A 144,179-nucleotide genomic window follows, 5' to 3' on the forward strand; every position below is an offset into this window, starting at 1 on the left:
ACAATGAAAGAGAAGGGAAGAGATTGATTTTTTTTGGTGCTTAAATAGAGGTTGGATACTCATCTGTAAGAGGATAGTGTAGCAATAATTTCTCACTGGGCAGTAATTGGAACAAATGATCTCCATGATCCCTTCCAAATCTTACATGTTATAATTCTGTTATTTATTTTTATCCCACCTTTATTATTTTTCATAAATACTAGACTCCTTTCTCCTCCCATCTACTTCACAACAGCCCTGTGAGGTAGGTTGGGCTGAGAGAGAGTAACTGGCCAGGGTCACCCAGGTGGCTTTCATAGGTAAAGGGGAACTCACCGTCTCCTGCTTTCTAGTCTTGTTGCCTTAATCACTGGACCAAACTGGCTCTCATTGAGAGGCTTGAGAAAAATAACCCAGAATAGGTGAACACATTTCATTCCCTTAAGCTTAACTATAACTCGGTTGCTTCAGATTTTGTGTGCATGGGAGGACTTTCCCACTGATATTAGCAAGATTCACTGGACAGTATGATGGGTGGCGTATATTAAATAAACCCACTGGAGCCTTTCTCTTGAACTGAAGACATTTCCCATCAAGTAACTGCTACTTTTGGCTATCACATATTTCTGTTAGAAAAACAATACAGCAGAGCACTTGGGACAGATATTATACAGCATTAAGTTACTGCTGTTGATTTTAGTTATATTTTTAGAACGACAACAAACGAGAGAGGCTGGCCCTCAATGCAGCGGTAACAAGCTCCAATGTATTCCTTTTAGCGGGACACAAATACCCCAAGCAGAATACCCTGAGTTGTTTAGGGCTGGGGAGCTGCGTGTGTGTGTGTGTGTGTGTGTGTGTGTGTGTGTGTGTGTGTGTAGTGTATACACACATATCAACTGCACTAATATATCAAGAAGGCAGAAGCAGATATAAAGCAGTGTTTCCCTACCTTAGGAACTTGAAGATGCGTGGACTTCAACTCCCAGAATTCCCCAGCCAGCATAGCTGGCTGGGGAATTCTGGGAGTTGAAGTCCACGCATCTTCAAGTTCCTAAGGTTGGGAAACGCTGATATAAAGCATAAATTGGGTAGGGGCGGGAAGCAAAGGACGTGGCAAGAGAAATAGCACCGCAGGGCTGTCTAAACGAGGGCAGGAATCGCCGGCCTTCAAGCGACAGCGCGGCTCCAGAGCAGGACGCCCCGCTTCCTGGGAGTCCGTGGTCCCCGGGAGGTTCAGGCGCGCCTTTCTTTCGGAGGAAACACGCCCGAGCCAGTCGGTCCAAAGCGGCGCAAAAGCCCGCAAGCCGGACCGGAAAGCTCTTCCGCCAGGACTGTGTGTCCGCTCGGGGTTTGCTACGCAGGGGCCTCCTTCTCCCAGGGAGCTTAGCGCGGCTCGGAATGGCGGCTCCCAGCAGCCGCTCTCCGCACATGGGTTTTTGCCTCGCGTAGGGAAAAGCAGGCGCTTTCTCTCCTCCCCCGCCCCACCCAGCGGCCCTTTTTCCCTTTCCAGGCGTCGAATACGAGAACATGCGGGCGCTGGAGCGGGTGTTACTGAGGGGCTTCCCCAGCGCGGCGGAATCCCCGCGGTGGAAACAGAGCGAGGCGGCTTCGGCGGCAGGTAAGCCAGGTCGGGCGCCTTCCTTGCTGCTCGCGCTGCCTTGCTTGCTTACCGCGCTGGCTCTCGGCAGCTTCCCTGGATTTGGGAAGAAGGTAGGGCGGGCCTTTCTTCTTCCCATTCCTCCTCAAACCCCCCCCTCCCTTCCTTTTCCTCTTTCCCTAATAATACCTCTTTGGGTTTCGATGCAGCGGGCAGAGAAAACGCGCCTGCCGAGGAAAGACGTTTCTGTGGTTTCTTAGAAGTCAGCTAATCCCTCGGGAAAACTAATCCCCCTGAAAGTTGGGAAGGTTTACAGAGGTAGAGCGGGGATGGGGATAGGTGCCGGGCAGGTAAGGGTCTGGTTTGGCGACTCTAGCTATGGTAGACAGGCACTCTGCTCATTTCACAGCGTGATGTTTTCTTTCCAAGTATATACTAGAGGCCATTCCATTGCAGCATATGTTGGAAAGATACATATAAAGAAAAATAGATATGTATACTATTCCAGTACATACTGGAGGCTATTCCATTCCAGTATATGTTGGCACGTCCCATATATATATATGTATGTATGTGTGTGTGTGTATGTGTGTGTGTGTGTGTGTGTGTATATTATATATATATGTGTGTGTGTGTGTGTGTGTGTATGTGTCTGTGTATATATGATGATGATGACAGATGGGATTCCGTCGAAACGTTGCTCCTACACCTTTAGTTCTACGCGGGGGAAAAACCCGAATGACCAAAGATCCATATATATATATATATATATATATAAAAGAGAGAAAGAACCCGTGGCTCAGGAAGTTAAAACACTGCCTGATATATAATCAGCCCAGGTTCGAATCTCAGATAAAGGGTATGACTAACTGATGAGAACATAAAGAGTTCGAAATGATCATCTTAGCCTCCCAAATTCTTTATTAGCAATTTGAATAATTTGCATATATATATATATATATATATATATATATATACACACACACACACACACACACACACACATACATACACACACAAACACACACCACACACACACACACACACACACACACACACACACATATATATAGACAGACACACAACACATACTGGAGGCTATTCCATTCCAATAAATATTAAATATTATTATATATTAAAGAAAAATAGAAATATATTCTATTCCAGTATACAGTGGAGGCTGTTCCATCCAAGGCCAAGCCGATCAGGGTGGGTACCACTTTCTCTTTTCCCTTCCTCCTCCCATAAAGAAGACAATTCATCTGCCAAAGCCTCAGTGACTAATATAATTGTCATGTTGAGGTTTCTAAACCCAGAGAACAACGCCCTCCTTTTTTTTGCTGCACTTATTAAGTACATAATAATGCCTTTTGACTTTGTATTTAACATTTCTCTTCCTCTTACTGATTCTGTGATATCAATCCAAACTTTCTTCTTGATTCTTCTTGAGTGAGACAAGTGTATTCATTTCAGTTCTAATAGATCATAAACTCTCTTCGGCTGGACACCATATACTGATGGGATTGGAGTTGTCATATTAGGTAAAGGTTCCCCCACACATGCATGCTAGTCGTTTCCAACTCTAGGGGCCAGTGCTCATCTCCGTTTCAAAGCTGAAGAGCCAGTGCTTGTCCGAGGACGTCTCTGTGGTCATGTGGCTGGCATGACTAGACGCCAAAGGCGCACGGAACGTTGTTACCTTCCCACCGTAGTGGTCCCTATTTTTCTACTTGCATTTTTACGTGCTTTCGAACTGCTAGGTTGGCAGAAGCTGGGACGAGTAACAGGCGCTCACTCTGTTACACGACACTCAGGATTCAACCCGCCAAACTGCCGACCTTCTGATCGACAAGCTCAGCGTCCTAACCCACTGAGCCACCGTGTCCCTTGTTGTCATATTTAGGGTGGCCAATTTACAGTACCCTTTACTTCTGCACCAACTCTGAAGACAATAATTGGATCCCAGGGTGCATTTCTAATGTATTTTTGCTTTTATGGTGTAAACTTTCTCATCTATACTTTTTCCAGAGCTCTAGTATTGGCAGACCTATATTATTATTGTGTTTGATTATATGATTATTGCTTATATTGAAGATTTTCCTCTCTACTTTATAGGGGGCGGGGCCCCCCTGAAATAATGCAACTTGGAAAAAAACATTAATTGCAAAAATATTTAAGAACAAATGAGATGGTGTAAGATTCATTAGACTCCTTGATATTTATGGATGCTCTTGTTTATCAACTACTTCCTTTTTGGTTTAGTACTTATTCAGTAAATATGGGATAAAATTTAAATATGACTAGTTTTATAATAGAGTTGATAAGAATGGACATTTTTGAGAACTGTATATAATTCTTTTTCCTGTTGGGAAATGTCCAAATCTCAAATAACCATGTAAAATACAGGACACATATAAGTCACTCACTCTAATTACTTTAATTTTTAGAAAGTGGATCATTATTGCAGTTGTTGTTGGAAGGGAACTACGAGTCCATCTTTCTAAGTAAAGCAATCCAGAATGTTTTCACCGTATCTTCAGGAAAAGGGAACACCATCGAAAGCTACTTGGAAAAGCAAATACAAGCTTACCTGGATGGTTCTTCAGCAGACATTGATTCCATTGAAAGGTAAATAGTTGTGGAAAGAGAATAATACTTTGCTTGCATCTGAACCACAACACATCCCCCCAATGCCCAATTTCAAATGATCTCACAAACTATTCACTGTGTGTTTATGGAGGTTCTCAATCATCCAGTCATGGTTGTCCCAAAAGTGCTTTTCCAAAAAGCAACTGGACTGTCTTGGTTTTTTTTCTTCTTCAGAACTGAAGAAGCTTCTTGGATGAGAAGCGAAACATTTTCAAGGTAAAAAACAAAGTCCAGTTTCCTTTTAGAAAAGCACCTATGGGACATTCAGAATGTGTATTATAAGTATTGTGTTCAATGTTGTTTTTTATTGGTTTCAGCTATAATGTGGGAATAGCTTATTCCATCCCTGTTGTTACTATAGTGATGAAAAATATAATATGCCAAGGAGTTAGCTTCATGGGATGAATTAGGACATGCACTTTTAAGATTTGCCATAACAGAAAATTGTGTTTGCTTTATCTGCTCACAGTAGGCTTCCTATCTTGCTTTTTCCTTTGTTCTTCCATTTACTATCCTGAGTTTCAGGAAAATTTTTGAAAAGAGATATACTACTCCATGTTCATATCTTCACATTTGACTGGAAACTGCTCGCAAACTTCCGTAATGTGGGGTTTCTGAGTTTTGTGCCTTTTCAGTTACTATATCCATTTCTTGGTATTTGCCCAGACTGTAGTACATGTAATTAAAATACCATTGAATAAACAAACATTCCTTGTTTATACTTCTTAATATTGTGTGTTCAGTTTTTGGTTTGGGCTTGATAGTTCACCTGTAACATTACTGAAATAAATGAAGATGCATTTCCCTTTAGCTTCATTCTGCTGTTTTTCAGTTAGCCATTCTTGTACATTCAAGCCTCTGTTCTCGCCAAAACAAAAATTCTCCTCAAAGATAGATGTTTTGCCTGGGTTCATACATGACATCAAGACATAATTTGTTTAATCATGGTTTATTAAATGTCTCATAATACGTTTCACAGTAAGTCAAAACTAAGTGTGATATGAATTTAGCTTGTCAAATTAGTATTTGGTGGTTTAATGATTTGAATGAATTGTAGTAATTATAGTCACTTGAGATATTAATCTTATGTCTGAAAGTACCCTTAAGGGAGATTTAGATATGAGGTGTGTTGTCTTCACACATTTTTAAGGGTTCCTTTTATGCCTTACCTAGTGGCATAATATTTTAATTTAATTCACCATTCTGATTTAGTAGTTCTTGGTGGAGTACCACAAAGAAAGGCATATGAAAATATTGCCAATTCTGAAATTCTAAATTTAATTTATCATTTTTCATTTCATAATAGACTATAGTCTAATGAGATACATGCACAGAGTTAGGATTGCTCTAAAATTCCAAATGTAATAAATATTGTGGCAGTGCAATGATTCCAAACTTATTGACACGTCTAACCCCACCTTCCAGCTTAACCTCCTCTTCTTCTTCATTAATTAGTGAAAGACAGACTTCAATTTCCTTGATATAGCCAAAATAATTGTTGGCTTTTCTAGTACTTCTGAAATTTTAGGAAATTGAATTCTTTGTAATTAATAAACTGTATCCATGGAGACATGAATGGAGGCCAGAAGAGATGTCTCCTCAAGCCATTCTCAGCAATCAGGACACTTAAAATGAAACCATGTTAAAGAGGAACATTGACGTTGCTTATTGTAAGATGGCTGGGAAAGACACAAATGAAGATCACATGACCCATTGACACTGCAACCTTCATAAATACATGCCAGTTGCTAAGCACCCAAATATCGATCATGTGATTATAGGATGTTGTAACAGCTATAAATGCAAGTACCAGTCGTAAGTCACTTTTTCAGTGCCATTGTAACTTCAAATGGTCGCTAAATGCTGGTGATGACCTATAAAGCCCTAAATTAGTGCAGGTTCGCATCCCACCAGGCTCAAGGTTGACTCAGCCTTCCATCCTTCCGAGGTGGGTAAAATGAGGACCCAGATTGTTGGGGGCAATAAGCTGACTTTGTAATAATGCCGCTTGGGGTGTGTGTGAAAGCCCTAACAAGCAGGCATATACATAGAATGAAAGCTACTGCTAAGCTTGTAAGCCGCCCTGAGTCTTCGGAGAAGGGCGGGATATAAATGTAATAAAAATAAAATAAAATAAATAAATAAATAAATAAATAAATAAATAAATAAATAAATAATAAATAATAAAATAAATGGCTTGGGTCCGGGATATTTGAGGGAACACCTGCTGCCAGCATCAAGTTCCCTTCGTCCAACGCGCTCGCACAGGGAGGGTCTTCTCAGGGTGCCACCGGTAAAAGATTGCCGGCGGATAACACCCAGGGAGAGGGCCTTCTCTGTGGGTGCGCCTGCCCTCTGGAACCAGCTGCCCGTGGAGCTCAGGACTGCCCCTGACCTGCGTTCATTCCGCCGGGACCTGAAGACTTTGCTCTTTGAGCTCTCTGGCCCAGGCTGACAATTTTAACTGGGGTTCTATTTTCAGGGATACTTTAATCTTTTTAATTGTCTTTTAACTTTTATATTTTGTATTGGTATGATTTTAAAATGCCCTGTAAACCGCCCTGAGTCCTTCAGGAAAGGGCGGTATATAAATCTAATAAAATAAATAAATGAATGGCTGTAAATTGAGGACTACCTGTATTAACTCAGATAGACTTTCTGCTCCTAGTCATTCACCATTTTTTTGGTCAACATCTTCTAAAATGTTCTATGTAAGCTAGAGGTTGGTTATTAAAGAATGATAGATTCCTGTTCTGTATTCATTTATATATAAACACAACATTTTTATGTGTATTGCAGACAAAGTGTGGTGTTCCTCCTTGCTGTAGGGAGCTTACAGCTGTTTGCACAAAGCAACTGGACTGGACCTCCTACTGACTTAGAACCTCAGGATTTTCTTCCACCTGAAATATTGCAACAATATAATGAGGTACTTTTCCCCACCTTCAATCGTTGGGCGACTGAAAAATATTCCTTTTAGTACTAGAGAAATGGCAAATCTGAAATCAGCTGTCACAGTATGAAACTTGTGAACCCTTTCTGTTATTCTGAAAGACTTTTCCATTAATAATATAATATAATATAATATAATAATAATATATTATATTATATTATATAATATATAATATATAATACAATATAATACAATATAATACAATATAATACAATATAATACAATATAATATAATATAATATAATATAATATAATATAATATAATATAATATAATATAATAAATATAATATATATAATTAATATAATTAGTATAATATAGGTATTCTACAGCTAATGTTATATATACCTTTCTCATTTCAGATTTTAAACATATATATGTTGCTAAAAAAGGAAAAATGTCATAAACATAAATTGTAATTGTACACTGTATAGATTGAACTTTGGTCTTTACAGTACATTCCCCTATGGTTATATTTGAAGGTTTACTTTGTTAAACAACATCACAATTCATTTATTATAATTCCTATGTGCACTATTAATTGTTAGTGGTATGTAGGACAGTCTTCTCGTTTGTATTGGTTGACCAGGTAATTTGGATTGGATCCAGTGATGTTCTGCTGGTGGGACAGGGGCTTCTTCTGGATGAATTCTCTGGTTCTACCGGTACTTAGCTTTGAATTGTTTCAGAATATGTAGTCGAAGGTTTAGTCTTTTTTTAGCTGAACAATCCTTCATTATTACAATTTGTTTCTTGCTCTTAATTAAAGCTATGCCTGTATGTTACCCCACCACCCAAAATTTAAATTAGGTGAACAGTCGTTGCTGGTGAATTGGATTCTCCTTCTCCTCCTCTGTCCTGGGAGGAGCAGAGGAGATTGTTGTTGTGCAAGGGGAAGTTAAGTGACTTTGGATATAGCCAGAGTTAGGTTACTCAGAGTAGGCTGTGCAAAGCATTTGCAGGGATGCTTTACAAAGTGTCCATTTTCAATGCATTTTAACAATCCTCTCTGGAAAGTGTGGCCCAGCTGTTTTGAGGTCTCTCCCAGGTTGTTTCTTTAATCCTGTTCAAACATAGGCTATTTTGGTGAAAGTATTGTTATTTATCATGTATGTACATGTGCAGACTCTAATAAAGACTGTGAAGCAGCCGTGCTAAGCCCTTCAGAGAACGTGGCTCCCCTCCTATTTGAGCCTTTCCCCCAGTACCAGAGTGGCAGAGATGGCAATAAAACTGCAACCTTGAGACAGGTGTGGGAGGAGACACATCCTTTGCACTCCTACAGCCACTAGCCAACTGAATACAGCAGCAAAACAAATAAAGATGTTTTTCCTTCAGAAGGAGTGGTTGGTCCAAAAGACAGTGTCGTGGTTCCAATAGATGAGACCAAACAAATCAGAACTCTGAGACTGGCTTTCTGACAGAAGGCTCAATCCCCGCCCCCCACAATTCAACCGGTAGAAATGACCTTGGTTCCCACAGGACAGAGAATTGTTTAGACCAGCAGAAAACCTCCACTTCCCCCTCCCATTCTTGTGGCAACCTAGAATGAGCAAGATGGCTTCAGCCAGGTTCATTGTAGAGTTGCCAGAAAAGGAAAAGGAAGTGCAGAGGCCCAGTAAGACAAAAGCACAAAATAAAAAAAGGGGGCAAGAGGTCTACATGATGGCCATTAACAGAAAAAGAAGAAATCTCAGAGGGGACTTAAGACAGAACAAGGTCAAGAAAGAAACGTTGGTGCATACTAGTAATAGCATGGAGCACAGTATATAGGCCATTGTAATACAATAATAGTAATTGAATAGTAATAATATAGAATATAGCAATTGTCATAATAATAGTAATCATAATAATGTACTAATATGAAGCACTCACATATCACTGGTGAGTTGCAGACAGATGCTGCATCTGTGCTCCCACCTGTTCCAAAGGATCTCTTTGAAACTGAATTCAGTGCACTACATGGAGTCCTCAACATGCTGGGTCACTTAATAACTGTTCAAAGTTATGATAGTCACCCCCAAAAGCGATTTACAAGCCATTTTTGAAGTTATGACAGCCGCACGTACCTCCCCCCCACAGTAGCATGATTGCATTTTGGGTGCTTGACAACTGGATCCCCTTTATGGATGTTTGCAGTGTCTTGTGGTCACATGACTGCGATTTGCATTCTGTTTTGCTGATTTCCAGTGCTTGCTTCTGATTTCTGGCAAACAATGCCCATTGGGAAAAATTAACACCAGCAACAAAAAATGTAAATATATATATATATATATATATATGGTTGTGTGATGCCATGACTTACAACTATAATTTCAGTTTCAATTGCCATCCTAAGTTGAAGGCTGTACACACAGCCACTAAACTATGGTGTGTCTTCTAAAATAATGAGAAGCTGCCTAATATGACTTTCTTTCTTTTTTTTCCCGTTTCCAGACCAGTGCATTGTCAACTTCTATCTTAGGGATGCTGGTTCTAGATGGTGAATCAATATACAGCTTGGCCACCCACCCTATCTTGTTGATGCTGGCTAGGGTCATCCTTGTGAATTCCAGAAATAAGCTAGAAGCTATTCAGGTAAAGAAAAACAAGATTGGATAATTGTTCTTCTTTCCAGATGAGGAACCATTAAATGGTGAGGGAATAGCCATGTTTTTCAGGATACGCTTCTTTGAGAAGACATTTTATTCTCTCGCAGTCATAGGAAGCTAAGTCAAGTGCATAAACGCCAAATAATGTTTTAAATATTTGAAGGGCCTTTGAATTTGGTTAATCCATTTGCCTTTCCAGCTCACTTTATCATCTCTCAGATTCCTGGTGATCCCCTTGTGACCTTTTCTGAGTTTTCCCTAGGCTGTGACTAAACTTGGCATTTTCAGACAAAAAAAGCAAATGCTCTGCCCCTGAGTTGTGCGTCATTATTCATTGACTGGATTTATATTTCACCTTTTTTTTCAGGAATTGCTCAAGGGAGTTAATGTAAAAATAAAAAGATACAAATTAAAACAAAAGGTAACGGCAATTCAAATGGCAAATACTAAAAAAAAAAACCATATTCAATGTATATTACAGGTGCCATGATCTTTTTTCAGATCTTATTGTTAACCACTGTTTGACTGCATGAATTAAAACCAAATAGAAACAAGTGGCTCTGATGTTTGAAAATGCATATTTTTTCTCACTTTTAGACATTGCCCTGGTGGACACTACGATGTATTAATCTCCACCAGCAGCTTCTAGAAGAAAAGTCACCTGAACTCTTTGCTGTTGCCCAGGCCTGTATACAACAAGGTATAATTCACATTGGCATTAAAATCTATTAGTGGAGATTCATTCTTAGTTTATAGGGATCAAATTGCTACCCCGAAGGCTATTACCTTATTTTTTAGGATTGTCTTTAATCTGAGAGAATCCTAGGAGCGAATGATTTTCAATGCATTTTGTGTCTGACTTAGAAAATCCGTATTCAGAGGGTCATCTTGTTTAAAATCATGGTCCCTGGCTGTTCTGAGAAGTGGATGAGACTAATGAACTGTAATCAGTTCTGTCCATGGATTGTGTAGCATATCATCTGAACTAGGGACTTTGGCTCCTTCCAGTTAGAGTAAGCTGAAGAAAATCATCATAATGCTTTCCTAAATGTCATAGTGAAACAGTGGAAAGTCAAGTAGCCCTCCAGATGTTGTGGAACTTACCATGTTAATATTGAGAGATGTTGGTGAGTCAGCAATATTAGGAGGATTTCTTTACATTCCTGATCAGAAGCTTTAAAGGACTATTGATTATGTTTGTGGAAGTTTGCCTTTTGATATTGTTTCTTGGGGGATGTATTTTTAGTATGAATGGTGAGGGAATCTTTTTTTCTTCGTTCTGTTTTTATGGGGAGAAAGTAGCTATACATTTGCAGGGGTTTTTTTGTGAGGTGTGTGTGATGCTGTGTGTGTGTGAGAGAGAGGGTGTGTATGTGATTGTGTGTAAGAAGCCATGGTGGCCAGTGGTTAGAATGCAATATAGGTAGCCCTTGACTTATGACCACACCTGAGCCCAAAATGTCTGTTGCTAAATGAAACATTTGTTATGTGAGTTTTGCCCCATTTAACTTACCTTTCTTGCCACAGTTGTTAAGTGAATCATCGTAGTTATTAATTAGTGATCTGGTTGTTAAGTGACTCTGGCTTCCCCATTGACCATGCTTGTCGATAAGGTTACAAAAGGGGATCACGTGACCCCAGGACACAGCAGTTGTCATAAATATGAGTCAGTTGCCAAGCATCTAAATTTTGATCATGTGATCACAGGGATGCTGCAATGATTGTAAGTGTAAAACGGTCATAAGTCCTTTTTTTAGTGCAGTTGTAACATCGAATGGTCACTAAGCGAACTATTGTAAATCCTTGACCTTATAATAGCTTATAGAGCTTACAAGCTTACAGAATTAGCAGGTTAACTCTGCCCACTGCCAGGAGTTCAATCCTGACAGGCTCAAGGTTAACTCAGCCTTTCATCCTTCCAAGGCTCGTAAAACGAGGACCCAGATTGTGGGAGGCAATATGCTGACTCTGTAAACCACTTAGAGAGGGCTGTAAAGCACTCTGAAGCGGTATATAAGTCTAGGTGCTATTGCTATTGTCTTTGTGTCATTATTGACTCCTGGCAATTGCCTAGATTGGTTCCTGCAGTTTCCTTGACGATGCTTTTTGGAAGTGGTTTGACATCACCACCTTCTCAGGGCTGAGAGACAGGCACTAGTCCAGCTGTGTTTCTGCTTAAGGTGGGAATAAAATCCTTATCCCCCAGTTTCTAGCTTGATGCCTTAACCACTGCCCCACACTGGCTCTCAGGTTTTTGTAGTGTGTGTCTATTTCATAATTTTATTTTTTTTAACTTGGTAGCATTGATAAGATTTTTGTCAAGAGTAGCTCAGAGCAGTATTTGTGCAGAAAGATCTTTGGTGCAACATGCTTTGTCTCTGTGATGTTGACTTTATGTCTCTTTCTCAGCAACATCACTTCCCAATTTATGGAATTAAAAATGGTTGTGCTGTGTGGGGCTAAATGTGCAATTTCATAGTTGTAAACCTAATTCTCAGCATTTCCTTAAGGATGAAAAGTTTGGTGGGGGAGAAAAGCAAGAGAACCCATATTGATTTTCAGCAGTCTTATTTTTAGCTGTATTTTCTTTGCTGTTCTGACTTGGGAAGAACATCCAGACTAAACCAGAAATAAGCCAGAGATCTGCCCCTGGACATAAAAGCATGTTTAAAACAAATTCAGATTTATAAACTCAAGTGCAAAAGAAAAAAATATTAAAGGTATGTTTTGAGGTTCAACTAATCTTAGCCTGTTAAACTGATGAAATCCTGTGTAAACCAGGTCTGTTCTGTATCAAATAAGCAATATAGTAAGGCTGTGCAGTGCTCCAGTTTCAAAGGGGAAAAACAGATTTAGAGTATGTATGTGTGCAAATATTGCATCTCCTCAAATAAATGGCTTCTCCACCGTGATCTCATAGGAAGATACAAGTCCATTAAGGAATGGCTGGCAGGTGCAACAAGCAAGTTTATGTGCACTCTGAATCTTTGAAATTGGATCCCTGAATAATTATCCGCTACATTTCCTTAGGCTTAAAAATGCTGTCAGATCTCCTATTACTCTCTTACAGTGGCTGAGAAGAAAATAGTAACATAGCAAAAGTGATCCCATTTTGATTTATCCCAACTCAGTAAAGACTAGCATATATAACAGAATGTTCAAGATTGGATTTTGGTAATTCTTAAACAATTGATATAAAAGACTCTTTGTGGCCTTATTATATGGGTGGAAAATATATTCCCATGTTCTGCTTGTACAATGATAAACTTTAGAAATTGACCTTCTTAAAAAAAACAAGATGCTGCAACTTGAGATAATGTACCGTTTACTGGTTTATTTTTCTTCTTACAAAATAACATTAATCTTGATTTAAAATAAGATGTAGTAATGCTGACTAATGCTTCTATGAATTATGAAATAAGGCAAATTAGGTTTGCAAGACAATACATTACACTTTAGACCAAGATTTCTCATATTTAAAAGCATATGATATCATACCATATTAGATTTGTCAGTATACTAAGCATCTTTTTATAGAAAGGACATCATTGCACTATTACTAATATCTTGCGACTTTCATTTTAAAAACATGAAACAATGCTTGTTTCTTAAATAAGAGAATATTTAATAGACCTGTCATTCAGTTCTTGAGTCTAGAACTGTAATTCTTTCATACGTTTTATACATAAACATCCAGTTTTTGTTCTCTCTCTCAGAAAAATCCCTTCTCATCCCAAGCGTAGTATGGGTCTTCCTCAATCTCAGGTGCTGGACTAGAGGCCTGGGAGTTTGAGGTTCTGTGCAGTATCTTAACTATCCCTAGGACTGTACTCTTCTGGATAGAAACCTCTGATGTTGTTCCTGGGATCTGCTGGAGCCACTCCCCCAGCTTAGGAGTCACTGCCCTGAGTGTTCCTGTCACCATTGGGACAACTCTGGCTTTTAACAGAATAACAGAAGTGAAAGGGATCTTGGAGGTCTTCTAGTCCAACCCTCTGCTGAAGCAGGAAACCCTATATCATTTCAGGCAAATGGTTGTCCAATCTCTTCTTAAAAACCTCCAGTGTTGCAGTACCCTCAACTTTGGTGCTTTTCATTCACAGAAAAGTAACTGTCAGAGCTGCACAAACTTACTTCCCACATCCAACTCATCTTTGTGCGCCATCTTGGTGATTTCCGAATGCTCCGGATTTCATCCAGTAACAGTGGCTTTGATACTCACCAGATCCTTTCTGCTCTCTTTCCAGCTTGTGTACAGTCTTTGGGTGTTGGGCTTGGAGTGGAAACCTCTGTTCATTGTGAGGAGCTTCACATTGGAAGTCTCCATGCCCTTCTTTGCCCAGCTTACTATATCAGCACGATAGCTGATGACTTGCAGGACAAACATGTTGATGGTGTGGATCTTGTTTTTCACACTGAGCTGGTTCTTTAGGACCTTCTTATCCTTGATGGTACTTGAATGTTGCTATCTTCCTTACCTTCTCATTGTGGTTCCCATCTGACTCTGAAATAACAAAGTACTTGTAGCTGGCCTGTATGTCTGCTATGTGGCCTGCTGATAATTCCATTCCATCAATCATAACTATCTTCCTGTCTTTACTATTATCTGGCCACACCTCTCTGAATGACGTCCCAGTGTCCTCACTATAAATCTGTGTCAGGGGTATCCCCAAGTTGATGTTGCATTCTCTCTTAGCATACAGCTTGATGTTATCCATGTAGAGGAGATGACTGATGGTAGTTCCACACTTGAACTGGTATCTGTATCTAGTCTTTGTGACTATCTGGCTGAGGGGTTTCAAGACTATGCAGAACAGTAAGAGGAATAGTGCATTGCCTTGATAAATGCCACATTTGATGGCCACTTGATGTGAGCTGTCTTGAGTTGACTTCCGGTGTTATTTTCCACAGTCCCATTGAGTTCTTAAGGAAGATCCTTAGTATCCTCTTGACACTATATAGCGCCAGGCATTCACAGATCCATGTGTGTGTCATTGAGTCAAAGGCTTTTCCTGTAGTCAATCCAGGCTGTTTTCAAATTGATCTCTAGACCTTGAGTCTTGGGTGACTACTCTGTCTCTGAGCAACTGATGTTTTGAGCCTCCGGTGTTGTTCCCAGTGCCATTCTGAGCTGTGCTCATGTACTGGTCCATATGGTCCTGTGGCTTGGTTATGTTGCCTGATAGGACTTTCCATGTTGTGGGGAAGCCAGTTATCAGCCGGTAGCTGACAGAACTATTCCATTGTGGTGGTCTTTCATGATCAGCACTGTCCTTCCTTGTGTTAGTCTATCTGGGTGGGAGCTTGCTACTAGTAGTTGGTTCATCTGTGCTAGACATTAATGCACTGCTGTTAGTTTCTTTAACTAGTAGATGTGGATCATGTTCAGCCTAGGTGCTGCCCAGTTTTCATGTTCTTGATCTGCTGATGGATGTCTACTACTGTAATTGTGGGTGGTTCTTGATCTGGGAGATTGCTGTGATCTGCTTCCAAGTCCTGCAGCCACTTTGCACTTGTGTTATGTGTCTTCTCTTTCTCCCATATGTTCTTCCAGTACTGTTAAGTTTCTGCTGTTGGTGATTTTGCTTTCATTGTGTTGTTGTATTGTAGTTGGGAATGCATCTTGGATGGTTCTTTGGAGAACAGGGTATTTGTCTTATTGGCCTCTGCTTTTCTAGTGTATCTCCTTAGTTTGGTAACCAGTGCCATGAGTCTTTGTTTAGTACAGTATCTGAGTTGCTTTAATTTTAGCTTTTAATCTCATTTTCTGGGGAAGTTATGTCTTGTTGTTCTTGATCATATAGCCAAGCATCTCCAGGATTACAGCAGCTGTAGCATATACCAGTTCATTGGTTTGAGTTACAGTGGGGCTCTGTTGGCATCTCCTAGCTTACTGTCTGATGGTACTTCTCCCCTGAGTCTTGAGGGTTGGCTGTAGCTAATTTGTCCAGGAACTTATACCTCAAAAGGCAGCTGTGTTTTGTAATGAAGGGGGAGGCAGTGGTGTTGGCTGCACAACATGTGGCTGCACATGTGATTGTTTTTCCAAGTCATCTTGAGTCCAGTATGTAATGTATAGTTGGTCTGTCTCAACTTGTGAGAGTAGCTTCCTCTGCACTATTTTGACGCATTGGTAAACTAGCTGTTTCTCCATGAATGTGTTTGCAGGTCTTCCATCCTTCTATAGTTCCCTCATATGTTTCATATATCGCCTCTCGCATTTGGTTTACTGTTATGGTAGCGTGCTATCAATTCCAGGGTCTCTTTTCTAGTCCATGTATGGTTTGTTTCAGTAGCCCACTTATTGTCAGATTGTCCTATTTTCCAAATGTCTGATGCAGACCTTGTTAATCTGCATGATTCTGATATTTGAAGTAGGCAGGCGAGGTGTTAGGGGTCCTTAGTAAGGTAGGTACCACCCAGGATTTGAACCTCAGTATCCTGCATCAAAGACTGGTGCTCTAACCACTAACCACTACGCTATCCAGCTGTTCTGTATGTATGAGTGTGTGTGTGTGTGTGTGTGTGTGTGTGTGTGTATACATACCCATCCATCTCCTCTTTAGATTTGAAAACAGATACAAAACCACATGTTTTCTATTCTCTTGAGTACAATAAGATTTTTTTACTCTTTATCTTATCTGTGTCCTTGGCCAAATGCTTGTGAACATTTTTTAAACCCTTTAAAAATAATTTGGTTTCCTTCAAGCAAAACAGGTTATTTGGAGATGAATATATATGCCTGTAGTTTATCAGCTTTTTAAAATTGGTCTAAAAATAAGCCTTTTTTCATCTTCTTAGATGAAATTTACGTTGTGTTTAATTCTTAAGACCTATTTTTTTTTAAAAAATACTGCTTCTGGTACAAAGGATTGCATGGGGGTTTGAAGAAAAAACTATGCAGGAAAATAATGCCTTTTTTCAAGATTGTCTTTTTTTTTTTTGGCCAATAGAGCAATGAGGTTCTCAGTGATTGACATTGGAAGTATTGTTGAACGGATTCTCTTTTTGTCTCCCTTCAGTTTTTCTCCTTTCCATTTCTCCTTTGCTTATGCTTATATTTTACCACCGATATATTGGTCTCTTCTATACTCAGAATTGTTTCCTAGATTAATATTTGCTCTGAGGTTAATGGTATTTGTCATTTTATGAAGATCAACGGCCAAGCATCTTAGTCTTTGGTTTTGGTCTCAACTAATAAGGGTCTCCGTCTCTCAGAGAAAACGAAAAGAGCTGTGTTGCCCTTAAGCAAAAATCTGTATTGTATATTGGAAGGAGACAGATGGAAATATGGCTAAGAGTTAAATCATGTACTCAAATATTTAAAGTACACAGTAAAATGGAATCTGGATTTGAATAAGATGGTATTCGACTTTAGCAGGTCCTAAGGTGGTATCAGACTTCGTAGTCTCACAAATGCTGACCATCAACAGTTAAAATAAAGTGTGTGTGTGGGGGGGGGGCTCTTGCTATTTACGTATCATTTTTCACAAGAGGTTTGGAAGTTGCCAAACTGGGAAATTTGTATTTAAAACTTGGTGTATAAAAATGCAGATCAAGCAGGTCCACTTTCAATTTAAACTTAAGTTTATTTGCCTAGGGAGTAGTGAATCTGGTGTGTATTTTTCTGCTTTTTATTATGTTTTCTTCACATTCTGTTTCTTAATCTTTCTTTCCCTTTTTTACAGTTTTTGAAATTGAGACTTTGTTCAACGACGATGAATGTTGGCATCTTGCTGTTCAATTTCATCTAGAATGTGCTTACACATTTTTGAATTATTACGAGTATAAAAAAGCCAAAGAACATTTCCTTGCAGCTAAAGACATAACTAAGTTACAGATTGAGTTGACAGGTATGTTCTTTTCCAAGTTCTTGAATATTAATCTTTAACCCTAAGTGTGTCTGCATCACTTGACAGTTTAAAAAAGAAAGAAAATGGCAAAACGTGAAGAGGGCAACAGTCTCTATAATACTTTTAATGTGCCTCTCAGAAATTCTCTTCATTAAAATTCTAGATTAGTTTCAGAAGTTTACTAAAATTGTAGTAATATTTTGAAAATCTGTGGAAGGCTGAGGGCTTTTGTACATGCAGTGGGATTTTCTCTTGCTGTCTTCCCCCGTGTGCTCTCTCAAATTTGTCTTGGAAACACTTTGGAGTAAATTTTGTGGCAATGTGAGTTCTGTAACAGGAAATGGATTTTCTCCATCCCTCCTTTAAATTTGTTCAATTTCCATCTATCCTTCGCCAAAAGATGGAACAATACACCAATAAAACAGCAATAAAATGCAAATAATATAAAACCAAAATAGGCACAAGCATTGCAAAAATTAATTTTAAAAAATATAACAGCAAATTTGCATGCAGTTTCTTGGCTCATGATCTAATTTAAATGTGTTTAAATGTTGAGGGGAAGGCTGTTAAAAGAGAGCTAGCTGACCTCTTGACAAGGAAAGTCTTCCCTTGAATTTCTGCTGAATGTATCTCAGATGTTTGCAGAACCTCAAAGCTGAATAGATTCACTTAAGAGAAACTGAATAGAATCTTATTCAGGAAAAGTAAGTGTTTTTAGATCTATGTACCTCCTGTTTAATCATCTTGTATAATAGAATGGAAGGCAGAGAAATAAGAAAATCCACCTTACATTTATAAGAAGCTTCTGCTGAATCCAGGCTCTTTCGTTAATGGAAGGGAACTATCCAGCCCTTTGTTTGGAATGTAACAAACATAATGTCATGTATGGTGCTGCGACTTCGAAGTTGCAGATTTTCTATTTTTTCCCCACTCTCTTTGCTTGAACCCAGTATCTATTATGAAAATTCCAGCACTATAATAAAACAAAAAACATACACCTATATGCAGAGTCTGTTCTTACTTGGTATTTTTTCCAAAAATTAATGACTTTAATGAAGTCCCCATAACCCAGTTTATGTCATTTATCTTCACTGACAGGCAGGACAGATATCCTGCCATAATATAATTCTGCCCTTCTGTGTCACACCTAAGTTGCTACACATGATGCTGACAATATTGGCATGTTGTCGTGTTGAGAGTTTTGAAAAGTGTGGATACATAATTGTGTGCATTTGCATTTGGCCATTGACAGCCATTGTGCACTTTATGGCTGCCTGATACAGAAGGAAAACAGTATTAAGGATAATAGCCAAAGAGTTTCTTTTGCAAGAAGCTCAAAAAAATGTGCACATTTCTCTAAAAGTACGGTCCACAGGGAAGAAAAGATAGGCGAATGGGAAGGATTAGCATGCACAAGAGAAACTATGACAACAAATTACCAGTACATCTCACTAGCCAGAAGATAGGGTTGGAAGGCTGGAGGTGTAAATTAAGTCTCAGGGGAGCAAATGTTTCCCCTTTATCTCTGCAAGTTCTGAGACTTGAATCCTTATTTGAGGAGCTCTCAGTAGAATCCAATCTATAGCAGAAGTTATAGAAGAAGTGTTATTGGTTCCAGTTTGTACCTGATCTGCCTCCTGCATTGCATACTGCCTGTCCTACCAAGCATTCTTGGCAGGGTTATTCTTGTGTTGTCAATTGACCTTAATTTGGGAGAGGATAGAGGACTCATGGTTTATGACTCCAACTAAATGAATTCCATTCTCTCCTAACAGAATTCTATTTTAAAGCTATCTGGAAGAAGAATAGCTTTAGGTGTGCAGAAATAAACATGTTCTAGTAGATCACAATGTATTAATATAGAGCCCAGGCCACAGGAAGTAATTGTCCCATTGTACTTTGTCTTGTTGAAGGCCCATTTGGAATAGTCCAGTTCTGGATACCACAATCTAAAAAGAATATGGATAAACTGGAATACATTCAAAGGAGGATTATTAACTTGGTGAGGGGGCTGAAAACAGTGTCTGGTGAAAAACAAAGAAGATGGGTGTGCTTAGCTTGCAGAAGAGAAGATTAAGAGGAGATGTGAGACAGTAGTTTTGAGATATTGAAAGAATTCTCATGTAGTGGAGGAGCTGAACTTGTTCTTTGCCACAGCCAGAATTAAAGGGCTAAAGCTGGATGGATTTAGGTTGGATATAGTGGAAGAAGTTGCCTTATGATTACTTTTTGTCTGTTTCCTGGCCACACGTAATCCTTTCATGGAATCAGGACATCTATAATCTGGACATCTATGCTTTTCCACTTTCAGTTCCAAAAAGAGCATCACTATATATATTCAAAGACTATTTACTGAAATCTGTTGAGTTAGAAATCTGTCTACTAACAGGACACCTGAAATCTTCAACAGATACCCAAAGGCACAGCAAATATCCAAGGATAGTGCACCATTGGGTATCTCCATTAACAGGCATGTTCCCCTTTACTGGAGGTCTTTAAAGAGAGGTAAAAAGTTATATATTTGAAATGCTTTAGCTGATTTTGCACTAGGAAATTGGACTTGATCTCTGAGGTCCCTTCCAGTTCAAGATTCTGTGAAAATAGTTTTTTTACCCAGTCACTACCAGCAAAATAGTAAAACTGGTTTAGCAATATGCCTGGAATTCTCAAACTTACCTAGACATGTAGAGTGGTCCTTATTTTCTGGCACCTTATCTAACTTACCTTGATTATGAAATTACATCTGGAGGCATTTTGAGATGTGATTGGCTCCAGTATATGAGAGCTAATGTATTATAGAAATAAGTAGTTTTTAATGTAACACATCTGTAGATGATCACATGAAATCTATCTTCTTTTGTTTGTAGTAGGAAAAGCAGATAATTTGCATAGACACCACTCTTGCATTGCCTTTATTATGGTTATTTCTGATAGCCCCATGAAATATTTCATGATTTTCTTCTTCCAGTATACTGGTGATTTGTTGATATTTTAAAAAGCTTATTTGCTGAGCCTAAAGCTAGATAAGATAGATGTGCCTTTATTCCCAGTAGTGTTTCCCATGTGTTTAAACTTTAAAATTGAATCATATGTCATGGATGTTGATATCTGTGGAACAATCGCAATAGTTGGATTTTAAGATATAATGATTTAGGTCAGGCATGTCAAACTCGCGATGTCTCGGAACTTTTTCCCATTGCCGAAAATGGGATGGGCACGGTTTCTCTGTGACGCTCCGGCCCACGGGCCGGCAGTTTGACACCCCTGATTTAGGTAGTATTGGAATGCGTTTGATCTTTAGATACTCATTAATAAATAGAATTAGTGCTCTGTTTTAATCTGTAGGCATATTTGGAATGTTGAGAATTTACTGTGAGTATTCTCACAAAATAGCTGCAAGAGGATAGAGAGAAAACATCTATTTAGTGGCATAGGAATAGTCTCCTATTATACTCACCATAATCAGTCATTCCCCCCCCCCCCCCAAGAATGCTTATAGAGGCCACTTGGAAGTTCAGAGGTATTGTTGGAACTGAGAATAATTCTGGACACTGGCATATTGATTTGCAGCAGGACAGTTCTTAACATGCACACTCTCAAATATTTTAGAGGTTGGAAGGCATGTAAATTCTACCTGTAAATGGAGATACCCAATGACACAGTATCCTTGGATATTTGTTGTGCCTTTGGGTACCTGCTGAAGATTTCAGGTGACTTGCTAGTAGAAACTCAACACATTTCAGTAAATAGTTTTTGAATGTATATAGTGATGCTCTTTTTTGGAACTGAAAGTGGAAAAGCATAGATGTCCAGATTATAGATGTCCTAATTCCATGAAAGGATTACTTGTGGTCAGGAAACAGAGAAAAAGTAATCATTCCAAAGTTATAGTCCACACCAGTCAGGGTTCCAAAGAGTGAAGGTCAGGGTCTAAGAACTGAAGAATAAATCTGTCACATTCAAGTGCAAAGTAACTAATCACACAGGCTTGCAATCAGAAGATGTTACTGCCAGAAATGAGCTAGAAGGGAAGTATATTATGCTTGAGTATATTTATTTTATTTTATTTTATTTTATTTATTAAATTTTTATACCGCCCTTCTCCCGAAGGACTCAGGGCGGTGTGCAGGGCAATAAATATTGAAATATAAATACAAAAGTTAAAAAAGATTAAATAATTATGCCCAATATAATACAACAATTAAAACTATGTTAAAATCAAATCCAAACCCCAAACCCATCAGACCAGGCCGGATTGTTCAAATAGATAGGTTTTTAGATCACATTGGAAGGAGCGAAGGTCGGGGGCCATCCGGAGCTCAACTGGCAAGCGGTTCCATAGGTCTGGCGCGCCCACAGAGAACGCCCTCCCCCTGGGGGCCACCAATCGACATTCTCTGATCGGAGGCACCCTGAGGAGGCCCACTCTGTGGGAGCGCACTGGACTGTTATGTCTCCCTTCTTGATGGTGCGTAGCTAACTACGTGCCCACTTACAGCCATTCTTTCCTAATGGGCACTTTTGCAATTTTATTGTATGTAATGTTTGTGTGACAATGGTGTATAAAGAATAGCAATACCACTTAGACATATATACTGCTTCATGGTGCTTTACAGACCTCTCTTAAGTGGTTTACAGAGTCATCCAGTTACCTCCAACAGTCTAGAGTCCTCATTTTACCAGCTTCAGAAGGATGGAAGACTGAGTCAACTTTGAACTGGTCAGGATTGAACTCCTGGCAATGGGCAGTGTCAGCCTGCAATACTGCATTCCAACCACTGCGTCACCAGGGCTCCTCAAACAGTAGAGAGAAACAGCAGGGAGGAATATAGTAAAAAAACAAAAGGAAGAAAGGATAATCCAGAGAATAACCCCATGGTCTTAATTTAAGTGAAGTGTGTGAACTTGTCATTTTTACTTAAACAGAAACAGAGTTAATTGCTTGTAAATGGTAGAAATATCATTTAAGGATGTGACATGGCAATTACCTTGTAGTCATATATTGTGCAAAATAAATAGAACTGATTTTCATGCCTTTTAGAATATACTTACTCTAGTCTTACCCTCCAAAATTAGCATTAATTAGTCTCTTCAGTTAAAGAAGCATCAAGTAGGAAAAAAAACATTGACACATCAAGACAACAGATATTGAGCATTAAGACTACGTACCCAAAAATATTTTGAAGAAGTTCATTGGACCTTGCATGACCATAGCACCTTTCTCCTGCTCATTAAAGAAACATCCTTTTTTCCTAGACTTCTGTGCCAGCACGAAAAAGTTGCAGCTGCTTTGAATGTTGCATTATGAGCCAACTACATAAAAAAATGGAAGTCTGAAAAATGTGGGCTGCTTCATTCAACAGAAACGAGATGGTGTGGTCAGGCGAGGTCCAAATTACTCCTTCCAAATCATTTGTATATAGGAGCAGAAACCTGTTTTGTTAATATCACACTTTGAATCCTGGGGCATAAAACACTCAGACATTAACCTTCTTAACCACAGCAAATATTTAATTTGGATTGAGGCAGTTTATTCAGGAATCCATTTTTCTGCTGGGCTTATTATTTCTATTTTCATGGTATCTTTTTTATCAGAACTGGAGCTTCTCTGGCACAAAAAGCTACATACAGCTTTTTTTGAGCACAAAGCTCCCTATCTTCTGAAAGTGCCTCATTATTGATTTGGCTCTTTATTCTATGACAATGAATAAAACTAATGATATATTAACTGAATTTTTTTTCTGTCTCTCTCTCTCTGTGCACATGCCATTCTTTTACTGATTAGCAGGCTCTAAGAGCCAGTGTTTTGTCTAGCTAGATGATATGCAGGCTTCCTTTTATCTTTTCCTATGATTTGTTGGATTAAACATTTTGTAATACATTACATGTGGCTGAATGTGAGCAGCTGATCTCTATACATGCACTTCAACCATATTTTATCCATCTATTCATTATTAATGTTCTAATCCTACCATTTCTCAATGAGTTTAAGATAGTACATAGGAGTAAGGTCTCTCAATTTTATCATCACAACAACCCTGCGAGGTAGGATCAAATAAGAGGCAGAGCCTCGAATGTCACACAGGGAGTTTTGTGGCCAAATGGAAATTGGAACCTAGGATTTCCCATCTCAGTATGATATCTGAACTACTTAGACCACAATGGTTATCATGCCATATTAGAGTTTATTTAGTGAACTTAATGTACATCTAAAAAATGGTCCAGCTTTCCATATATACGTTCCTTCTTTAATTAACAGCTTTAAACTGAAACCCAAAGAAAGATATTTGTCTTGAACAAGTTACAAGGGGAATTCAACTTAATATGATGTCATCACCTATGAATATTGTGCTAAAAAAGTAAGTCTTAGAAATTATGTAACTTAATTTGAGGAGCATGTGACACCATCTGTACTTTAAATTATTTAGAGTGTTGATTTTCGATGACAATTTATGCATAACTTCTTGGTGGTGTTATAAAATGAATTACATTTTAAAATTGCAGACAGTGGGAAGTTAAGCTTCATTTGTGAAGATCTCACTCTCCTACACCAACTGTGTTTTAAAAAACAGCCCTTAGTATTTTACTGTTCTACAAGATTTCAAACATTTTCCTTGAAGTTGGCCAACTGGTATTTCGAGTCAGCGTGGGATAAAATGTGACATTATATAAATGCTCTGTAGTTTTTCTAACATTTGATATAATACAATGGGGATTTCTTCCCAATATACTTAAGGGAAAGGATGTTTTGCAGAACTGCAGCAGGGAGAGAAAAGTGTTAACACTTCTCTTTTGATGTAATCTTTATAATTATCATGGCTGAGATGGATTTCTGGAAATAATAAAGGCTTGAAATGATTTGGCTCTAAAACTAGAGTTGGTGAGTCTCCAGTCAATGATTTTAAAGGCAAATATCTGTTCCTTGAACAGTAACTTTTGTCTTTAGCCTCTGAGACACATAGATTCATTTTTTAACTTCCTGTTTTTTTTCTTCTTCACCTTCTTTTCTTCTTGCTTTCTAAACTACCATTATTTTCTTTGATTTCAGAACCAAGAATGTAGATAGTGTGGAATAGTTTAACATTTTCATATTCTATTCTGCTTGGAATCACTCATATTCAATCTTAATATGGACTGCTTTGATTATGGTTATTCAAATAAACTATGATTAGACAAGCTTTGGCTTACTGCAATTGGTAAACCCAGCGTATAAGGGCTATTGTGCTGAAGCACATTGTAGCTCCAACTGTGGAATCTCAAATTTATGTTTTAAGCTAGAATGCATTATGGATTATCCATATGGTTGGAATATACCATATCAAAAATTAAATAGAATTGTACTTTAAATCTGGATCAAAGATCCATACTTTTTATTCAAAATAATAGAAAATGGAAATATTAATTGTGGTGGTGGTATCCCAATTAAGTAAGTTAAATGGGATATGTCATTATTAGATTTAGCTGTAGCATAGCGGTTAAATTACTTGACAGAGAATGTGTATTGTATTCAACCAGCAACCAGACTAAAAGAAAACAAAAGTCCTACAATTTAGTTCTGTTTGGGTTTTAAACAAGCTTTGTTAGTGTAAATATTTTAAAAGTTTGCTTTAAATCTGTACTTAAAATAACTCAAATGGAAGCAGTAATATTTACAGTTTAAGGGTTTTGTGGTGCTATAATTAGCTCCATGATTTATTCTTTATTATGGAATTTAATTTTGGCAGAATTATTATTTCTATAATATTATTTTTTATGCTTTGCTCCCCACTAAGCAATTTTTTCTTTCCCTATTTGAAGTTGAATTGCCAAACTTGGTGTTCTTTCCAGTTGCTATCAGTATTTTGGGGAACTCTGGCTGGGACCAAGATATAATCTGTTGCTGTTATTTGTAAGTTCCCAAGACCGAGCATGCTAAAATAGCTTCATTGCTGACCATTCTCGGAAGAATCCTAGCAGCTAAATGTGCAAAGAGGTCTGAAATTTAGCTCATCAGGATCTGAAAGCGAACATGTTCAGCTTTTTATCCCTATTTCAGCCTGAGCAAATTGCTTCACAGCTTTTTGATTTGAATGAATTAAATAAATCTTGCAAACAACAGCAGCATTTATACAAAAGTCAGTCCATTTTATCTCACATTTTGCCTTTTTTGTTTTTTTTAATTTTGATCCCTGGCAATCTTAAACCAATTAGACCTATATTTTTGTGGTTGTTTTTTTTTTAAAAAAAACAAAGACTTTAAGTTAATCACTAATTTTCAGATCAGTTTGAGAATTGGAACTGGAAGAGGAAAGGAAGATAATACTGCAGCTATCTGAGAAACATAACATGATAAAACCAATACCATACTTTTACTAAATCTGCTTTAAGCCACGAAAATGTAGTAGCAATCACAATCCTGAACAGACAATCTGGGGTCAAAAGATGGTCAACTGGGCACCACAAAAGCAGCTATAGGGTGTTCTCCCAGCAAAAAGATGCCATACTGGTACTAACCTGCTTACTCCTGGCATGCTATACCTGTGGACACAAAGCAGGGGGAGACTGACTGCCAAGATGCTTCTCTGTGCATAATAGACTCCTGTGGAAGGAAGCAATGGGTTGTCCAATCCAATGGAGTTTTTTTACTGGGCCACGTTGCCGTAACTGCCTGCAATTCAAGCTTATCAAATATTTTTTTATCTTTAAAGGCTAATAAATTGAAGCACTGTATAGGAATACAATTTTTTATTAATTTTCAGACTGAGTTCAGTAGATAATTGAAAACTAAAGTACATTTTTTTCTGATGAATTGTTACCATTGCGTGGGGAAATGTGACTGAAAAATTAATACAACAGCAACAGTGTTTTGCCACTGCTTCCTTCCTAGACTGAGAGAGAGTAACTGGCCCAAGGCTCAGTTGGCTTTGTATCTAAGGAGAGACTAGAATTCACAAGTCACCTGGTTTCTAGCCTGGTATCTTAACCACTGCAACAAACTGACTTTCATAATTATTGAAACCTGGTTCCATTTATACTAGTTACAGTATATTAACAAAGTGTTTCCTAAGAATTACCTTCATCTTTACAGATGCATTAAAAAAATCCTCCCTTTTTACGACCCTGTACTATTAAGTACAGTTTAAAATTTCTATACCTCTGTAACATTTGTATTTATATATGGATATACATATACATAAGGGATGCAGTGGCTTAGTGGGTTAGGACGCTGAGCTTGTTAATCAGAAAATCGGCAGTTTGGCAGGTTGAATCCCGAGTGCCGCGTAGCAGAGTGAGCGCCTGTTACTCGTCCCAGCTTCTGCCAACCAAGCAGTTCAAAAGCACATAAAAATGCAAGTAGAAAAATAGGGACCACTACGGTGGGAAGGTAAAAGCATTCCGTGCGCCTTTGACGTCTAGTCATGCCAGCCACGTGACCACGGAGATGTCCTCAGACAAGCGCTGGCTCTTCGGCTTTGAAACGGAGATGAGCACCGACCCCTAGAGTTGGAAACGACTAGCACGCATATGCGGGGAAACCTTTACCTTTATACATATACATACACACCTCCATTAATACTGTGCATTTCTTCTTAAAAACATAAAAAATTGTATATGCCTTTAATCTTCAATTATTTTACTTAACCATACTGGTTAAATCATGAAATACAGAGCACATATACTTTATAATATACTTTATACCAGATTTTATGATTTATTATATCATCATCATCAACATCACATATCCTGGAACTCAAAATTGTTTTAAATTATTTTCAGCCCAATTATTACCTTGCAAAGTAAATTTCTGGCAGCAGTTAAAGTTTCCCAAAATTAAGACATGCATTATTGTCTTTAAGAAGTTGGAAACAAAGTTATTTGATCACAAGCCTTCAGAGAATACCAATATCATTTTGCGTGCATAAAAGGCCTATCTCAAATTCATATATTCTGTACTCGTGATGAATTTCTGTTTTGTTCTAATGTTTTTTTTGCAGGTGCTCTGGGAAAAAGAACAAGATTTCAGGAAAAATATGTAGCCCAACTGATACTAGCTGTTCAGAGGAAAGATAACATCCTCCTTCCTTACCGAGAACTTAGTCCAGCGCCTACTTCACTGGAAGATTTAACTAAGGTATAGAAATGAAACAAATATACTATCTTTTGGAAGGCTCTGCCTTCGTGTGGGTTGTCATTTGTTTTGTGCGTAGATATCACCTTCAAGTACAGTTTTGTTTTCCCCATCCTTTAATTAACTACTATTTGTAAGCTGCCCTGAGTCTTCGGAGAAGGGCGGGATATAAATGGAATTAAAATAAAATAAAAAATAAATAAAAATAATTGCCTATGAGATTAAGTCTGTTCTGCACATGGAAATAAGTATGAATTTGTTTGCATCTGTTTCTTTGCCCCCTCACCTTCTACTGTAAGTGACTTACATTTCATTAAAATGGACAGTTAAATCAACAATAATATACATGTATCAGGCACCTTAAACCAACCTCCATTCAAATAGGACCCCAGTCAAGATTTCCTTTCAATACAGATTTCAGCTTCAGAAGAACTGTATTCATCAAGGCCACAAGTGGAAATTAAAATCCTAAGTTCCTATCCCCTGCTGAATTTCCAATAATTAATGTACACACAGTTGCTATATATTGAAAGGAGAGAAGGATATATATTACAAAGAAAAAAATGTAGTAAAGGGCCTTCCAATAAAGTTTATTTGTGGCAATAGGATCTTTCTTAAGAGAAACTCTTCATACGTTTTCAAGAAAACTTAGGATTTCTGAATTATAGTTTGAAGACCACTAACTGGAGTATATTTCCAAACCATTCTGTTTCTTCAAGGAACTTTTTATTCTTCAGCCACAGCCCTGGAGTTCTGTCAGCATTCCTAGTTCTTGCTTAAATCATCTTCAACACAGTTGCTCTTGTGCTAGCCAAGAGAATCCTTCTCTATAGCTTAGTCAAGAGGAGAATTTATGTTCTTGGCAAAGCTAAAATCAAATGCTGCTGTTCAAGATATTTTTTATGTTATTACTGCAACTTCCAAACAGATGAACAACTTTAGATGTAATTTATCACTTGTGAATTTTCCCCCACAGAATTATGCTTTAGATGATGACACCGTACTAAATGAAATAAAGTTTGAAGAATCTCATCAGAACCAGATGCCTGACCTCTGTGCAGAAGAACTTGCTGTAATCCTTGGAATTTGGTAAGAGGATAAACTTGGTTCCATCATTGTAAGAGCCTTGGTGGAGCAGTGGGCTAATGCCTCCTTAAGTAACACCAGCTGCCTGCAATTAGTGCAGGTTCGCATCCCACCAGGCTCAAGGTTGACTCAGCCTTCCATCCTTCCGAGGTAGGTAAAATGAGGACCCAGATTGTTGGGGGCAATTAAGCTGACTTTGTAATAATGCCGCTTGGGGTGTGTGTGAAAGCCCTAATAAGCAGGCATATACATAGAATGAAGGCTACTGCTAAGCTTGTAAGCCACCCTGAGTCTTCGGAGAAGGGCGGGATATAAATGGAATTAAAATAAAAATAAATAAATTGTCAGTGCCCAGTTATAGCAAAAAAGCAAAGATAGGCTGGTTTTAAGAAAAGGCTAAAACACACATCAAAGTTATACCTCTACTGACCAAGCACAGATAGTGTATTAGCTTTTGAATTATCTAAAACCTCTTAAATTATATGTGATACAAATAATATAAAAATGTTGGGTACGTCCACGTATGTGGTTTAAAGGAAGAAGATGATGATGAAGCCATCAGATGTGGGAGGAACTGAAAACATTAACTTATGTTAGATGCTGCTCTGAATCCAGAATGACTGGAACAAGGAATAATGACCTATTTTTGAAGAGACAAATAGGAGGTTCAGCTCTTTAACAATCATGTGTAGAAGATGATATTTTGAGAGTTGGCACATATTTTATCGATGTAGTCTTGTGCACAAGTTACTGTGGTAAGAGCAATGGAACCTAGGTTCAAGGCTACCTTCTCTATGGATGTTTTACTGCATGACCTTTGTGTTTGATATGGGGAAAATGGGAGTGCTGTCTATACTACCTTGAGTTTCTGTAGGAAAGGCAAGATAGCAGGAACAAAACTAAACAAGTAAATTAGTTTTGGTAGCTTTGTTATAGCCTCTAGTTTGAGTCTCTAGTTAACCATCTGTAAGGATTGCAAGTTTAGTACTAGCACTCACGCACACACAAACACACAGACATGTTCTTTCCCCAATACTTAGCTGAATAGAGCTGAATGTTTGGAATTTCAGAAAGCTACATGAATAAAAATGTGTTCTTTTTTTTAACAGTATAGACTTTCAGAAAAACAATCCTGTCCATAAACTCACAGAAGAGGAGCTACTTGCTTTTACATCAGTAAGCAACTGAACAATTTTTTTTCTTTTAAAAATGTTTTCATGTGTTTATTGAATGGATCACATGTTGACTTGCCTGCTGTTTCTCAGAGAAAGAGCTTTTATGTACATGGGGAATATTATATGGAAAGAAGCAAAGACCTACCTAATCCCTGGTTGAATAATGAAAATAGAAAGCATTTTTACTTTATTGACTATGATACCATAATTGTATGATTTTGGTAATTGTCATCTCATACAATTGTTTTGAATAAATTACTGTAGTTCAGCTCTTGAATCCCTTCTGGCTAAGAGTACAGATTATGATAAACCATAGACATTGATTAACAACTGCTGAATTAAAACTAATCTGGTTAATAAAATATGGTCCATGCCTTCACAAAGTGTTTCTTAGGATCATTTTGAAAAGCTTCCAAACCCATTTTATAAGTGATGCAAGGCAGTTGTTGATGGTACAAATTTTATGGCTAGTTTCATTTGTTTTGGATTTCCCAGAAAATAATAAAATATTCATAGAATGTAAGTATATATTAATATGTGTAATATGTTAGAATACATTACAGATAGTCCTTAACTTGCAACAATAATTGAGCCTGCAATTAAGTATTGTGGTCATTAAATGGGTTTTACAACTTTTTTGTGATAGTTAAGCAAATGCAGCAGTCGTTAAGTGAAAACAGTAGTTGTTAAGCGAACATGGTGATCGTTAAGTGAATCTGTTTTATTCATTGGATGATTTTTGCTGGCAACCAGGTCTACTGGAATCTAGCAAAAAAATGTCAAAAATCATAGTTATGCAACCGCAGGATGTTGCAAATGGCTGTAAAGGTGAGCTGGTTGCTAAGCACCCAAAATGTGATTTCATGACGGGGTGTTTGCAGCCATCGGATCTTTGAAATTGGATCTTAAGCTCCTTTTGAGGGATCCATTGTAACTGAACGGCCTCTAAGTGACCAGACTTAAATTGAGGACTATCCTTATTTTCAGAAATTTTCAAGCTAAAAAATGTTTATTTTCATGATTAAAATCTAGAAATAAGTAAAGTAGGCTTCCCTGGCTACATTCTTTTCGGAAAGTGGAGATTGAAGTCTGGGGATAATGGGGAGCAGGAGACTGGGGAAGATGGATTTAATTTTTCTGAAGAATTCCTGAGTTAAATTTCTCTTTGTCTGAATTTCTATCTACTCTCTTAGTACCCTTTTGTTACTCCAGCATGTGTAGGTAGGCTGTTTGTAAAATAGATAAAGAAAATATCAAGAGCATCAAAGGTGATTAGGGGACTGGAGGCTAGAACATATAACGAACGGTTACTGGAATTGGGTATGTGTAGTTTAATGAAGAGAAGGACAAGGGGGGACATGACAGCAGTGTTCCAATATCTCAGGGGCTGCCACAAAGAAGACGGAGTCAAGCTATTTTCCAAAGCAACTGAAGGCAGGACAAAAAAGCAATGGATGGAAACTGATCAAAGAGAGAAGCAACCTAGAATTAAGGAGAAATTTCCTGACAGTTAGAACAATTAATGAGTGGAACAACCTGTCCCCAGAACACATGAATCCCTTCTTCCCAGATATACTACTCCTTATTATACTAAGAAGGCCTAATTAAGAATCTGGATTTATGGAGACTTGGTTGAATTTTGTACTTCAAGTCTTTTAACGTCTAGGACTGCCATTGGGACATTCAGCAGGGAAGAACTGTAACCACTGCATTTAGTGGCTGAAGGGCAGCTTTGAACGATGTTCTACCTCTTGTTTTTGATTTTCTTGAAGCCATTTATGATTTTTGTTGGGGCAAATAGACTGTAAAGTAAGCAAGTGGAAGAGTTTAGTCTGCCATCTGGTGGCTGATTCTTAAAAAAAAAGCACTGTACAGTAGTGTCACTTGAACTGCTTCATTTCCAAAGTTTAAGTATTGCTAAGAATGGACCATAATATTCATTGATAGGTTTAATGCTGAATATTTATGATTTGAATGTGTTTTATGATAAAAATTAGTGGAAATGTTTTTAAAGTGTCATACCTTTGGGTAAATTTTCTAAGTCTTAACGCAATTCTAAACATTTGTCTCAGCCGCAAAAGCAGAGTTAAACTTTCAAGCCCTGAGGTAACTTTTTGTGAAGAGCTTCTTCAACATTTGTCAGTCATATTTGCTTGGTTTACATAAAAAACTAAATATGGAAGGAGTATTGGTCAATGAAGTTAATGTCATGTTTGACCTCCTCTCCTCTATCAACATGTATGTGTATGTGTGAGCAGGCATCTTCTCAGCCTACATGTGGATTCTTAAATCTGCAGGCTGGTTAGATGGTTGTCATACATTCATCAGATATCTGCTTAAATATAGCTATTCTCAAGAAAGGAGACCTTTCCAAGTACGTTGAAGTAATCTTAGCATTGGCATTTTAGGTCAGAGTCCTAATAATCATCTTTCACCTCAGAAATTCCTGATCAAGGAGACCAGTGCTTTTTTTGGGGCCCACTGCATTTTAAAAAATGCATTTGTGTGAATGGGTTGAATGCCTTCATTTGAAAACAGGGTGTTAGGTATTTAAATGGTATTATGTATTCTGGATTCTTGTTTAAAAAACTTGTTATCATATGTGGTGTCTCCATAGTTGTTCTTGGTGACAAAGCAATCAAAACCCTCAGCAGAACTATAGCATTCTTAAAAAATAAATTAATCAATTTCTGTTAAAAAAATTTATGTGCCCTTAATATCGACCATTTGTTCAGTGACTGTTCTAAGCACTGAAAAAGGAGACTTATGACTGGCCCTCAAATGTTTGGCTGTCACAACACTCTTACGCAATTTGGGCGCTTGGCAACAGGCTCACGCTTATGTTGGTTGCAGTGTCCCATAGTCATATGACTTTTGCAACTTTCCCTACCAGCTTCACACAAGTAAAGTCAATAGGGAAGCCAGCAGGGAAGGTTGCAAGTCATTACATCCTTGCCTGGTACCAGCCACCTCTGTTTGCACTCATGCATTGTGGCTTAGGGACGCGGTGGCTCAGTGGGTTAGGACGCTGAGCTTGTCGATCAGATGGTCGGCAGTTTGGCGGGTCAAATCCCGAGTGCCGCATAGCAGAGTGAGCGCCTGTTACTCGTCCCAGCTTCTGCCAACCTAGCAGTTTGAAAGCATGTAAAAATGCAAGTAGAAAAATAGGGACCACTACGGTGGGAAGGTAACAGCGCTCCGTGCGCCTTTGGCGTCTAGTCATGCCGGCCACATGTCTCGTCCTCGGACAAGCGCTGGCTCTTCGGCTTTGAAACGGAGATGGCTTACCTGCCTGCCTACTGGCCTGCTTCCAAAGCATCTGGAACTCGTTTAACAACCCAGAAACTTGCTCAGTAACAGTCATGTGTCATCACACTTTACAATCACATTGCTTAGTGATGAAAATTCCACTCCCTATTACTGTCATTAACTGAGGACTGCCTATATACCCATTTCTTGCTTCAGTTGTACACAGATAGTCTCAATTAATACTAAAAATTCTCAATGGAGACTTTCTGGAATTACGTTCATGTTCAAGAGTAATCTTTCCCAAGCTCTGCATTACAGATATTTTGGATTATAGCTCCAGAGGTACAGCGCCTACCTGACTCAGATTTTCTGAAAGATGCTAAGTACAAATTCTTGAACTCTGTACAGGGTTCTTACTTTGGCCACAGTTATATAAGGCACATTAAAGGACAGCTTTAACAGATGGACTTTTGACAAGACTCACCATCATAGCTGCTTTTACAGTTGCCCTGCACTTCAAAAATAGCTTGCTTTGGGAACCTCTGAGCTAATAAAGGAGTTAGCTGAAAGTGGCTATAAGTGAAAATGCAGTTGTCAAGTTTAATTAATAATTAATATTAGACTTTACTGCAATTTGTAAAGCATGATTAGACTATGGAGAAGGGGATGGGAGTTGCTCTTTTGGATAAATTCTCTTTTTCAAATTACAAGTTGCAAATATTTGCTCCTCAGATATTTTCAACTTACAGAAGAAGCATGTAATCATCCTAGACTGAAATACTTTTTCTGTTCATCTTTTGCTGCTTGCCTCCATTTGTTTGGAGGAAAGTAAGAAAACATTACAAAAGGGGAAAAACAGGATTAATTCGATCGAGGAAATGGCATACTGTCAAAAGCCTGGTTTGAAGGTGGACCAGATGGCAACGCATGCTCTGCATTCCGCTCTTGTTTATCCTTATTTCTTATAAGTCCTCAGAGCACCTTGACGTAAAGAAAGGAGAAAGTTCATTTCATCCTTTTTCTCACCTCTGCACCTCATCTGATCTAACACATCTCATAATTTCCCCCATGGCTCTGGCTTTGAAGCTTGAATTATTTATTATAGGCAAGATAGAAGGAAAATGGTTTAGGGTTGATTCCAAAGAAGCATGAAGAAATTAGTTTTTAGTGCTGTTGTGAAAGAGTTTGCATAAGCATTTTATTTACCCTGACATAATTATATTGCCTAACTAGAAGCATCTAGGTGAGTTGGCTTGATTTTGAAAAATCAAACTTTAAAAAAAGTCAAACTTTGTTATTCCTTAAATGGGAGATGATTAGGAAGTACCAGATCTGTAGACTAGTAAGACAGTCACTAAAAAAAAGATGACAACAATCATTTTTGTATTTTTGCAGAGAAAATTATATGTCCATGAATTAAGCTCGATTAAGAGGAGAAATTAATGCTATTTAAAACAGAAAAATCTGTGGAAGTTCTTTTGCGATAAAATTCAGATGTGACTTATTTAATTCTTCTAGGTCAGCAAGATAAACTATATATTATTATAATATTTCTTTGTGTAGTTTACAATCATAGTCAAGATATCCTGAGTTAAAAGTTATTCAGAAAATATAACAATCTATTCCCTGCAGAGTTGATATAATATGGATTGTTTAATATAAAGTGTTCTACTATAGTATATAAATGTTATTAAATTAAATTAAATTAAAATAGTAAATTTTATGAAGGAGGGAGATGGCAAACCTTGTCTGTCATCTTTGCATTATGTTTGTTTATGCTTTATTTCCTTCATCGTTTTTATATTTTGTTCCATATGCTGTGCCAGTAAAAAAAATGGTGGTTTTATACTCTACAAACTTTAGCAGTAGAACATTTTGGTATGTGAAATAAGAGCTCCTCAGATGAAACTCTTTTTTCCCCCCCATCTCAGTGCTATTTTTTCTGGCAGCCTTGTTAACAACTGGGTGGTGAGTGCCCAAAGAGATTGTCTCAATTGCTTGTCTTTGGCCAGCTGTATTTTCTGTGAGTCATTTGATCACGAGGACTAAGTTTTTTATGGCACAAAAGCAGGATTACAACAGATTGATGTTTGATCTGGCATATGATTTTAGAATACTGAAACAGTTTGTTGTATAACACGTCTCTTTTTCAATTTTTTATCTTAGTTTACCTAACCTGCTGTGAAACTATAAGCTTATATGTCCTGTCTTGAAAATTGACATCTCACTGGGATATGTGAGACTGAATCACATATTTATTATTTTACCAATTTATCATTGGTGGTCTATCATCCATCAAATAGTCATTTATTTCAATCATTGAGCAAAATATACATAAAGTTCATCTAGGGGATATATTTCTTCATACTGAGATCTTTTTTAAACTGACAAATGAATATGATGATGGGTCCACAACGTATCAATTCATCTTCTTAACTTTGTCTTTAATTCCATTACTCGTATTATTACTGTGCATCACTGAAACAAGGAATATTTTGCTAGAGCTACTGTGTGAAGTAGCAGATTTGTGTATTGTACTTCAGTGAGTGGGCAATAACTGCTTTCAACATGGGGAATAATTAGTGCAAAGTTAAAATTAAGGACTTTATCATACAGGTAAGCAAACGAAGGAAGAAAAAGGTTGTTAGCTTGAATTTCCATTACAGCACACATTTCTAATCCTTCTAATACTAGAGACAGAAAATGCCAAATGTGGGGGAAACAGGATATGCTAGGTAAGGAATTGATTATGGGTGGTCAAATCAGTGTTGAGCGTTAGTGATAGAAGCTGTGAAAATGAAAAGATAAAACTTAACTTTATATCAGGAAATCTCAGTTGGTTATGGATAGTTTGTAAAATACCATAGACACAGGCATTTCTAGCTTCACACTTTGGAAAAAAGAAAAAGAAAAGACTTAAACCTCTTGAGATTGGTGTTGGAAGAAACAATGTCTGAATAATATCTCCATTTGAATTTAATAGATTTTTGTGTATTTAATAGATTTTTAGTATTTATATGTTGTCACCAAGAAAAATTACATGGATTTAACCATGGATTCATCAGAAGCGGTACTTCAGTTAAAGGGGAACTTCACAGTAAAAAAATAAAAATAAAATTAGTATGTTGTAAATCATAGTTGCAGTTACCTGGACATTAAGAATGCCTCTAAAGTTATTCTTACAAAATAGATTTCATTTGTAAGGCTACTAACCTGTCCAGAAGTTAAATAAGGCTTAATTAAGTTAGGCAAAATAGAAACTAGTATCTGAAGAGTCTAGCAGCAAACATCTCACCAGGTTGCCTTCTGATAAATAGGTATTTGGTGAATGGCCTCATCCAGCATAGCCATTGTGGGTTGGTGCCCATAATGTGTTGTCAGAAAAGTACAGCTAGGAAGGCCTAACGTGCCTTTGTTATTCCCATGATCTCCCTCTAGTTCTGTTCCTTGGTCTCACAATTTCCTTCAGTACTACTTCCAGCTTATCTCAAATATGTCTCCCACCCTTTTAAATAAACTGACACTCTCCCCTATTAAAAAACCCCATAGATTCCTATCACTCAAGTCCCCTTTCGATGAGACAAGGGGATAAAATTTTGATAAATAATTAAGCTTGTAAGACGCCCTGAGTCTTCGGAGAAGGGCGGGATATAAATGGAATTAAAAAAAAATAAAAAAAAATGCAAGGAGGAGATATGGCTTGCACTAAAAGTTTACAAGTAGAGGTTTAACGTGAAATATGGCTGATTTCCTTGGAATGCATATGTGTGTAGATTTTTCCAGTTGGCTGTCTGCAAGATACACAATGAGAACCTTCTGTCTATATTTCAGAAAACACCACTTAATTTTAATAGGTTTAATATGATACCATTTTCTTTCTAAATGCATAGCTTCATTATTTTATCAGTAAATTCATGAAACAACAAATCTTACATTAGTACTTGAATGGCATTCTATCAGATATTGTTGCTGTGCTGCCAGCTATTATCTGAAATTCCCTGAACACTGACACTGAGAAGTTAAGCCCTTTTCATAATATTCCAAATTCCTGATTTATGGATGTTGAGATGAGGCATTCAGAAATACATTCTCATGTACTATTATGTGGTATGGAAGCTTATATACGTGCCTGGTTTTAGGACCTAGTTCAAGCTAAATACCTAATTGAGTATAAGGACAGTGTTTGAACCAAACAGAATTGAAACAGTTTTCAACACCACACAGAATAAATAATATGTTTGTAATAAGGTACGTGTGAGCAGCATGACTCTCTTCCAGTTGAAGTAAAAAGGGAAGTCCTGTTTTATATTTAATTCATGACTAAAAACCATTTTTAAGGCAATATAGTAAAGTTGGCTCTTTTTTATGTAAAAAAGGCTAACTGCATATCCCTTTTGATTAAGTAAATATTTGATTAAGTAGATAAGTATTGAAATCTGTTCAAATATGTCCATTCTTAGTAGTCTAGTTTTTGTACTAATTAGCTGAGAAATAAAAATAAAAAAATACCTGCAGTGGCTCTTTAGCTTCTGTCAGTGCCCATAATTTGGGTTTGGATCTGGCTGCCTAGGAAGGATTTTAGAAGTCCTTGAAAGAAAACATCCTAAGGATTATTCAAATAAGCAATGATTATTTTAAAGATTGTCACGAGTTAATAGTAATAAAGTTTCTGAGCTTGACTTCTGCTGAGTTCATGGCCACATCCATTGAGTTTTCTTGACAGTAGTACAGAAGTATTTGTCATTCCCTTCTCCCTCCTTGTTTTACATAGTGAACCAAATAATGACTCTGTACTATCTGTACATAAGAACAAAGGCATCTATCTGCTTATGAACTAGGAATAATCCAGCATCATTTTGAAAAGTTCTGTATTGGAGTGGGATATTAGATCCATGTGGAAGATCCGCACACGTAGGCAGTGAATTATAATGAAAAATACTTGGCTGCCATAAATTTAAGATGTATATAGGTTAAACCCATCATGGCTTACCCATATGCATTTAAATGTGGTAGCAAAAGAAAGCCATCTCAGAAAGCTTGGGTTTATTTGTTTTAAAAGCAGAAAACCCACAGAAACAAATCAGTATTTACATTTTGATTTTTACCACCCACTGGAGCACAAAATGGGAGTGATCAGAACCCTCCACCACTGGGCTGAAGGTTTGCCTACCAGCAAAGAGCAGAAATAAAAAGAACTAAAACACATCAAGGAAGCTCTCAGAACCTGTGGCTATCCCAACTGGGCCTTTATCAAATCCAGAAAAAGATCCAACAGGAGCTCCTCCATAGACAAAGAAGAGAACAACAAGCAAAGCAACGTTCTCATTCCATACATTGCAGGAATATCTGAAAAGCTCAGGAGGATTTTCAACCTACACAAAGTACATGCACAGATTAAACCCAAGAGCAATGTGATATATGCAGTGAGAATGTGCAGACCTGAACATTGGGGAAACAAAACAACCACTTCACAAATGCATGGCACAACATAGGAGAACAAATCCATCAAAACAAAATTCAGCAGTCATCTGCATCTGAAAGACAAAGGTCATTCTTTTGAAGATAGCAAAGTTCACATTCTGGGCAGAGAGGACCACTGGTTTGAAAGAGGGGTCAAAGAGATCCTCTATGTTAAAATTGAACAATCCTCTCTCAACAAAAGGGGAGGGATAAGACACCATCTGTCTCCTGTTTATAACACAATTCTTTCAGCAGTCCCAAGAAGGTTCCACACCCATTTGCATTTTGATTCAGGTGACCGTGAGGGTGTAGATAAACCCCCCTCAATGACCCACAGAGCTAACTTGAGAGTCTAACAACCGACCTTCAGAATAGTAACGACCAGAAGACTCCAAAGAAAATAAATCCTTCCATATTCCACCATTCAGTCAGAACTGAAGAGGCTTCTTGGATGAGAAGCAAAATGTTTTCAAAGAAAAAAACCAAGAAAGTCCAGTCATCTTTGAAACAAACTGACATTTGGCACATTTGTGATGATTAAAAGCAGAAGCAAAACAAATCAGGTTTGGATCTCCTCTGTGACTGCAAATATGTAGGTACTAACTGGTCAGAAGGGAAATTTTACTTAATTCTAATCATTTGTCATTCTTCTGTATGGGTTCAATCAAGGCTTTTTTCCCCCCAAGGATCCACATTTTTAAAAAATCTGTACACAAGTATGGTCAATTAATTATTTAACTACACATAGAACAACAACGATTTTGCTTCCTGAACACTTTGTGGTGTATCTTACGGATTTTAGACTGCATGAAAATAGCCTGTAATTTACCATTTTACCACATACCATTTTATAGAAATCTTCTGTTTTTATACAATGGCAATGTAGGGGGTACCCATAGGCTATGCTGCACATATGAAAGAAACATACAAAAATATAGAATTGTTGTTGAAGCACATCCTGTACAACTGGAATATCTGCAGAGATCCAAAAGTAGTGACTCGAAAAATGAAAAATACTTGACCCTGTGAAATCAGATCCTCCAAGCCTGCAAGCTACCCTCAGCTCCTTCTACCACTCTACCATCTAACAAGCTACAGTCCTTTCTTACAGATTATGGTTCTACTCAATGGTACATTCCTCTGAGCTGGAGTCTTTTTCATCAAATTCGGGGTGGTGGTGGTTGCGTGGATGGAAAAATACCTTGAGATTCTCACGCTTGCAGAGACCCTGAATCTTGTTTCTGGACAGAGTGGAGAGCAGATTTCTTAATTATGTAACACGCAATGGATACTGGAGTGTCCCCACAAGGCAACATGTCTCGCACAGGAACAATAGTTTTCACAAAATGTGCCATTTTACTCAGCAGATCCCTCCCCTACACATCCTCAGCTTGTTCATTATTTCTAAAGACAGTTGCAGAATGCTTAGAAATTAATCAGATATACTGAGCCCTAAATTATTCACTTCTTCATCTTCACACTGGAGGGAGTAGCAGGCAGGGAGAGGATGACCATGTAGGGTAGGAAAGCTGCAGGTCACTGGGAAATTGAGTGGGATCACTATCAGATCTGCATATTTGTGAAATGTGGCATGCTCAAAACATCAGGTCAAAACCCACAGATACGTGGAGCTGAATATTGTGAATAATGAGTTCAAGTCTATATTTATCAACCATAGATTCAGGAAACCTGTGTGTCTACGCCTTTTTCATTTGGATAAGTTTACAAATGGAACTCTTTATTGAAAAAAATTGCCTTAAAAAGCAAATAGGTTGTTAATCTGAAAATACTAGAAATACGTATTTTCTATCTACGTAGATGCAGATATTTTTAAAAAGTTCCTCTTGAACATTTTTTTTTTTTTGCAGTCCTGGAATAGCAAGGCCCTTTAGTCTAATCCAGCGAGGCAATTCTTATGATTTATTTTTAATGATGTAATGTTAGCAGTCTGGCACAGTGGCTATAAGATTAGATAAAGCAAAATCTGGAACAGCACTGTTTCTAATTAAACTGTCCCTTTGTGCAGATTAGGCTGGAGACTTAGCTTGTGTTTGCTTTTTAGCATTGGACAAGCCAGTTGTAGCAAATTGCATGCAGCTCCTGCTGTATAAAAAAGCTGTTTCAATAGTGCAGGAGCATGGCTTTAGAGGCAGAAATAGCAGCGTAGTCTGATTGAATATTAACAGCATTTATCTTGGGGGGAAAATAAGATTGAAGAATGCCCTTTTTCTTTAGCACTGATATCATTGAGACTGGCTCTACTACACCACAAAAATCTGAAAAGAGCTGCTCTAATTTATAATCCTTTGCAGGAAAAATGATAAAATTGTATCTGTAATATTTTCTAAACATGGACCTTAGGCCACTGTCTTGTTTGATTAATTTAGTTAAATTGTGTCAATCTCATAGAAGTCAGAACTAGGGCTAATTACATATTTTCTCCATGGTTCTATCATTATTTCTATTAACTATCTGAATGGAACCAATAAAGGAGAATATTTGTAGCTCAGGGTTGATATGAGGGGACTTTGGTCCTCTCTGAGCTTGGTTGTTTTCTTGCAGACACTTCATTACTCAAACTAGGTAACATCATCAGTGCTGAATGGAGCTCAAATTCTCACTTGATTTCATCTTTTAAAATGTCCAAATTTCTTATTACATTAAATTATATCTGTTAATAATACAAAAGCCCAACTTATAGTATTTAATATTTGTTCCCTTCTACTTTATTTCCATATTTATTTTTATTTATTTTATTTAATTTGTGTACCGCCCTTCTCCCGAAGGATATGTATCATGAAATAGTATATTGCTATGTATTCACAAATTAGCTCTGAAGATGTAAATCTTTAACCAATGGCAATTGCTGTGTTCATTTCTGAGGAATGTATAACATCTATAATAGTTAGTGGAAATACCAAATTTCCATATTCTTCGAATAGAATAGAGCTGGAAGTGACCATGGAGGTCTTCTAGTCCAGCCCCCTGATCAAGCAGGAGAACCTACTGCCATTTCAGACAAGTGACTGTCTAGTCTCTTCTTAATATATATTTCCAAAGCTCTTACCATGTGAGTTGTTCGGTAATGTAAATTAATTTTTTTAAAAATAATTTACTCTAACCTAAAGATATTTAAAATAATAGAAGAACTGTATGTATGTTTTCAGTATTTATATACTATCCAATAATAAATGTTCCTTAAATAATTTAGAAGCATAATAACTTGCTCAAGACAAAAGAAAAAGTCTGGGGAAATAGGAAATATCCTGGGAATCCAGAGAGGCTAATGGAGAGCTCTCTTATTTGTTTTGTCTTTTGATCAGTTAATGTTTAGTGACTGCTCATAGCAACTATGGCTACCATTTTGTGAATGAAACCAAAACCTGCTCTCAGAATTACAGTTACATTTCCTGCTTTAGTCTGCAAAGTGTTTAACTATTTATTTAGTTGAAGAACTACTGGAAGACTAAAAGTTGAAAGAAAGTCATACAGCCATGATAGTATGCTATAATGGTGTAACTTCAGTTGAATCCCTGGATCGAGATTGACCACTAGAGAGCAGTAGGCAGCAACAAACAACCAGCCATTGATACATAGATTGTTGAGAGCATTCTATGGTCCAGCACACAATCCTTTCTGTTTACAGAGAGAAAGAGAGAGAAAGAAGCAGAACATTTATGACATACAGAAGATGGTCTATTTTAAAAAGTCTTATTTTTCTTAAAAAAGATGCTTAATTCCAAATAAAAGAAAAGTTATTAAAGTTGGATTAAAGATGCATCCATTAAGTCTAGATTCCAAAATCAGTACTTGCATCACAGTATAGATACCTATTTCCTCAATTCCAGATCACCATTGTTGTGATAAAGCTGGGAAGCCTTGATCTACATTGAATCTGGCAGTGGCAGGGAACTTGAACATCCCAGAACGCCCTCTGGGATCCTACAAGATTTAAGATACAGAATATCTTAAATATTCCTAGTTTTAACAATCGTTTGGGGAAAAGAACAATCTGGAGCATGTAGGATTAGCTTCTTTGTGACTGATGTTTTTGGCCAGTATATTGTTCCTCAGTACAGATGCATGTAAAGATAAATAGGATTAGTTTTCCAGATGAAATAATTCATAATAATCCTCTCTTATTCATTAACAGAGGCCTCTGCCTCTACTTGATATGTTAACGGCTGTCATCCTGCTGTCTAGATTAATACTTCTCTGCCTCTTTCAAAGTCTATTAAAAGATAATTAGAAGACCTAAACCAGTCTAGATTCATAATCATATATTTTCCCTTTTTAAAAAAGTTGAAAAGTTTGAAATAATTTTTCAAGATTTTCCTGTTCCATCTATCAGAATCCTAGGTATGGCAATCAAATAGTGTGCACATTATCCTCCAGATTTACTCTGACCATAAAACTAGCACAATAAGACTTGCACAAATTATGTGAAAGGATGCAGTCTGTGGCTATTGTTGATTGCTATGATGTTTTAAATATTAGATGAAGCATATAATATAACAATATGGGACGCGGTGGCTCAGTGGGTTAGGACGCTGAACTTGTCGATCGGAAGGTCGGCAGTTTGGCGGGTCGAATCCCGAGTGCCGCGTAGCAGAGTGAGCGCCTGTTACTCGTCCCAGCTTCTGCCCACCTAGCAGTTCGAAAGCACGTAAAAATGCAAGTAGAAAAATAGGGACCACTCCGGTGGGAAGGTAACAGCGTTCCGTGCGCCTTTGGCGTCTAGTCATGCCGGCCACATGACCACGGAGACGTCCTCGGACAAGCGCTGGCTCTTCGGCTATGAAACGGAGATGAGCACCGGCCCCTAGAGTCGGAAACGACTAGCACGCATGTGTGGGGGAACCTTTACCTTTACCTTTATAATATAACAATTCAATGAATGCAATAAATATTGGGTAGACGTTTATTTCAAATTTTTACAATATAATAGATCTCTGTGTGATACAGCAGCTATCATAGTTCTGGGTCAGTAAAAACACCAAACCATCTATCTTCAGACAGATTTTAGAGTCATATTTCATGGGAGTGTTAAAGTGCTTTTGAGAAAATCGCTAGAATGTCAGAAAGTATGAACAAAATGTCTCTTGTGCATTGTGGCTTTTCTTGCCTTTTCTATTTGGATCTTTATATCAAGACTTTGCTGCCATGTAAAAAGAAGTTCACCAAAAATTTTGAGGTTGAGAGAATTGAACCTTACTGGAACAGAAATGCCTTCCCATTTCTGTAGAGTCCTGGTGGGTCCAAACCAGTGTAATTCTGAAACATTATTTTGAACATTTGGTTTGCTGCTTTTTTGTCAATAATACATGGAACCCAGTGCTCTAATTTTTCTTTTAGTAATTTAAATAGGAAAAAAATGGGTAAAAATTGGTGACACTTTTGGCATCGCAGACAATTCATCCTCATCTTTCTCATACATATGGATGGTTGTAATGTTGCTGTAAACTGAATTGATAGCATTGATAATAGGTCTTTCAACTCTAACTATTTATTGAAAATAATTATAGTTTACAGTAGGAATAAGCGCACAGAGCATTATGCCGTAACATATTTTCTTTTTAAAAAATGAATAAAAGAATACTTATTCTTTCCTTTTTCTCAGTATCTGCTCTCACAACCAAAGTTCTGGGCAATCCAAACTTCTGCTCTTCTTCTACGGACAAAACTTGAAAAAGGAAGTATTCGTCGAATGGAACGGGCAATGAAGCAGACTCAGGTAACATTTTCCTTGGTTTCTCTTCTTCTCCAAACTGTTAACCTTAGCACCCAAAGTTTATTCAGATTCATCATCAACTTTGTCAATCAGCAGTAATGGAGGTTTCAGTTCAATATAGTTGTACGGCATCAAATTGGTGAGCACAGTTTTGCTGATTCTCTGACTTGGGGTAGGAAACAAAGGTTCTGATCAGAACAACTCATTTTTTGAACCCACTTCAGAAGTGAGGCTACTTCTGAAGTAGCTGAGGCCCTGATCTGCAGAGGAAGTGGGACACCCCCCCAAAAAAAATCATACTGTAGTGAATATTGCAAAGTATAAGAGTAGAAATGAACAAGGTTTGGATCCCCACTGATGTGTTTGTTTCCAGTGTTGCAACGAAGTAAAATTAACCACTGAGAAATCCTTCATTGACAAATACCTGAGCCACCATCTGATTCCTGTTGTTGAATGAAAAACTCTTAATGAGTAATTTTGAGGGGGTGCCAGTAGTTTAACATTTGCAACTAGCCAATTTTTTTTTAATCAACCACAGCTGGCTCTTTCTTGTGGCTTCTTCAAAGGAGAAATGATGTTGTGGTTAAACTGACTTATGTCATAATTTATCTTCAATGTATCGTTTAAATGAGTCATTTGAAATGTGTATTTAACTGAAGATAGCATTTGTATTTAGACTGGAATAAAAAAAAATCCTGGCTAAAGATACTCTGTTGCTTTAGCTGTTCTCCATAGGACTTGGTTTCTAGACTTCTCACCATCTTGGTAGCTTCTTCGTTCCAGTTAAACCAGACTGTGGTGTCCAGAACTGGACACAGTATTCCAAGTAGGGCTTGACTAAGGCAGAGAGTGTGAGATAATTATTCCCTGTGAACCCTCAGCTTTTGTTCATACATCCCAAAATAGCATTTGTCGTTTTAGTAGCTGCATCACAAGGTTGTCTCATGTTCACTTTGCAATGTACTGGAACGATGTTTCTCACATTGATAACTTTAGGATGTGTGGACTTCAACTCCAAGAAACCTAAGTTGTCAAGGTTGAGAAATACCATACTCAAATACCCAAATCCTCTTCACCTATATTAATGCAATCCCTATCCCACCAAACTCTAACTCTCTAAATCTCTCCACTCTCTTGATTCTCTGTTTGTCTCCTGTATTTTGAGTTCCCGTATTTGGCTCTATTTTGGACTTTTAACACCACCTCCCTATTTTGGCCCTGGTTGAGTAAAGTTTTATTGTCATTTTTTCCTACAACAATCTGAAACTGACTATCTTCTCTATTCTATGGGCTCGTAATCAGCCCTCTGTGGGCCTTTTTGTCTTTTGCTTGTCAGAGCTGATCCAAGACTTCATAGTCAGTGTAATCTTCATAATTTTTTTTTGTTTCTATTTCATCTGGTTCCCAACCTTGGCTGATTTTTGACCATGGATTTTATTTGCCTCTTTTAGTTGCTCTATTTTTGTGAACTGGCTGTCATTTTTCCCTGTATTGCTTTGGCCATCTTACACTTTGCATTAATTCACCCACTAACATGATTGTCCATAAAACTATGCTATAATTACCATATGTTGTCATCATACCAGTTTCTCCCTTCTTCTTTAATATGGATATACATCTTAATTACCAATTGTGCTTTATATGATAGCTTCCCTAAAGGTGTAAAGATTTAGCATATAGTAGGACAGTAAGAATCAGGAAGAGAGCTGTTTTTTACGTAATAAACTTGGAAGCTGTTTCTACTAGAGAAGTAAGTCCCTATGAAATATTACTTTTCATAGTTTGAATACGTACTTTATTTTAAGTAGTTTTCCTTATTTTTTCTATTTTATCCACTTCATGTTAGCCAATAATTAAATCATATCCTTTAACAAAATAGCATTGTGTTCTTGTATTCTCTTTATTATCATGTTCTCGTTTTGTTTCAGCGGTGGAGAGGCAGATAATGCCAATATTTTGCTCTCCAGGAAATTTTTGAAAGCACAATTTTGTCTTTTTCTTGACAGTCTTGATTAGAAGACCTCTGGGGTTAACAACTTAGGCTAAATGATTCCTTCAGACATTAGGAATCTGTTGCTTTTAAAATGTAAACAGTGTTGACATCAGCAGACACATACCAAATAAAGTATCATATGCAGCTTATTCTGTGATTAATACTGAGGAACATAGGATTTCTTGAACTGGAAAGTTAATCAACGTTCTCTTTGCTCCTTCAAGATTGTCCATAAAAGTCTTGATAACTTTCTAGCCATGACTAATGTGATTATGGTTTTTCACTTTTCTATGCAGTTTAATTCCATTCATATGCTTTAAGTAGGGCTTTTTCATCCTGTGCACTTGGCAAAGAATTCCAATATAATTTTATTTCCACTACTATAGTATCTTTAAACAAGGCATGCTTCTTAATCACATGGTTGACTTCTAAGAGACCCCCTGTGCCTGAACCTTTAATATGTCCTAGGCCATGTTAAGAGAACATGGAAGGAAGAAGCTAAAGCTGATTGCAGTTTTTATATAGCTTTTACTAGGAGAATCAGTTAAAGAAATAGGAAGGAAAGATCATTTCTGAATATGGTTTTCAATAACAAGTCTAGTAAAGTTTTCAAAACCACAGCTAGAGTTGGGACTAGGAAGGCAATATTCCCTTAAGCCAGGGGTGTCAAACTGCCAGCCCACGGGCTGGATGCGTCATGGCAAAACTGTGCCCACCCCATTGCCGGCAATGGAAAAAAAGTAACGATACATCGCGACACATCACGTGACATTGCAAGTTTGACACCCCTGCCTTAAGCCCTACAAAATTCTGAATTTTTGGAGCCTCTCCACGCAGTACAGATGTTTAATGATCAGAGGTTAAATTTATTGTAATTTTGCTCAGAATAGAATTGATTCATTTTATTATAGGCATTAAAAAAATTGTGTATCTTCTTCCATGCCCTTTAAGCATATAATTGAAGGACTTCAATCGCAGTCAATCGTTCCGGCATGTTTTTCCCCCCCACACTATTTAATATTCTGTATTGCTAATCTGTACCCTAGGTAGTATCTGCATTTCATTCAAATTAGAGATCTTTACATGATGTGGGATATGAAGCTCCATTTTCCAAGCACACATTCAGCCATCCTTTGAATTCATTGGGATTTGTTAGGAACTTGCAGTCTAGCCATCTGCAAGGTAGTGTTATTGTCAGATTGCTAATATTGGTGCTAAGGTGGTTGTTCCCAGACATCCTTGGCAAAAACGTCATCTGTATTTGCAGAAACCAATCTGGCCCGTTACAATTACATACATCAGACTGGCTTTTAATCTGTTTTTGCTTACATGTATTGTAATTTATTATTTTGGGTAAAGTAGAATATAGTTGACCCTTTTGGAAAAACAGTTTGTTTTTTGTAATAGCTCCTCTTCTGCTGCAGAGTTCATTTCAGAAAGCTGTTTCTAGTTATCAGGAACAAACTTTTATAGGAGGAGCTGAATAATTAAGCTGTCTGAATCCAAGGAGATTTATTGAGTGCTTAAATTTTGGGGCAATTATCAGACTGGCTGCCAAGTAAGAGAGCTGGTAATTGGATATACCATGGTAATGACAGCTTCTTGCTTTACAACCTAAAAGCAAAATTGTCTCCTTTAATTTATATGTGTCTTTGCATAATAGTTGCACATGAAGGGAAACTTAGGGAGTGAGCAATCATCAAGCTTGGGCAAAAGACAGATTTCAGGTTTGTTTAATTTCATATAGTAACATGTTGAAATATATACCAAGAGCCTTGGTGGAGCAGTGGGCTAATGCCTCCTGAAGTAACACCAGCTGCCTGCAATCAGTGCAGGTTCGCATCCCACCAGGCTCAAGGTTGACTCAGCCTTCCATCCTTCCGAGGTAGGTAAAATGAGGACCCAGATTGTTGGGGGCAATTAAGCTGACTTTGTAATAATGCCGCTTGGGGTGTGTGTGAAAGCCCTAATAAGCAGGCATATACATAGAATGAAGGCTACTGCTAAGCTTGTAAGCCGCCCTGAGTCTTCGGAGAAGGGCGGGATATAAATGGAATTAAATAAATAAATAAATAAATATATGGAAGAAGAATGCCCCCAAAGCAGGACCAGAACATCGTAAGTGAATTACTGTGAGAGGTAGTTCTCACAAGATTGTGTAGTACACAATCTGAAGTACACAATGTAGAGCATTATCTTACTAGCATAAGAGATAAGTGTGATATTTATTTATTTATTTATTTATTTATTTATTTATTTATTTATTTATTTATTTAATTAAATTTTTATACCGCCCTTCTCCCGAAGGACTCAGGGCGGTGAACAGGGCATATCTTAAAACTACAAAAGTACAAAGTACAAAACTACAAAAGTAAATTTGATACTTTGGGCATTCTTTTGTACTGCTTATTTTTGCCATTGGAATAGCAATTGACTTTTTCCAATCCTTTGACTAATTCTGTATGTTTACAGCTGCTTATACGCTGCATGTATTATTGTAATTGTATCATTTAGTAAGTGTTAAAAAGTTCTGTTGGCATTTCATCAATTCCGGCATCTTCATTTTTAGCAATATAGGGGCTATTTAACTTTAATTCCCAAAATATCTGGTATAGTTGTTTGATCAAAACCTTTATAAGTATCATCAATTTGGAGACAATTTCTCTATGGTTTTTGCAAATACTTGGATTACCCCTCTTTATATCTTTCTCCAGTTAATCTTGGCCTTTTTTATCTTTTAGTTTTACCCACATTTGCCCAAAAACATGCAGCATTTAGATGAGCAAAATATCCTCTGTTTCAATGCCCAAGTTGGGGAACATTGTTTAAAATTAGGGAACTTAAGAGAGTGTTAGGTTCTCAAATACTAGCATTCTATGAGGCAAGAGGATCATTTAAATTTAAATTGTTATCAGGTTTCCTTGAGATTTAACAGTTAAAAACCTTCTAAATGATACATTTAAATGATCCTCTTGCTAACTAATTTTCAACAGTGTTCCCCAACCAATTTTATTATAGATCAAACATCTAAAACTGTTTCTGCCTGTTTTTCTTTAGCTTTCCCTCAAACAGGCATAGACCATTGCCTTAGGGCTTAAGCAGAGTCAGAAAACTGACCAATCTTATTCAGTTTTGTATATAGACGTTGACTGCAGCTTTCCCTACTTTCAAGTGGGATGTGAGGCAGACTGAACCTGAAATGTTTTGTATGCAAGTACATGTTCTGCCACTAAGGATCCCCAGGAAAATCTTTCAGAGGATTTTCAAATAAGAAAAGGAACTTTTTTGCGGGGAAGAGTCTTCAATTGATAAAACTTTGAGTGTAATCCAAGATGTGTATATAAGGGGCACTAATTTGTCATATCCATGTGGAATTCTAAAGTACTTCAGTGTAATTTCCTCTGATGCTAGGTTTATTAATTCTGTTTTCTATTCAATGTCCACTAGATTTGTTGGACTACAATTCCCATAACTTTCAGCAAATGCATCTGGGAGTTTCAGGTTGTGCATGGCTGTAATAGTTGATAAAGTACACACTGAAACAGAGGAATTATTTTCAGATGATAAACTTAAGATAAGAAATGCTTTCATTAAAACAATTTGTCAGATGGTCTTACATACTGCTCTTCAGCAGCAATGAACACTAATATCCTTAGGATAAAAGACAGCATGTTAATATGCATCACTATTATTTATTAGTTGATTGATTTATATATAAGGTAAAGGTAAAGGTTCCCCCACACATGCGTGCTAGTCGTTTCCAACTCTAGGGGCCGGTGCTCATCTCCGTTTCAAAGCCGAAGAGCCAGCGCTTGTCCGAGGACGACTCCGTGGTCATGTGGCCGGCATGACTAGACGCCAAAGGCGCACAGAGCGCTGTTACCTTCCCACCGTAGTGGTCCCTGTTTTTCTACTTGCCTTTTTACGTGCTTTCGAACTGCTAGGTTGGCAGAAGCTGGGACAAGTAACAGGCGCTCACTCTGCTACGTGGCACTCGGGATTTGACCCGCCAAACTGCCGACCTTCTGATCGACAAGCTCAGCGTCCTAACCCACTGAGCCACCGCGTCCCTTCGATTTATATATATTAACTATAAATTATGATATATACTTTCTAGACTAGACTTCCATCCCCTGGAAGATGCCTTCAATAAATGTTTCCATCATCCTAAAGTGGGGCATTAGGAATTACAGTTGAATATATCAAGAAAGGATATGGAGATGAGTAACATTGGCTTACAAATAAAGTGAAATATGAAAATTAAATTAGAAGGACATAGAGATAGCTAATGTCTTTTCAGAAGACATTATCATGGCTCCGTAGCTACTTAGTGTTTCCCATGCTGCCTACATTGAGTAGACATTGAAATCCAAAAATCTGAGGGATACAAGAAGCCTGCCATTAGGGAATTAAATTAAAATTAAATACATTTAATTTTCATTTATAAAAAATGAACCCTTCTGAATAGAATTTTATTCAGTGACTGATACCTTTAAATATCAAATCAAATCTTTATTTTGATCAAACACCAGCATAAGGAGGGTGGGATACAGTCAACTAAAAAGCATAAAAAATACATCAGAGTTAAAACAATAACTATAAAAAGCTAAAAGATATTAAACAGAAGTATTTATAAAAAACAAAGTCTAAAAGGAGGGTAGGAGCATTAGGTGTAGGGCAGGCATGTCAAACTTGTGATGTTGCGTGAAGTATCAAGACTTTTTTCCCATTGCCAGCAATGGGGTGGGCGTGGTTTTGGCATGACGCATGCAGCCTGTGGGCCGGCAGTTTGACATGCCTGGTGTAGGGGAATCTTCCTGCATGGCCTTCAACGACAGCTGAGGGGAGGGTATAACATTGTTCCAAAGTACAGGCATGTGGTTAAGAACTTCTACCTTCAAGAACAAAATTTGACCATGATGGTGATAAAACGGACTGTTACAGAGTCTCCACTTTCTCTCATCTTCTGTTTTAGTACAGAAAAAAGATACAGGTAGTCCTCAACTTATGACCACAAACTGAGCCCAACATTTCTGTTGCTAAGCAAGACAGTTGTTAAGTGATTTTTTGACCCATTTTACAACCCTTCTTGCCATAGTTGTTAAGTGAATCGCTGCAGTTGTTAAGTTAGTAGCACAGCTGTTGAGTGATTCTGGCTTCCCCATTGACTTTGCTTGTCAGAAGGTCGTAGACCCTGGAACATTGCAATATGAGTCCGTTCCCAATTTTGATCACCTGACCATAGGGATGTGTGCTGAAATGGTCATAAGTGTATCTTTGAATAGTCATTATATGAACTATTGCAAGTCAAGGACTTCCCGTACATCTGCTGCCTAGCTCTCTATGTCTATGAAGTGGTCTGTTATTTCATAGGCTTTTTTTTTAGATTTTGACATTTACAGTGGCATCTTATACATCATATTTAATTGTTTTATTTTATTTATCAGATTTTTATCCCATCTTTATTATTTGTAAATAACTCAAGGCAGCAAACATGCACAAAACTTCTTCCTTTTCCTCTTGTCCTCTTTTCCTCCACAACAACTCTGTGAGGTGGGTTGGATTGAGAGAGATAGTGACTGGTCCAGAGCCATTCATCTGGCTTACATGCCTAAGGTAGGTCTAGAACTCACAATCTCCTGGTTTCTAGGCCAGCACCTTAACCCCTACACCAAACCAGCTCTCCAGTTTGTACTTATATTTATTGCTCTTATAGTGGTTTGGAAACACTGTTTGATGTATTTAGGCTTTCTATGTAAGTAGCATTAAGCAGATAATGCTATTTTGTTCGGTTTGCTGTGTTAGGCAGATCCTATTAAAATCTTATATTGCATTACATATTTAAATATTTTGGATTTTCAGGCACTTGCAGACCAATTTGAAGAGAAAACAACATCAGTTTGTGAACGTATGAAGATATTTTACAGTTGCCAGGTTCCTCCACACTGGGCCATTCAGGTATAAAATAGCTGATTTGTAGATATCATTTTCATGAAGCATGAAAGATGCTGAAATAGGAAAATTTATCCTGTTGTATTTTGATACAAAATACTATAGCAGATCTATTTACCTGGCTTATTATATAAAAATAGTAGACTTTTGTAGTAATATAGTGCATTCCAGCTGGCAGTGTTTTTAAACTGTGCATTAACAACATTACCAAATGTCACCACACCAAATATAATTGTAATTGGTCAAAATCTTGGTCAGTTGTCAAGAGATTGGCCAAGAGAGTTCCTTGAAATTTGGCCTTAATTTTTCCAACACATTTGTCTGTCTTTGACGCAGAAGAAACCGTTTTTGCATTCTTTTTGCTTTAAAATCCTTCAGAAATCTTTCCAGTTCACAAAGCCCAGTGTGGTTTTCACTTTGATTTTTTTTCCCTTCAAGCCAAACCAATTTTGTGGGCCCTATTGGTGATTTATTATTGACAATGGTTGAAGTGCTGTCATAGGTAGCAGAGCCCTTGCATATATTTCACTCATATTTACCCTTGAAAACTGTTACATATAAATCATAGATATGATTTGCTGCTGTGGAGGACCATGTCTTCTCATGCTGACCTTCATTAGCAGGCTCTTCTCTGTCCCTTTTTGTAGCCTCCCAGAAGACCAAGGGGAAAAAAAACCAGGAAAGGACCAGCAAAAATCTTGTCAGCAGCATCCATTAGGACTTCTGGCTGCGATCCATTTATCTTACTCATCTTGGTGTTTCTTTTGTCTCCAGAAATCCTGTCTTGTCAGTTTGCCTGTTTCTTACTTGTCAGCCTATAGTTTTTCTTTGATCTTAGGTAAATCCTAGATCAACTATATTGTTTCTAGTTGTCATTCATGTACTAAAAGAGCAGCTGGAAATAATTGAAGTAAAAATGGTCAGCTTGCTAGATGCTGTTTTTTAATTTATATTGTTTCTTCTTCATTTAGAATCTCTGTTTGTCTGCAAGTCTTTTACCCTGATGGATGAAGCTAAAAGCTTTGGAGACTGTTTAGAGAATTATTCAGTCACAATTCACTTCTTTAGTTCTCTAAATCTCTACCCCACCCTCAAAAGAGCACAAAATTGTTCATGACTCAGCCTGCTTTAGAATTTAGTCCTGGATGCGCAGCTCAGAGCTAGCAAGTTCCTCAGACAGTTGGAAATCTTGCAGTCTGGCAATAGAGGCTAGAATATATTGTTAGCTCTAAATAAATTACAATTAGAGTTGTCAGTTATTTTTGGGGTGTTTACCTTGAATGTGGCCCCCTTCTATTTGGAAGACAATTAATTTGATGTTGTTTTATATGCCTGGATAAAATGTTAGTTTCTTCTCAAACTTTTAATACATCTAAAAAATCTCTCAGCTATGTCCAGTTGAGTTATCTATTTTTGGTAGTGGGTTTCTTCCCTACTGTTTCCAGAACAGATTTTATGTCTGTGTGTCTGTGTGTGAATGTGCTTACACACACACAGACACACACACAGACACAGACACACACACACACACACACACACACACACAAACACACACACAAACAGAGTGTATGTTGGGGCAGCGATGAAGGTTTCAATGAAGTCATAGCAGATGGCAGCTCCTAATCAAATTTGGCTGATTTAAAAAAAAAAGCTAATCACACTTGAATCTGGGTAATATCTCAATGAGAGATTGAGATGAAACTTCTAAGCTTAAAGCTAGGTTGGGAAGTTGAAAAAACATCCTACAAGAAGAGTGTTCAATCACTGCTGCACTATTTCCAAACAACAATATCCTTTTAGTCCCCAATTGAGGGAAGGGGCTAGCCAAGCAGGGGCATGTCAGGTTAAATTTTATACCCTGTACTGTATAAAGTCCCCAAAAGGTCACCAAAAAGAAGAAATGCCCATTTTAAAACTGAAGTATTTATTGAGCAAGTAAAATTAAACAATTTAATTTCATTGTATGCAGTCATCTCCCAGGAGAAAAAGTGAGAAGAAGAGAGATTAAAGGTGTTTGTGTGTAATCAAGATAATCTGAGGAGAGAGAGAGAGAGAGAGAGAGAGAGAGAGAGAGAGAGAGAGAGAGAGAGAGAAAAGAAGAAGAAGAAGAAGAAGAAGAAGAAGAAGAAGAAGAAGAAGAAGAAGAAGAAGAAGAAGAAGAGGAAGAAGAAGAAGAAGAAGAGGAAGAAGAAGAAGAAGAAGAAGAAGAAGAAGAAGAAGAAGAAGAAGAAGAAGAAGAAGAAGAAGAAGAAGAAGAAGAAGAAGAAGAAGAAGACATTGCAGGATGATGTAGGAAAAAGACAGAAAAATGAACTATTACTAATTTTATGGGTTCAGCATTTTTGTTGAAGAATTTCAATTCCAGCTGGCCTAGCAGTTTCAAAGTTGTTTGCTTTCCAGGTATTTATTCTAAAAAATTGAGAAGCTAAACATTCATTGAAGACATTGAAAACACCAAAAAATATTCATTCTTTATTATTTTATTACCTATTGCCCAACATTGTTTCAAATGTTGTTTAACTACACATCAGAATTTGTAATTTCTTTGAGTATAACATGCAGATGTCATAAAAAGTAGTTCTAATTTTTTCTCATTAAATAATGTAGCCCCAATAGTTGCACAGACTATGAATGCTGAGGCAAATATGCTAATTTGAATCATGCTAATTTGCATTTTCTAATTCAGAAGTTTCCAGATTTCTGGAAAGATTCCATATTTCATTTTTGTGTTCTGTTTGTCAGTTTTTTTGGAGGGAAAAAAGACAAAGTCTTAAGAATAAATAAACCTTAGCGGTGCAAGGGCAGGCTCAGAAAGTGGAATCAAAGCCCCATAGAGAGAGTTGTAAGAGGGAAAAGAAAGATATGGATTCTGGAAGAAAGGGATCTTTATAGGCCAATGTGAATGTGCAATTTTTTGTTCTGTACTGGTCAATGGAGGACAGTTCTCATTTGGCTACTGAATAACCCATAGTTCAACAAAAGACAGGTAATGTCAAATACTTTGAAGAGGTAGGTCTTGAAATTTCAGGTTTCTCATGACCACTGAATCAGTAATGTAATGAGATTACGGTACATGATGAAAGTTGATTACATTGGAATGGAAAGATTTGGCATTTAAAAAGCATTTAAGACTCTGGGGAGATTCTTAAGATGCTTCAGTACTAATCTGTTTCAAATAACTAGAGGTTGCTGTGGGAAAACTTGGCAACAGTTTTCCCACAGCGATGAACTCAAGTGTACAGTATACAGCAGCTAGATCAATTTCAGCTATATTCGGTTGTGGGTTGAGGTTTCCAAGTCTGTCAGGCTTTGGAATAGCACTGAAGCTCTAGCATGCACATAGTTATATTTGTGAAATTTGTGTCTTGCAGCATTTTGCCCAGAATGTGTGACTGACTATAGGAAGCTGATGTCATTTTATTTATTTGTTAAAATTTATTCGCTGCCTATCTCACTGTGGGGCTACTATAGGGGGCTTGCAACAATAAAAAGGGAGACACGAAAAGAGTGTAAACGAAACAGAAGTAAAATAATACAGCAATAAAATAAACAATGAAAAAGAAAACAAGAATACATCAATATGTTAAGAAAAAAATGGAAGGATGGAAAGCAGAGAGCAAGGAGGAAAGTGGAGTCTGCCATCAATCCAGTAGCCATCTTCAGCATGGAATTCCCCTATTGGGTCCTCATTTGAGTGACATTGCTGAGAGGTGGGCTTATCAGGAAAGCTCATATGGTAGATATTTTTCATTCTCATCATGCCTCAATACTGTCTTGTTTTCCAGCAATCAGCAGTTGGATAAATCAGCCTTCTCTAAATATATTGGGTCCATCAGCTCGGTATATCTGAAGGATATCTGTTAGGAGAAGACAGATATAAATCTTTATTAGTTATTATGTTATTAGTTATTATTTAAGAGCATATTTTGTAATTGTTAAAACAAAGTGCATCATGAGCCCATGTCCTACCAGCTCTTTTGCTTTAATTTCCCTGTCTGTTAATCAGATTTCCTTTGCTTTTAAAAGTCTGGATATTGAAATGGAGTAACTACTATGTAAACTTGGAATTAATTCCCTCTAATGTGTTATCCAGGATTTCATTTCAATTGTTTCATTAACTGATAGATGGTTTACTTACATGAATTGGCCAGACTTTCTTCCCTCTGTCCGCAGTTAGCCTTTCTAATTGCCTCTGAGTAAAGGATTGTATCACGGAATGTCAGTATGACCCAGACTTTAGACAGATAAAGTCAATGTTGGCCAGCATCAATGGGACTTATTGTTGGTTATTTGTGTGCATATCCTGGTTTCTTCTTTCTGTTCCAGTATCTGGAAATGGAGAGAGAGCCATTACTTCCATGTATAGGGTAATTCTGAGTGACTAAAGTTGTAAAATCCATAGCCAATCTCTACTAATTTTAATTTTGAGAAACTACAAGTGCAAAATTAATAGACTTTTCTAGATTTCCAAGAAAGGAAAGAAAGAAAGAAAACTTTCCATACCTTTGAGAACTGTCTTGAGCATTTCAAGTTATTTTATAATCTAAATTCATGTAAGGACTGCTAAATGTTGTTCTAAAGAAAAATGCATAACTTGAATTTTTCAATATTCCACTTTGAAGCGTCAACTTGCAAGCTTACTCTTTGACCTTGGATGTACCACTTCAGCTCTGGAGCTCTTCAAAAAGCTTGAAATGTGGGAAGATGCTGTTATCTGTTATGAAAGAGCAGGCCAGCACGGAAAGGTAGAGTACTTCCATTCTTGATTGCTGTTTTCATGTTTTTAACATGCTATATCTTTTGTACATATATGGCTTTCTTCCCATCAACATCTACCACTTCAAAACTTATCTAAAATTGCATATGTTACTTGCACTAAAAACAAAGCAGTAGCATTAAAGACAAAAAAGATGATCCAAGAAAATGAAGGGAGTGGGGGGGGGAGAGAGAAATGAGGATAGGCATTTTTAAATTACATCTCTTGATTTTGAGGGAACCAAAACTGAATGTAGCTACATGTTTACATTAGTCTTCAAGGAAAAAAAGTGCAATTAACTTGGTGATAAGTAGGATTCCATGGCATGAAACATTCTTGAGAAAATGGGCAGAAATTGGGTGGGAGTTCCTAAAAAAGGAGACACTAAAAGCAAAGGGAGGCTGGGAGCAAATGAAGCTAATGAGACTTCATAAAAAAACACAGAAAACAAGGGAGGCTTGACAATCAGAAAGGATGTATATAGGCTATGAAAAAGGAGCGAGGTTGTCAAGGAAAATTGTGGAAAAGCTAGATTTGTAGATCAGTATTAGAAATTTGCTCAGAAATGCTAAGGACAAAACTGCTTTCTTCAAATATATTTAAATATAAGAAAAAGAAGCAAAAGAAATAATACCTCCTTAATGAACATTTGAAAATGGCAATAAATTCCAAAGAAAAAGTAGGAGCGTTCAAATTTTTGCTGTTTTTAAAAGGGATACGATCAAACTAATTTAAGAGCAAGTTGGAGAAGCAGGATCCTAATGTCAGCTTGATGGAAACATAGTCTCCAGGAAGGAGAGTTTGCCTCCTAGCTTACTCAAGAAACTTACTAATGCTTTCACCAAGCTTCTTACTCACTAGCTTTGAAAAATCTTAGATAATGAGGTACCAGATGGCTAGAGAAGGAATAATGTTTCTCCTCCCTTATGGGAGAGAAAAGAGGAGGATCTGGGAAGCTTCAGTCCAGGGCTGAGCAAAGTATTTAAAAAGGGAACTCCACAATTAAAGCCAGCATGAGCAAAGCACTTCTTTACAGAGCATTAAAGGCACTATGTTGTTTGGGAGGCCAACATGGTGCCTTTGAAGGCTGTGCCTTTGTGTGTATGTGCATCTGCTTCATTTCTCTCATGGGCCCCATGAAATATTCTTTTCTGCATTGGTCAGCCTCCACCTCAAAATACTGTGTAAAGTTCTGAACACCAGTCTTTAAAAAAATAATAATCAGATGGATACAAAAAAGATAACATAGAGAATCAGGACATCGGAAACTAAGTTTTAAAAGACAATTTGGGAGAATTGAGAAAAGACACCTGAGGGGATAATATTATAGCCCATTTCAAGTTTTGGGGTAGGGCAGGGAGTCCCACAGAATAAAGGCAAGGCCTGTCCTCTGTAGTTCCAGAACACAGAACAGAAAATAGGTCATGGGAAAATAGGTTCTGGGTGAATGGCAGGAATAGCTTTCTAACGCAGAAGCAGTGCGAGGGAGGTAACTGATTCCTCTTTGTTCAGAAGTAGGGAGAGCTGTCTCTCAGGGTTGCTTTAAATCAAAATGTAGCATTGAGCAAAGGGCAGATCATTTAATTGGCCCCATCCAGTTCTGTGATTCTCTGGGTCAAGGCAAAGAAATGGAGAATTAAGGGCGAAGGGAGAGCTACATGAATATTCTGATACAATTCCCCAAATAATTTGATGGATTGTTTGGGGCGGGGGTGGGGGGAGAAATCATTTCCAGATTGGTTTGCAGGTGTCATCTTGCTATTTTTTCTCTGATATTTCCCTGGTTTTCCACTTAATTTTGTACTTTTATCCTAGTTATCTTTTGTAATCAGTGTTCCCTTAGTAATCTGTCTATTTTGATAGGATATCATGTGTTAGATCAGGGGTAGGCAACCTCAGCTCTTTTATGACTCATGGACTTCAACTCCCAGAATTCCTGAGTCAGCATAGCTGACTCAAGAATTCTGGGAATTGAAGTCCATAAGTCATAAAAGAGCCGAGGTTCCCGACCCTTGTGGTAGACCTATATCCAGAATTAGATGATTAAACGCATCATAATTCTAGGCTCTTGATAATTTCAATTTCTCACCAACATTGATTACTGCCTTTGTCAAGATATGTGAAGCAGATGGGCATTGATATTAATCCATAATAACTTCAGGCATGCTATATTTTTAAAACTGCTTAGAGAGTTAATATTTTAACAAAATATTTTTATTGCACAGCTCTAAACCTCGTAGGTTTTTTAAACAAGATCTCAGCAAGAATTAGAAGCTCAAGATATATATTTGCAGTATTTCCAAGTTTCCTATAGAAAGGAACAGTGCAATAAAAAAGGCAATCTGGATATGAAAAATGCTCCAGTCCAATTGCTCCCAATGGGCTGCTAATTCAAATTCCATTTCTAAATATTGCTAGGATTGGAAGGCGTACCAAAGAACCATTAGTGCTCCATGTTATCCCTGGTATTTGGTCAGACCATGCTGTGGCTGCCACAGTAATCTCAAAACCAGTTCCAAATGTTTAGTGTGGGCTGCCAGCCCACAGCCCAGACACTTTCTCCAGCATCTTTTACCAACCTTCTAGATGTTACACTGTGCTGGGTGAGAAATTAACAAATATTTAGTATGTTACATCCTGACTGTTGCAGACCAACAAAACAAGAAACCCAAATTCTGTGATTTTTAAAACATTACAGAAAAATACATCCCAGCCCAGCCCAGCCCAACAATCCCCAAATGCAGGAACTGTAGACAGTTTGGAAACCAGACAGGATGTTATAGGCACCCATCCAATGTCATCTATATCCACATAATTTGCTTTCCAAGCAGCTAGGTATGTGGAGCAACAAAGTATGTATTTTCGTATTTCAGACATCGGGTCATTCTTGTTGGGTTTAAGAACATACTTATTGACAGCTGCATAAGTCTGCCTAATATACTGTAGCCATTATTTGCAACTCCTAAGTATGGTAATTACAAACTAAAGAATTCATGTCAAGGCAAAATTATGGTGTTCTTCCATCAAAAAGTTTGTGACAGGGTTAAAATGCCAACCTGAGAGTCCTGTCAACCTGAAGGCCATGTATTTCGTATTTGTTAGGAATTGATTTTATTTGGATAAATTCAATACCGTTATGTACTGCTTAGAAATAGAAATGGCTGAAATAGAGGCCGGGAGGCAGTGGCAGTTGGATGAAACTATTGATGGGCCCACGATTCTATAGCCCTGTGTCCTGTCCCCCTCATACAAACACACACACACACACACACACACACACACACACCACAAGGGTTTGAAGACTTTATTGAGGCTCCACCAGTCCAGGTAGTATACCCCAGGATTCACCCCACGCAGGAACCAGTGCATAAACCAATGAGTCCAATTCTCAAGTCTGAGAACACAGAGCAAATCCTTAAAGTCACCCACCAGGTTCAGAGTCTCAAGCCAAGTCCACGGTCTGAACACAAATCACGGAACCAAAGTCCAAGTTCAAAGTTCAAGAAGCCAAGTCCAAAGTCCAGTCATAGGGGCAAGGCTTAATCCCAAAGGCAAGAGGCATGACAGCAAATCAGACGCATGGGAAGAAATGGATGAATTGTTTCCAGCATCGCTTTGCTGCACATGTTGGGCTAAATAGCCACCAGCCAGTGCAGCTCATTAGGAGGAACAAGGCTGCCTCTTCGTGCATAGCCTCACTGACCTCCATTGCACCTCTTTCCTCTCAGACCTGGGATCAGGTGGAAGAGGCAGTTCCTTCTCATCCTTGCTGACTGGTGCACCGAGCCCCTTCTCTGTTCTCTGCTTCTGGCTGGTCTTCCAAGCCTCCTGGCTGTAGCCCTGTCTTTATCAGCCAGGCACTTGTCTGATCATTCCTCCAGCCTCTCTTGAGTTTCCTGGCCTTTCCTCCTCCTCTTGCCCAACTGCACCTGATTCAGAGTCCCCCGCATTTTCCAGATGCTCCTTGGTGTCCTATTCCCAAGTTCCTAAAGCCAGCTCTTCCTCCTTGTCCAGGCCGGCTTCTGGAGCATCCATTACACCCCAGCCCTGGCACTTCCCGGACAAGAACTGCTATGCAGGGTATCCAAAAGGCATAGATAAAGTGAGACAGATGTTGCACAGCATTCCATTCATAAAAGCTGCTGGGCTGGGTGGAATGACTACGGCTTTCAGGGCTGGCTGTAGTTTTTCTGCAACTCACATGTGACCTGCGCCTCCTCCACACCCAGGGTCACCCCTGTTAGAATATGTTGTTGGAAAAATGGTTTGTTTAACAGAGTATTATTAATACACAGTGGAAGTTGTACTGGGACTTTTAGGCAAACAGTAATGCACTAACACGAGTTTTATAACTTATTTTTACTCAGACAACAAAAAGAAACACAGTAAGAAATAGTCCAAGTATCAATCCAGTATCATGCACATAAAAGTCAGTCCATAAAAACATAGTATCAAAATACAAAAGCTGCTTACCAATATCAAAAACAATATACACTGTAGCAAGCAGTTGATTCTTGAGAGAATAAATATCAAGTTAGCAAACAAGAGAACAAGAGGTATCCAAACACTAACATCAAACACATATACAAGAGCAACTACGTGTAACATCTAACTCTCTTTTATGTGGAATAATTACAGCCACACCCTTAGGCCGTTTAACTCCTTAAAGGTGCTTTTACTCCATTATATAATATTGTCACCCAAATCAAGTTTAATCTCTAACAACCCCCACACTGCTTATTCTGGATTCCCTCTGCTTAAAGACCCACAGTTCTTGGTTAACAATAGCTGGGAGTGCTGGGATTATGGTCACTAAGCAATGTAGTCACATCTTGCTCTACAATGGAATTTCTGGTCCCAATTGTGATAATACCTGTATTTGATAGAACAGCATTTTAGAAATGAAAACTTTCTGTTTTAATTTCATCTTTTAGGATTAGAGCTTTAAGGTCATTTTTTATTTTTTTTATTTAAAAAAACTGGATAGTTTCTATCATTCTTTGAAGAAAAATACAATTTTTCACATTTTTTCACTAATCAGAAAATAAAAAAGACCAATTGTTTTTTGAGTTTTACAGTTTTAAAGTATGCACTAAACTGCTATAAATGATAATCCTGAGTTCTGTTAATTGAGTTCTCAATTCCAGTGTTTGGTTGAACTATTTAGGTGATCAGAATGTTATAAAAAGAACTACAATGCCGGCTGGCGACCCCCAGGGGGAGAGCCTTTTCTGTGGGCGCACCGACCCTCTGGAACGAACTGCCCCCGGAGCTGCGGATGGCCCCTGACCTTCGGTCCTTCCGCCATGACCTAAAGACCTGGTTATTCCAACAAGCGGGCCTGGACTGATTATGGTTTTTAAATTTGGTTTTTTATTGGTTTAAATTGTTCTTATTTCTTATATTGTTTAATCTTCTTTTAATTTTTGTATTTATATCTTTTAACTTTTTATTGTTGTGAGCCGCCCTGTGTACTCAGGGAGAAGGGCGGCATATAAATTTAATAAACCTTAAACCTTACATCTTTGTCATTTAAACCTAAATATTCCGAGAGTGTTTCAATCAACACCATCTTAAATTATGATAGTATTCTCAAGAAAAAAATAATAATGGCATACTGCTAAGCAGTTGTTAAATTCGTTTAAGTATTCCCACAACAGTTATTTATCAGTTGGTTGGCTTGATTTATGTTCTGTCACAGTCAAAAAGACCACAGCAGTTGACGTACACCAATAAGAATAGAATAAATCGTTCATGGTAAAAGAATGCACAAAGTAGCACAAAAGCAACATAATAATCAGTCATTCTAACGATGTCAATCCCTTCCCCCAAAGTCACTGAAGCAAGTCTGTTTTTACTAGGTTGCAAACTGAATTTCTGAATTTCTAGGGAGGCTGTTCCAAAGTATAGGTGTATCCATATGTGCCTACAAGCTCCTTAGCCTACGGAAGTGTGTGAGGGGGGAGTGGGGTATCCTAAGTAGGTTCCCAAGTATGGACAAATCAGAACTTGTGGGATGGGGGGAGAAGTTGTTCCAAGCAAGTATTCTAGTGCCTGGAAACCTGCACTTCAAATATTAAATAACAACAACAATAATAATAATAAAGTTGGAAGGGAACTTGGAGGTCATCTAGTCCAACCCCCTGTTCAGGCAGGAAACCCTATACCATTTCAGACCAATGGCTGTCCAGTGTCTTCTTAAAAACTTCCAGTGTTGGAGCATTCACCACTTCTGGAGGCAGGATGTTCCACTGGTTCATTGTTTTAACTTTCAGGAAGTTTCTCCTTAGTTCTAGGTTGCTTCTCTCCTTGACTAGTTTCCATCCATTGCTTCTTGTCCTGCTTTCAGGTGCTTTGGAGAATAGCTTGACTCCCTCTTCTTTGTGGCAGCCCCTGAGATATTGGAAGGCTGCTATGATGTCCCCCCTTGTCCTTCTCTTCATTAAACTAAACATACCCAATTCCAGCATCCGGTCCTTATATGTTTTAGCCTCCAGACCTCAAATCATCTTTGTTGCTCTTCTCTGTACTCTTTCCAGAGTCTCAACATCTTTTTTAGATCGTGGTGACCAAAAGTGGGTGCAGTATTCCAAGTGTGGCCTTACCAAGGCATTGTAAAGTGCTACTAATACTTCACGTGATCTTGATTCTATCCCTCTGTTAATGCAGCCTAGCACTGTGTTGGCTTTTTTGGCAGCTGCAGCACATTGCTGGCTCATATATTTATTTATTTATTTATTTATTTATTTATTTATTTATTTTTATAAACCGCCCTTCTCCCGAGGGACTGCAAGAGTGTGTCTCTCTGTGTGTGTTTGTGTGTGATTACATACCTTCTGATAATTGTACTGCTACAGTCAAAGTTCCTAAATGTTTTCAAAGGCAGTCCCATGTAGAATACATTATACTAGCCCAGGTGAATGGTCGTAAGGGTGTGAATTACCGATGCAAGGTTCTAATGGTTTTAGGTGGTCACACCTTCTTGATGTTATGTTACAAGCAGCATTGACCTGTCCATCAGGGAAGAGAGGAGAGTGGCAAACTGAGGGAGATGAGTGAGAAGCTGGTGAATCGGTGACATCCAAATTTAAATGTATATAGGAATGATTGTATTTTCCCAAATGCTTAGTTATCTTTTTTATATCACTGAATAAGTCGAGCTAGGCAAGGTTTTGAACCCCTTGAGAATGTGTTCCTGTATATTACAACACAGAACAAATATGTTACCAAAGAATGATTATTTTCCCTTGTCAAATAATCTTGCAAGTTTCCTCTTCTTTTTGGTTGGGCTCACTCTGGCTTTCGTCACCTTTTACTTGGCGATGCCAGGACAGAGGATGACATTTTCTAAATCCATGTTGGCTGTACCACTGAGCGACGTCCTATTTTCTTTCCTTTGGAATTGGTAATGAATTCATTGCCACTTTATTCCAGGTCAGCTTAGAAAATGTAGTTTTGTGCATCTGAACATAAAACGTTATTACTGTGTTGGGTGGCTCTTTGAAAATAAAGGTAAAAAGGTAAAAGTTTCCCCGCACATGCATGCTAGTCGTTTCCGACTCTAGGGGCCGGTGCTCATCTCTGTTTCAAAGCGAAAGAGCCAGCGCTGGTCCGAGGACGTCTCCGTGGTCATGTGGCCGGCATGACTAGACGCCAAAGGCGCACGGAACGCTGTTACCTTCCCACCGTAGTGGTCCCTATTTTTCTACTTGCATTTTTACGTGCTTTAGAACTGCTAGGTTGGCAGAAGCTGGGACGAGTAACAGGCGCTCACTCTGTTACGCGGCACTCGGGATTTGACCCGCCAAACTGCCGACCTTCTGATCGACAAGCTCAGCGTCCTAACCCACTGAGCCACCGTGTCCCTTCTTTGAAAATACACTGACCTAAATTTGAAAGTGTTTTGCAAAGATGGGGTAAAGAAGCAGCTCCCAGTGCACTTTTTACCTCTGAAATGTTTATTTACAGTGCAGACCATGGCTCTGAAGCAGAAGAGAAAACAAGAAAAGAAAGATTTGCCTAGCTTTTTAAATTCCTCACAATATTAGCATGCTGGGCTTTTCCTTCCTTCCTTTCTTTCTTTCTTTCTTTCTTTCTTTCTTTCTTTCTTTCTTTCTTTCTTTCTTTCTTTCTTTCTTTCTTCCTTCCTTCCTTCCTTCCTTCCTTCCTTCCTTCCTTCCTTCCTTCCCCCTTTCTTTCTTTCTTTCTTTCTTTCTTTCTTTCTTTCTTTCTTTCTTTCTTTCTTTCTTTCTTTCTTTCTTTCTTTCTTTCTTTCTTTCTTTCTTTCTTTCTCTTCCTGACAAGTAAGTCTGGTGCAGATTGTCCAGTTTTCATCGTTAATAATCCTTTTTGTAAGCTTTGCTTCCCATTGTCTGCTTGTTTTTTCTTCCATAGTTGTCATAGTTGCAAAATGTATTTTAGGGCCAGCACATTTTTGAAACTTATCTTATTAAGGGACAGTATAACTAAGATAGAGTATAACAGTTACAGATACTATTGTGAATTCAAAGCTGATATGAAATACTGTTGATACCTGCTAAAGGAGAGGAAGTCCTGTATCCGAAGAATGCTGCCCCAATTCCTCCTAGTAAGACTCTTGTAAGTCATTTGTAGCTTCAATTCACTGCTTGGTTGGACTTTCAGTAGTGACTAGAGAGGGGAATGATTACTAAATAGTGTCAGCAACCTTAAATGGATGCTAGGAAGGGGAAGATAAGCACTATCTGTCTGCAACAAGTTCTGCCATTTCCAACCTAAGACCTTGCAGAGAATTGAAACAAATTACATTTGTAGCTAACAGAATGCTAGCAGTGCCTGGATTCTAGTTTCCTCCTTCCATTTCTTCTTCCATTCTCTGTTTTCTTTTTTTCCCCATAGGCAGAAGAAATTTTAAGACAGGAGCTAGAGAAGAAAGAGACAGTAGGACTATACTGCTTGCTTGGAGATGTTCTTAAAGACCACTCATATTACGACAAAGCTTGGGAACTGTCCAATCACCGCAGTGCCAGGGCTCAGCGCTCAAAGGGCCTCCTTTACCTTCGCAACCGGAATTTCAGAGAATGCATAGAGTGCTTTGAGAATTCTGTAAAGATTAACCCAATGCAGGTAAGCAACTTCAGCTCCTTAAAACAATTTGTACTGTAACTTGGTTTTGTAAATATTCTGCCTAATAAGTGAAGCTCCATAACACAGAATTTCTTTGGTTCATGGAGTTCAGGTGTCAGACGATTTGTAAAGAAAAAAGCGTAAATGCCAGGATCATCATCCCTTTCCAGTAGATAACATCCTCAAAAGTTTGAAAAATTAAATTTTGATGCTGTTCCTTCAGTTCTGAACTCAAAGCATTCAGTTCAAAGTTAGCCGTTCTCTTGCGCTATAGTAGCTGAATATTATGTTCTCAGCCTTTATTTCCTCAGTGTTCCCTGGGGAACCATTTAGGAAACGTCATACCTTTTTCTCCGTACCTTCTTGATGGTGAGAGACAGTTATACCTTGACAGCATTTTAAGATTGAAAATACAGAAAAGTATGTTGAGAATACAGATGTTCTGAGCAGGGGAGGCAAGGAATGTTGCGGGTCCCATCCCTTAAGAAGATTCACTGTGGTGGCTCCCTCCCTCTGGAACATCATCCCTCCAGAAATTAGACTGGCCCCCACTTTGACACTCTTTTGGTGGCTCAGTGGGTTAGGACGCTGAGCTTGTTGATCAGAAGGTCGGCAGTTTGGCGGGTTGAATCCCGAGTACCGCATAACAGAGTGAGCGCCTGTTACTCGTCCCAGCTTCTGCCAACCTAGCAGTTCGAAAGAACGTAAAAATGCAAGTAGAAAAATAGGGACCACTCCGGTGGGAAGGTAACAGCATTCTGGGTGCCTTTGGCGTCTAGTCATGCCAGCCACATGACCATGGAGAAGTCCTCGGACAAGTGCTGGCTCTTCGGCTTTGAAACGGATATGAGCACCAGCCCCTAGAGTTGGAAACGACTAGCAAGGGAAACTTTACCTTTTACCTTGAAGACGTGGTTCTGCGAGCAGGCCTGGGGAACCCAGAGCGGGATGGAGCCCATTAAATAGCTGGTATGAGTGTGTGTTGTCACTGGTGGGGACTTGGTATTTTATTATTGTTATTATTTTATTATTTTTATTTCTTTTATATTGTGTTTTTATTTCCTGTAAGCCTCCTTGAGTCACTGTGAGCCAGTAGGTGGCAATAAAATTTTCCAAACAAACAAAGAGACAGACGGACAAATAAATACCGTTAATGGCATCTTCTTAAATAGCCCCACAATCTGAAATGCAGGAACAGGTGTTTTGGGAGAAAGCCTTGATTAATGGTCCTATCTTTATGAGGATCTTAGTATTAAGCCAATTTTTTCACAAACTCATTAAGATGCTTGCTTTGGGAAGAGAATTTTATTGGAAATAACATCTCATGCTGGCTATTGAGATTCAGGGAAACAGCTTGCTATCAGAACCCTTTCTCTAAAAGTTATGATTATGAAAGGCCTCTGGTTTTTCACAGCTCTGAGTGATTTACCAGATCCCATTCCATAATTGCCTCCGGAAGTCATGGCTTCTCTCACACTGATATTCTTCTGCAATTTTCTCTCTGTTGGCCCTCTTTAAGGCCTCCTTCTGAAATGTACAAAGATAACTTAAATACATTTCCTGCAGTTCTGTGGCATATTCTTTTTATCATTGGAAAAAGCCCATATTTCTATAAAACTACTTCTGCCTCTTCTAAAAAGGTGGAAGTGCAAAAAAGAAAAGAAAAGCATTGTCCTTTAATCTGGATTCTATTTCCAAATGAAACAGCCTGAGAAAAGTCAGTTGTCTGTTTCATAATTAAGGTGATGGATGCTGATGGATGCTGAGATCAGTTTCATGAGTAAAAAAATGGTATAAATTTTCAAGGAGCTAGAAATACTTCAAGTCCTATATTGTAGAATGGGTGAAACCTACAGACATTACTATACAGTTGCAAGAAAAAGTATGTGAACCCTTTGGGATTACGTGGAGTTTTGCATGAATTGGCCATAAAATGCACTCTAAACGTCATGTAAGTCACAATAATAGAAAAAAACAGTCTCCTTAAAATAATACTACACAAACATTAGCTGTTGTTATGTTTTAATTGAACATAAGATGGGAACATTCACAGTGCAGGGTGGAAAAAGTATGTGAACCTTTGGACTTAATAACTGGTTGACCCTCCTTTGGCAGCAATAACCTCAACCAAACATTTCCTGTAGTCGCAGATCATACCTGCACAACGATCTGGAGTAATTTTGGACCACTCCTCTTCACAAAACTGCTTCAGTGTAGCAATATTCTTGGGATGTCTGGTGTGAATCGCTCTCTTAAGGTCATGCCACAGCATTTCAATCGGGTTGAGGTCAGGACTCTGACTGGGCCACTCCAGAAGGCGTATTCTGTTCTGTTGAAGCCATTGTTTTGTTGAATTACTTGTATGCTTTGGGTCATTGTCCTGTTGCATCACCCATCCTCTGCGGAGCTTCAGTTGGCAGACAGATGGTCGTACGTTTTCCTGCAAAATGTCCTGATAAACTCTGGAATTCATTTTCCCATCAATGACAACAATCCGTGCAGGCCCTGAGGCAGCAAAGCAGCCCCAAACCATGATGCTCCCTCTGCCGTGTTTTACAGTGGGGATGAGGTTTTGATGTTGGTGTGCTGTGCCTTTTTTTCTCCACACATAGTGTTGTGTGTTTTTCCCAAACAACTCAATTTTGGTTTCATCTGTCCACAGTATATTTTGCCAGTAGTGCTGTGGAACATCCAGGTGCTCTTTTGCAAACTTCAAATGTGCTGCAATATTTTTTTTGGACAGCAATGGCTTCCTCCATGGTGTCCTCCCATGTACTCCATTCTTGTTTAATGTTTTCCTTATTGTAGATGTGTCAACAAAAATGTTAGCATGTGCCAGAGATTTCTGTAGGTCTTTAGCTGGCACTCTAGCATTCTTCTTTACCTCATTAAGCATTATGCGCTGTGCTCTTGCAGTCATTTTTACAGGATGACCACGCCTAGGGAGAGTAGCAACAGTGCTAAACTTTCTCCATTTGTAGACAGTCTGTCTTACCGTGGACACATGAACATCACAGCTTTTGGAGATACTTTTGTAACCCTTTCCAGCTTCATGCAAGTCAACAATTCTTGATCGTAGGTCTTCTGAGAGCTCTTTTCTGCAAGGCATGGTTCACATCAGACAGTGCTTCTTGAGACCAGTAAACCCAAAACAGGTGTGTGTTTTTAAAGGGCAGGACGGCTGTCAGCAACACATCCAATATCATCACACACTGATTGGAGTAAAGGTTGGCTCACTCCTGGCTCCAATTAGCTCTTGGAGAAGTCATTAGGCTAGGGGTTCATACTTTTTCCACCCTGCACTGAATGTTTCCATCTTATGTTCAATTAAAACATGACAACAGCTAATGTTTGTGTAGTATTATTTTAAGCAGACTGTGTTTTTCTATTGTTGTGACTTACATGACGTTTAGAGTGCATTTTATGGCTAATTCATGCAAAACTCCATGTAATCCCAAAGGGTTCACATACTTTTTCTTGCAACTGTATTACAGTTTACACCAGTCCTACCTGGCATGGCTAATAATCTGGGATGATGAACTCCATGTACGACCTAATCTTTTAGAAAGAACAGTTAGGTGGTTCTATGGAGTGATTAAATCATCACTGATACCTGTATAATTTTGTACATCTCAAGAAATTTATTTTCAAATTCACATTACTTTCTTCAAAGGTAAGGCACAGAACATAGGGCATCAGTCCAATTCCATGTAAAAATCACCAAGAATTACTTTAGGATTTCAGTGTTTAATTTCTTGATGTGAAGAGATGCCGTAACCTAGCTTTACAAATGTGGTCATTATAAGAAGCAATGACTTAAGAAGCTAACATAGCCAGTAGGAAGATGAAAAGAAGGATGGAGAGGGAACAGGCTAACACACACTTGTTCCATGGCTTAGATGTTAAGATTTATTGCAGAGAGTAGACTGGAAATTTCTGGTTTATTTCTGTATGGTTTCCAATAGATAGTAAAGAGTCTTTTTAAAAAATCTAAACAGCTTCACAATAATAACAAGATAACATCACTTTGTTCTAAATTAAATTGCTGAAGAAAAATATAATGCTTTTGCTAAAAGTGTTAGTGCCATTGAAGTTCTGGTTTTCCAGAGAAAACTTCTGGAACCACAGCACTTTTAATTTTAAATGCATGTTTTTGCATTTGACTCTAGAATCATGTAGATGTTCTAGAAAAAGAATAAAGTGGATCCAACTATCCTGAAATCTGCCTTTTCCTGATTATTAGACCCCATTTGTTATATCTGAATCAGGCCACTCTGCACACAAAAGGCTTTTCATTATGTAACCTGAGATTGAATATTTATGTAATGTTCCCTTCTGGGGAACCCAGGTCTGCATCTCAAAATTTATGCTTCGAATAGAGGGTTGTGGGTTTTTTTTTTTTTTGTCTAAAGGGGAAATCCATATTAAGTGGATTTCTCAAGGAATGAGGAAGTGCAGGGGGTGTCTTTTTATTGGACCTACTTGTGCACAAGAATGTGACTTAAAAAAAAATTGGGTAGTTGAGACTACAAATTTATTTATTTATTTTATTTATTAATGGGATTTATATCCCGCCCTATCTCCCGAAGGACTCAGGGCGGCTAACAACAAAACATATAATAAGTACAGAAATTAAGATAAAATTAAAATTAAAATCATCTGTGCAATAAATTAAATCAAATTAAATTCCTTTCAAGTTACAAAATTAAACGTCCTCAATTTGCTTACATCTGATTTACAGGTTTCACTTTATTTCCAAGCATGCTCTCTGAATACCATGTATCATATCATGTACATTATACATTACATATATAAATTTTAGTAGAGATTGTAACAAAGGTAAAATATAAACATGGAAATATAGAAATTAAGACAAAGAAAAAAATGCAGGGACTATTTGAATTTTATGTTTACAGAAAAGTAAGGTAAAGTCTCCTGGTAACTTCATGGATAACTCCAAGCAATTTTCTTCGTTAAGCGTAGGGCCTCTTCTGGCATGTTTTTTCACTTCTTACTCTAGCCCAGGGGTGTCAAACTCAATTTCATTGAGGGCCGCATCAGCATTGTGATTGCCCTCAGGGGGCCGGGTGGGTATGGCCAGGGTGGGCGTGGCCTACTGGGTGGGCATGGCTAGAGTGCATATGGCCTACTGGGTGGGCGTGGCCAGCTCTACATCGTTTGCATCAAGGGTGCCTATGGGGGCCTGGGCAGGAGTGGGACAGATCTGAGGGTCTCTGGCAGAAGGAGGGTCTCTGGGCCAGGGCCAAGGCAGCGGGGGCTGTTCCCTCACTGTTTCCAGGATGGCTTCGCGGGCCACATGAAACCACTTCACGGGCCGGATCCGGGCCCCGGGCCTTGTGTTTGACATGTCTGCTCTAACCTTAGTATTGCTTGAATAGTTGCCCATCCAAGAATTAACCAGGCCCTGGATATCTTTCCTGTTCTCCTCTCCCAGATCATTAGCCTGATGAAAAGATACTTAAATACAAGAGCCCACAGTGATTTGGTAAACTTCAGCCTGGCTCCAGGAGTTTAGCTTTGTCTTCCCTTCATAGCCAACAGCAAATATTTATACAAGCAGGATCAGGCTGATCTTGTCTGGGCTCACAAGGTAAAAGGACAAAAGTGGAGGAGAAGGAATTCTCTAATTTTCATGACAAAGTCATTTATTTGTAAGCAAGGTGTGGATGGCATAAACCTTTAAGGCTAGGAAATCAGCAGCTACATAACTGTTGAATCAAATAGGTGGGAGAAAGAGGACAGTTGCCACTGTTATCCTACAGCAGTTTATTCTCAATCTTAACAACTTGGCAGCACGGGGAATTCTGGGAGTTGACTAGAAGGTTGCCATGGTTGAGAAATACTGTCCTACAGTTTCTCAGTCCTCCCCATTTCGCTTCCGTAATTCTCAGTCAATATGGTTCTAGCTATCTTATATAGTCTATGCCAGGGGTAGGCAACCTCGGCTCTTTTATGACTCATGGACTTCAACTCCCAGAATTCCTGAGTCAGCATAGTTGAAGTCCATGAGTCATAAAAGAGCCGAGGTTGCCTACCCCTGGTCTATGCACAAGGCAGGAAGAGAGACAGGCTGGGAAAGGCTGCTTTGATCCACGTTGTTTTATTTTTCTTTCAGTTGGGGGTGTGGTTTTCCTTAGGCTGTGCCTACTTAGCATTGGAAGACTATGACGGTGCTTCCCGGGCCTTTCAGCGCTGTGTGATGTTGGAACCTGATGTAAGTAAAAATGGCCCTTAGGTGTGCTTTGATTAAATATCCTTTTATTATCATTTCCTGCATTTTATGGAATGTGTACAGTTGGTGGATTTCTCTATGAATTTATGTTTGAGAGTCAGACAAAGGTTCCTTGCAGAAAAAAAGCAGCAGTTAACACCCATGGAGGAATTGTTATAGTGATAGTCCTCGACTTACAATCATTCATTTAGTAACTATTTTAAGTTACAATGGCACTGAAAATAGTGACTTATGACCATTTTGTTCACACAACTAGTGAAGCCTCCCAGCGGTCACTTGATCAAGATTCAGGCGCTTGGCAAAACCAGTCTCCTGGTGTCATGTGATCATGTTTTTGTAACTTTCTGACCAACAAAATCAGTGGGGAAGCCAGATTCATTTGACAAGTGTTACTAACTTCACAGGTGCAGTGATTCGCTTAACAGCTGTGGCAAGAAAGGTCATAAAATGGGACAAAACTCATTTAACAACTGTCTTGCTTAACAATGGAAATTTGGAGCTCGCCTGTGGTCGTATGTCGAGGACTATCTGTAGAGATCAGTTGAGTTCTTTGGGTCTCATTATTTCTACCCAGCTGCGTAGTACATATATGTTACAGAGTGTGTTATCTGTGCCCTAATTATGTGCGGATGCACTGTATATGCATGCACAAGATATGTTACAATGCACCAGCTATACATGTAATGGACATATGTGTACATATGCAAATTTAAAAGTGCCAAATGCTCACAGGGTAGCCAAAACTTTTTAAAACTGTGTTCTCATTTGGGATTTTGTCCATTAAAACTGAAAAATACACTTAAAGATCCCTAACTTTTTATTCTTATATTTTATATTCCGTGTTCTAGAAATTTTTATGATGGTGCTCACCATTTGAAAGCTTGCTCTTCCTTGATTTTAAATTACTTCTTTCTTTCTAAATAAGAAATATGACATTACACCATAAGTCCTAGGTAATAGTCTCTCCGCCCCCCCGCCTCCCCCCCCCAAATTTTTTTGCTAGACATTACCGGGTCTTGGTTGTAAAAAGAGTTCCACATTGCCATTATTTCTGTTGGTCTTTTGTTCTTCTATTAGCATCTGTTGCTTGCATCAGAAACTGCTTCAGGGTACTTGAGCTTTGCATATCCCAGCGTTTCCCAACCTTAGGAACTTGAAGATGCGTGGACTTCAACTCCCAGAATTCCCCAGCCAGCTATGCTGGCTGGGGAATTCTGGGAGTTGAAGTCCACGCATCTTCAAGTTCCTAAGGTTGGGAAACGCTGGCATATCCTAACAGGTGACAGTGGTACATGCTTGAAACTCTCCTCTTATAAATGGTTGGTGTGTGCACATTGATGGAGGGGTACAAATTCAATATTTGTGTTTGCATGAATATCGGCTAGTAACACGGCATTGCTTGCGGAGAAAAGTGTGTTTATGTATTTGCATTTAAATGTTTATCCCTTCTGTGACAGTTTAATGCTAAAACCTGTGTGTATTTTGACTGTAGAATGCGGAGGCTTGGAACAATCTATCTACGGCATATATCAGATTGAAACAGAAGTAAGTGCATCAAAGCGGTTTTCTAATTTTTCCTTCCAAAATAAACAGCCCTGGTTTCCTCTCACTCTGGCCTTTCCGGAATAACATTCAGCTTCTGTATATACTGCCTTCAGGATCCTCTTTATCACTACAAATCCAAGCCCTTTCATTTGGCCTCCCACCATAAATATCATTAGAATGTCAGAGATTATATCACGAAAAAAACTTTTGGAAAGAAAAGCAACGCTTTAGATCTCTCCGCACCCACAAATGTTACAGTAAAAAAAAATATTGCACAGTGTACAATTGATTAGGATTTCAAGTTCACAGTGAAGCTGGTAGTGGTGGAAGGGATATCTGCTCCCGACCTCCGATCATTCCGCCGGGGCCTGAAGACCTGGCTCTTTGAGCTCTCGGGCCCAGGCTGAGGAGAAAATTTTAACTGGGGTTTTAATCTACAGGGTGAATTTAATGCTTTTTTAATTGGTTTTAACTTTTGTATGTTTCGATTTTAATTTCCTGTAAACCGCCCTGAGTCCTCAGGGAAAGGGCGGTATATAAATGCAAATATTAAATTAAATTAAATTAAATTAAATCTGTGCTTGGCATATTACATATATAATATGCCAAGCACAGATATCCCTTCCACCCACCCACAACCAATTTGGAAGTCATTTTTTGTCATATCAATACATCTGGAGCCAATGCCTCTTCTAGTTGTATTGTACAACAACATTATCATTATATTACAGGTAGTCCTCCACTTACAAGCACAATTGAGCCCAAAATTTCTGTTCCTAAGTGAGACAGTTAAATGAATTTTGCCCCATTTTGTGACCTTTCTTACCACAGTTGTTAATTTTACTTGTCAGAAGGTCGCAAAAGATGATCACATGACCCCCAGGTCTCTGCAACCATCATAAATACAAACCAGTTGCCAAGCATCTAAGTTTTGATCATATTACCATGGGGATGCTGCAGTGGTCATACAGGTGAAAAACCGTCTTTTCAGTGCCGTTGTAACTGCGAACAGTCACTAAATGAATTGTTGTAAATCGAGAACTGTCTGTACATTTTATGTTAGCTGATTAATTTGACTATTTGCTATTGAGGTTTAAAGAGTACTTCAAGATCCTATTTTTGTCGTGAACTAATTTAAATCAGGGGTTCCCAACCCCCGGTCTGTGGCATACCAGAAACTGGGCTGCACAAACAAGCGAAGCCCCATCCGTGGGATACAGGCAGCAAGCAAAACCACGCCCCCTCCAGTCCGCAGGAAAAACCTCTCTCCACGGAACCAGTCCCTGGTGCCCAAAAGGTTGGGGGACGCTGGTTTAAATAATGCACAGCTGGCAAGAGAAGGTGACTACTGATATTTAAATGCATAGCATCATTCTTATTTAAACCAGAATCCTGTCCCAAATCTGAATATATCTTGTTTTAAACAGGTGATATGGATAATGATTTGTATTTGTGGTGTTGTTCCAATATTCATCTTGAAAATTGGCTGTTCAGTATTAAGATATCTTTTCATTTTCCTGGAAATGTACCTTTCATAAATCTTTTGAATGGACTTGATATCTTAATTCAGTACGGTTGCTTCATTTATGTAACAATAATTTGGTTTCATATCTTCTTGATAAAACAGCTTTCACTTTTTCAGAAACATCACTCAATTGTCAAGATAATTTTTGTTGCTTAGACTGTGTTCCATTAATCTTCTGCTTAAAGGAATGCATCTTCAGAAAACAAGCTAAAGGGTATTTTTATTTTTTTCATATCATGAAAAACAATTTATCAACTTTCTCAAAAGAAACTGAAAATGAGAAAACCAGTAAGGAGCTTACAAAGTATTGTATACACAGGAAACAAATTGCTAAGAGGGTGCAGTGAACCAAAAGTAATAAATAAGTTCAAGAGGTCTTTAGACACATTTATGGAATAAGCAGACTGAAAGATGCAGTTGCCTCAGAGATTGCAAGGAACAGAAAATAGATGCAAAGAGATTCCAAGATGCTCAAGTGTCCTCTTGAAACAAATGTCCTTTTCAGCAATTTTCAATGTTAGTATAGAAATAGCCTAAAGAAGATGCCTCTATTTGCTCAAACCAAACCGGTTGTGATAGCTTTTGAGAATATATTTATATTTATATTATATTTATTAAATTTTTATACCGCCCTTCTCCCAAAGGACTCAGGGCAGTGTACAGGGCAATAAATATTAAAAAACAAAGTACAAAAGTTAAAAAACAATTAAATAATTATGCCCGATATATACAGTAATTAAAACCATGTTAAAAACCCAACCCCAAACCCATCAAACCAGGCCGGATTGCTCAAATAAGTAAGTTTTTAGATCCCGCCGGAAGGAGCGAAGGTCGGGGGCCATCCGGAGCTCAACCGGCAATCGGTTCCACAGGTCTGGCGCGCCCACAGAGAACGCCCTCCCCCTGGGGGCCACCAGTCGGCATTCTTTGATCGGAGGCACCCTGGTAATATGACTGGAGAGCATCTGATACTCAACTCAGTTGTTAAAATAAAGGTTCATTGGCTTCAGGTCCAGATTTTCAGATGCCAAAGACCACGTGACTCACTCTGATTATATATAAAATTATATATAAAAGCCCCCCTCCCGGTTAATGATGGTTTTGTGGCAAAGGCAGGAGTTTATTTCACCTCTTTTCTTTTTACCATTACAAGAAAATGAAAAGATTCTTAGCAAGCAAATGGGGAAGCTTTTAATGGAAAAACAAAGTGTGCCCATTTTATAATTAATGCTAGATATTGTTTTCTTTTTAAACCAGAATTAAAGCATTTCGGACTCTTCAAGAAGCTCTCAAATGTAATTATGAGCATTGGCAGATTTGGGAAAATTACATTCTAACCAGTACAGATATTGGAGAATTTTCGGAAGCCATTAAAGCTTATCACAGGCTTATGGACTTACAAGAAAAGTATAAAGACGTCCAGGTGGGATGCCCATCTTTTTTATTCACATGTCTAATTTTAAATAATAGGATTCATTACAAAGAATAATAACTTAAAGCGTGTTAAGTATCTTAGGTTGCTTGTTTTAGAAGTAGCAGCCTTACCCAGTTTAGCTTTGCTTTCCTCAGAAAACACATATACTTATGAACTCCACTAACTACCTCAATTGCAACATTTCTTTTTTTCTTGTACTTTCCTTTTACTTTTTTCAGCATTTGCCTTCTTTGGAGAGCCTTTAATCCTGTGGCCTGAAAATTAACAGTGTATTTACTCAGGAATTCCTCTGAGCTGTCAACTCAAATGCACATAATGTACTCAGCTTCTAACTTTGTATCATCATGCACTTTCCCTCTCTGTCAAGAGCCCCTGGAGAGGCAAGCCAATGCAGTGGCTCCTGAGTAACCAGATGTGAAGTGCATGTTTTTTACAGCACCCTCTTTTTGTGTGTGTGTGTGTGTGTGTGTGTGAGAGAGAGAGAGAGAGAGAGAGAGAGAGAGAGAGAGAGAGAGAGACTATTCCTTTAGACCAGGGGTAGGCAACCTCGGCTCTTTTATGACTCATGGACTTCAACTCCCAGAATTCCTGAAGTCCATGAGTCATAAAAGAGCCAAGGTTGCCTACCCCTGCTTTAGACAGTATAGGTATTGGAGGGGATGGAAGTCAGCCAAGCCAGTACTTGGTTCTTGCACCCCCATTCATCTAATGCATGGGTGTCAAACTTGCCGCATCATGTGACTTGTTGCGATGTATTGTGACTTTTTTTTTGCATTGCCGGAGCTGGGGTGAGTGTGGCCTCCGCATATTGCATGATGCAACAGGTCTTCGGGCCGGCAGTTTGACACCCCTGATCTAATGGGTAGATAGCATTCCATCTTCCATAATGTTTTTGCCTTTTCTAGTGCAATGGCAAAAGTATATTTGTGTGGGGATGTGGGATGTTAATATTGCAGAAACAATTCTGCAGTAATGTGTTGGAAAGTCAAGGGGAGGAGCAATTCTGCTATCATATAGTTTGATATTTCTGTGATGTTGATATTACCTCAAAGAGACACATAGAATTCAGATTTCTGTTACTGATTGTTAGTATCCCTGGAAAATATTTAACAATGTTTAAATATTATTAAATACAGCAGCTAAGGAGATCGTTCCTTTGTTTTATAATTATATTTGTTATAGTATTCATCAGGCATCTTCAGAGGAAATAATTAGGTAATGCTGTTATGCAATTATAACATCTTGTACCACCTTCAAATAGATTACTATTTTAATAAATTAATCCAGTCATTTAAGATATTAATTCCAGGTCTGATCAGTTGAACCATGTATTAGCAAACATTTTGGAAATTCCACTCAACTTTGTGGGAGTCAAACTATAACTAACAATTTCCTTCTCTTTAAGGTACTTAAGATTCTGGTAAAAGCAGTGATGGATGGAGTAGTTGACCGAAATGGAGAGACAGCCAAAGGATTAAAGGGAAAACTGCAGGCTCTCTTCGGTAGAGTGACTTCTCGAGTGACAGGTGATGGAGAAATCTGGAGATTATATGCTAAGCTTTATGAAAATGGGCAGAATGAGAACTATGAAGACATAGAAAAGGTAAACTTTAATGACAGAATATGCTTCTATTACCAGAACAGATACATGTTTTCATGTTGATATTATGGTTTTGATGTATCCTTTGTGAGAATATGATTGGTTCATGAAATATCCTTTGCTTGAATTTTACATTCCATTACCAGCTGGTTTGGCAATTTGACTAGCAAGGTTATTTATTTTTAAAGACTGATAAAAAGAAAAAAATAAGGGAACACTGAGATAAAATAACAGACTTTTCCCTCTTAGCATGAAAAATACACATTCAAGCAGAGATGAATTTAATTATTTCTTGTGATTCCAGACTTGCTTAAAATAGTATTTATTCATTTTAAGACGTGCTAATCACAAAGTAGCTGATCTGCTTTATTAAACATAGGGAATGGTCTCACCAGTTTTTTAATGTTTCATTGTGGCATTACCAAAATATTATTTTTAAGCAATATGTCTTCTGCAAAATGATTAATATATTTCAGTCTTCCTTTGGAATTTCAATAGCTGAATCATTATCTCCATGCAGCAGTCTTTGGCGGAAGAGAATGTTTCCAATTATTAAAACTGTTACCGTTTAGAATAAGGCGAATAAAAGTCCCAAGTATGGGATCACTTATTAAGCTGTTGTATGTGGTCAGTCTGATCCTTTAGCGTTACCGACACATAACTATTGTACTGCAGCTGTACCTTTCCGTGATGAGTGTGTGAGACATCCTTCCTCCATATATGGAGAGGACTGAGAAAGCTGTAGAAAAAAAGAACAAAGATAAGAAAGATGAGTGAGAAGCAGACATGTGAAAGTAAAACGAGGTCCTTAGCAGAATGCAAAAAATGGAAAGGAAATATAATAAATAACATTAGAAATGCTAGGTAGACATAGGAATCCTGTGTGGGAGATGGCCAAGAGATTAAACAGGAAAAGAAAAAGACACGGTTTGTATGTGTTTTACTATGCACATTTTTTCAATTCTTTTTTCACTTGTATTGTCTCCCTTACAATCATATATTTATACAGCACTTCCTTTGTCTTGTCTTTTCTTGTGGGGGCAGGGAAGTACATAAAAAAGGGTTTTTTTTTTCTCCCTGTGTAATTTCTTATCTCCTGGTGGCAATCATGCAAATGTATTGCCTTGATTGTAGGCAAACATTGGGTTAATTACAATCTGAAAGAGGCAAAATAAAATTGTCCACTATTCCAATTGGTTTCCCTTTCAAACTGTAGTAAACTAGTAAATAAATAAAGCTGGCATTTTTGCACCAAGTCTTAATCTAGAAATTTGGTATATTTTCTCTGTAATTTCACTTTCCCTCTCATTTTAAATGCATTCCTAGGCTACGTTTGAGACAGCAGTATTGCTGTAGCCATTGGAAGAGACGTCCCCATGTAAGAGAGGAAATAATAAATACTCTACAAGGAGCGTTTCTACTTGTGGCCTGTATCCAATGTTAATACAAGTGAACTTCTACTGATAAAATAATTTTTCCATTGTTCTCTCCCTACCCGACCACTGTATCCTCCAATATCCACTAAATCAACTCCAGAAATCTCCCAACCATCTGGAGGAGATTTAGGTATATGTGCAAACAGCAGATGTCATCCATTTTGTTGGCACAGTTGACAGACAAAATGGGATATAGTTCTATCTTTCCTATAAATGATTAACATTCATTTTATGGGCTAATGGGTTTTCTTCGTGAGAGACGTTCAGTCAGAGGCTCAATAGGCTTTTGTAAGGTGTTTTATTAGGAAATTAATTTTTATTTTTGCATTGAAATTTGATGGACTAAATGGCCTATTTCAACCCTTTGGTTCCAAAAAAACCCCCTCCTTCTTCAGATGTATAATTTCAGAACTGCAACATTGTCAAAATATTGTTTCATGATCACTTTGTACTGGGCAATATTTTCCTAAATATGAATGAAATCATTGACCCAGACAAGGTACAGTATATTAAGTCCATCCTTTTTGTGAATTCTTGGGGGCCCACACCCTTGATTTGTGAAAATATTTTATTGTATTTAGGTTTTCTAAAGCTGTAATGAATAAAGCAAGACGAAGAAATAGTGAAAAAGTTGAAATATGCACATTTGTTCTTTGAGCAAATGTTGTAGCATCTTTATCCACTGCCAATGGCTAAATCATGTGCTTTCCACTGAGGCTATCTATTTTGGCTACATCATTCTCAGTTTTTTTTCCAGATTGCATAATTCTCGCATAAATATCTCCAGTTTCTCACTTCAGAACACAAAATACAAGATGAATCGTTTCCTTGATGTGACTTCAGCTTTCTTGTTTTAAACTGTTGAGTTCTAGTATCCCAGCAACAGAATATCAATTAATATTATTTCTAATTCAGGATGACCAAAAAGAGCTTGTCAAGCTCAAATATAAACAGTTCTCTAGCTTAGTATAGAATAATACAGTGCAAAGCTTCAAAATTGCACTATATACTCATAAAAACTGCTAAAAATTTGAGGACCGCTCAACCCCCCCACTTTTTTTTTGACACTGAAACTGTAGGTTTGCTAAAATATCTAGGAGAATAACACAACTTCTTAAAAATAATAAGTGCATCATATTTAAAAGTGCAGAAACCTCAATTCTCATAGATACTGGTCATTAGATCCCAAAATGACATGAATACAGGTCAGGATTATCAGTCCTTCACTTAGTATTGAAGAATAGCTTTTAAGTGGTTCTGGCTGCAGATAGTATTAAGATAGAAAAAAGGATTACTTTAAATTTAGTAGTCTAATTGTGGGGAGGTGGATCTTTTTGTTTAGTTTTTCTGAATCAGAACTGACTTGATCAATCAAACTCAGACTTTTCCACATAGCTCCAGAATCATCTAATATTTGACACTGAATCATGCAAGAGGACACTTGCATGTTCTCACATTTAAGGCCCTCCTCGCCTCTCCTGAACATAAGGCAGTCCTTGACTTACGACCACAATTGAGCCCAAAATTGATGTTGCTAAGTGAGACATTTGTTAAGTGTGTTTTGCCCCATTTTACAGTCTCTCCCCCCTTTTTTATTAATATATAACAAAAAAGTTTTGCCCCATCTTACGCCCTTTCTTGCCACAGCTGTTAAGTGAATCACTGCAGCTGTTAAGTTAGTAACATGGTTGTTAAGTGAATCTGGCCTCCCCATTGACTTTGCTTGTCAGAAAGTCACAAATGGTGAATACATGACCCTGGGACACTGCAACTGTCATAAATATGAGTCAGTTGTCAAGCATCTGAATTTTGACCACGTGACCATGAGGATGCTGCAACAATCCTAAGTGTGAAAAAAAATGGTCATAAGTCACTTTTTTCAGTGCTGTAATTTCAAACGGTCACTAAATGAACTGTTGTAGGTCGAGGACTACCTGTACTCTCTTGTTAAAGAATGTTATATTGTGAATGCTTTGCTTACAATCAAATCAGGGTATATCTAGCAGGGCATTTTATTTGAAGAAACTGGATAACTAGCCAGTGCTGTAAGATCACCAACAGCTTTCTACCCACCACATAGTAATATTCTATTATATTTTATTATAATAGTGTGGTCTCTTTGCAAGTGCATGTGTACCTGGAGATGTAGTGGAATGGGCTCCTGATTGGGTCCACGAAGGGATTCCTAGATCTACATTTCTTACACATTCTCCTTACCCTTTGGGAGAGCCTTTTTGGTTTGAAAACCAGAGCAGAGTAGGAAAACATCCTCACTTCTTTTTCGCAGGAACTAAATCTGACAGGGCATTTCTAAAGTTAAAGACCTCTCAGAATGGATGGGCTAATTCAGTAAAGTCAGACTTTTTTTATTACATATATTAAGGTTAAGGAACTAAATAGGTTTTCAAGACAATGGAGAAAAGTGACAAATTATCTTTACTCCTGCAGTCCTTAACTCAATTGCTAATTTTGCAGGCAGAAATACACCTCCACACGTGCACAAAATTCAGATAGGAACAAGGATGCAGACAAACAACTCAGATCAATCTGTAACATAGAGAAAATTATAATCTGAATTAGCTCCACATTTTCCTCGGTAACTATTTTCTCATGATTCTCCAACTTTCCTCTGGGCTGGGCTGCTTTATTTACTTGGCAGAAATTAGACTGAGAAGAGAGCCTCTTTCTTCTTGGGATGAAAGACAAAACATCAAAAGCAAAATCTGAATTTCCCTTTTCTCTTTTTCAAAGACCACCTCAGAAGGGGAGTTGAGCCTTGAACATCTGATTTTCCTGAGTTCCAAATTGATAGCACACATTCAAATTTTTCCTTAATTCTTTGGTGGGAGGAGCTGTTACTCCCTCTCCATATTGATATAAAAGAAGCATTAAACTCTGACTGTAAGGTAATGTTGGCAGCATTCAGAATACTATGGAAATTAAAGAACTCCTTAAATCAGTGTTTCTCAACCTTGGTTGCTAAGCGGTGTGGACTTCAACTCCCAGAATTTGCTGCCACTGGCTGGGGAATTATGGGAGTTGAAATCCACACCACTTAAAAGTGGCCAAGGTTGAGAAACACTGCTAAAGTTATCTGATTCCATTACAATAGAACAGGGAGGAGAAACACCTGTACCAACAGAAAATGAAGAATAAGTCATATAGGACTGACAGCAATGGAATCCATCAAAATAAAATAAAAAGAATACACTGCAGCATATAGCATTAAGGAAAAAATAAGGAAAATTGTATTTTAAAACTTTTCAATAAAAAAAAAGCATTAAGGAAAAAATAATAACCAAATTATAAAGCTGAGCTTAACAGCATTTGATAGTCAGAGACATACTTAACATTCTTTAAGATCATAAGGGCCACAGTGGGCAGGACAAGGATGAAAATGTGGCCTTTTTCCTTGTTCTAGACATGTTTTTAGAGCTAGTTAAGCTTATTGCAGATCCCATGCTGCAATTTTCATATTACTTCCTTCATTAACATAACGAGATATAATTCCATCGGTTTTCAGCCATGGTGACCACAAAGAAGAGCTTGAGGGCTGTAGATTCTTTCCCCTCCCCTTGTTCAATATATCATTTTTTTAAATGACAGATTTTAAAAAGCAGATTAAATTTACAGCCCTAAAATCATAATTTTTAAAAGTGTGTGAAGGACTCAACCACATTATATATTTTGATGAGATGGCCTGGATGAAGATCTCAAGGGGAGATTCTTAAGGTTTCAATAGATCTGTGGGGGTGGATTGGTTTTGCAGATAACTTGGTCCCAAACTGCAAGAGGTTTTAAGGATTAAAGCCAGAAAGGGCACAATTTTACTGCCATAATCTGATCTCATTTTCCATATCCATTAATAATCATGCAGCTATATTTTATAATAGATACGTTCTCTGGACTATTTCCATTCTTTCTGAGAGACATAGCTTTCTAAAATCAGTTTCTTATCCCCTCAAAGGTAAGTGGTCATTCAGAATCCTCCTTCAGGCACCTATGACTGAAAACATGTAATAAAACAAGAACAGACATTGTTCTTCACTGTTATTTTCAGAGATGATCTGAGTGACTTGCAAACAGGTTGCAATGAGATATCAAAGATTCCATGAATCTTTCCCTAGATCCAATTGCAAAAAATTCTGAATTGCTGATAAGGATATTATTCAATAAGGGGGGAAGCCTTCTGTGTCACCAAAATAGTGAACTCGGTTGGGTGTTTGTTTATACTCATCCTGAATCTTTTACCTGAATTCAAACCTTCTGTCAGCTAGCTTCATGTTGGTAACATAACTCTTTCTTCTCATCTGCATCACACCGTGCGGCTGTTCCATGCCAGCCTGCCTAATCCTCCCTGAAGTATCATCCTCTGGGGTGATTTGCAAACTCCATTTCAGGCAATCATTTCCCAAGAGTCAAAGCCGTGTCATTTTATGTTTCTTAAGTCAGGAAGCATCTGGAACCAAGCTATTTTTGTTAAAGAAGGGTTGGTTTATTTTTGCCACTTGGACTGTTTCTGTATTTAGTTGAGCATCAAAATGTGTCAATTGAAAGGGTGAAATGGCTGTGTGGCTTACATCATAACACTAAGTTCTTGTTTTGTTTGATTTTGTTCTGTTTTGCTTTGATGCAAGATAGTGTCACTGTTTGCTTTTCCAATGCCTGTAGCCTGATTGCCATCATCTCCATCTCAAATATTGATGGCATGTAGAGCATCAGGAAATGGAATTCATTGGCTACATTAAGTTATCACATTGTGTGACATTTCTAATGAATAAGCTGTTTGTGCACATTGCCCAGTTGCTTCCACTTGCCAGCAGATACAGCTGACATATTCCAACCATGGTATGTTTAGCAGTATGCATGAACTGGGATTTGTTTCTTTCTTAACAAGTCAAAGCCATAAATTGTGACTTCATCATGGCTTATGAAACTGCTTGCTAGGAGAGATACAAGCCATAGTTCTCTGCTCATATGGCTAAAGAAATAAAGTAAGAGACTCATTTGGGTATGTCAGCAATCACATTCCAGATGGGAACTGCCAGGCTAAAACTGAACAAGCTGGTATTCTGAACTCCCAATATGAAGAACATGAAGTCATTTCACAGTGGAAAATTCCTTCTCAGGAATTTTCTGGGGAGCCACAGGAATTTTTAAGTGTCCCTATGAGCAGGAGTCAAGAAGAACTTAACTAGGTTCTGAAAAATATAGTTTAAAATATGCAAACCAGATAACAGCACAAAAACTAATAACCAGTTCGTAGTTTAATAACTATTGTGCACAACCAGTTCCATCTACCTCGTGTTCATGTTGCTATCATGTTTTCATGATAGTTATGGAGAGATGAGAGCCTTTTTCCAATGTTTTTTCTTCCTTCTTCCTTCTTTCTGTCTGTTCTGTCTACCCCATTTTCATAAATTATGAATTATGAAATTAAATTAAATTAAATTAATAGTCTTTGCTATCTGTGTCATCCGTTAACACCACCTGAACACCAGGCATGAAAATTGAGTTCCTTTTATTGGTTCTGAAATTCCTCATCTTTAACTTCGATGAATGTGTAGGAGGTCTAATATTGAGAGTAAGATAAAATTATCCCTGTTCACACTTTCTGTGTCTTGCATGATATATTTGTCTTTTCCTGATCTCCTCTTTGCCCACTTTCTTTCTAAGCTTGCTGTTCCATTAATTATGAGAAAAATAACATAAACCAGCAGTGATATGATCAAATTCAAAATTCTGTGATTGTATAATAGGTTGCCAAAATTGAAACATTATAGAGAAGGATTTGAATAAATTTCAGCATAGAGACTAAAAATTTGGATTTAGAAAATTGCTAGACTCTGTCTGTCTGTCTGTCCTATCTATCTATCTATCTATCTATCTATCTATCTATCTATCTATCTATCTATCTATCTATCTATCTATCATGTTGCCCATCTTACCAAAAACAACTTTCTTCATTTGCTTCTGCTTAGTTTTAGGATCTTTCTCTTGAATATCTACTTCTTTCTCCTTAGAGTCCAAATTGCTCTTTTCAAATTGCAAAATCAATTCAGAATAAAATAGGCACCTTATTCAGGTGCACAATGACTCTAATTATGAAAATACAAGTGCTTTTTTACTTTCATTTGCCTTTAAATACAATGACCTAGCAAAATGTGGGTCACATGAATCTGTCTAGACAGATTTTTTTTTAACTTCAAAATTGTCTCTTAACCATATGCTACTTATATGTCTGTCATACTTGAGAGACAAAAACAGCTAAAACATCTGTGTTACAGCTGCAAAGAAAGAGGCTGCTTTAAGGCTGAGGAACTAATAATGTATTACCAGTCAGTGTGCTTTAGAGAGGGGGAATTTGCATGTACGCATAAAAGTAAAGCAACTTTACCTTTAAGTTCACAGTACCTTTGTCATTGCAGGCATTGCAGTATCTCACCAAAGCATACAAATGTGAAATCCAATCTGGAGACTGGGATAAAGATACTTTCTCTTTTAAGAAAGTAGCCAGAGATGCTCTAGAACTTGCACACGGTATGTTGTATATAAAAATGTTGAGATAGGTCGCAGCCGATTATCTATTTCTGAAGCTCTTTTTATCGAAACAGCAAGCAGTGTATATAGCAGACCATACATCTGAATATAATTTCCAGGGAAATAGTTGAGGGAAGAGGAAATGAGATATAGCAAATATATCTCAAGTAAAAAAAAAATTCCAAACATGTTATGTTTGGAAGCTTAGCAGTTCTGCTAAACCTTTTGTTATATTGCCATAAAACCCGTATTATTTTCTCCATGTAGTCATCATACGTTGTGCTTGATTCAAGGGCAGGTTTGCTTGCTTTTCTTCTACCACTTTAGAAAGTAAGCAATAATGGAAAGGTTGAAATTAAAAGTAACTCCAACCCTCAAAAAGTTGAGAAAACCATACAGTTCTGGGTCCTCTCTTGTTATTGGGAACAGAAGATACAGTGGGGAGGGAGCGATAAAATATATATTTATTCTAGCTCACTGAATATTCAAGGCATTGAATATCTTTATTTTTTACTTTTTTCATTTTCTTCACTTAGGCCCTTCACAGTTTCTAGAGTTTGCTGAGGTTTTAGAAACTGAAATCTAGTGTGATCACAGAACTAAATGTTGGGAAATTGACATCACAGCATAGAGATTTTGACATATACATGTTTCAACACCAGTTCTAAATCTCTTTTTTTTTTTAAAAAAAAAAGGGGAAATAACAATGAACTTAGAAAATTCTAGTATTTCTAGGGCACAAGCTAGAAGTTTAAATGGCCATCTGATTCTGAAAATGATTGCGTTACATTTGGTTTTCTCTTCTCATTTGTAAGACTTTAAGTAAAATTTAATGCCATGATATCACATGATAGTCATGAGTGTCCTGATAAAGCAGACAAAAGTGGCCATCATGACTTACAGATACCTCTGATGACACTTCCAATCATCAGAAGCCGTGATGTACATTAAGGATGCAAAAGCACAAAACATTGGGCTACCCTACAGTGAATGAAATGGCACGTATTATAGAGCAGCCATAAAAAAAACTGGTTAGCCAGTGATGCTTAGAATTGGCTGCCATCATTTTCAGACTTTCTAACTGCGAAATATTGAGAACAAAATAAAATAATCTCTTTCCTGATTCAGGATGCCAGAGGTCCTGCAAGAATCAAAAATGCACTTTACCTCATTAAATGGAAAATAGAAAGAAAGCACATCGTTTGCATCTTATTTCATATTCTGCATTTGTGCGGGTGTGTGGAAAAAGCAAACAATTAAAAATCCCAAACACCTCCTAGAAGAGAGAGCACGGAAATGTGCACCTCCAAGCTCTATTGAGCTACAGTGGATGGAGGAAGGGAGATTAGTTTTATACTATAGCAGAGCTAGATATAAATAATCTTGGGTGTTGAACACACCTGACCTTTGATTGTACACTTTAACTAGCTAAGAGTAAAAACCAACATGGGATGAGAAGGACAATGAAGTATAGTGAAAGAGGACCTGGCTGACTGGAAGAATAACATGGAGTATTCCACACTGCAACATTTGCTTGCAGATTCCAGTACTGTGATGCTGACACTTAGGTAACCAAAATAGCATCATTTACAAACCACAGAGAAGAATTAACTGGCATGATAGTTGGCACACTTTGTTAAAAGATGGGAAACACATTTGAAGAGCAATCAATATTGGCTGATCGATCACAGAAGAGGACAGAGCTGACTGAATTCTGAATAGGACCATTGCAGTGTTCCATTGCAAGCATTCTAATTGTATGCATTATTAAATAAGATATATATAAAAAATAATTCTTGCAATCCAGCAACTTAGGCTGCAACGTTAAATGACATCACAGAGTTCTACATTCTGGTGATACTTCTAGACCACATGTAAAGTCAACATATTTTGGGGGGAACAACATTATTGCTGTAGTGACAGTAATTCCCTTTTGTAATAACAATTGGAGACTGTTGCCTTATGTTTAATGTTTATATGGATCCTTTTAATGAATTAGGAAGCTGTTTCTCCCCAGATCGAAGTAACTGAGAGCTGAATAGTCATTTATAATAACCATGCTATTATTGTGGTACTCACCCAACTTCGTTTTGCCTTTTACAACTCCAGTCGCAATGAAATGCAGCAAAATGAAAACTAATTACCAAGAAGCCTTGCCAATACTCTCTTCTGCCCGACTCAACTTGCGTGGTTTAGTAGCCAAAGCGAAGGTAAGGCTGATGGATGTCATAAAGGGTTCTCTGGAACACACACACACACACACACACACACACACACACACACACACACACACACACACTTTCAAGAGCTATTGGTTTTGTTAATTCAACTTTCCTCAATCTCTTGCACTCCAGATACCTTAAGAATATGAATCCTAGGATTTCTAATCAGATGGCCAATAATTGACTAGATGGCTAGGAAATTGGAGCTGCATTACAGCACATCTGGAAAGCATTAGGATGGGAGGAACTGTATTACCCCTTCTTTACACTAAAGGTGGGGTGGGGAGGTATCCCCATTTGTAGAAAAAAAACTAGTTGTGAGAACTGTATTGGATTCAATAGCTATAAATGCCTTTCTATTGTACATCTTTAAAGAACAGATTACTTTTTAAGAAAGCAACTTTGAATGACACCTGCATTATGACATTTGCTTCCAGTGATACAGTAGAAATGCAGTAGTTAACAGTTATAAAGAGAAGAGTGGAGTCAGGAGATGGAAGAATCTCTGGCATTGCTCCCTTAGGATATCTCGTACGGTGGTCTCCCATGAGAAAAAAGCATGGAAGGGAGCAAAAATAGATCATTAAATCTATTTGGATAAAAGTAGAAGAAATAAAGCTGGCCTATGCACCTCTAAAATTGTCTAGTACCGTCCTGTTGAGACCAGAAAGATAAAAGGCAAGAGGAACCACTCTGCTCTCAGAGCTAGAACCCCTTCCCATAATCCCAGTCCACCCTGACGTTTGGTTGGGCTTGTGTATGATTTTGATTGAAAAGTCACAAAATAAGATAGGAAAACTCACGACTTCTTCTTCAGCTTTCCTCAGTATAGTCAGTCAGAACCTGCATGATCACTAGTTGCCATAGGATTAACTCATAGAATTTGGCTTCCACTGCAAAAGATACGACCTTTGTTCATTGGGCATCTCATAGTTCATTCATCCCATTCATTCTTGCCTAGCTTTCAAATTTTATCAGCAGCAGATGCAGGTGACCTGCAGTCTAAAGTTACAGTAGAAGAGAAATGACACCCCTGAAGCTTGTCATAGTTTCTGCTCTTCTCTTTTGCACATGTTCCTTTTTATCTACTCATCCAAAAGAATGCCAGATTCTCATCCACTTCGGTCCCAAGTGGATGAGATACTTCACTATGATTGATAAGGTTTACTAGAGATTCTTGTCCAGCATTTCCATTATGGATCTTTTGATGCCCGGTTCTGTTATTTTTAAAAGATGTTGTCTTTCATTCTTGTCGGTGTTCAGAACCTAGCTACTGAACAGTTGAAAAAAAAAACAGTGATTACATACACAAGGACTTTATAAAAATGTGTAAACCCAGGGCTATATGTCACGCCTCCAGTGCCTTTAGTATGGTCCTCAGAGTTCTCCTAAAGTTGTCAGCAAGGTGTAATTGATAGTAAGAGTGAACTAATTATGAATTTGCTGTAGAACAAATCTTATTAACTGTAGAGAATAAATGTAATTTTGAAAGTTAATGTTTGCCCTGGCCTTGCTATTGTTTTTATAGCAAAGCCCATGATAAGCATTTCAAAGCTATGTGAGACCTTAATCCTGGAAAGCAGTTTTGACACTCCTTTATGGAACAGCTAGCTAGGCAACAAAAGTCCTGAAGTTTATCTAAAGTGTATCGAGAAGATTGTCTTGCCCAGGGGTCTTCAAACTTGGCCCTTTCATGACTTGTGGACTGCAACTCCCAGAATTCCTCAGACAGCAGTTGAAGTCCACAAGTCATAAAAGGGCCAAGTTTGAAGACCCCTGGTCTTGCACAAGGCTTTGCACTGAAATCTCTCAAGAATCTGTTTTGAAAGCTAGCCGCATTGTGCCTTGCAATGGAGTTCTGCTCTTTTCTAATTTTAAAATTTAAAATTCGATTCAAATTCTATTTTAATAGAAATTTGACCCAAATGTTAAAATCTTCTTCATTTGGCTTACAGATGGAAAACTAACAGGTTAACATTGCATGGGGAGATGTTCCTTATTTGTCACCCACAGAGCATGCTGCCTTTGGAATGAGAATAATCTTGTTTAGATGCCATAAAGAAATGAGATCACTGAAGTTATGGAAATGATTGTGGTTAGAATGTTTTAAAATCTTGTGCCTTACTTAAAGTAAGGTTTCCTGTAAAAAATTGCTTTCAACTTTCTTGTATAGCAAAATTTTGCAGATGCTGTAAGTGATGAGGTTTCCAGTGACATCGCTGAAGAAGTGGCAGCAATGAAGAATTTGATGATGGAATTGCAAGAACTTAGCAACCAGCTAAGGAATCAGACTTGAGAAAAGAAGATCCGATTTCTTGGAAAGACAGAAGGGCAAGGCTGGCACACTTCACTAGTTGTAGCTTGCACTGATGAGCATTCAGTAAATCAAACACCTAAAGGCCTCTTTTAAATAAATATTTATCCTAACATGCAACCATTAATATTTGCCAACAAGTTTTTCTAGTTATATTTGTACTTTCTCAATTATATGGGTTTTGCATTGGCTTGGATTTTATGGAACAAATTATGCCTGCTTTTTATTTAGGAGTCCTTTTTTCTTGAAGATTAGATCTGCCTTGCTGCAAAAGTAATTGGCTTCTGTCCATAGTTAACGGACTTTATGGCTATGAACAATTGGAGAGTTCTGTTTGTGATGGAAGTGGAAAGGAAAGGGCTATTTGATTTGATTGTGTCAACAGGAACCTGGAAATGTGGAAGGGGGAATATAAAATGGAACTGATTGTATTCTGGGATTTGTAAAGCGAGAGGACCCAATTGTGTTTTCCTTAGCTTGTGCTTTTCGTATGCAAGTATTAACACACAAAGTAAAGCGTGCCGAGAAATTTTGTTCGCTAATCCTTTTCAAAATACAGGTTTAGGAATACAGATAGTCAACTTATGACCACAATTGAGCCCCAAATTTCTGTTGCTAAGTGAGACATTTGTTAAGTGAGTTTTACCCCATTGTACGAATTTTCTTGCCACATTTGTTAAGTGAATCGCTCCAGTTATTAAGTTAGTAAGAAGATTGTTAAGTGAATCCGACTTCCCCATTGAGTTTGCTTGTCAGAGGTTGCAAAAGGAGACCACATGACTCCAGGACACTAAAAATTGTCATAAATATGAAACAGTTGCCATGCATCTGAATTGTGATCACATGACTGTGGTGATGCTACAATGGTTAAGTGTGAAAAACGGTCATAACTCACTTTTGGTGTAACTTCAAACAGTCACTAAATGATCTATTATAAGTTGAGGGCTACTTGTACAAGAGCTATGCTGGCTCAGGAATTCTGGGAGTTGAAGTCCATAAGTCATAAAAGAGCCAAGGCTCCCCACCCCTGACCTATAGCTTCCTCTCCATAAGCTAGGGGTCTGTGTGTGAGTGTGTGTCTGTGTGTGTGTGTGTGTGTGTGTGAGAGAGAGAGAGAGAGAGAAAACAAGCAACACCTAGCAACACAGTATCAGCAGCTTTGCCTGGGCTGGAGTTGGATACCAGGTTTGTATTTTTAGCCATCTAAAAATGGAAGACAAGGTCTCCTCATTAGAATGGTCCATCACATTAAGTCTTAATATAGTTGCCATGAGTTAGCTTAATATGTGATATGTACCAAACCAATTGTGACTTACAGAACAAAAGTTGAGTAAATTTTGATTTAGTCCAGAAATGTGCAACTTCCCTTGAAAGTGAATCCGCGTCAGAGCTGGTAACTGCTGTATTTTAAAGGCAAAATCTTGGCCCATGCCAAAAAACAAATTTGATCTGGCAATCTGTGGGAGCTACAAAAGGGGTAGAGTCAGGTTGCATACATTCCATAAGCTGTAATTTCCTCCCTGGTTTCGTAGAAAGCTTCTCCTTGCTAGGCATGATACAGTGATTTTACTTCTTTATTTCTAACAATTGATCTTCTAACTATATAGCTGCTGAGTGTGAAAATTCTATGCTATTGTAATTAACAGCCATTAATGTAACCTCTTTGCTTACAAACATATTGGATGTAATCGCATTTGTGCGATCAGTTCTGTAACTTAGGTTTGCATTTTATAAATAATTAATTTTTATATTTGTCCTAAGTTTACTGTTTCTTCAGAATTTTGTATTCATATATTGTCCAGGTACTCTAACTCAGTTGCTTTTTCCTTTCATAGATCAAGCCAGTGGTGGGATTCCAATTTGTGAACAACCGGTTCTCTGTGTGGATGCCACTTCTGGAAGTCCATTCTGGACCTGGGCAACAAAAAGTTAGCTACCGGTTCTTCCGAAGTGGTGTGAACTGGCTGAATCCCACCACTGATCAAAGCCCGCAATTTATATTGATTACATTATTGAATTGCTCATTTTCTATCTTTTCCAGCTCCATCTTTGTGGAGATTGGCTGGCCAGAGAGTGGAATTTAGCATATAGCAGAGACTTGTCTTACTTTTAATGAAAAATTAGTAGAAAATACATAGAATATTCTTCATTTTATGTTCTTCCCCTTAAGTGAAGAATTGAGACTAGTACTACAAAATTTGAACAACTGAAATCAAACAGCCTGAGCTGTCATACTATACAATATAGAAAGCCTTCTCCATAAATACTTAGAATGATACCGTAGTTTCCGGCGTATAAGACGACTTTTTAACCCATGAAAATCTTCTCAAAAGTCAGGGGTCGTCTTATAAGTCTGGTGCTGAAACTTTAGGGACAGGGCTGGCTGGAAAACCTGGAGTGGATCTTCCATTTAGTCTGCACAGGGAAAGCGGGACCAATTGGAGTAGAAGCTGCAATCTGTGATTTTTTACAGGCTGGGGTCTGGGCGTCTTTCCTTCTAAAATTGAAGAGCAGCTGTAGGCAGGTGGGGAATGCAAGAGCAACTTGAAAGGCAGGTGGGGAATGCCGTAGCCAGAGCAGCTGCTTAGCTCTAAGGACACATTTGACTCAGGAACTGGGCGGGCTGGCTGGAAAACCTGGAGCGGATCTCCCATTTGGTCTTTTTTTTTTTAAAATCCCATTTATATCCCGCCCTTCTCCGAAGACTCAGGGCGGCTTACAATTTAAAGAACAAATCAATGTGCTTAGCAACAGCCTTCATTCTATGTATATGCCTGCTTATTAGAGCTTTCACACACCCCCACAAGCAGCATTATTACAAAGTCAGCTTATTGCTCCCAACAATCTGAGTCCTCATTTTACCTACCTCGGAAGGATGGAAGGCTGAGTCAACCTTGAGCCTGGTGGGATGAGAACCTGCACTAATTGCAGGCAGCTGGTGTTACTTAAGGCTCTGTGCAGGGAAAGCTTTAGAGTGAATTAGGAAAAGTGAAAAAGTAAATTAGGAAAATAGGAAACGGTTGCTGGAATTGGGTATGTGTAGTTTAAAGAAGAGAAGGGTGAGGGGGTGACATGATAGCAGTGATCCAATATCTCAGGGGCTGCCACAAAGAAGAGGGAGTCAAGCTATTCTCCAAAGCACCTGAAAGCAGGACAAGAAGCAACGGATGGAAACTAGTCAAGGAGAGAAGCAACCTAGAACTAAGGAGAAACTTCCTGACAGAACAATTAACCAGTGGATCAACCTGCCTCCAGAAGTGGTGAATGCTCCAACACTGGAAGTTTTTAAGAAGAGACTGGACAGCCATTTGTCTGAAATGGTATAGGGTTTCCTGCCTTAGCAGGGGGTTGGACTAGATGACCTCCAAGTTCCCTTCCAACTTCTTCTTCTTCTTCTTCTTCTTCTTCTTCTTCTTCTTCTTCTTCTTCTTCTTCTTCTTCTTCTTCTTCTTCTTCTTCTTCTTCTTTCTTTTTCTTCTTCTTCTTCTTCTTCTTCTTCTTATTATTATTATTATTATTATTATTATTATTATTAAAGTTTAATCCACTTGCACTGTTTTATGTTTACATGTTTGATGACAAACAGCCTTATGTTTATAAGTGACAGTTTTCCTACTAAGTACCTGCATGTCATAAGCATTTGAATTAAAATTACCATATTAAAATCAAATCTGATGTTTTTTAATTTTTATTTGGTGTGCGTTGGAAGAGGGGTAGTCTTATACGGCGAGTATAGCCCAAACCCTATAATTTAACAGGAAATGTAGGGGGTCGTCTTATACGCCCAGTCGTCTTATACGCCGGAAAATACGGTATATAAATAGTTGGTTCAATCAACAGGAAATTCAGGCATGATTTAAATGCTGCAATACTACTCATTACAGGAACATTTTTGCTAATCATTCCAGATGATACTAATAAAAAGTTAAGAGATATTATAATTCTATAATTCAGCACCTATTTTATAGGGCTGTCAACAATTGTTCAATTCCAGTTTTGAGCAAATGTTCCTATAAGTTAATTTAGTTTGTGCAATAGGATGCCAAGTGGGCATCTTTTTAGTTGTGAATTCTTAGAAAGGTAGATTAGATTTCATAAAACTTTGGAACTTTCTGTTTAAATTAAACAGTAATCTAAACATTAGCAGGTGATCAGAAAAACAGTACAACAAAATACAATTGAGGAAAAGTATTTGAAACATTTTTTATACTCAACATTAGTAGCAAAATTGCTTCTTTGATTAAATTTCTGATTTGTCCGAACCACATTTTCTTTTAATGTGACTGACTCTTTTGGCTTCCAGATAACAGAGAACAAGGAAATGAAGTCACAAAGGTGTGAGAAAGGAGGTGAATATCCCCTATTTGTTATCTGGTGCTGGATCTCTTGATAAATCATTCACCTTTAGAAAACGTTAGGCTAGGCACAGTGTGCGAACAGTCCTGATATTGTTTGCAAGAATGATTATGTTTCATTATCATTGGTGAACTCATTTTTAATAAAGTTCCAACAATAGAAGTATGTGTTACACAAGTCTACAAAGGAAGTAGGATGGTTTCCTCTTTATTGTGATATAATGGTTTTAAATCTTTCACATCTCTGCCAAGAATAGACATTGAGCATGATGGATAGCTGGCAGATAGCTGGAATTGATGCTCAAAAATTATCTTACATGTTTTAAAAGGGAAGTGGAAAAATATGCAAAAATAATGGCATTGACTATTTTTGTTAATTTTATGTTTATATTTTAAAAAGACATCCATGAATAAAAGTAGTTGTACAAAAGAGTATTGGTTAAGAAATTGACCCACAAAATGAATATAATTGAATGTATATGGCATCCCTTCATGATGTAAATTCATCCTAATAAACCATTAAAAGGGCAAAATAATTTATTGAAAGATTGCCATTAATTACCCATACTTGAAATCTGCAGAACATGGTGATTTTTTCTTCTGCAAAAGAAATATCCTAAGCTGTTAAATAGCTTTTTGTCAATGAGGTTTATACATTTATTCAAAGGTTTTAATTATTTTAAAAAGTAAAAGTGAGAAACCATGAGTTCTGGTCCTGCCTTATCCATGAAAGCCACCTGGGCCAGTCACTCTCTCTCAGACCAACCCACCTCACAGGGTTGTTGTTATGGGGAAAATAGGAGGACGAAGGTATGTTGTATATATTTTGTAATAACAATAAAGGCAGGATACAAATAAATGAAAGGCAATTTATCATGAATGTGGTTAATAGCTATAGCACGTAGATTTATATACTGCTTCACAGTGTTTCACAGCCCTCTTAAGTGGTTTAGAGTCAGCATATTGCCTCCAACAATTTGGGTCCTCAGTTTACCAACCTCGGAAGGATGGAAGGCTGTGTCAACCTTAAGCCCCGTCAGGATCGAACTGCTTGCATTTGGCAGAATTAGTCTGCAATACAGAATTCTAACCACTGGGCTACCACAGCTCTGATTAAAGAGAACATTAAGTATTTTTTTGCATTTGTCTTTATATGAAAAAAATGTATTGTATTCTGTTGGATGGAAAACCAAAACAATGGACACAGAAGGCAATATTTACTATCACAGCTTTATACTAATAGCAGCATAAGCTTGCCTACCAATTCCTTAATTTGACAGTAGATGTGAGGAAACTCACTCATTCAATTTTGAAAAAATATAACAGAATCGTCTCCCTGCTGCAAATATTTACCCTGCCTGAGATCAGGGTAAAACTGAGATCAGGAAGCTCTTAAAATACTGTATATGTTTGTTTCTATTGCTTGTTTAATTGCTTTGTGAACCTATGTTTCCTAGCACTGTACAGTTTGCATTCTGAGTTTCTAAATTAAGTTCCTAGGAATGGGTACAAAGCAAAAAAGGAGGAAGCTATGGTACCTAGGGATTCCAGTTCCCCAGATGTAAAAGACTTCATCCTAATTACCACAAGACAACATGGATCAAAATCTTAACTACACTCAGGTTTTTCCATTTCCAGAGCTATTTCATTATAACAATATGATTTGGGGAATTCCGCAAAAGCGGAAAATCAATGGCCATTCATTGTTGATGTTATTGTTGTATTCATTGATGTTTGTTGTAAAGCACCAAAGGTTCATTATCATTGATATAAAGCCTGATCATCTGTATCTTGACTGCAATTAGCTGAACTACCCAACAGTTTGCTGAAATCAGGGGATTATTCCAGGCTTTAATATCCATTCCTTTAGAGAGGAGAATTACCTTTTTAATGCCATCCAGACTGGCTGAAGATCAACTTTCTATTAGAAAATGAAGTACAACTCAGGATCTGTTCAGATTGGGTGGGTTATAAATATTAAAAAAATAAACTTTGTTTTCTGTTCCTCGGGATATCATAGAACTGAAATGGGTCATTGATGCTATTGACTCCCAAATCTACTCAATGCTCATATCTTAAAGCAAAGCATTTCTGACTAATGTCTGTCTAAATTCAACTTGAACATAGCCAATAAAGAGCAGTCCACCCATCTGGCTAATTAGTTTTGCTGTTGAATTGCTCTATGGAGTAGTTGTTTTTATTCCACTGTTTCATGTTCCATACTATGGAACAATAGAGATTTGTGTACAGTATGAGATCCAGTATTTGAAGAGTGTTATATATCCCCCAGAATTTTCTCAGGGCTAAACATTTCCTAGTTCCTTCAGTCATTACATACGATTCGTTTATTAGTTCCTGATCATCCCGTGTTGCAGTTGGGCAGAATATTTTCTAAGGTATTTTAATGTCCACTATAAGCTCCTGTTTCGTTTTGCTAGCGTTCATTTAAATTAATAGACACAAATATGAAATTACTGCATATCTGTGAGTACCTTAGCAGATGCTGGGATTACCTTGACTTTTTCAGCTAGTTTTGTGAACCACAATTCATCCCCAGTGTAAAATCAGACTTAGAGCCTCCATAATAGAAAACTCAGCCAGACCAGATCTTCTGGTAAACAAGGGAACAAATCCCTTTGTGCTCCACCTCCTACATCTTTGACTTCATAATGTTTTAAACTGAATAAATCTGTGGCCTACTTATACTCCCAAGACCGATTGCTGTCTTGCTTGCCAATTGCTAAGATCTTCTGTGGGTTGGAGTTTCTTGCCACTCAAATATAATTTCTTGGCCTGCGTCGTCACAAAAGACATTACAGCAGACATGTCAAACACAAGGCCCGGGGGCCAGATCCGGCCCGCGAAGTGGTTTCATGCGGCCCGCGAAGCCATCCTGGAAACAGTGAGGGAACGGCCCCCCACTGCCTTGGCCCTGGCCCAGAGACCCTCCTTCTGCCAGAGACCCTCAGATCTGTCCCACTCCTGCCCAGGCCCCCATAGGCACCCTTGATGCGAACGATGTAGAGCTGGCCATGCCCACCCAGTAGGCCATACGCACTCTAGCCACGCCCACCCTGGCCATACCCACCCGGCCCCCTAAGGGCAACCGCAATGCTGATGCGGCCCTCAATGAAATTTGAGTTTGACACCCCTGGATTACAGTGTCATGCAGTACACCCCTTTCTCCCCTTTAGAGTAAAGCCTGAGTCATTTATACTATCCCTTGCCCCCAAAACAGCACCATGAGCACCGTATAACTATGGCAGCCAAAATACTGCAACAGCCAGTACAGATTTATTTATTTGTCCATTTTATATAGCCGCCTTCTCTCACATAAAAGAGAGTTGGAATATTTATTGACATCACAGCTAAAACTTAACAGTTTTATTAAAAGATCAGGGGAATTGGTACTGGGTAAATATTGGAATTAGAATTATCTCCCGCCCCCCATGAGTTAAATATTCATACACAGGATACATGCAACCAGCCTTGTGTTTTCTTATGGCTCTTGCATTCATTACTCTTTCACTTGCTTCCTATCAACCCACATAATTTTATTCCTTATTATGACAGTCTTCTGTGGCAACACAACAATACTTCTCCTGTATCCAAGGAGCCAGTGTTAAAAAAAAAACCTGAGATGGGCAGATTTATATGACTAGGTCTCCTGAGGCTCATGTTCTATTTGTCATTTTCCAAAAAAAAACAACACCACCACGATATAATGCAGTAATAGTAGTCTTTAGATGATAAAACATATGAAAGGTGCATTTGCCAGCGTCTCCAGAAATAAATTAGACACCCCGCCCCTCATACTGAAGAAAATCAATCACCTATTTGGAAGCATTTCATTGACGTTGTTTTAGCTGTTAATTTGAAAAGACGTTGCCTCAAAGGGTGTGGACCATAAAGTACCATGCTGATCCAGCATGGGTTGATAGATGTTTTTGAACTTCCCGTCACACAAACACACACTGGCACTTACAATTACCCACCCAGGGTGGGGCAGTAGAGAATTTCAGTAATATAAATGAATAATTTCCCTTTTGGATACTCAAGGAAATTAAGGATTTGTTTCAATGTATTCCTACGGTAGTTCTGAAGCTTGACAGGTTACGATTCTGGCCAATATCACAAAGAGAACAAATCTTTTTTCATCCACTGCAGACCAAGATTTTGTTCAACATCCAATATAAAGCTAATGTATTCTGACTTAACTACTGTATTCATAATTTTATGCCCAATTCCTATAGAATGCTTAACAAGGCCAATACAGGGCAGGATTTAGTGTATTATGAGAAATCTCTGTTCTACCCAAGTGTTAATTTATCTAGTCATTTGGGTTAAATTTAGCCCCAAATCCAGTCTTGCATGAAGTTAGGCTAACTCTGGGCAGTTGTAGCCTAAGAGTATCCTTTGGTTTTTCATTTTCTCCTTTGGTTCTTCCCAGTGACTCAGACTAGTTCTGGGTGTTGTGTTCATTACGGAAGACTGAAGATGGGAACTTGTGTGTGTAAGTTTCTCCAACAAAGCTGTAGTTTAGCTTTGGAAACTTGTCAGTGTTTCCTAACACATACTGCCAGAGAAGAGGATGCCAGTCCTAGCCTAATTTAATTCTTTTTCTGGGACCAAGAACAAGGAAAAGAGAGACAAATGGTTTTCATTTGCTCTAGGAAACTGTGTTTCCGTAGTGTTTGGGTTGGGAGCATCAGGACCAGCTAGTTAGGCAAACAGGAGTGCTTTGACCCATTTGCTATATGCTTGGCAGAAAAAAATTGAAAATATTTAGTAAGAACTTCATGGGAGAAATACATTTCTTTCCACGAAGAAAGATTCAGGACTGAACATCTGCTTTCATGGTTTGTGCCAATGCTTCTCTCACCGATGACATCTCTAAGGTCACAATGATGCCTGGAAGGATAGTTCAGTGTTTCAGAGAAGATGCATTTCCAAACCTGGAATGGCTTTTGGCCAGCCATAGCTGGACAGGGCCAGGCAACTGTATCTTCACCAGAATACTCCATGAAGCATATCTCCAGGAAAAGATTTATGTTGGGAGAAGTGGAAAAATACGACTTGTGCACTGGAACTAAAAGGAGTACAAGAGGATGAGTGCATAGAATGGGTCATTATGGTAAAAAGTGTTCTTTGGGTTGTGCTTTGGAAAATTTATTTATTTATTTATTTATTTATTTATTTATTTATTTATTTATTTATTTATTTATTTATTTAATTTTTATACCGCCCTTCTCCCGAAGGACTCAGGGTGGTGAACAGGGCATATAAATAGAAATACAAAAGTTTAAAAAAGGATTAAATAATTGCCCAATTAAAACAAAATTAAATTAAAACCCTAACACTCCCCCATCAGGCCAGGCCAGCTTGTTTGAATAAATGGGTCTTTAACCCGCGCCGGAAGGAGCGGAGATCCGGTGCCGTCCAGAGCTCAACTGGCAGTTGATTCCATAAAGCCGGGGCGCCCACAGAGAAGGCCCTCCCCCTGGGGGCCACCAGCCGGCATTCTCTGACCGGAGGCACCCTGAGGAGGCCCTCTCTGTGGAAACGCACAGGGCAGAGGGGAGTCGATGCCGGCAGCAGGTGGTCCCCGAGGTATTCCGGTTTCACACCAGTCTTGTGACCTGATAGACTTGCCAAATTTAGCTGGTTTAGCTACAGTGTTTTCAGCAGTTTGGGTAGCAATGTGAGTGTTCCCAATTTCCCCCCATTATTGGCAAATTCAAAGATAACTGCTGATGCTGAAGATGTTCAACTAGAAATGGTATACCTGAGTAACTCTGTGCTTGTTCTGGGTGCTGTATCAATAAGTGGTCCACAAGGTATTTAATTTAGCAAATCTGCTGTAGATTGTAACAGAATAACAGAATGGAATAGGCTAACAGAGTTAGAAGGGATCTTGGAGGTCTTTGAGAAACCCTATACCATGATGTGTCATGACATATGACTTTTTTTTGCATGGCCGGAGCTGGGATGGGCGCAGTTTCTGCATGATGCAACTGGCCCATGGGCCAGCAGTTTGACACCCCTGCCCTATACCATTTCAGACAAATAGTTGTCCAATCTCTTTTAAAAAACTTCCACTGTTGGAGTACCCACAACTTCCACTGATTAATTGTTCTAATTGTCAGGAAATGTATTCTTAGTTCTAGTTTGCTTCTCTTCTTGATTAGTTTCCATCTTTCCAGCTTCTTATTCTGCCTTCAGGTCCTTTGGAAAATAGGTAGACTTCTTCTTTGTGGCAACCCCTGAGATTTTGGAACACTGCTATCATGTCACCCTTTGTCTTTCTTTTCATTAAAGTAGACATACCCAATTCTAGCAACCACTCTTTATATGTTTTAGCCTCCAGTCCCCTAATCATCTTTGTTGCTCTCCTCTGCACCATTTCTAGAGTCTCAACATCATTTTTTACATTGTAGCAACCAAAACTGGAGGCAGTATTCCAAGTGTGGCCTTAACCAAGGCATTATACAGTGGTAGTAACACTTCACGTGATCTTGATTCTATCCCTCTGTTAATGCAGCCTAGGACTGTGTTGGCTTTTTTGCAGCTGCAGCATACCGCTGGCTCATATTTAAGTGATTGTCTACTAGGACTCCAAGATCCTCTCACAATTACTGCTATTGAGCCAGGTTACACCTATTCTATACCTGTGCATTTGGTTTTCTTGCCTAAATGTAGAACCTTACTTTTTTCACCATTGAATTTCATTTTAGATAAGATAAGATAACCTTTATTGTCATTTCTTTACTGTGGGCACAATGGCACACATCAAAAATGAAATTTAGTTGCCTGCTCTCAGAGTGGAACATATACATGACACACACCTAACCATACTATATACACATATGTATAGACCCACACCCCTACATATACATAACAAATATTAAATATTAAATACTGTCCATCTTAAATATATAACGGAAGGAGGAAGCTTGAGAGTTCACAAAGTTAATGCTGTATAGAATGAAACTGTGGCTGAATCTGGATGTTCTGCTGCAGATACCACGAAGCCTCCTCCCAGAAGGTAACAAGGAAAACAGGTCGTGAAGAGGATGTGTAGTGTCCCAGATAATCTTACAGACCCTGCTCAAGCAACGCTTCTGTGCTATGTCCTGGTTGGAGGGGAGGGAACTGCCAATGATCTTTTTGGCCATCCTCACCACACTCTGCACTGCCTTCCTGTCTGAAGCAGTGATGCTTCCAAACCAGACTGTATGGTGTATGACAGGATGCTCTCGATCGTTCCCCTGTAGAAGGTGGTCAGGATGGGAAGGAAGATGTGCTTTTCTCATGCGACACAGAAAATGCAGGTGCTGTTGTGCCTGCTTCACCAGTTTCTCACTGTTGAGCGACCAAGTCAGTCTACTCGTTAGCTGCACACCCAGGAATTTGATGCTGGTAACCATCTCCACAGGTGAATCATTAATGCACAGAGAAGTGTGGCTGTGCCTGCCTTTTCTGAAATCAACAATGATCTCTGGTTTTTCCGGTATTTAAAACTAGGTTGTTTTCCTTACACCAGTTCACCAACCCCTCAACCTCCTTGCTGCAAGCTTCCACGTCATCATAAATAAGGCTCACTACTGTTGTATCATCTGCAAACTTCACAATAAGGTTGGTGGCAAACCTAGCACAACAATCTTTGGTCAACAGGGTGAATAGCAGCAGACTTAGGACGCAGCCCTGAGGAGAACCTGTGCTTAAGAAAATGGTATTAGAGGTATTTGTTCCAACTCGCACATTATTAAAGAGGGCCCAGTGTTCAAGTCAGTTGAGATCCTTCTGTATCTTAAGCCTATCTTCAGGAGTGCTGGCTATTCCTGCCAGCTTGGTGTCAACTGCAAATTTGATGAGTTCCTCGTCTATCCCTTCATCCAAATCATTGGTTTTGGGCCATTCACTTTCTCTCAGCCCAACTTCCCTCACAAGGTTGTTGTGGGGAAAATAGGAGAAGGACTACTAGGTATCTTTGCCACCTTGATTTATTTATAAAAAATAATAAAGGAGGGATAAAAATAAATAAATAAAAATATTGTTGCCAAGAAAATTTAATGGATGAATCTATGAAGTCACTGTGAATCATGCTGAAGTAAAAAAAAAATGAATTTACTACTATTATTCAGGGCTTTTTTTCTCATAGAATGCTCAGAAAAGCGTTCTGGCACCTTTTTTTGCACACAAAAAAAAGCTCCCTCTGAAAGCCTATTGCAGGGCTAAGCAATCTTGGCCCTTTTTTATGACTCGTGGACTTCAACTCCCAGAAATCCTGAGCCAGCCATGCTGAGGGGAAAGGGAGAGGTTTCTAAGCTGAGCCAGGAATTCTGGGAGTTGAAATCCTTGAGTCATAAAAGAGCCTGCACTAGAGGAGGACATTAAAATTATTTACAGGGTTACTTCTTTAGGAACTAAACTTTTAGAATCTATAATAGCTAATTCAAAAAAGCCAACAGGAAAGAACCTCACATTTTTCATCTGCTTCTGTCTTTTGGAAGGTAAAATTAGATAACAAAATAATCTATTTCCTATGTTAACATATCTGCAATGAAATCAACAAAGGTAACAGGAAAGAAATGAGAAACATTTTTCTCAATGTAATATGTCTAATTTAACTGATGCTAGAAAAAAATAGTATCTTTTGTACATACTCTTGAAAACTATTTTGAATCTATAACCATCTATTACAACTAAACCACTTTAAATTAAACAATTCTGAAGAATGAAATATTCTTAATTTGGACTTTACTTTTACTGTTTGGACTGTTGTGTGTTTTGAAAAATAGATTATTTAGAATCTAGTTATGTTGCACTGCAGTCTTTAAATAATTAACCTAGTATATACATAACAATATATGATGTTTTCCATGGTGAGCTTAACATCAATAACAACATTTATTAAAAAGGCTAAAATAATTTCTGGTGGTATTATCTGTACATTAAAATTTTGTTTAGTCACAATCTTTCACTTTTCACATTCTGGACAAGCAGTGGTCATGTATCCTAGCAAAAGATATTACATATATGCATAAGCGTAGTCAGTAGCATATCCCTTTTTTAAAATATCAAACATGCAAAGAAACAAAAATAAGTCCAAAATATCTGTATTACATCCAGAAATGCCAACTTTGCAGCCAATATTTGATACCTGCATACATGCAAATGCTTCTCTGGGATCAGTAATGCAGCAGGGATTGCTTTTTCCTTCCAGTAACAGATTGCTGGGATGGCCTTAAGAATTCCAGTGTTTGTTACAAATTTTCTGGATGTGGTTGGAAAGAGGCCTAGAAATGCCAGCACAAATACATCACACTTGCTGAACGTGCACATGCAACTAATTACAATCTTCAATTATACGTGATATATCCAGAGCTTTTTTCCCCATAGAACTCTCAGAACGGCGGTCCGGCACCTTCTTTTGCACACACACACACACACACACACAAAAGCTGAAGGAAACTGTTCCGGAGAGCCAAATTCTCCTCAGGCAGCCAGGTTGCAGAGCAGCAGAATGCATCACAGCGACAGGCCTTCAGATGGCTCAAATTGAAGGAAATGCGATCCATACAGGCTAATTTAAAAGTGGGAGGGTAAGAGGGCCGAGTGTGAATGTGTTTTAATGCCATGGTGATACACAGTTAAATGTAGTCAGTCTTTTTTTTTTAATCCCAAAGCATCTGTTCGTTAAATACAGTATAACAAAGTTTTGGATGATGGAATTATTTTTTATCTAAGGATAACTAATGATAGCAGCTCTTAAATCTGTTATTTTGTTTTATTTTTGCAAAAAAAATTGTATAATTTGCATTTGCATTCATTTACAAATAGAATATGTTGTTAAAATGTATTGGTGTTGAAATAATTAGTGCACACATATACCTAAAACCAGTTTATTGCATTTGGCAATTGTATTAAAAAAAATCTCATTGTCAACCAATATAATTCATTTAATTTGAAATCAAGTGAAAAATTGATTTAAATTATTTTATTAAAACAAATTAATGGCAATTCTTTTATAAGAAGTTGCCTCAAACAAAATGAGTTTGATATACCTGCTCTAGATAGTTGATTGCTCCAAAATAAATTCTAGACTAGGCCTGTACATGCAGCCTACCAAGCACCCTTGGACAGAGCACAGACTTTGTTTTTTTTAAAAAAGTAATAAAATCACCACCACTGCCCTGAAAGTCATGTTGCCTAGTGCCTCCATGGCTTACCATGACCACGAACTCCAACACTGTAGATGCTCCTCTAGTCACCAAATCATTGATTAGCCCACCAGCACTCCTTTGCAGACCACAAAGATTTTTAATTTATCAGTGTGGGCCTTTCCCTTCTACAGGTTGCACAGACCTCTTCTAGATTTTCCTCTTGCCTTTCCAAGTTAACTCTTTGGTCTGTCATTGAGCAAGAATTGACTTTGTAGGGAAGCATATTATCATTTGATGTATATTTAACATATGTTCTACCTTTATTTACCGATTATATAATATTTGTATGCAATCCACATAGTGAGGTTTGGGGCAACTTACAATATTTTTAAAATCATAAGATTAAAACATAAAAGCAGGGCTTTTTTTCTCATAGAACACTCAGAATGGCGTTCCGGCACCCTTTTTTGCACACAAAAAAGCTTTTGCACAAGCTATCCTACTCCCTCTATTGGCTTTCGAAAGCCAATAGGAATTGATGCTGAGCATGCCAAAAGACCTGGCCGGCAAACGTTGCACCGGCATGTTGTCTGCAGCGAAGGTAAGTTGGCAGGAACTTTGCATCCCTCCCTTCTGCCCAACTACACCATCTCAACTAGGTAAGTAAGAGAGGACAAGGAGTGGGAGGTGGGTTCTGCAGAGTCCATGTGCATTCCTTCCTTGTGCTCACCCGTGTCAGCCAGGCTAGTGGCCTATTTGGTGCTGGATCTGTGCCACCGTCGCCTCACCCTGCATGCCTAAGTGGCTGCAGTGCATTGCCTGGCATGCCCCAACTCTGCCACCTGCCCCGCGCAGCCCTGCCATATAGAGCGGGCCCTGCTGCTCCCACAGCAGCAGCCATGCTGCCTCTGGCCCCGGGGGGCAGCCCGCCACCAACACCCCTCGCACCCCTGACTGCAGCAGTGCCACCCTCCACACCCACCCCGCCTCCTGCGCCCACCAAGATGAGAGTTCCGGCACTTTTTTTTTTTAGAAAAAAAAGCACTGCTATTATTATTGAACATTCTACAAGAATGTGGGCCTTTTTCTTGCAATACACAAGGGAGACCTCGCCTTAAAATGGAATTAAGTGGTGCTTTCATTTTGGGCTGGATGAAAATCAGACTTTTTCTTCTGTAGATGTATCCGGCTCATCAAGACAATTGTCCCCAATAGAAATGATCTTATGTTTGTACTCTTGGAAAACTACTATGGGAATTTTTATTTTGCACCTAGTACTGTACAGAACAAGCACACATGCCAACCTGTGTCTCTCTGTCTGTCTGTGTCTCTGTGTAGAAGGAGAGAGGGAGATACAGGAACAAGATGCAACAATAAATATTATCTATATATCACTATATGTCCAAAGGCTCGGAGCTTTCCAAAATCACTGGAAACAATACAGTAGGTAATTATCATGGATAGTCTGAAAGGGTGTGGCCATTGGTTATTCCATCTTACGTACCCAGTAGAGCAGATCAGAGAAGGAAAGTAGGATCCTAGGTGATCTTTCCTCTGTTCTGCAGTATGAAGAAAACAATTGGTGGATGGGGGTGACACATCCAACATTTTCCTCCTTATTAGTTCTCAAATTGTGCACCACCAGCGGGTCAGATCATCCTGTATTGTTTCAGGCACTGAATGCTTATGCTGACTATCTTTACCTGAGAAAGTGGTCTCCCAAGAAATGGCTTGCTAAGTGCATCTCCCCTATATTGTTAATTGAGCAATCTATCCATTTTTCTTGCCCCTTTTCATGTTTCCTTCTCATAGTGCAGATTATTGTCTGAAGGCTTCATATTAGGTCTGGACCGGTTTGTGTCTGCAGTTCTTAAATAAGCCATGTTATCTTTCAATAATGTAGTTGGGATTGGATATTTTATTTAGAATCTAATAATAGCTCCCTTCATGCTGGTTCTGCCAGGCAATATTTAGTCTTTGTAGATAATAAGACTACCATGCTTTGTTTCTTGCTGTACCAGGCAAAGGGTGCAATTCAATAAAATAATTTTTCACCATAGTATATCTAAAATGTTTTGGAGGATTAGTTACAGACAGTTTTAAATTAAAGTCCATAGTTCCTGTTAACCATCTGCCTAATCTTTTTACACCTGTCCAGTCCTCTTGTGTTAATTTACTGACCTTTCTATCTAGCACCCCAACTGCATTCACTATGTCACACCTACTCACAGTTACAATATATAATAGTTTTTCTACTCATATCTGCTGACTTGTTTTGATATCCTCCTGTGTTTAAATATCCAATTTCTACAGGATCCTTTGATTTCCCTTTGATTCCTTTGGCTAGAAGCTACCTCTGCAGACTTTATTAAGACTATTAATTTTTTGGGTTTGACTGAATAAACTTTCTCTTTAAAAAAAATCAGTTCCAAGATTAATATTTCCAAGATGTTTTACTTCCATTTCTTTATTTGATTGTTCATTATTTTTAAGCTATCTTTTTTGTCTTCTGTACAGTTAAATCAACAAAGTAACAGAGGCTGTACAATCAACTTCCATTATTTTTGTTTTTATTATGAATGTGGCTCAGGCTTTCCTGTTCAAAACGCATATTTACAACATTTGATTTGGTTTATCAATCCATGCTTTGGCTGCTTGTTTTAGCCATATATCAATTTACACCACATTTCCTTTCCCTAGCTTTTTAAAATCTAGTAGTTGGTGCACTGAAGTCTGTCTTTTTCAGCTTATTATACAAAAAAGCTGTCAAGATCTATGTGTTCCACATGCAATTTTCAAAATGCTGTTACACTTAGTAATACAGTTTACATGTTTAACCACGGGTACCAATATTTTATATATTTTATATACCAATATTTTATATATTTTATATACCAATACTTTATATATAGAAAAAGATTATAAAAGGGTGGAAAAGTGATTAATAATAAAGAAGCAAGTAAAAGAAAGCTATGTAAAGAAGTGACTTCCAGTCTTATTTGCAACAGTTAAAAACAATAATTACCATTTCATCCTCACCCTATTGCATACTGTATCATAGTTCCATTCTTCCCATAATCAAAACTTTTTAAACAATGAACCCTGAAATCAGCATCTCAGTTTTAATCACTTTTAGCAAAACAACTATAAAGTATTTCCAATCTTTTGTAATAGTAATTACAGCTCCCTTCTTGATAAAACAAATCTGTACAATTTTTGCCTGGTCTCCAACCTTCTCTTTTTTAGAGAATGTGATTGAGGAAGGAGTTGGCATCCAGCTCTAGAGGGCCCTGGAAGAAGCAAATTGCCTTGGACCCTCCTCAGTCAGGATTCAGGCATGGTTATAATAACACATCAAGAGTATTGATCCTGCTTCGTAATGACTTCTGGTGGGCTTGAGATGGAGGTACAGCATCTTTCCTGGTCCTCCTTGATCTCTCAGCAAGTTTTAACAGCACCAGTTATGGTCTTCTGGGGTAGTTCAGGGATTGGGAGCTGGTACTGAGGTACTGAGTTATGATGATTCTCCTCCTTCCTCCAGGCATAGTTCCAGACAGTGCTGTGGAGTATCTCAGGCCTTGATTCCCTCCCTGCTTCTATTTAACATCTACATCTGGGATGGGCAACTATGGCCCCTTTATGACCTTGCTGGGTGGGAATTCTGGGAGTTGAAGTCCAGAGGTCATAAAGGGGACATAGTTGGCCACCCTTTATCTATATGAAGCTATTGAGGGGACATCACCTGTGACATGAGGTGAGTATCACCAGTACATTGATGATACCCAATTGCACTTGAGCCAAACAAATAACGCTTTGCCAGTGCCTTTCTCAGTGCCTGGAGTTTGTGAGAGTCTAAATGAGGGAGAGCAAGCGCTTTGCTTCTGAAACTTTGCTTCATTGTGTTTTTCTTTCAACATTGCCTAGTGGTCATTTATAACCATGCAAAGTCGACTTTCAGAATATTTTTCCTGCACTTTACCTAAAACAACATAGACTTATGTAATTTCCTTTCAGTACAGATATATAGCATGCATCTTGAAATTAATATAATCCTGCTTTTATTATGATTTATTGGACATTTCAGATTAAAACAAGCCGGCCTGGTCTGATGGGTTTAGGGGTATTTTAATGTTATTGTATTAACGTATTGAATTGGGCTGTAATATTTAATATTTTTTAACTTTTATATGTTATATTTTATTGTATTGCCCTGTACACCGCCCTGAGTCCTTCGGGAGAAGGGCGGTATAGAAATTAAATAATAATAATAATAATAATAATAATAATAATAATAATAATAATAATAATAATAATAATAATTAAAACTACCTTATTCTTCTGTCCTGAACAAAATTCTGCTCATGCAACTATCCTTCCCAGCACAATGCAAACTCTGAAAAAAGACTTAGAGGTTTGTAAGATGCAATATAACAGTAATAAGGCAACTTGTGATTTGGATATGTATTCTGTATCCCTGCCAGCACTCACCAGTAAACTATAGCTATGGAAACTGAAATGTTTTGCTTGTGCAAAAATAGGAGAGGCTGGAATAGTAGCAGGCCTAGCTGTGCAGTACACTCATCTCCAACCTGGTGTTCCATTGGATGTTTGTATATAGAAAACAACTGGCTGGGTTAAATATAAGGTGCATTTTGACTACTGTATTTATCACAACTTGACTTGTTAAAAATACTTGTACCCTGCAGGGAGGACATAGCCTGACATAAACAATTTCAGGCCAGGTGTAGAATGTTCCATTTGAGACATTTTATTTACATGCTGTTGGGACTGATCCATGGAATTCCCTGCATGGGATGAAGCTTAATCAGAAATCTCTGTATCAAATAACTGCTTATGAAAGCTAAACTTTAACCTATTTGGTCCGTCTTCCTGGGGATATTTGACCTGTTTCCCTTTGTTGCAGTCACATCTTTTGGACAACAACCCATTGGATCTCAGTCATTTAATCTCTGCAACTTTAAGATGGGTAGATTTCAATGCTCAGAATTCCCTAGGCAGCATATGGTCCTCTCATTTTGAACTTGCTGAGGTTGGAAAATGTCAGTCTAACCAGCTTGCTGGTGTCTGTTCATAAAGCAGTTCACTGCAGAATACAATATACCTGGTACAGTACTTCAGACCCACCTACCGCTGTTCAGATCCAATCACTGGTTGGCCTCATGGATTGCAACTGCTTTGCTAGTTCTGGAATATGTAAGAGATGGGTGTTTGCTTGCAAAAAAGGGGTTTGGAGTTGCTTGGCGGAGCTAATACTCTACTTTAAGCTCTTTTTCTAATTTGCCAAAGAACAGATAATAGCCTTGGATCAGTTACAGCACTAGATTAAAGGAAGACGGGAGAAAGAACAACCAAAGAGAGAATGTTTATAATAGGACAAAATTTGGAACCATGTTCAGACATGAGGAACCAACTGTTCAGAGATTTATGGCTGGTTGTTGGACCTGGCTTATTTTCCTCAGGCTATTTCTACCTTAAACGTTAGTATCGTTACCAGGTTCTTCTGGAGGGAAACTCACCACAGGCTCCATCCCTGGCAGCAAGAAAACTTAGTAGAAGTAAGGAGGGGGGAGAGAAATCCCACTGGAACTATTGGATCCATGCCTTCTTCTCTGCAGTTATAGGTGCCAAAATTACTGCATGTCTGAATCGTCTTCGTAGGTTCTTCTCCTGTAGAGAAAAAAGGACATTTAAAACAGACAGACCAGAAGTTCACGTAGTTATTCCTATTCTCTGCCAATTTTCCTCATGGTTGTTCAAGTTGATCCCCAGTGGAAATCAGAATTGCATGCAGCTCCCAACAGAATCAGAATGGTTGGCTTTCCTACTTTGAGAGAAGTTACAGCCTGGCTGGGAATTTGTTACTGCTATGGAGACACAAATTAATTACTGTACCAATGAAGTAGGTCACTAGGCTGTAGAGGGCCATTGGGAAGCTGGCATTTAGGAAAGACCTTTAATCTTTGGGTACGATGTCATATCATGAAAATTAGGCTTGCTATAATTTGTACAGTGTTGGCTCCTGGGAGAATTTAGCAGATGGGAAGATGGGAAATCTGGACATAGCCTACCAAGCTGTTGCCCTCAGATATTTTAACACAATCTTGCTTGTGTTGTTCTAAATCTAAGACATACACATTATATTACTTGTGTTGTAGGATGATAGCACAAATATATGGCTTCCACACTGAGAAGCGAATAGACAAAATTGTCACATCTGTGAGGTGTAGCAAGATAATCAGAACTGATGTTATTCAATACATCTATAAAGGCTCTAATATTATTTTTCAAACCATGTTTTGTTTGTTTTCTGAATCAAGCATTAGAGCTTGAGTTGTTGAGGAATTTCCCTGAGTCTTGGATGAGATAGTCTCATCCAAGACTCAGGGAAATTGTAGTCTCAGCATGCATTTTCTGTTTATTTGACTACAAAGAGGACTCTTTTAGCACTTTTGAATGTTAAGTTACATTTCTATTTAGAATTGTAACTTGGCTTTTTCTGTTTATTTAGTCATTCTAAATAGGCACCACACCCATGTCAACTCAGTTAAGTTAAAACCTTGGAACTACTGAAGGACAAGGGGAAGAAAAATTACTGGTTAGAAATGGTGGGGAATTACTAGTGTTTAGTTAGTTCTTCATAAGTGAATGAAATTATTAATTTCATATCAGCTTCATACTCCTTATTGATAATGTCTCAATTCACTACTCAATTCATTTGAAAAGACTGGGGATCTGATGAAAATTCTCCTATGGCTTCAATAGAATAATGATTACTTGTATCTCCCAAAACTGTTTGGCTAATCAGGCTACAAATTTTGCTGTAAATGTCTGCAAATTCACTACAATATTTTTAACATATACTATTCGATGTAACTACAAGTCAACCAACCAATCAAGCAAACAATGGGATGAGATGTGCAGTATACGTATTTTTACAAGTTCTGTTTTAATGGATATCTAAAATATATAAGAACTGTAATAATAAATGAGATTGAAATATCTGTTGTTTTTTTCTTTTCTTTCCACCCCAAACTGACCAGTTCTTTAACAATTTCTGAAGAACCTTAAGTTCTCAAAGCTTATTTGTTTTGCTAGAATGTGGTTGTGTTGTGATTCAGGGTCAGCCTGTGGGTTCGGCAGTTGGGTCGGACAACTCAGAGGAGGAGGAGGGGGGTGTTGAAGACCTTGCTGAGGGGGTTGAAGATCTTGCTGATGAGAGCCCTCAGCCAGGCCCCTCCCACTTGGTCACCACAGTGACCCAGCTGTGTGAGCCTGACAGCGTGGATGAAGATGACCCACAGCTGGCCCTGTTCAAGGATGCCCGACGCAGGAGGCAGTCAATTAGGAGTAAACAGAGGAAGGCAATGGGGCTTCTCGGAAGGAGGCAGAGAGAAGCCACGCCCTGAACTCTATATAAGGGGAATGTGTGGGGCGGGCTGGTTTGCTGAAGGCAACCGCTTGGATAGTTCGTGTTTCTTAAAGCTCCTGTTCTTGGTTCGTGTCTTGTTTGTTTTTGTAGCTATAAATTTGGCAGGCGTAATTCCAGCCTCATGCCATTTGTAAAGGGGTTGTCCCTGCCTTTTCTGCAGGGCCGGTAGCAGGCTGGTACAGAACAGGTTGCATGTTGCCAGAAGGCTTATTACTCATAGCTGTTTGATGAGGTGTTCCTCAACCCAGAGTCTTTTACATGTGTTGGGTTTGCAACTCCAATAATCCTCAGCCAGCATATTTGCTGCTGCTGGAATGGGAGGAAATATAACAAGAAAATCAAAGTTCTAAAAAGCAAACAGTCTCAAACAATGAGAATGTTCCAGTACAAAATAATACTTTTCTTATCAGTTGCATCCATCATCTACAAACATTTAATCAAGTTCCTTTCGTCCAGTGCGCTCACACAGGGAGGGTCTTCTCAGGGTGCCACCGGTAAAAGATTGCTGGTGGATAACACCCAGGGGGAGGGCCTTCTCTGTGGGTGCACCTGCCCTCTGGAACCAGCTGCCCGTGGAGCTCAGGACTGCCCCTGACCTGCGTTCATTCCGCCGGGACCTGAAGACTTGGCTCTTTGAGCTCTCTGGCCCAGGCTGAGAATTTTTAACTGGGGTTTTTATTTTCAGGGATAATTTAATCTTTTTAATTGTTTTTTAACTTTTGTATTTTGTATTGGTGTGATTTTAAAATGCCCTGTAAACCGCCCTGAGTCCTTCGGGAAAGGGCGGTATATAAATCTAATAAAATTAAAAATTAAATTAAAAATTAATTATTATGTGCAGAACATTTTGCCATTACTGTAGTAACTGGTACATTGAAGAGAAGAAGAATGATTGGCACACAGCCCAGTGAGACATAAAGTTAAGGGACAGCATTGAATGGTTAAGCTGCAGGGGTCTTCAAACCTGGCAAGTTTAAGCCCTGGCTGGCTGAGGAATTCTGGGAGTTGAAGTCCACAAGTCTTAAAGTTGCCAAGTTTGAAGACCCCTGTGTTAAGGGAACCACATTAGATGGCTAACAAATATGGAATTTTCTTGGACTGATCAAAAGAGTAGCATGGTCATAGTGACATATCCTTTAGCTCAGGGGTCCCCAACCCTGGTCCAGGGACCAGTATCAGTCTGTGGCATGTTAAGAACTGAGCTGTGTAAGTGGCAAATGACTGTACAAAGCTCCATTTTGCGTGCCCGAAACCATCCCCTCCTCCCCGCCACCACAGCCACTGCTGGTCCACAGAGCTGGAAAGGTTGGGGACGGCTGCTTTAGCTTTATCACATAAGGATCATTACATCACTAGTGTAGGATAGAGCAGTAGATGCAAGGAACCCAAACTGCCTGAGTTTGTTTTTTTAATTCCATTTATATCCCGCCCTTCTCCGAAGACTCAGGGCGACTTACAAGCTTAGCAGTAGCCTTCATTCTATGTATATGCCTGCTTATTAGGGCTTTCACACACCCCCAAGCGGCATTATTACAAAGTCAGCTTAATTGCCCCCAACAATCTGGGTCCTCATTTTACCTACCTCGGAAGGATGGAAGGCTGAGTCAACCTTGAGCCTGGTGGGATGCGAACCTGCACTAATTGCAGGCAGCTGGTGTTACTTAAGGAGGCATTAGCCCACTGCTCCACCAAGTTATGCTTGTGCTTCTAAGTTTGCCACTGTAAAAAAACAGTCATTGGATGTGTGCTACTCCATTGCTGAAACTACTGTTTGTACTCTCAGTTTGTCAGTCTTCTGTACACATATTTTTTTCAACTGAATATTGACTTGAGAAAGCTCTTTCATTGACAGGAAAGAAAAATGTATTTCCTCTTCTTTACATCACTTACTGCTCAAACTGATAGCATTTAGTGACTGATTTCCTTTCATTAAAAATAGGACATCCGCTCCCCCCAAAAAACCCCTCAATCCCATAAAGCAGACATGTCAAACACAAGGCCCGGGGGCCGGATCCGGCCCGCGAAGTGGTTTCATGTGGCCCGCGAAGCCATCCTGGAAACAGTGAGGGAACGGCCCCTGCTGCCTTGGCCGAGGCCCAGAAACCCTCCTTCTGCCAGAGACCCTCAGATCTCTCCCACTCCTGCCCAGGCCCCCATAGGCGCCCTTGATGCCAATGATGTAGAGCTGGCCACGCCCACCCAGTAGGCCACGCCCACCCTGGCCATACCCACCTGGCCCCTTGAGGGCAACCGCAATGCTGATGCGGCCCTCAATGAAATTGAGTTTGACACCCCTGCCATAAAGTCTATGAAAAATATACCTGTATTGAATGTATTTTTAGATAACACTTAGGATTGCATTCAACATAACTTTACTTACAATCCTATGTATTACCTAAAATCTTCTGTAATGCGTAGTTGGGCTCTTATTCTGTAGACTTTGCTATTCTGTGTTATCATGGCTTCCTAGACAAGTTCTCCTCTTGGATGGAGTAGGATGTGCGAGAAATGAAGCAACAGCAGAAAAAGCTAAATCCGTGGTGCCGGGACCTAACACTCAGAACCTGAAGGTTCCATCCTCCACTATGCTAACTCTCTAACTCTGCACATGGTTACATAAAAAGACATTCTCCAAGTTGACCTCACAATTGAAAGCCAAGAGAAAGAAAGATTAGGGAATGCAAAGTTGTCTGGAAAGGCATTTTAGGAAAATGGCCTATTCTGAAATTACAGTTTATCCAGGAGTAGATTACTCCTCAAAGTAGGCTAATTTTTGCAATCAGCTCTGATTAGTACCATCTGTATTTAAGTATAGAGCTTCCAATATATAAGCTTCTACTGGAAAGCAGTCAAATGTAAAAAAAAAATTGTATGCTTTACTGCCGTACCTTGTAAAATCTTGGAAAACTGAATATTTAATAAGACGATGATAATTTACTATTGATACTGAACCTTATTGTTTTGAACACTGGATCAGAGTTTGGCTGCACTATTGTTTGCTGTCATTACTCTCTGCTGATTTTTGATTCTTAACTTAGTATAGTTCTTGTCCTATTGTGTCAACTTGAAATAGGACAATTTTAATCAGGTTTATTGTTTGCCATTTTCTCCATGTCAGTGATTGCATTTAACTTTGTTTACACTCCCATATTGGATCTTGTCCTAAATAAATATAATAAACTGGTATTAAAGGGATATGGAAACAAGATTGGAATCTCAGTTAAATGCTCAGCCCTATTACTTCAACTCATAAAAGTGATCTTGCAGATCCAATGGACACAATCAACTTAGATTGTTCTGGGGAATTTCAGGATCTATGCCAAGGCTTTGTCATCTTCAGGACATCAGTATTTAATGAGTTTCAAGATAATTGCAGAACTGAATACACAGATCAGTCCATATCTGGTCAGTATCTATATCACAACTCTTTCATTTTATCATAGTTTCACATCATTCTATGCTTTTTTAAAAAGCCTACAATTTAACCCATGTAGTTTGGATACCACATCTGGAAAGCAACATTGCTCAAATATAAACATTTTTGAGCCAATAAATATTTCAACAATACTAGTAGTCTGTGTACCATTCATGTAGTGAATGATATGTACCATTCATATAGTGATATTCCAATGTAGCAGATTATAACATTTTGATTGAAAAGAAATACGTGAACTCAATGTACAAATTTTAAAAAGGATCTATGTCCTAGAGTTTATGGAACTATATAATCTGATGTTTATTTAATTTGGGAGATTTGAATTGACTGACCCATGTTTAATTTTATTTATTTCACAATATTTATATAGTGCCCCAATCCATATGGAAAGGAGCGTGGCAGTCCACTTGGTTAGAACGTTGGCTTGACAATCAGCAAGCTTGTGTTTGAGACCCAAAAGCTGCTATGTGATGGGATGAGTTCCCATCATTTGCTCCAGCTCCTCCCCACTTAGCTCAAATGTGAATGCAAATGTGAGTAGATAAATAAGTACTACTTCAGTGGGAACATTAACAGAGACATGAAAGGAGCCTCCAACCAGGCTTCCCCCAGGCAGTGGTGATGTCACCAGCTAATCCTTTCAACCCAGAAGCACCTTGGCACTTCCAACACAAACAGGATTGAATCCATATGGATTCTGGGTGATAGACAGTAAGATGCAGAAACAACATAGATATAATAATAATAAGGAATAAATATATTTTTTTTTAAAAAAAGTGCATTAGCAACAGAAGATACTATAGGTAGCTCAGGGTTGAACCCTTCATGTTCTCTGAACTTGTTTTTTTTGGCTTACTTAAACAAAAAATAAAGCTTACTTGTTTTGTTATCCAACAAGTTAATATCATCAGTGCCAGTGAGTGTGGTGTTTGCATCCTGTTTATATACAGTAGCCTTGCCCTGCCAGTTTTGATGGAAGTGTGATTTTCTCCTTGTTGGTTCCTTAATTAGGATATTATTTTCTGCTTGATTGTTTGTCTGGATTTAATCAGAGCCTAAATGGGTGTTGGCTGCTGGAGAGGATGTGTTCTGGTCTTCTTTTGTTTTGTTTCCGTCTTAGATTTATGCTGTCTCTTTTAAATGGTGTATTAAGGTAATATAGTTTATTTCTGTGTGTCTATTGATGGCTGGATTTTTTTCTGAATGCCAAGCTTCCAAGAATTTCCCAGCATTTTTGGTCCAACATGTGCTCAGTTTCCCAGATGAAATTGTTGTTGAGTCTGTCCATGTGTCATGTGATTAAGGAGCTTTCATGGTGTCTTCTGGTTGCATAGTGGTTGTTACAGTCCTCACATTATAAGTTGTAAATAAATTCTTCTTCTTCTTCTTCTTCTTCTTCTTCTTCTTCTTCTTCTTCTTCTTCTTCTTCTTCTTCTTCTTCTTCTTCTTCTTCGTCTATTGGTTTACTTAAGATGCTTTGGAGGGCTTTAGTTGGTTTGTGTCTCACAATGATGTCAATGATGTGATTGTAATGGATTGTTTATTATTTCTGAGATGTTTGTGATGTATGGCAGTCTATCCTTTCAATAGTTTGTGCTGATTGTGGGTTAAATGATCAGGCATTTTTTTTGACAAAGTTGCATGGGTATCCGTTTTGCTGGAAGATGAATAGGCAGTCTATTTCCTTTTCTATAAAATAAAATTTCATTTCTTGTCCTCAAATACATCTTTATGCGATAGCAAAAAAAGAATAAGGCCTATGCTTCACAGATACACATACACCCATCACTGGTATTTGTTGATTATTTTAAGTTTACATAAATGTCTGCAGCAAACTGAAATTGCAGTATGTCAAAAAGATGAGATACATGCAAAGTAACGCAATGGTGCAAATCCCACCTTAGGTATTTGTGTCCCAAGGCTGACAAAAGTACATAAGTCACAATTTTTCTGTCATAATATCATGACATGCATTTTGCTACTTACCCCCAGATACATGGGGCTGCCCTTGAGGATCACTCGGAGGCTTCAACTGGTGCAGAATGCGGCTGCGCGAGTTGTGATGGGGGTTTCCCGATACTCCCATGTAACACCTCTCCTCCGCAAGCTGCATTGGCTTCCAGTTGCCCTCCGGGTGAGATTCAAGGTGCTGGTGATGACCTATAAAGCCCTAAATGGCATGGGTCCGGATTACCTACGGGAGTACCTGCTGCTGGCGTCAACTTCCTTTCGTCCTGTGCGCTCCCACAGAGAAGGCCTCCTCAGGGTGCCGTTGGTCAGGGATTGCCGGCTGGCGGCCCCCAGGGGGAGAGCATTCTCTGTGGGCGTGCCAGCCCTTTGGAATCAACTGCCTGTTGAGCTCCGGATGGCTCCCGACCTTCGCTCTTTCCGCTGTGACCTGAAGACTTGGTTGTTTGAACAGGCCGGCCTGGACTAAGGGTTTGGGTTTATTTTTAACTATTTATTGTTAGGGCTAAATTAATTTAATTTTACTTTTAATTTTTGTATGTAGTATTTTATTGCCCTGTACACCACCCTGAGTCCTTTGGGAGAAGGGCGGTATAGAAATTTAATAAATAAATAAATAATAAATAAATAAATTTATAATACATATAATACTTATGCTGGACACTGTAATCTAATAGTTACGTACTTCTTTTTCTGAACCTTACTGTATCTGCAAATGTAAGACCAAACCCCTGACTTCTTTATTTATCGGTTATGCAACTAGAAGCCAGAAATAACTGAGATATAAATACAGATCTTTTGAATGCTTTCTATTTTGACAGGGATTATGGCTCTTCAAAGATATTAGACTGGAAGTACTTACATTTTGCTCTATCTTGATGTAGTGCAATCGTTTTTAAAAATAAAATAAAACTTCAAATACCAATGAGGTATTGGGACTATTTACTTTTTTCTCTGTAGCTTTTCTCTATATTCACAGCTGTTCTGCTTTTTATATACAACAGTTTGGCCAGGAGGCAAACAGGTCCTGATTAATGTATCTGTTAATAGAAAATCTGAGGCCCACCACCCTGTTTTTTCATACTGGAAAACAGTTGCCCTTCCTCTTTTTGTGTCTCTCCTAGAATCTTTTGTTCATTTGAAACAACTGAAATGTATCCTAGCCTAGGCCACCAGTGTAATATTGCTGGATCTTTCAATTCCAATAAATAGTATGTCTTGTTAATCTTTGGCCTTGCATAGCCACTGGGATTCAAGTTTCTATGTTATGAGAGAAAGACAGTGTTTATTCTCTGATGGAAAATAGTTTTACTGGCAAGAAATTAGAAAAATAGCTTGGCTGCTTGCAGGTTCCATAACTTACTAGAGATCTGAAGAATTTCTGGTTTAAACCATATGCATTTATTTATGATATTCCTACTCCCTCATTTCTTTATGAAACTGGGTTGGACATGTCTGATTCTCATTTTCATCCTCTGTTTTATTCAAAACAACCTCATGCATCAACAACATCAAGGTAGGCTAAAGCAGAATGACTGACACACAGTTCAGTCGTTCCAATATAGAGTGTAACAAGCTAGCTTTGCAACCAATCATGTTTCTTTCATGTAAACACGAGTAATATTTTTATTCTTCATTCATTAGTTATAACCTGTCTTTCCGTAAAGGATGTAACTTAAAGAAGAGCTAGGTTAAATTCACTTAAAATTATATAATAAATCAAAAAATACACTTTTAAAAAGAAAAATAAATTCTGAATCATCAGTAAAGGAGATGTAAAATATTAAAATGAATTGCAACCAACTATGGGATATACTTAGACACAGGAAATATTGATATAAATACAAAAAGCAGGCTAGTTCTTCCCTATAATGACGTGTGAGCGTGAAAGTTGGACATTACAAATGGCTGATCCAAAAAGAATTGATGCATTTGGTGCTAGTGTAAATTGCTGTTTATGCCATGCACACCCAGAATAATTGACAGAGAGGTGTTAAATCATATAAAACCTGACACATCACTAGAAGCTAAAATCATAAAACTTGGTCTGATTTACTTTGGCCATGTTATGCGTGCAAATTCATTGGAAAAGGCAGTGAGCTAGGAATGTTCAGTGGTCAAAGAAGAAGGGGGCAAGCAAAAAACATGGTGGCTTGATAACATCAAATCTGATACAAAGTTGAACATACAACAATTGAAAGAAGCTGTGTTTGACAAAGTATCATGGAGAGTCCTTGCTTATAAAGTCATCAAGAATCGGACACAACTGAATGGTTAAAAACAACAAGCAACAGACACAGATTTAAGTCTATTTCAGTCATGGAAGCTCCAGTGGCTCTTTGGGCCATTGAAAGGACAAATGTATGCTATCTTGAACTTTTTGAGCTCTTTCTTTTAGGGATACAAATATAAGAAAACGTCACCCAGATTCCTATTAAACATCTCCATCATAACCAGACAGAGTCATCATAAGGTCCTGGTGTTGCATGGAGCAGCATGGAAGGCTCTCTATGCTTCCATGAGGTGGTAAAATAGGATGCGCATCCAAGTAAAATAAATATTCAGGTAGATGGTTCTTAATAAAATTTTAGCACATTATCTGATATATTATTTCCAAGCTTTACTCTGATTACTGTATTGTTTTAAATAATGACATCTTACTTCTTTTCTCATGTACTGGTATACAACATCCTTATCATGAATGAATGCAAATCTATCAAGTCAGTGCTGTTATTTTTACTGAATATCTAAAAAAGACCTTAAAAAGGTCACTTGCTACAGTACTCTCCTAGCCTTAGATGGTCAGAACATATGTTCAGACTTCCAAAAAGGAAAAAGAAAAGGGGGTGGGTAGGTGGGTGGAGAGGCAACTGTATCAATTTTGGGCATCATGCTTATCCAGGATTGCTGATATGTCTTTTGAAAATTGGAATAGCAACGGCACAGCTGCCTGTTTTGGTGAAGCATCAACGATTGATAGTAAATTAAACTGGATGTTTTGATGCTAGCACTGTAACATCACTGACAAGCAACATCCATGTTCTTTGTTACTTTGTTCACAATGTTAAAATGCTAAAACTGGTAAAATGTAAGATATTTTGGAACCAAGTCTATCTGGTGTTTTTTTTAACACGATCATTTACACCAGCGTTTCCCAACCTTAGGAACTTGAAGATGCGTGGACTTCAACTCCCAGAATTCCCCAGCCAGCATAGCTGGCTGGGGAATTCTGGGAGTTGAAGTCCACGCATCTTCAAGTTCCTAAGGTTGGGAAACGCTGATTTACACTACTGTGCATGATATTGTCTTAAATAAGAAACAAACATATGGATGCAGTTCTATGGAGCAATCGTGGGCCATGTCTTAACCTCACTAGCAAGCGTCCTTTCCCATAAGAAATCATGCAGACGGGGCAACTGAAACAATGCAGTAAGGCTTCCATGATGGGTAATCGGTTAAAAAAAAAAACCCTTTATACAACATTTTTTTTTCTCATAAGAAGTATCCTGGAATCTAAACATTCTTCTATAACTGTTCTTTCCCCCCCCTGCTCTCTTTCCTGGACAGGTAGGCTCACCTCCATCAAGATACAGGATTGTAGCCACCCTTTTATTTTCTAAGAGTAACTAGGGGCTTGTGGACATCTAGAAGCATTTGTGTAAGAAGATTCTAGACGGCATAATTTGCAACATGCCAGGTTTTCCATTTAACAAAGCTAAAGTTAAGTGGGAGGAAAACCTACATACTAGACTCCAGAAAAAAAATCCACTCTAAGAATAACATTGAAATTATTATTTAACTCAGCTCATGTTCCAAATGAAAAAAAAATTATGGTTCAAATGGAGATGAATTGTTATGGAAAGTGTATGTGGGCATCTCTTAGAAAAAAGAGCTACAATAGAATACAATAATTTTATATTTGTCAGGAAGGAGCAAATAATAGATGCAATTATCTGTTCTAAATATCTACAACAGAATAGCCCCTTGGGACCAGCCAAGAATTTTGAAACAACGGAAGGTTCTGAATCGCAAAAATATTTCTGAAACTTTCTTTTGAATATCTGATCCCTTGTTCATCATCGGAGAATTTTTAAAACATGACAATCAATATTCGAATCATCATAGTAAGCATCATTGCTTGGAGAATGTAACAAAACATCCTTTGTTCATATTACGTGTTTCCAAAAGCAAATTAAACAGTCCTTGTTTTGCAGGTATTAGAAATCCATTTGCAAGTTGGTGAAGTATTTCTCATAAAGAAACAGTGATTGGCCCTATAAATATTTGTTTATAGTATGCAGTGTGTGCCAACATGCCACAAAACCATCTGAGCTTGAAAAATAAAAATTGTGCCAAAGAAACCTGATCATAACTGTGCTGTATTTGTACACAGAGAGAATTATCTATGCAAAGTGGGCAGTTTGGTACCACCTATTGCTTAGCTAACAATGCAGGTGGCCATGTGTGGTATTTTGAGTGCTATTTTAATATTTGGTAAAAGCTGAGAGTCAGTAATATATTCCTATAGCTTTATGCTGTTTTAATCATGCAAATGTGATTCTCAGATCTAGCATAATCACAGCACTTCATGCCCTCAAGTGCTATTATAACTTTTCCTTTCCCCTCTCCAAAACATTAGAGGCCAATGGTATCCTTAAAGGCAGTCCTTCTGAACTGCACACTTCCACCATTTGAGATTGATGTATTAAAAAGCACAGTAGTTCTGCAGTGTTTGGATGTTTGGAAACAAGCTTGAAGGAATTTTATTGAATTAGGCCAACTCCTTGCTCTGAGAATTGAGACTCCAGCTTGAAAATGTTGTGGCAATCAATCTGTTTTTAATTTTGTTTCATTCCAGTGGTTTTTAACTTTCATTTTTTTTAATGCTGTTTAGGGAAACTGTCGAAGAACAGAACACCAGTAACCCTAATTTTTCACCAAAATAACAAAAAGACAGATTGCATAAACTTTTGGATCAGAGTTTGCTTTATCTGTTGCTTAAAAGCATAATCCCAAAATTTATATAAACACAAAGAGATGTTGATATTGTGGGAAAAGGAAGAGAAGATTAGTAAATATGGGGGAAATTGAGAATTACAGTATCCTTCAACAAAATAGGAGTTAAAAGTATTAAATTGTAGATAGAGAAATTATTTACTCTTTTCTGACAAATATTGTATGCTATTAATATTATGTAGTATGTCATAATCTTGGTAGTATGTGATAATATTTTGGTAGTATGTTGCTGTTTGTTTTTTTTAAAATTTATTAATTGCACATAAATAATGTGGTACACTTAAATCTGATTTTTAAAGATGCGGCCTCTAAATCACCTAAATAACTTTGCTATTTTTTTCTGATGAAATCAGTCTTCATTTTCTAAAGAATGGGTGAGGTCTGTGATAGTATTCCCTGGAGAGTTGAAATATCTCTATCTAAATTCCCTACTGCTTCTGAATGTTAACATTTCTGTTGTCGTGTCTGTATCCATTTATTCTTTTGCCTATAAATTGACCAGCTTACTGATTGTCAAGCATAATAGAAAATTACTAAGAGATGACAGCAAACTTTGCTCAGATGTTCTGGCTAATAACTGGAACTCTAGAAGGACTAGAATTCCTGAAAGATTTGACTACTGTGTTTGTGTCACTGGGGCAAATCTGTTGCTGCTACTTGGCTGGCTATAAGCAAGTGCAAATCTATCATCCAGTTTTTGTAAGCGGGAAATATTATACATCTACACAGTAGTGTGGAGAAGGAACAGTTGCTTCAGTATTGTGGAAGCCTGATAGAATTTTGAGGTGCTTCAGGTCTATGCATCTAGATAATAAAACTTCTATAAATGCATTTTACGCAGAGAAGAGGCTTCTGGGAGGATCAAATGTTTTTGGTATGATGAATACTACCTGAAAATCTCTGTATCTGGCCAACAGAGAGAGATATGCTCAAATAAAAGTTTTATTCCATTTGTATTGCACACATGTTTATTATTTCCCCATCTGACAAATACCCTGGTACAAGACTCACTGGAGAAGAGCCTAATGCTGGGAAAGATCGAGGGCAATTGAAGAAGGGGATGACAGAGAATGAGGTGGCTGGATGGAGTCACTGAAGCAGTAGGCGTGAGCCTAGATGGACTCCAGAAGATGGTAGAGGACAGGAAGGCCTGGAGGAATGTTGTCCATAGGGTCGTGATGGGTCGGACACGACTTCGCAGCTAACAACAACAACAAGTCCTCCCAAATTATCTCAATGAGCAACACCTCTGGAAGCAAATTCGTTTTTTAGTCCTCCTATACTTTCCCCTCCTGCTAATCTCAAACATCTGAGAATACCATCACAATTTTTTTGTAGCACCAGACATCCATGCTGTGTTTTAAAACAAATCAGATCTATGTCAGAGAAAGCATCTATGTCAGAGAGGTTCCTTCCTCTCCTTCTAAATGTTTAAAGCATTAAAACAGAAAAATGTCAAAACTTTTTAAATAAAAAAACTAAGACTTCTAAAAAAGCAGAAATAGGTTAGGTTTGTATGGGGTAGCTCCATTTTGCCACTGAAGAAATGGCCCTGTGATGACCCAGGGCACAACACAGAGGCAATGCAGTCAGCTGGCAATTCAAACCACCCTTTAATTGCTCCAAATTTTCCTCTCGCCTCTGGGTGAGATCATTCGTGGTTTTGGAGTTGGGTATCATCAGTATGCTGATGATACCCAGCTTTTCATTTCAACCCCAAACTACCCCAGTGATGCCCTTGACGTGATGTCCCGTTGCCTGGAGGCGGTCCGGGTCTGGATGGGGAGGAACAGGCTTCAGCTCAACCCTGACAAGACTGAGTGGCTGTACGTGCCGGCATCTCGGGAAATTCAGATTATTCCATCTCTTACTATGGGGGGTGAGTTATTACCCCCCGTAGATAGGGCTCACAACTTGGGGGTCCTCCTAGATTAACAGCTCTCCTTAGAAGATCATATAGGAGCTGTGACTAGGGGGGCCTTCACCCAGGTTCGCCTGGTGCGCCAGTTGCGGCCCTATCTGGACCAGGATGCCTTGCGTACTCATGCGCTCGTGACCTCTCATTTGGACTACTGCAATGCTCTCTACATGGGGCTGCCCTTGAGGACCACTCGGAGGCTTCAACTGGTGCAGAATGTGGCCATGCAAGTTGTGTTGGGGGTCTCCCGATACTCCCATGTTACACTTCTGCTCTGCGAGCTGCATTGGCTTCCAGTTGCCCTCCGGGTGAGATTCAAAGTGCTGGTGATGACCTACAAAGCCCTACATGGCATGGGTCTGGATTACCTACGGCAGCACCTGCTGCCGGCGTCAACCTCCCTCCGTCCAGTGTGCTCCTACAGAGAGGGCCTCCTCAGGGTGCCTCCGATCAGAGACTGTCAACTGGTGGCCCCCAGGGGGCGTTCTTTGTGGGTGCACCAGACCTGTGGAACCGCTTGCCGGTTGAGCTCCGGATGGCCCCTGACCTTTGCTCCTTCCGACGCGATCTAAAAACCTATTTATTTGAACAAGCTGGCCTGGTCTGATGGGTTTGGGGTTTGGGGTTTGGGTTTGGGTTTTAACATAGTTTTTAACTATTGGGCATAATTATTTAATCTTTTTTAACTTTTGTATTTTGTATTTTGATATTCATTGCCCTGTACACCGCCCTGAGTCCCTCGGGAGAAGGGCGGTATACAAATTTAATAAATATAAGTACAAATATAAATGCTCCCATGTTTCTGGCAAGCCTCCAAACAAAGGAAGACATACACACCTTCTGCCGCCTCTGGTTGCAAGTAGTTTCACATACAGTCTGATTAGAAGGGGAATTTACTTAAGACCACGGAGATAACAAGGAATGACACATACATCATAAACCTAACGAGTCTGTGTGAATACAAGTTTGCCTGAGCAGTTTCAGAAGAGAAGCCAAAATAGTCAGAGGTCTTTGAACATCCAAGCAACATTGTCAGTCAGTACAATGGTCAGAGTTTCCAAGTTTCAAAGCAGAAGTCACAGAACAAGTGATCAGCAAAAAACACACACAAAACTCTAAGGAATCAGCATTTGTTCCTGACAAAGGCCTCTCCCCAAAGCATCTCCTTAAATCTCAGTCTCCAGGTGTGCCTTGTGGAGAGGGGTGGGATGCTCTCCTCCCAAGTAGTTGAGCCTGCCTGCGTTGTTCCCTCCTTCTTTCCACTCTCTGTGTTCTAGGATCAGGTGGAGGTGGCCTTTGCTCATCGCCTGAACTCTATCTCTCCTGTTCATCCTGTCCCGATCCTGAAGGGCCCTGGCCTGCCTCAGCCTGCTCTTCCCCACATTCCGCTGAAGCCACAGACACCTCTCCCTTGACCTCAATAGGGTCCCATTCCAGCTCATTTTCTGCAGATTCAGGCTCTGACAGAGGCATGACAGGCCCTGAGATGCAGCAATGAAGCATTTCTCGGTTGAAAACACCAAAATACTCTAAGGAGGTTCCTTCAGAACTGTTGCTTGGATGGTTTAGAAGAGACTCTTGGATGGGGGAGAAGTTTTGCCCCTACACTTTACTTTACAGATGTCACATAGACACAGCTCAGCTACCAAGGGGCATCTTCAGGGTATGATTAAAAAAAAGTCAGGATGGTGATCACAGTGGTGTGAACTAACCTCTGGATGTTTCATATATGTGCTGTATTTAATTTTAATTTATTAATATTTCTATACCGCCCTTCTCCCTGAGGACTCAGGGCGGTGTACAGGGCAAGAATAAAACACAGAAATGTACAAAAATTAAAAGATAATTAAATACATGCCCGATTAAAATACAGTTAATACATAATAAAAACCCAATAAAAATGATAAAAAACCCCCACCAATCCCCCTCATGCCAGGCCGGCTTGCTCAAACAAGTATGTTTTCAGATCGCGGCGAAAGGAGCGCAGATCGGGCGCCGTCCGGAGCTCAACCGGTAACTGGTTCCATAGCTCCGGGGCGCCCACAGAGAAGGATCTCCCCCTGGGGGCCACAAGACGGCATTCTCTGACCGGTGGCACCCTGAGGAGGCCCTCTCTGTGGGAACGCACAGGGCGCAGGGAGCTTGATGCCGGCAGCAGATGTTCCCTGAGGTACTCCGGCCCCATGCCATGAAGGGCTTTAAACACCATTACTAGCACCTTGAATCTCACCCGGAAGACAACTGGCAACCAATGCAGCTCACGGAGCAGAGGTGTCACATGGGAGTATCGGGAGACTCCCAACACAACTCTCGCGGCTGCATTCTGTACCAGTTGGAGCCTCCGGGTGGTCCTCAAGGGAAGCCCCATGTAGAGAGCGTTGCAGTAGTCTAGACGAGAGGTCACGAGCGCGTGAGTGACCGTGCACAAATCATCCCGGCTTAGATAGGGCCGCAACTGGCGCACCAGGCGAACCTGGGCGAAAGCCCCCCTAGTCACGGCCACCATGTGATCTTCCAAGGTAAGCCGTGAATCTAGGAGGACTCCCAAGTTGCGAGCCCTATCTACGGGGGGTAATAATTCACCCCCCATCGAAAGAGATGGAATATCCGAATAGACCCGGGATGAAGGTATGCAAAGCCACTCGGTCTTGTCGGGGTTGAGTCGAAGTCTGTTCCTCCCCATCCAGACCCGAACCGCCTCCAGGCAACGGGACATCACGTTGAGGGCATCACTGGGGTGGTTTGGGGTAGAAAGAAAAAGCTGGGTATCATCAGGATACTGATGATACCCAACTCCAAAGCCACGAATGATCTCACCCAGCGGTTTCATATAGATGTTGAACAGGAGAGGCGAGAGGACCGACCCCTGAGGAACTCCACAAACGAGAGACCTCGCGGTCGACCTCTGCCCTCCTGTCAACACCGACTGCGAGCGTCCCTGGAGATAGGAGGAGAACCACTGTAATACCGTGCCTCCCACTCCCAATCCCCTGAGACGCCGCAGCAAGATACCATGGTCGATGGTATCGAAAGCCTCTGAGAGGTCTAATAGGACTAGAACAGAGGAATGACCCCTGTCCCGAGCCCTCCAGAGATCATTCACCAGCGCGACCAATGCCGTCTCCGTGCTGTGCCCGGGCCTGAAACCCGATTGGTACGGGTCTAGATAATCCGCTTCATCCAGGACCAAGGGGAGCTGATGCGCCACCAAACTCTCAACAACCTTCGCAAGAAAGCGAAGGTTGGAGACCGGACGAAAGTTGTTCAATACATCTGGGTCCAAGGTAGGCTTCTTGAGGAGGGGCCTCACCACCGCCTCTTTCAAGACGGCAGGGAAGCTACCCTCACTCAAAGAAGCTGATATAACTGCCTGGAACCAGGTGCGTGTCCTCTCCCGGGCTGCATAAACCAGCCAGGAAGGGCACGGGTCCAATAAACATGTGGTGGAGCTCAGTCTCCCCATAATCCTGTCCACTTCCTCCGGAGTCACAGAATCAAACTCTTCCCAAATGATATCGACAAGACCACCCGCATCCTGATCGCCAGACTCTGCCCAGTCGGAGTCCAAACCGGTCCGAATCCGAGTGATTTTGTCCGACAGATAATTGTTAAACTCCTCGGCACGACCCTGCAAGGGTTCCTCCCTCACCTCCTGATTAAGGAGGGAGCGAGTCACCCTAAACAGAGCGGCCGGGCGATTATCTGCGGACGCAATAAGGGTAGCGAAGTGATTGGACCTCGCCACCCTTATTGCAGTGAGATAAGACCTAATATGGGTTCTTAGTCGCAATCGGTCGGATTCGGATCGGCTGGACCTCCAACCGCTCTCTAGGCCCCGTCTCCGGCGCTTCATCTCCCGGAGCTCCGCGGAGAACCATGGAGCTCGACGGGATCTGCATCGGGTCAGGGGCCGCAAGGGTACAACTCGGTCAAGAGCCTCAGTGGCCGCCCTTTCCCAAGCTTCCACTAAGGCATCTGCCGAGCTGTGAGTGGGGGAGGCAGGTGGGGACCCCAGCGCTGCCTGGAATCTCGCGGAATCCATTAAGCGTCTGGGGCGGTACCATCTAACTGGTTCCACACACCCACGGCGGGGGGAGGCAAAACGGAAGACCAGCCGCAGGAGATGATGATCGGTCCATGACAGGGGCATAATAATTGGAGAGCCCCCACCAAGATCATCTAACCACCGACCAGATAAGAAAACTAGGTCAAAAAACTAGGTTTTTTAGTGTATGTGAAACACACTAAAAAACATGCTGAGCTTCAATCACAAGGTCGTAGCTGCCATCTTGACTTTTTTTTTAAAAAAAAAAACAGACCTGAAACAATCCTGTCAACTAGAGGAGAATCTTTTCTGCAGACAAGAATGAATGCTTATGACCCATGAAAGAGGATGCAAGTGATGTAGAGGTTTATCTCTTCAGAAGTTTGCTAATTGCAAAGTTCTTCTGCTTTTCATTCAATTTAGCAACCTTTTGGTGCAGGGTTTAATGGCCTTGAAACCAAGGTCTCTTGGAAACTCCCAGTTCAACACTTATAAAACACAATTCTACTTTGGGATAGTTTTTATCAACAAAAAAGAATAGATATGTTCTTACTAATGTTACTTCAGGGATGTGGTGGCTCAGTGGGTTAGGACGCTGAGCTTGTTGATCAGAAGGTTGGCAGTTTGGCGGGTTGAATACCGAGTGCTGTGTAGCAGAGTGAGCGCCTGTTGCTCGTCCCAGCTTCTGCCAACCTAGCAGTTCGAAAGCACATAAAAATGCAAGTAGAAAAATAGGGACCACTATGGTGGGAAGGTAACAACGTTCCATGCGCCTTTGGTGTCTAGTCATGCCGGCCACATGACCACGGAGACTTCCTCAGACAAGCGCTGGCTCTTCGGCTTTGAAATGGAGATGAGCACCGGCCCCTAGAGTTGGAAACGACTAGCACACATGGGCAGGGGAACCTTTACCTTTTTAAAATGTTACTTCCATTAACATCTTCGAATGTGTCAGAAATCAAACTGGACTTGCAAAAGTACTTGTGGTGGGTGGGGGGAGGAGGTGATGTACCTTTGGGGTGAGACTACTTGAGTTCTGTTCCTTGGCACAGCATGTTCTCATGTACAAGATATCAAAGCATGATGATACTAAGCTGATACTTGCTAGCAACCCACTTTTCAAAAGTCTATCAGTTTTTAAGAACATTGAAAATTTTGGTGCCATAACTTTTCAACATAATGCCAACTTCTAGTTCCTAGAGTTGACAAATCAGTAAAATAAAACTTTACCAGTCAAAGGATTAATAGGTTAGCCTCGAGCATCATAACCCTTTAAAAAAAGTAGCAATATTCCAGACAGATCCAAATATTAAACTAAGAATAAATTGTGAATCCTATTCAGCATTAGATTAAATGTTCTTATCCATTACTTGCTTTTTTTTGGTCTAAATTACATTTCAGTGTATTAGCTCTAAATCAATCCAGTAACAAAAGATGCTGTTTTAGTAATTAAACAGCTTCTTTGGATTTTGATGGGGAGAAATATAATTGGATATTATCAGCATACAAAGCAAACAAAATCTCACCTTCTTTCCAAAAATATGAACAAATGCCTGTCCGGCTCAGTAGACATACAAATTACTGTTAACTCTTAGTATTTGCCTCAAAAATTAATGCAACCATTTAAGGACAATGCCTATCTGAAATACATCTCTAATTATTATGCAACTGCCCATTCAGAACAGATGGTGCTTGGTAGCAATACTGTGATTGCTTAGGACAAATAACGTGGAACTAAAAGGCATGTTTTGTTTTAAAAGGAATGTGTTTTTGCATGGTGTAGGGAAACGTGGATGCAAATACCTCTCCTTAGGACACATTCTTGTTAAATGATTTACTATCCCAGCTGGGATTTGACTCCTAAAGAGAATTCCAGATTTGCCCCTTGTTGGCATTGGCTCCATTTCAGTGAAGATTGCTGCCTTCTGAGAAAAGACAGATGTGCATGAAGAAGGCAAGGAATGGAAGCTGGGAAGAATATGCTTGATCAGCATGTCACACGTGATAGCTGTCTTTCTCATATACTGGTATCTGTGCTATTAGAACTATGGGGAAAGAAGTTTCAAACAAGGAACTTCATTTGATCCTTAGGACTTACTATGAGTCAGACCTCAGCCTGGGCAGTTTTTGGTGTCAGAACACGTACTGGAATGTGAAGTAATAAGAAAAGTGTGTCTCCGAGCAAGTTTCCCTGTGAAACAGCAAATGTCAGGGCATACATCTGAGATGTATGGATCAAGTCTGCCTGGGGAAAGATTTAATTAATTTCCCCTGTAAGGCAAGCTCATTGCTGGCAATTTTTATTTTCAAAATGAAACTCTGTGTATATGGACACCTCTACCATTCCAAGATTTTAAAGAAGACAAGGATGTGTAAAGTTCCATTAGTTGTTTAAGGTATTTACAGATGCCTATAGTAATATTTTAAGTCTCTTAATTGGGGACATGAATGTACATGTTGTTCTGTGTCCAGACAGAATTGTTTCCTAAAGGTAGGGAAAAAGCTGAAGAAATTTCAAGATGTGAAAATTCTGTTAAAAAATGGAGGGTAATATATATACTGTGTGTGTGTGTGTTTGTGTGTATGTGTGTGTTGCATATGAATGTTGAAATAAGTAAAAACAGCTATGTAATTAGCTATGTGCATCTCAAATTTTATATGAAAGAGTTTAGTATGTTAAGAGAAGGCATTAAACTGAATGCAATGGAAATGGGTTATTTAATAAGTAAAACAAGAAGAGATAGGATCAAGAATGAAGGGGTGATGAATGAATATTTGCTAAATATGAAACTGAGTGACTCGTATAAAAGAAGTACATTGAAGTGGCTTGGTCGTACAGGGAGAATGAATGGGATTCAAATAAAGGAAGAAATATGTGATAAAACAGTGGATGGATTATGAAGAGGAAGGAAGGGAAAGACCAACAAAGTCATTGATGAACGAACTTGATGAAATCCTCCAAAAGAAAAATGGGAGAAACCTAATGAACAAGAGGCAATGTGTGAATGACTGTATGGAGGTGATGAAAAAAAATGATTTGCAAGGCTAGAAAAGTATGAATAGATATAGTAAATTGTCGCTTATTTTCTTTCCCTTCCTTTTCTTATCTGATGCCTTTAGTTGATTGGCTTTCTTTTTCTTATTCTCTTTCTGCACTTTGCATAATGTTGCTTGTCCCCAAAGGGAATAGTGTGATAGGTATGTATGATTGCAAAGACTGTACTCACAATGTGAACCCGACAGGATAAAGTAAAGAAAATGTTGCAGGCAAAGATTGATGACTTAGCTTCCAAGTCCTGCTGTATTTATCCGGTTTCTGAATAGACATGTACAGAATTATCAGCTAATGCCATGTGAGTTCAAAACAGAAATCTTGATGCTTATTCCACCTCTACTCATTTTTTTTAGTACTTAAACATCTAATTTCATCTTATGGCTGAACAGGATATGAGGGTCTGCCTCACCTCAATTAGTTTGATTAAATAAACTTATTTTTTCAGTCTCTGAAATTGATTGGAGCTTCCTAAAATGGAATGCATGTGGGTCTTTGTGTGACTTCATAGTGTAGCTTAGTTATAGCAAATGCCAAAAGGGAAAAAGTCAGGAAACAAACCATGATTTCATCTTGCACAGCTGTGAGTTAAATTTAAGCAAGCACATATGAGTGTTAGTGGCAGTACTGAAATATGAGCAAAGGAAATTGTGGTATTTCAGAATCAGGAAAATGGAAACAGTTTGTTTTGTTCTTATAGCAAAAAACAAGAATACAGATTAAAAAATGGGTACGCTTACAAAAGCCATTCATATCACATAGAGAATTGTATTTATTTCCTCTGGTCCAAAAGACATTTTATCCCATTATGATTCCAGACCTTGGAAATATCCTCACTGCACTCAGTCTGAATATATCTTTCTTCTCTGGGAGTAAGGTTTGAGAATGCATAAATTTCAATTAGAAGCTGGCTGTGCCTGGTGCTTAAAATGTTCTTAAGCTAAAAAATAGCATAACTGAAATACTCTAATCTTTATATTTTGTCACGGCTTCCCTAAATCTTATCTATTATTTTTATTAACTGTATTAAAAATAAATAAATATTTGTAGATTTAGAAATACTTAAACATTTTTTCCTGCCTGCTTCACTAAAAACATGTCTCCTTCACTAAAACTGCTTTGCAGGATGCAGTGACCCTCTAGTTTAGCATCTCATTGAAAATCAAAGGGTAGGTTCTCAAATTGTGGCCGAGAGACTACCAGTTGTCCACAGATATCCACCAGAATCTGGAGACCCCTTGTTACTTCGGCCCTTGCACCCCATTTATCGCCAGACAGCTGGTTTGCAAAAATGGATCACTGGCTGAAAACTGGCTCACTGAGTACACAAATGGTAATACAAGCAGCAAGAAGAGTAAATAAGTAAAGAGAATTGGACAATGCCAAGTGGATGTTAAGTGCTGCTCCTGACTCTACATGGGCTGCCATAAGTAGAACTATGAATCTCATGTAAGCAACCCCTGCAAAAAAAAAAGTGGAATTTCATTGGCCTGAAAATCACTTGCTCTGTTCCTTAGGATTTCTACTGTCCAGCTTGTAGAATTCAAGTAGTAAATAATCACTAAATTTTGGATCAAATACTTGGGAAATGGAGTGGAAGGAGAACAACTATGATATAATCATAGTCTAATTTTCCAAAAACTTCATGAACTCCCATGCTTTTAAAGAAAAAAAAACATAGCTAGGAGTTTGTTTATAATTGAGCAGTTCCTGCATTTTCTGAACACTTATTTAATGGTAGAGAATTGGAGGAAATTTGAGAACACTGTTCCAGGTGCTGAAAGGTAGGTGCAATTGGAACACCTGTCTACCACTGCTTGTTCACTGTAACTGAACTGTACTGCTACTGATATGGAGATTTCCACTGTAGCTATGCCAGTCAATGGCATTTCTTTGTTTATTTATTACATTGATATAGCTGGCCATCTTACAACAAACAGTCGGTTCCCAATGATAAATTAAAACAACATAAAAATCATAATAAAACTATAAAAACCAAACACATTAAAAACAAAAACCTAGTGCCACGTCAAGCTTCCAATATGCGGTCAGCTCATCTTATCCCAGTGATTCAGGGAGAAACCTGGTCTATTATTCTTCTACTCACATCTTAAAGAAGAGAAGGTCAACATCATGGAGCAGCATACAGTTCAAGTCCTGCCTTAGCCATGAAAACCTGCTCAATGACCTTGAATGGCAGTCACTCTCTTTTAGCCCTACTCACCTCAGGATTGTTGTTGTGGGGAAAATAGGAGGAAGTGTGTTGGATATGTTTTCTGCCTTGAGTTATTTGTAAAAAAAAATAAAGGCAGGAAGAGATAGATAGATAGATAGATAGATAGATAGATAGATAGATAGATAGATAGATAGATAGATAGATATAAATAGGGGTGTAACCATCATTCTACTCAATTGCAGAATAAATTTTAAACAATACAAAGGCAGACATACAACTTTTACAATATTAGCCAAGTGCTTCTGGTTTATCTATACTAGGAACCTGTTGCATATATTACAGCATCTTTGTGAGATTCCCACCATGCCGAAATATTGCTAAGGAAAAGCATTGCTGGTACCTTAATATATTTGAAGCTGGAGGCCTTCCCGGGGACAGTGCCACAGAAATAATGTCTTACTTTAGTAATCCTGAGATAAATACTCATTTATTTGCTAGTATAGGAATTTGAGGAAGGGAATTACACATCTCCATAATGTAATTCCGCCTCTTAATTCTTTTGAGCTAAATTTGGAATGTATAGAAGTGATATTGCTAGGAACTGCCACATTTTGTTGGTTCTGAAATCCTTCTGTGTAACACTGGACAATTAAAATGGTCTTTCAAGTGTAATCAAGCGAATAATTGAATAAAACTGAAGGAAGGCTGCAGCAGGGCCACCCACAATTACTGTGGCTTTTCATAGCTGTTACATAGAGGTTAAAAGCCCAGGATGGGAGAAGGCAATTTGCTCCATAGAGACAATACTTTTGTGAATATTATGGAGAGAACATGAGAGCGGGCCTTCTGTTTAAATATTCCTAAACAAGGCCTGAACTTTCTTTTTTTAAGAACTGCATAGAGGATTACTAAAAGCCAAACAATAAATGCAGCCTATGATACAAGGATGCTAGAAGCTGCAGATGAGCAAGCTCTAGATAGTTAAAGACCACATTGTGGTCTATGTATAAAATTGTACATTGAAGTTCAACTCTCCATACACTCATGAACTCCACACAGGATGCATTCATGCAACATATTGAACTAAACCAGTCAACCGCATTTTAGTGTAGCTAACAAATCCAATGAATCTAGAAAATTATATTACTTTAGCAAATCATTGTTGATTTATAAATGAGATCATAGCCTGACCAATCTTGGGCCTAGCAACCTAAAGTTTCTCCTCACAGTTTTCATGAGGAAGACATAAAGAGGGAGTCCTGATGCTGTTCTGGGTTCATTGAAGAGTAAGATAAAAATATAAAAATATAATGGTACAACAGAAGCTTTTGCTACTTGAATAGAACAGGTAAGCAGAATTTGTGGTGTTTCAGGACAAGAACAGAAGGTTCAGAACCAGTTTTAGGATAGAAACAGTTCTATCTGCTGCCTCAGTATCACATTGCTTACTAAACAGATCTCACGAAACAAGGAATGATGTCACTTTTCACTTAAATGTGATTAGATACGGGACAACATTTAATTATATATTTGCCACTGCAGAAGCATATGTTGATGACAAAAAAGACAACTATCCGTGGTTTGGTACGGCTTTTTGTGTCCATCTCACACTTTAAACATGTAAAATAATTGTTCCATTTTCAATGTCTATGGAGATTCTCAGTCATCCAGGTCACGGTTGAGTCTCAAAGGTGCTTTTTAAAAAGACAACTGGACTATGTTTTTTTTTCCTTGAGGAAGAAGAAGATGTTTTGCTTCTCATCCAAGAAGCTTCATCAGTTCTGACAGGATGTGGGGGAAACGGAAGGATTATATTTCTTTGCAGTCATCTTTCTCTGAGAGCCATGGAGGCCACTTGTTCCATTTTCAGTTCTGTGTAGCAGTCCTGGGAGAAGTAGTTCCCTCCCAAACTACTATTCTATATGGAAGAGAACTCCAGTTTTAGCTGAGACTTGGTGGAAGTGTAAACTAACCATTCATCTTTATTAAGGAAAAAATAGAAAATTTACATTTGATAATGTGGTTTAGAACTTTTCCCCCATCTTTCTTGGATGAAAACAATATGGGCATCTTGCCAGGACTATCCGGATATCTAAAACACTGACCCAGCCAAATGATCTTGGCTCATGAGGCAGAAAAATCCCACGTGGATCTCTTTCCAACCCAACAGTAAAAGTAAAATATTAACAGAATACATAATAACAAGAGACCCCAAATCTTCCATCCAAGACAACCGAATTACACTATTTAATAGTAGAACGTGCCCTGAAACCAGCCAAAATCAGCTTTCGCCTTTTTATAGAAATGCATTCTCATTTGGTTAAAACTAATAGAATGATCCTGTTGAGTTGAAATTAAATACAATGACAAGTGATTTCACAAATAATGAAAGCACTGAATGTGGTTGTCATCTGGACAAGAAAGCTGCATTTCAGTGCTTTGAATTTTTTATTTTCTTTTTAGCTTCCAACAATTGCAGCTGAAACATCTAACACTGTGAAATGTGACCTTCCTAGTCAATGATACTATTCTTAATAGATATAATCAAACACAACTGAAAAGTTTTTCACTTTTGACTTCTCCCTTCCTTTCTTGATTTTTCCGGTTTGTGTTAGAAAGCTGGTTGGAATATAATATGTCATCTTACTATACTCATTTTAAAATGGGATTTCCTTAGAATAAGATTAAAAGGGCTGTAACTTTCCCGGTACTCCCATGTTACACCTTTGCTCCGCGAGCTGCATTGGCTACCAGTTGTCTTCCGGGTGAGGTTCAAGGTCCTAGTCATGATCTTTAAGTCCTTACATGGCATGGGTCCGGGTTACCTCGGGGACCACCTGCTGCCGGCGTCAACTTCCCTCCGCCCAGTACGTGCCCACAGAGAGGGCCTCCTCAGGGTGCCTCCGGTCAGGGAATGTCGACTGGTGGCCCCCAGGGGGAGGGCCTTCTCTGTGGGCGCTCCGGCATTATGGAACCAACTGCCGGTTGAGCTCCGGATGGCATCAGACCTCCGATCCTTCCGTCGCGGGTTGAAGACCCACTTATTTGAATTAGCTGGTCTGGCCTGATGGGGGAATATGGGTTTTTAAATTGATTTTTAGTATTTATTATTGTTGTTTTTAACTGGGCACTGGTTTAATTTCCTTTTAACTTTTGTATTGTTATTTATATATGCCCTGTGAACCGCCCTGAGTCCCTAGGGAGAAGGGCGGTATAGAAATCAAATAAAACTAAACTAAACTAAACTAACTTGTAGGGAGTAAAAATTTTGTTGGTTCCTCACCAGACTAATAATTTGTTTTGTCGATTATAAGACCACTGTGGAAAATGAATGCATTTGGGCCAGCTTGTCATACAATTTATTTTACACAAGGCCACTGTAATTTATTTTAATCTTAATACTGTAAATAAAAAAACACACACTTTTTCTCTGAGGACATAGAGCCTGAACTTTTATACTGTACTGAACCTAATGTGGTTTTTCTCTAGTGTTGCATTAGAGCGTTGTGTGAAATTTATTCAACAAACCATGGCTAAACCATTGCTTATTGTGAAGTAAAGCTAGTAATATATTCACTTGCTACACCTTCCATTACAAATACATATCAAGAAAAGGCACAGATGAATGCATTTATTAAATGAATCTGAATAAATGTGCATTAGATTAGGGTTGAGGGTCCTTTTCGTATAGTGGTTAAAGGCATCTGGCTAGAAACCATGGAAACTGAATTTTAGTCCTGCCTTAGGCATGAAGCTAGTTGGGTGACCTTGGACCAGCCATTCCCTCTCATTCCTAGGAAGCAGGGATTGGCAAGCTGCTTCTGAAAATCTTGCAAGAAAACTGTAGGGATTAGTTCAGGCAGTCTCTATGACTCAAGACTGACTCCAACGTGCAACAAGCATATATACAGATTGGGATTGCATCCATGTTCTTTTCCAGCCACTTCTTCCTATTCATTGGAATAAATAATAATAGAGTTGGAAGGGATCTTGGAGATCTTCTACTCCACCCACCCCCCCACCGCCCTGCTAAGACAGAAGACCTTGCACCATTTCAGATAAGTGGCTGTCCAGTCTCTTGTTAAAAGTCTCCAGTGATGAAGCACCCACAACTGCTGAAGGCAAGCCATTCCACTGGTTAATTTTTGTCACTATTAGAGCTTTTTTCCTTAGTTCTAGGTTGCTTCTCTCCTTCATTAGTTTCCACCCTTTGTTTCTTGTTTTGCCTTCTGGATTGCCAGCCTTTCTTATTTCTTATTAACCAGTTTCAGAATTCACAGTATGCTGTGCTAAAATTCTGAGAGTTGTAGACCCAGCCCATCTAGAAACCTGCCATTCATTTGGGGAAAGCAGCAGGTAATTTTTCCAAGCAACTTAGTATTTCGAATAATGAAGAATATATATATATATCCCAGAGAGAACGTGCATGCCTACAATTTATACACAACCTCTGTGCAATATTGTAGTCCCTCTTAGATTACTGAAAGTTTCATACGGTTTAGTGATGAAGAATACCATACTGTATGCTGTCTTTTCCCCCCCTCTTAATTCCTTGTTCCCCAAAAACCTTCAAGGAGCTGACATTTTCGAGATTGCCATATATTGAGATTTATGCTTCTTTAGGAAATTGAATCCAGTTGGTTCCATTGCTAATTCACAAATTTTCACCCATTCAATTTTATGAAGAAAACAAGTTTGAGAATTGAGCCCATGCAGTCACAAAACTTTATACATAATTAAAATGAACAGCTGGAGCATGAGTGAAGCTCATGTTTTGGCAGCACAGTACTAAACTCCCCCATTCAAATAAATTGGAACCTCTTGTGCTGACGTCAGTGAAATGTTACCATTCATAAAAGCTTCCTATTTTATATTAACAGGAAGAATAGTATCTCTTGCTCTCAGAATTATAATCCCAAGGCATGGATTTAATCTGTATGGTTCAAAAAAGGAGGGCAACTTTCTGAATTTGCCTTTCTTTTGAAATGCTCATCATAAGATACAGCTTTAAACCAAATGCTGTATTAAAACTAGTAGCATCTGTTTTGTAAATAGGTTTCATTGGATGCCATGTGAAACTGGAATCTGTTGAATTAAGCACATACAGTATGCAAATGGAAGGATAAAAGTGTAGGGTGGATTTAAAGAGATTCTAAAAATCAGCCATAATAATTAGCTGAAGCTTGTCTGAACATATTCAGAATATCCTCTTGAGAAGATGTAAATAAATACATACATAAAAATTGTTAGGCAAATAAACCAGAGTTTGCAGCCAGGATGTCCGAGAACAGAGTGGTCCCGATGTCAAGTTTCCGACATGGGCTTTTCAAGTGACTCTGAGGCATTGTTTACCTTAAAAGTCCTTTATTAGCCTAATACACCGGCAAATGCTTGCTCGAAGGAAGCTGGAATCTGAAATCTCCCCCCCCCCTTGCACAATATATTAAAACACAATTCTCCACCTTTCTAATTTTGTCATTAATCATATTCTCCAATTAATTTAAAGAATCAGTTTCCCTTCCCTTAGAAGAACCGCCAAAATCTTATCTTCTTTAGAGAGACAAATGGCCTTGAAAGTGCATGCCTACTCTTCCCTCCTCCCAATTTTAAACTAAAGCAATACACAAGTTTAACATATGAAATAGCTACTTCTTCATCTCTTGTCAAGCAATAACATTCGATGTTAGCAGCGTTGGCACCCAGTTAGTTTGCCATTCTTGCCACCAGTATCTATTCATCAGGAGCGTATTCTGTGCCAACTAATGAAATGAACCAAACAGGGCAGGTACAGACTTCAACAGACAGAACTGCAGAAAAAACAGTTGCAACCAGCCTGCCTTCCATTGAGGATCTGTATACTGCATGAACCAGAAAGAGGGCTGAAAAAATAAATACAGACCCCTCACATCCTGGATATAAACTGTTATGTACTGGGTTTTGGTGATACACCACGTGGGTTGCTGGAGCAGCTAACGGCTCTCCAGCAACCCAGACTAACTGTCTCCTGTCCTGCAATTGGCTAGCCCCAGGCGGCAAGAGTTGGTTCAAACCTATTGGCTGCCACCTAGGGGCTAGACTATATATTGCAGCTGGTTGCAGCCCATGCTTCAGTAGAGTTCTAGCAAGAAATAAAGTATGAGTTATTCTGTACTCAGCCTCATGTCGTCATTACTGCACCGAAGAGCCCACTATTTAACATAAACTGTTTTAACTTTCTTCCTCTGGACACCTTTATAGGGCATTAAGAGCCATGGTGGTGCAGTGGTTAGAATGCAGTATTGCAGTCTACTTCTGCTGACTGCCAGCTACTAGCAGTTTGGCAGTTCAAGTCTCACCAGCTGAAGGTTGACAGCTTTCCATTCTTCCGACGTCGGTAAAATGAGAACCCAGATTTTGGGGGGCAATATACCCTGTAAACCACTTAGAGAGGACTGTAAAGTACTGTGAAGCACTATATAAGTCTAAGTGCTATTGCTATTGCATTCCAAAAAAATTAGACACAAAGATAGTCTTTTCCCCTGTGCCATTACTCTGCTGAACACCTAATTCAGTGCTTTTCAACCAGTGGTATGGGTACCACCTGTGGTACATTGGCACCTAGCAGGTGGTATGCGACCAACCTAGAAAAGTGGTAGCGGGGGAAGGGAATGAGCTGAACCGGTGGCAGCACCGCACAAGCCTGAGCAACAGACAGCTGGAGCTGCATGGCTATCAGGGCTCAGCAGAAGCACCAGGATCAGTGCCAGGCTCCAGCTGGAGCTCGGTGCTGATCCTGGTGCTTCTGAGCCCAGAAGAAGCATCGATCAGCTGGAATGTTGCAGCATCTCCAGGGTCTTGGGATTTACATTCAGATGCTTGGCAACTGATTCATATTTATGATGGTCACAATGTCCCAGGATCATGTGAAGTGACCAAAACCTGCTGCAACCACCCAGCAGATGGGGGGAATAAAAACCAAACACCTTCCCCACCCCCGCTGCCAATCCTCAACAGAAATGCTCACAACAATGAAAACCTCGGACAGGAGGAAGAGTGCTGCCAGGCGGGCAGGCAGGTGTCTTGCTCGGCTGTGGCTTGGGGGGCACTTTTTTCAGTGCCATTGTAACTTCGAACAGTCACTAAGCGAACTGTTGAGGACTACCTGAACTTCATCACTTTTTTCCTTTTTTTTTTGGTCATCAAGTTTTTGACACCTTGCTAGGTGACTGGTGGTACTCGGATGTTGACATATCCTAAAAGTGGTACAATGGGTGAAAAGGTTGAAAAGCCCTGACCTAATTCACACAGCACTATCTTAGGCCTAAAGATATTTACCCATGTAGTAGGGTTTTATTATCTTTCTCATCTTCTCATCTGTTTCATCTCATCTGTCTCATCTTCTCATCTTTCCTACTACCTTGTCCTATTGATATTTATGATTTATCACTTGTCAATTATGATTAATGATTGTAACTATGATCTATGACCAATTACTTTGTTGTTCTATGTATATTGAGAGCTTATGCACTGGAGAAAAATTCCTTGTGTGTCCAATCATACTTGGCCAATAAAGAATTCTATTCTATTCTATTCTATTCTATTCTATTCTATTCTATTCTATTCTATTCTATTCTATTCTATTCTATTCTATTCTATTCTATTCTATTCTATTCTATTCTATTCTATTCTATTCTATTCTACTCTACTCTACTCTACTCTACTCTACTCTACTCTACTCTACTCTACTCTGTTCTATTCTATTCTATTCTATTCTATTCTATTCTATTCTATTCTATTCTATTCTATTCTATTCTATTCTATTCTATTCTATTCTATTCTATTCTATGTATGCTTAGACCACACTCAGCTGTGTATGTGTAGACAATTATATGTTCCTTATTCTTTTCCTTCATTCAGAGCCATTATTAAAATGTTTGCGTACAACATTAAATTTGATATTAAAAGCACTGTATTTTAATATATATTTCATTATTCGTTATCTCTGTTCAGTTCCCCCCAAAAAATAGACAGAATAAAAAAAATGCTACAATTAACTAAACATTTCCCTCATTATCCATTTTGTCTATCTCTCTATTTTTATAACTATGGAGAGAGCAGTTTTCAAACAATTTCACTGAGTAAAACAGGGCCTTATAGTCACTGGTTATTTAAAGCCATAATACTGGATTTTAAAGATGAATTTAATTTGATGCTGGAAATAACTATAGATCTTGGTAACATTGTAATGGCATGGAGAAAAATACAGAAATATAATTATTATATTATAATTCTAGTCATAAACTAATGCTTAAAATATTGCATACATTTTATTGGCTTTTCCTAATCTTCCACTATAATCCTTATTTGCATTTTATATATAGAGAAATTTGCATATGCTGGTTTATATCCCTGTTGTCTGAATAGCTAGACTTTTTTTTAAAAAAAGACACTATAAAACACCAAAACATATTGCTCTAAGCCAAACATGTCAAACTCGTGTTGTCACATGATGTCATGCAACGTATCAGGATGGTTTTGCAATGGGGTGGGCGCAGCTTCCGGATGATGCGTCTGGCCCGCAGGCCGGCAGTTTGACACCCCTGCTCTAAGCATTGTAGACAACTTTTTCCAGGCAGGAAAAGCCAGAATGTTTATGTGTCCACTTTATGTCTGAGGAAAACAGAATTTCCCATGGGCTGTTTTGCATCTCCGCACACACACACATCTCCCTTTAGAATTCTCCCAAAATGTATTACTGATACTACTGTTGTGGACACTAAGTTGATGTTGAATTTAATTACGGCAGCAAGACTTTTAGTAGGGCCATATTGGAAGAAGGAAGAACTGCCGACTATAGAAGAATGGACTTTAAAAGTTTCCAACCTGGCGGAAATGGCAAAGATCTCAGCGTACTTGAAAGACCATTCGCAACAGAGATATATTGTGGAGTGGAAAAAATGGATTGATTATATCCAGAATAAATATGGGACTAAAAAGTTTCATCTAGCATTTGAATAAGTATTGATGTGATATTTATATTGCTTGTAGTTATTTTATAAGAGTTAAAGTGCGATAGATTTAATAGTTTATTGTTGTTTGCATGAGGTAGATTATGATTGTTTGTATTTTTATACCCTGTATTTAGCTCTGGAAAGTTGGGAAGGGGGGAGGGGGAAGGGAGGGAGGTGTTGGGGAGGGTTGGGGAGAGGGGAGGGGGTTGGGAGGGGTTTTGTTTTGTTAAAAATAAAATGTATTGTAAAACTTTTCAATAAATAAAAAAAAAGAATTCTCCCAAAATGTTTTACTTGCTAATTTACTCAGGAGCACATTTATAGCTTTTTATTTTTAGGATTGTGTGTACACATAAGACAGACTGCTGAACTGCCTTTTGTCTTTCCTGTCTAGAGGTTTTGGGTTAGTCTCTTGTGTGGAATTGTGGTTTATGATGCATATTGTCTTAAAATGGCTAGTGTGGGATTTCCCCCTGCTACTAAGCCAGGCTGAACTGG

The 144,179-nt window shown here is 38.6% G+C and overlaps 1 protein-coding gene across 2 annotated transcripts; it reads left to right on the top strand.

Annotated features, from left to right (window-relative positions):
* Window positions 1-1,374: 1,374 nt before the first annotated feature.
* TTC27 (tetratricopeptide repeat domain 27) lies at window positions 1,375-91,232 on the top strand. 2 transcript variants are annotated; one of them, XM_083350121.1, is made up of 20 exons: window positions 1,375-1,600; window positions 4,027-4,207; window positions 7,028-7,157; window positions 9,617-9,757; window positions 10,369-10,471; window positions 17,460-17,624; window positions 27,599-27,735; window positions 28,709-28,821; window positions 29,928-29,994; window positions 44,323-44,436; window positions 52,289-52,384; window positions 57,001-57,123; window positions 66,012-66,239; window positions 72,376-72,474; window positions 73,985-74,037; window positions 76,820-76,985; window positions 78,403-78,600; window positions 86,462-86,573; window positions 88,683-88,783; window positions 90,969-91,232. In XM_083350121.1, exons 1-20 carry the CDS (start codon window positions 1,510-1,512, stop codon window positions 91,089-91,091), a joined length of 2,541 nt encoding a protein of 846 aa, XP_083206247.1. In that variant the 5' UTR covers window positions 1,375-1,509; the 3' UTR covers window positions 91,092-91,232. The 2 variants fall into 2 exon arrangements, with proteins under 2 accessions (XP_083206247.1, XP_083206248.1); XM_083350122.1 differs by lacking the exon at window positions 52,289-52,384.
* The last annotated feature ends 52,947 nt before the right edge of the window (window positions 91,233-144,179 follow it).

This window comes from Vipera ursinii (assembly GCF_947247035.1).
Source record: "Vipera ursinii genome assembly, chromosome: 1".
NCBI classification, from domain to species: domain Eukaryota; kingdom Metazoa; phylum Chordata; class Lepidosauria; order Squamata; family Viperidae; genus Vipera; species Vipera ursinii.

Excerpts from the sequence above, each read along its gene's own strand:
- TTC27 (XM_083350121.1), top strand. The coding sequence starts at position 1,510 with ATGCGGGCGCTGGAGCGGGTGTTACTGAGGGGCTTCCCCAGCGCGGCG. Across the intron at positions 17,625-27,598 it reads GTTACAGATTGAGTTGACAG|GTGCTCTGGGAAAAAGAACA; the intron begins GTATGTTCTTTT and ends TTTTTTTTGCAG. Across the intron at positions 66,240-72,375 it reads TAAAGATTAACCCAATGCAG|TTGGGGGTGTGGTTTTCCTT; the intron begins GTAAGCAACTTC and ends TTTTTCTTTCAG.